Source organism: Dipodomys ordii, unplaced genomic scaffold (assembly GCF_000151885.1).
Source record: "Dipodomys ordii isolate 6190 unplaced genomic scaffold, Dord_2.0 Scaffold189, whole genome shotgun sequence".
Taxonomy (NCBI): Eukaryota; Metazoa; Chordata; class Mammalia; order Rodentia; family Heteromyidae; genus Dipodomys; species Dipodomys ordii.
The window spans coordinates 1,292,558-1,394,581 of NW_012267405.1; the positions used below are offsets into that span (position 1 = coordinate 1,292,558).

Sequence of the window (102,024 nt, forward strand, 5' to 3'; positions counted from 1 at the left end):
CTTCCAGCCATATTCTTAAACACTCCTTCCTGCAGAGCCAGCCTTATACAGGCAATAAGGTGATAAGCTTATACATTACATGCCTTACTAGAAGACTCTCACTCCTGAATAAAATTTGCTTCTCATCGTCACAATATGAATAGTGAGAGGCAATACTTCTGTTACAGACGTGAATGACATACACAATGCACACATTACAGGGATTGCTGCAACTGCTTATGTAGCTGAGCTCACCGAATCCCCACAACCACTTCATGAGCCAGGCATGTCATTCCTATTGTCTTTACCAGGAGAAAGATGAAGCGCAGAGAGGCTAGGAGTTATGCCCAAGTTCACACAGCTAGAGTGAATAAGTGACTGAAACTGGCTCCAGGTACAATTTTTATCTGCCATGTTATCTTTGCAGGAATACAAATCGAGTACCTCTGCAGTACACTCAACCCTGTGCCGAGTGCAATCTTGTTTGGACAAAGTAGTCACACACTCATCATCTGTGGATCAAAGATGAACAAGTGTCACAAAAACATGGTAGGCTGACTGAACGTGAAGACATGCCTTCGGAGCTGAGCACAATCACAGGATCAAATGCCAGGAGTTCTGAGAACTCCATTGACAGGCCATGAATTAACGGATTTGGAACCAGTGAATTTCCTCTAACCCTGGAAAGAAAAGAAAAACACACAAAATAGAGAAAATAATACAAAAGGAACACCTCTCCTTGTTGAGATCATTTTGAGCTCTACTTCCAGACTGCCCAACTGCAAGAAAATGTTGCTCTGTTATTTAACCCTCCCAGTTGGTGGTATTTCGTTTTCAGAGCAGTAGCAAACTAGTCCAGAAAAGGACTCTCAGGACTTCTTACATCTGTATTGGTAGTATTTTTCACCCTTGAAATTTTAACAGTATGGAAAACCTCTCACTTTCTTTACAAACTCTAGAAATACCCGAAGCTCAAAAATACCTCTAAAATTCATATCCTAAATTGTCCTACCTAAGTCCTTCATCATAAAAGAGAGTGACTGATTTTTTTTTTTGAGAAGGCCAAATGAACTATCACCACATAGAAAAAGCATGTTAAGTTGCCCAGGGGTTGAGAAGGTGGGAAGATTTGTGACCTGTCCCGGGATCCAGGGCTCCAATAGAAGAGAAACAATTTTAAAGATGAGACTGTAACCTTTGAATGCTCCTGCTCATAATTCAATTTGGTGCAATACTCCTCTGAACTCTTCTTCTAAGCTGCATCAGTATTACAGCCATCCTCCCCAAGGTTCTATTTTAATTTGAGCTTTGCCCACACGAATAGAAAGTTTCTGAATTCTATCAGGCTTACACCATTTTTTAAAAATGCAATGTGGGTGGAATATATTGTTTTCCAAAAGAGGTATTGTCAAGGTTCATAAATATTAAGATTCTTTAGTAATGAGATGAGTCTCGTTTGCCTTAAAGTGTGAATAGGGAAAACATGTGATAGCATATTTATAAATCTCGTTAATTGGATCTGTATGTATATTAACTGTGAGCAATGAAGCAGGATTCCACAAGGATTATCTTGTTTTCATTTTTGAAGGTTATTTTGATCATCTTTTGTTGAGAATCTGTTGTTATTGCAAAGCCATTCCTGAACTTTAAATACATCTACAACTAAAAATAACAGGTTCATTCTAATTAAGGTATTTTTATATCCAGACACTAACATTGTCCTAGATATCTTCCTCATTATACAGGATTTTCTGCCTAAAATGTGCAAAAGATGTTTTTAGGGAGAAAGACAACACATTTTATTACTCAAAGACCATTTAAGAAGATCAATACTACACCATTCCATGTAGTATAACCTTCTTATGCCATTTTCATCCGCATGTAAATCTATAATTATCTCAAAACAAATAAAATTTAAAAATATTTCCATAATATCAAAAAGCTACCAGGAGAGTCTTGATAACTGATTGTTTTCCTTCTGAACCCGGGAGAAGCAGAGTCAGAGTCTTTCTTGTATCTGGGGTCCTGCTGCTGTTCCCAGTTTTTTTAAGAGTCTTAAGAACTGCCAAGTGATTGTAGTTGGGTCAGGAGACCATTTTAAGGGTCAGATGATTCTTTACCAAGAAGCTGTAGGATTCTCATCCATTTCAATACACATAGATGAATGACTCTTCATGTGCATCTTCTGTGTTCTCTCTGGCTCTGAGTTTTCCAAACAGACAGAATTTAAGACAGGTGATTGGATAATGGTAAAATCACCGAAAGGACTGGATAAGCAGAAATAAAGGCTCAAAAGGTACAAATACAAAGAAATAACTCAGGCAATGACTACTGTTGCTCTCAGCACTGACTAGGCATCAGTAGAACTTGAGATTCACTTCTTTTTTTTTTGTTTGTTTGGTCATGGTTTTTTTTTACTAGCATACATTAGTGGTAGGAAGATGGTCTTGTTGTGACATTTCCATACACATACCTAATAAAGCCCAGTCAAGCTCTCTGTGTCTCTCCCTTACTTCCCTCCCTGTTCTTAAAACAGTTTCAAAGGTTTCATTATTCTGTTTCCATACATGCGGATAAACAACTTTGACTATATCTATCTTCTCTCCCTCCCTCTCCTAGCCCTCCCTCCTCTTGTGGGTTCTCAACCCTCAACACACAGTTATCCTTTCTTGCATTCATTTTTTGGATATATTAATTGTACCAAGGGATTTCACTGTGCTGTTTCTGACACACATATATCATATTTTAACCGGATTAACCCTTTCTAATGCTGCATTCTTGATAAATGTTCTGCCAGAGCTGGGTCCAAAGTACTGAAGCTCTGCTCTCTTCTGCTCCCTAAACTTCCTCAAATGTGCTTCATTATGAGAACTTACATGCTATTCAGAACCCTAAAGGAATTTGAGGGATTCGTTCTCTCTTTTATGATCACTTTTTAGACTGTGATACAGTCCTGGATAGAGAACCTGGAAGGAGTGGATGTCAAGTTCAATCAGAGTAGCTACAGCTTCAGTGAACTTGCCCTCTGGGGCACAGTCACCTCAATGTGATTCTGGAAATGCTTGCTTTGCAGACAGTGTTTCAGCCATTTGTGTGCCTGTACCAAACAGCAGTCCTTACTATCGTTGAAAGCCTCCTCTTAGATCAAGGGCTTAGATTCTGGAGTTCACACGTGGTACAGTAAGGGGAGAATGGGGACTCCTGCCTATTCTTATAAACTCCCAGCAATACAAGCAACGGCACCTGTAGACCAAAACCCCAGTTCAGGCTAGACACAGTGGCTATTCAGAAGGTAGGGACAGGAAAGGTCGCAGTTTGAGGCCTATCTGGGGAAAATGTTAGCAAGAACCCTGCTCAATAAATAAACCTGATGTAGTGGCTCATACCTGTGGTTTCAGCCATGTGAACAATGATAGGTAGGAGATTCGTGGTCTGCAATGACCAGGGGCAAAAACACAAGATGCTGGATGAAAAATAACTGGAAATTAAGAATGACTGAAAAGTAAAAATAACTGAAAATGAATGAGTTGGTGCTCAGGGTCATGTACCTTCTAGCCACACACTCCTTAAAGTACCACTGTGAGAAAAAGGTGGGGGGAGATTTTTAAAAGATCCATCAATTCAAGTCACTTTTTTGGTACTGTGTCTCATCTGATTCATCAGTTTGGTTAAATTGGTTGAATTTGTAAAATCATAGCTTTGGATAAAAATGTACTTCTACATGTAAGTAAATTGAGCATAACTAAGATATGAAAACTCTCTGATTTGTGTTGCTGTAAGTAATTGCACAGGTACTTTCATATCCCAGCTGTCCCAACAGATGTCTGTTATTATCTGGCAGCCATGCATACAGGTGCTCCTGAGACAATGAAATGTGTCTTTGCTGGATCTGGAGAAACTTTTAATAAATAGCTTAATACCTGAGCCCTCTAGAGAACTGCTACAGTTATTAGTAGCACAAAGGTTTTATTTTTTCCTGTGTGAAAATTTCCCTAATTAACCCAATTTTAATCTAATAATTCCTTTCTTTCTTCTCTAGCATTAAAGCAATTTTGCTAGAATGGATTTGACATTCAACTTTATGCTCTTTTCCATGTTGGTTTTTTTTCTCCCTTTCATCATTATAAATTTTACAGTACATGCAAGCCAATGCTAGATTTTAAATAGCTGGATGCCTTCATTGTCATATAGGAGTTTTTAGTGGGAGAACAACAAAGGAAGGGGTAACAAGGCTCTATAAGAAATGTACTCATGGGCTGGGAAGGTGGCTCAGTGGTAGAGTGCTTGCCTTGCATGTATGAGGCCCTGTATTTGATTCCTCAGCACCACATAATCATAAAAAGCTGGAAGTGGTGCTGTGGTTCAATTGGTAGGGCACTAGCCTTGAGCTGAAGAGCTGAGGGACAGTGTCCAGGCCCAGAGTTCAGGCTCCACAACCGGCCAAAAAAAAAAAAAAAGAAATGTACTCATTGCCTTACTCATGTAACTGTAACCCCTTGGTACAAAATCTTTACAATAAAATAAAATTTAAAAAACTAAATAAAATATGTATTGATAAATGTTCATTTATTATATCAATGAAAGGGTGACCCAATGGTCAGAAATCACATTTTGGCCTGAGTAGATTATTAATCTACTATAGACACCACAAACTCATTTTGATAAATCTGATCTTTTTCAAGCAAGGTGAATTTAAAAGATTAGAGAAACCTACTCTATGGAGAAACCTAGTACATAGAATTAAAATCTTAAAGATAAAGAAAAATAGTGTTCCCCAGTATTCCAAGTAGACTATAATAAAAAATTATTTGAATCCTGAAGGAAAAAGGAGAAAAACTAGTATCCATCATGAGTGGTATTATATTCATATCTTTGCACTTTATCTCATTTAATCCCTTACAATAATTCTGCAATTAGCATTATAGTGAACCACATAAGTGTATAGTTTTGTAAGTTACTAAGGGTCAAAATGATAAGTATGGTCCAAAAATATTAGTACCATTAAATAGAGAAATCTAATCTCAACTAAAATTAATTTACTTTAATTTGAGCTTGTTCAAGTTCAATAGTTATGTCTACATCCAAAGTCTTTTTTGAGCAGTTTCTTTCCATTTCTCCATGTTTTAGCCCCTAGCCATGTCCAGAAGATATCCAGAATGCACTACCATCTCTCAATCTTCCTGCTATCCTCTTAGCATTACATAGCTACCTTGTTGCTTGAGTCCATTCTCCACCGAGCCTTTACTCAAAACAGAATGGCAGTCTCTGTTTGAAAAACTAGCAAAATATGAACAAAACAAATACCTCTCAGAGCTTTCTACCACACTCTGAAATAAATTCAACTTTAAAAAAGCATCAAGTCTTCTGCCACCAACTTAAAGAGTATGTGGGATGACAGCAGGTGTTGAAAGATTATTTGTTGAATGAATGAAATCTGGGATGTCTGTGAGAGACATTGGAGAAAAAACTAAGAGATGGGTTGGGGCCAAGCATAGTGGTATTTGACCCTTGTGAGGCTATAAGGAGGGAGGTATAGCAAAGAGGTAATGCCATACAGACTTATAAGAAAAAGTAAAGAATGTGGACATTTATAGGGGAAAGGAAATAATGAGAAAGAGAAAGAAACCCAGCAAAAAAGCTATCACAGTTGGCTTTCCTGGTCAAGGATGGCTTTGGAAGAAGGTGAGATATTTGCTAAGAAGAGGAAGAGTGTGGATTTTTAGTTTCTTAATAACTAATAAAAGAGAAAAAGCAAAGGAATCTGGAATCAAGATGATTCTAATTCTTTTCCTGAGTTACTAGATAATGCTCATATTCGTAATAAATGAGAAAGGAGGCTGAAAGTTTTTTTGTTCTCGCAAAGAAGATTTAGTTTAGATGTTTTGAGTATGTGGTCAGACGTAAAGCATAAGAAAATACATAGGAAGCACAGACCCAACTTTTATATCATAACATCATATATCATAAATCATTATATTACATATATCTATATATCAAGCTTAGGTGGAGATGTTTTGAAAGTTATGCATCTTTGCGTTCTCTGAGAATTGTGGTCCTGAATTTGGGGTTTGCCTTCAATTTTTCAAACTTCTTAGCCATAATTATTAAAAAAAATTTCTTACTCAATTCTAATAGCAAATATATTTTAAAATTTTGAAATTGTTGTACAGTTTCTGGTTTTCCCAATTTTTGTTCTTTGCATTTTGAGTTTTTATTTAAATTTGAGAAGTTTCTGTTGACCTCTGTGCTGAGCCAGGGAATGGCGCCTCAGCTGTGTCTAGTCTAGTGATAAGCCCTTCAATCCTTCTTCATTACATGATTATATATTTTTCTCATTACTTAAATTTTTTTCATTCTCCCTATAGATTTCCATTATTCTGTTTATATCACTCTTTTCTCGCATGTATCTCCTTTTTTTCTCACTAGAGTTTTGTCATGTCTTGAATATGTCTACTCTAAAAGTCACCATTTGTAGTGGTACTTAAACATAGATCCTTTTCCCAGGCGCCAGTGGCTCACGCCTGTAATCCTAGCTACTTAGGAGGCTGAGACCAGCCCTGGCAGGAAAGTCCGTGAAACTCTTATCTCTAATAAACCACCAGAAAACCAGAAGTGTCACTGTGGCTCAAGTGGTAGAGTGCTTGCCTTGAGCTGAAGAGCTGAGGGACAGCGCCCAAGCCCAGAGTTCAAGCCCCATAGCCAAAAAAAAAAAGAGATCCATTTGTAATAAACTAGTACTTTGTAGATGTGCTGAGCAAAACTGGTAAACTATCTATCTAGCCACACATTCCTTTCTCAGTGTGAAGACACATTCTTCCTATCTCCACAAGCTGTAGCCACAAGGTATCATCTTGGAAGCTGAGAGCAGTCTTCAAACACCAACCACCAATCACCACTGGATCCTTGAATTTTTTACTTCCTGGTTTCAAAAACTGTGGGAAATAAATGTCTATTGTTCATACAGTACTTAGCCTATGGTAGTTTGCTAAAGCAGCATACTCCTAAGATGAAGACAAACCCTAAAATATAAAACATACTTATTTTAAATGACTCTCTGCTAATTCTAATGTTGTTGCCATAATTGAGTCTGAGCCCAATGATTGCTTTTTGTCTCTTCAGACCACAGGTTCTTCTTTGTTTCTACTTGTTTTGTTTTTGTCTATGGGCATCCCATGAAATTTTCAGTTGAAGGTTAAATACACCATATTGAGTATGAAGAATTGATAGGCCTTTAAGGTGAGGATTCACATTTCTTTGGTGAGGAATTGGGTAATGTTGAATGATCGATAATTAGCCATAGTTCTAAGTGCCAGGGGTTTCCTTTCCTCTGGTGACTTTTGTTTTTGTCTTCATTCTTAACTTAGGGCTCCAATGGATATGTAGTGCTTTGAATCTAAGAGTCCATGAGTTCTTTCTGCTGGAATCCAGTGCTGTACAGGACGCTGCTTGGTTTATTAGGGATGAACTAGGAGAAGTATCTATAAGATATGATTGAATGGTGTGTTCTTTCACTATAATTATGTACCTTATAATATTCTGATTAAATTATAGTCTTATAGTAGGTGTGTGTCCCTGTCAATAACCTTCACAAGTGATTTTTAAAAACTTTTTATTTGTATACATTTTAGCTCTTCCCTCTAGTTATTTTTCTGGCTTCAGAGATCTTAATCTGTTTTCTAAGAGTTCTGACCTCTGTCGAATATATTTTTTTCTTCCTGAGGTGAGGAGGAAGTAGTAGTAAGAGTGGTGAAGAACTTCTTTCTCCCATCTGGGATTAGGTTTTGGAGTTGACTTTAAGATTTCTACATGGGATCTTAGGCTTTAGCTATGAAGAATGTTGTAGAGACATTTTACATTGGATTTTCTCTGCCTTCTCTCTGAGAGTCAAAGAGAAGATCTTTCTTGAATCCTCACTGCAGACCTAGTGTGTCTTCAGATAGGAAGCCTGGAGAAGTATGAAAGCTCTGCCCTATCAAGGATGGAACTCTAGGCATTTGTACTCTGGTGACAATCCCTATTTAGTGCCCAGCAAGTTGCAGTTGTGAGTTTTCCTGTCAGCGGTGTCAGTTGTAGAAGTAAGCCTCAAGTTCTAGACTTCTCAGGACAGCCTTTTCTTCACAGATCTTGGTGTTGGTGGTTAGCCTTGTATCTAGAGTTCTCTGATATGTCCAAGCAAAGTCAGAGAAATCTCTGTCATGTCTTCCTCATCATATGGATGGGCATGTACTCCATGTTGTTTATGTGTGAGACTTACTACAACAAACCCATAGATTTGGAAGCCAAATTAGTGGAGAGACATAGGGTAGAGGTTCCAGTTTGGTCATGATGAAGAAGTCACAACACTGTCCAATTGAGGATGTGGTTTATGCTATAGATGGTATGGTAAGACCAATAATCCTATGCCATACTCTCAGCACTGTCTTCAAAGGGAAGAAAGACTCTAGGGGAATACATTCTGCATGAAGACAAATTTGGTTATTGGATGCAGTCTCATTAAGAGCCTGCCTTGGTCAGTCAGCTTCTTAGTTTATAAGTACCGCGCGCTAACCGATTGCGCCACTGGAGCTCCTAGCTTCTTAGTTTAAACCCCTATTTTCTGCCTTAAGTGTACAGAAGTGTGTGCAGTAAAGAGAGATGTGGCACTAAGACTAGGACACAATTTCACTAATAGTTCTATAAGTACTTAGAACACCAAATCGCCATGCCTGAGTCATTTTATAATTGGGCTCAGAATGCTGAAGACCTTGAAAACAGATAGGATAATACAGATATAGTGTAAGGGTAAACAGCAAACACACAGTGGAGAATATTGAGTAAAAGAATTACATAATACTGCCTCAGGGTCAGTAATGACTCTGGAGTCTGGCCACACAGCAGGTTATATTGATGTCTTTGTTCACAGGTTACTCAGCACAAAGAAGTCCTTGTCTTGGAAGCCAAGCATTAAAAAGATTGAAATTTGATTTTGCTTCTTATTAGCTGAGCCATTGGGAAAATTTCTTTGCAAGCTATTTTCTAAATTATTCCTCTGGTCCATATTTTCTCCTCTAAAAAGAGCATTCTATCTATTTAAAGAGTTTTAAAGATCATGTTAGATAATAGTACAAAGATACAGCATTGTAAGTGATAGGGATTTTGCACTGTTAAAGTGTCTGAGTTTTATATTAACTTTAATGATACTGGGTATCAAGAGACATCTCTCTGGTCTCCAGAGGTTAACAAACTAAATCTTAATCTTTTTGAGTAAATTGAAGATAAGCCCCAAACCTCTTTGTGGGGAAATGAAGAAAAATATAAACCAGAGGTCCCCACCTTGGGGAAAGACTAGGAAATAGGAAGGACTGGAAGCTCTCTCTCTCTCTCTCTTTCTCTCTCAGCTCTATTTCCCTCTTTTCTGTGTGGAAAAGCAGAAATCATGGTATCATGAGTAAGTGCCCTACCACTTGAGTCATATTCTCAATCCTTTTGCTTTTAAATTTTTGTCTTCAGATAGAATCTTATGGTAATTTTGCCCTGGCTGTGCTCAAACCATGGCACTTTATTCTACACATAAAAGTATTTTTTAATTCTTTACTTAGGCAAATGAGAGAAAAGCTTCTAACCCTAAGGCAAACCAAAAGTAGCAGGATCTCCTTGTCTGATTCTGATACCTAATAAAATTTGAGTGGAGTAAGAAAAGATTTGCAGTACCTGGCTAATTATTTGTCATTATACCAATCAAAAGTGATATTTTTCTAATTATTGTGATTGTTTATGAAGTTATATGCTTACTAGCAATCCATTTTACTGATGAGGAATTTGAAGCTCTTCTGAGGTAAGTGATTGGTCTGAGGTTATGCAATATCTAAGTGGCAGAGTCTAAACGGACCACCACCTTCTATTTTTCCATTCCCTGAATCAAGCGCTAATGTTTTTTAACCTCAACAAGCTGTTCTGAACTTCTGAAATTCAGTGTGTGGCCTCAGTCTTTATCTCCTCAGGCGAACTGAGAGAGTGGTCTTATTTTGAAGGTTTCATTAGTCCCAGAGGAATGACTGCTCAATGTTGGGAACAAGAACTTGTAATTGGTTTGATTCATCCGTAGGTTTGAATCATGAATAACCCTAGTTTCTACAGTGGATTTTTTTTTTTGCTTGAAAGACAATGGAGAAATATCCTGCTGTCCTAACATAAACTACAAGATGCATTAAGGCATCAAATACACATAGCTGTATATTTGAATTGCAAAATCTCCTAATTTATACTTGGCTACTCTTTCTTTTCACATGTGTATTACCAGCAATTAGTTGAACAGCCTGGTTTCCTTTGGGCATGTTTATATGTACATACAATGGACCTTGATCAAATAACATTAAAAGTTATATGACCAAGTCCACCAAAAACAAACACCAAACTCTTACTTACTGAAATCTGAGGATCAAGGTTCAAAACCAGCCTGGGCAGGAAAGTGAGACTCATCTCCAATTAACCACCAGAAAACCAAAAGTGGTGGTGCTGTGGTTCAAAGTGGTAGAATGCTAGCCTTGAGCAAAAAGAGCTCAGTGACAGTGCCCAGATCTTGAGTTCAAGCCCAAAGACAGACAAAAACAAAACAAAGAAATCTTACATGTTGCTGGTAAGCTTTTCAGTGCATACTCGTGGTATCCCAAACTGTTAGATTTCTTCAAACTTTTCTCAAGTAGTGACCGAGGGAAAATTATTAGTCTGGGATGGCATTGGGATGCTTTCAACTGCAGTAAATGTGACAAATCTCTATTTAGACTTCAAGAAATTTGATGCATGATGGTACAAAGCCAAACAGTATATGTCAATGTTTTTAGCTGTGTCTGCACTAGCATTGCCAAAGACACAATTAGGATTATTACTCTAATAAACCTATATTATTGCAAAAGGCTATTAATTTGGAAATTTTCATTTCCTGAATGCATGAGGGTGAAGGTTACTTTTATGTCACTGGGGACAAAGGCGTTCATAATAATCTAAAGAATCTAAGATTTAACTTAATTTAGAAAGAAATACAACGGATGATGTAATTCGAAGACTGGGACAAGGAAAGCAAACCTTTGGACCCATGAAGCCGAGCAAGTACCTGCTTCCTGTTGTATCCGGATGTGCTGAGCCCTACTTGCTCATTCGTTAGCCCATCAAATATTCTTAAAAACCACATGTATGCAGGCTCACACCAATTTTCCCCTCTTCAGAGCAGTGAACTAAATTGGATTGTTAGAAGTGAGGGTAAAGAGCAACATTATATAAATTTAGAAAGTAGGTCAAGTCCTATTTCTGTGTCAGAGATAAAAATTAATCTAAGATTCAGAAAGGGACCACTCAGTAATTGACATGAAGCAGGGGCTCCCCAAAGTCTAAGTCATTTGTCATTCAGCTATGGAATTTAGGAACTCTAATCAACATAAATCCCTGGGAGGGTAACTCACATTTATTCATTTTAGAGCTTACAAGGCATACTAACATTTTTTTGGAGGCAGCGAGACGAAGAAATAAGAAGAGGAAGGAAGAGAAAAGAGTGGACAAGCATGATGGAATAATGGAGAAGCCACTAGCTTGGAAACTGTGTTCTATGCTGTCTCAGCTATAGTGACCAAGGGCAGAATGGTGACAGACTTGGAATCTGTTATAAAATGCTAGAGTACAATAAAATGAGAGAAGATACATGACTTACCATTGGGAAATATGGGTTTTTATAAGTATTTAATGGTCATACTCTATGAATGAACAATAGCACCTGCAGTATGGAAATGATGATTGCATTATTTAATTTTGTTTTAATTAAAAAGGTACCATTAAATGAAAGTAAAGGATCTGAATGTAGATAATTCAAAAGCTTGTAAATATTGATGAATTAAACAAAAGTATTTAAATCATAGTTTATGATGACAACCTGGAGAGAAACTGAGGTCTTAAAGTGTATTTGATAAAGAATATTTGGTAAAATGCGTGGTGTACTTAAGAAATTAAAGCATTGTCACATTATTATTAATAGTAGTAGTAGTATTTGTGTGTGTGTTCTTATATACATAGAATCATCGATGATGATTCTGAGACAAATCTTATCCAAGGCAGAAACAAGTGATATATACACTCTGAAGACTATTTTGTAAAGAAGCAAAGAAATAAAAGAAGTACACATAGAAAATACTGTTTAAGAGACTATAAAATTTAGTTTATTGAGGAATGACAGGGATGGCTGGTATTAAGAGTTGAGTGGCACTTTGCTGACTCTAGAAACCTTTAATTTAATAGGGGTAAATGGTGACTTTTGGAATGATTTTGCAAGTAGAGTATCTATATTCAAATATTTGAGACTGCGCCTCTTCGTATTTCCACTTTCCGTTGCTTCTAGACAAACCTTCTTCTTCTATTCCCCATATAACTCTTGCACCTTTAAAACTCAGCACAAGCGTCATTCCCCAAATACGCCTTTATTGACTTATTCTTTTTTTTAATTGAGATGTAATTATTTTATGTACATTCACCAGCACCTGTAAACATGATACTTACTATAGTTTCTGGAAAATACAGATCCCTGATGACAGAGTGAGTCCAGAAAAATATAGAGAGAACACATTTGACTAAAACATTCTTACTTTAGGAATGTAAGGTATGAGCTAACATTCCAAAAACAAATGATGTCATTTTCCACATTAGCAGGAAAATGGTGAGGGGGGTTGTTGGATCACATTTCCATTCTCAAAATGCCAAAAGTACATTTGAGACCTAATCAATAGATTCATGATAGAGCAAACAAAAGCAAAACACAAGGAAAAGATCTGTCAGCAAACTAGAAATAGAAAATGTATTTTCTTCCTCTGATAAATATAGATGGATTTCGCATTCCGTCAATGCAAAGAAGTAAAATAAAGTCTCTACAAAGCGTAATGTTATGTACATGAAATTCAAAACCAAGGAGGAAAAATCTCAGTCTGCTTAGACTACCATCATAAAATATCATAGATTCTGTGGCTTCAATAACAAAAAGTTCTTTCTCACAGAAGGCTGAAAGTTCAAAGTGTTGGTGGGGTAGAGCAGGATTCAATCTCACTCTTCTTGGCTATCTCTGGCCACCATTTTGTACTGCAATCACATGATCTGTGCTTGATGAGTCTTTAAGGAAAGAGAGCGAGGACTTTTGAGTCTCATCTCATAAAAATGAATCCTATTTTGAGGACCTAACTTTACGATGTCATCTAAACCTAATTACCTCCCCAGGCATCAGACCCTAAACCATCACACTAGCGGCAAGGGCTTCCACATCAGAATTTGGCTGTGGGACCAAAAAAAAAAAATCACATTATGCTCAGGAGAAAACAGTAACTGGAATATTTAAAAGTAAGCTTCTGGAAAGCTGACCAGGATCTGCTTCTTGAACAGGTCACTAGTTCCCATAGATGTAGGCATTTTTTTTTTTTTTTGTCAGTTGTGGGGCCTGAACTCAAAGCTAGTGCTCTACCACGTGAGCCACAGCACCACTTCTGGCCTTTTCTGCTACTTAGGTGGTGCTGAGGAATCAAACACAGGGCCTCATGCATGCAAGGCAAGCACTCTACTACTGAGCCCAGATGGAGGCATTTTATGAAAACATATTGACCCAGTGTGAACCATGCCTGGAATCCTAGCTACTCAGGAGGCTGAGATCTGAGGATCACGGTTCAAACCCAGCCCACGAAGAAAAGTCTGTGAGACTCCTATCTCCAATAAACTACTCAGGAAAAGCTGAAAGTGGTGCTGTGACTCAAGTGGTAGAGAGCTAGCCTTGAGTACGGAGAGGCTCAGGGACAGTGCCCAAACTCCAAGTCGAAGCCCTAGGACCAGCAAAAAATCCCCAAACAAAACAACACACATTGTCTTGCATGCTGAAGAACTGCACATATGTAGTGCATGTTGTGTGGATATGAGACTTTCCTCAAAGGCGCGTGTGTGCCAGTCTTGGTCCCCAGATTGTGGCTCCAACCTTTCAGAGGTGATTGGATCTTGAAGTCTTTTACCTAACCAATGGATTAACCTGTTAATAAATTCTTCACCATTTTTATCGTTATTGAGAGATGTCCCTGGCCTCTTCTGTCTTGTTCTTTGTTTTCTGGCTGTAATAAGGGAAACTGTTTTTGCATCTTCTCCCTGACAAGATGTTCAGCCCTGCCACAGGGTCTAGAATCCATGGATTGACCTCTGAATCCATGAGCAAACATCAGCCTTGCTTTTTTTTTTATGCTGTTTTTCTATTCTATTTGTCACCGTGACAAATGCTGACTTTACACTGTGTATGTTTTTAAAAAGTCACTCAAAACAGTTGCACATGGTACCCTTCGTATATACATCTGTGATATAAATATATGTATAAATATATATAAATAAAATATATAAATATTTGTGATACCTTTTACATGTTCATATATACAGATATATGAATATATTATATACATAATATGCACATATGTATGTGTATATTCAGCTCATATGTGTATATTCACATTCACACACACGTGTATATAGGTATACTATAATTCCATTGTCTCTTCTTTTCAGGCTTAGGAAAAATGACAAGATAACATCAACTTCAATCAGTTTTCCTACCTTAAAATAGGCCATTTGCCTTTTCTCAAAACAATATCCAGCCTACTAAACACAAAGATTTGGGGCTGGGAAGGTGGCTCAAGTGGTAAAACACTTGCCTTGCATGCATGAGGCCCTGGGTTCGATTCCTCAGCACCACATAAGCAAAAAAAGAAAAAAGCCGGAAGTGGCGCTGTGGCTCACGTGGTAGAGCGCTAGCCTTGAGCTGAAGAGCTGAGGGACAGCGCCCAGGCCCAGAGTTCAGGCCCCAGGACTGGACCCAAAAATAAATAAATAAATAAACACAAAGCTTTGTTCCCAATATGATTTATGGACATCAAGACATGTAACAAATCTATTTATAGGTTACAGTTTAATAATGCAAGCCTTAACAGGACCTTAACTTCTAAAATGGCCTTTGTGTGAAATGCTGTGTCATGTCATTTCATGGTCTGGAGTGCCATGGTATTGCTGTGTGTGCGTGTTTGAATGTGAGTGTGTGTGATTGTGTGTGTGTGTGTGTGTGTGTGTGTGTAAGAATACACTCAGATTAGGCAAACTGAGTTCTTACGTTCACAATTTCTTGCATTCCACAAGAACCTGTAGATTGCTCCTGTTTATGTTACAGGGGAAAACAGTGCTTTATAGGATTGTCCCTGGCCAGTTTCCAGGGACATAACAGAATGAAAGAAAATGGAAATTTCTAGGGCCACGAACCATGTGACTTTCCAGAATGACAACCCTCACAGATGACTTTCTAATATGAGCCATGGGGTCTTTATCCCCACCAGCTCTGGCTACTGGTTAGGCTGTAGAAGTTTGTCTGACAGAGTATCAGAGCAACAGCACTGTGTCTTGCTGTCCTATTTTCAAATCGCATTGATAAACGTCATAACAAAGGCTGCTCTGCAAATCTTCTTGTCTGGAATTTAAATATCATGGGTGAAGCAAAGCGATGTTCTTCTCTGTAAATGACTCTGGCCCTGGGGTTTAAATCAGTCTATTAGTCACGCTTCAGATTTTCCAGATTGCCAAGGAAATATTTACACAGTATAAATCCTGTCTAATTGCACAAATTCCCATCATCCTTAGTATTTGACATCTGCTTTAGTTCGTTACTGTAAGTCTCTTCGTCTGTTTTCCTTGCTGTCTCTCCTGTCTTCCCCATTTCCATTCTTGCCTCCGTTTCCAATTCCATATGACTAAGTGCAGGTCGGATCATGTCACTCTGGTAGAAATCCCTCTGTGTCTTCTCCCTGCTTTCAGGGGAAATGTCCAAGTCTAACTGATATCCTGTGACCCTTTTGCCCAGTGGACTTTGTCCAAGCACAATACTCTTTGTACTTCATCCCTTTTCTTTACAAGCCTGGGATAGCAAAGTTCCTACCTTAAAGTGCTTTGGTGAGGTGAAAATGAGGTCAAGATATATGGTGGGCTTCATTTTGTGCCTGTCACTTGGGAAGAGTACAGGGGATGCTAGTGCTGTGTGTATTGATGCTCTCTCCTCCTTCCCCTTCCAACACCCATGTCCTTCCCCATGCAGAACTTTGCAGTTTCCCACTCACACAGGGTCCCTCTCTCTCCCACGTCTACTTCTCAATGGCCAGTTTACCTGGCCCTTCCTGTGAACTTTATCCAAATAAGACCTGCGAAGAGTGAGTGTCCTGTAGGTGTCTTTCATTTGCTCCATTCATCTTTCCCCATTTCTAACATGCCTGCCATCTTCAATGAAACCATCAAAAGCATGCTATAGGAAATAGGGGCTAGCACCGTACTTGGAATGTCTATGGATTTCTTAAGCAGAAATGCTGGCATGAATAACATTTCTTGGTAGCTGAAAGGCTCATTGTATGCTGTTGTTGACACAGCATCTCTGTGTTTTGTATCCTTCATTGCCCAGGAATTTCCCCATAGGTCACTGGAAGCCTTCGGTGGTGAGGCTGTGAATCGGGCCTCAGCCTTGCAATGAAGGGGCTCTTCCCTTCAGGTTCTCAGGCAGATGTTTGAATTGGCCACAGCAGGGGTTGAGATGCATCTGAAGGTGTCCCTGAGTAACCCAGTAGTGACAACTACAAACACCTTGTTCAAGGAGACCCAGAGCACCTGACATTTTAAAAGTCATTGCTGCAAAGGGAGACAGGTTTAATTACTGCAGATGAAATACATCAGGAGAATCTCATTGGAAATGCAGGTCTACCAGACAGCCCTCACTGCATTCCTCACGGCCATCTGCCAATAAGGACCATTCATCTTCACTACTGAAGGGACAGACTACACAGGCAAGGAGACACATCAGCTTGAAGACAGACAACAGCCCCTGCACACTCAGCCTCCAAGACAGCTACTGATGCAATGCTATTAGGGTTGGGGAAAAACTGAGTTTGATTACCCAGGTACCCACTCCCATCTTCCTCATTTCTTCCCAATGGAAGTTTACATTTTTTTGAACTGTCTTTCATGAACACTATGGCTAGCATCATGGTCCCCCAGGCCTGCTGGGGCTCAACCCAGAGGTCACCGCCCCGGACTCTACTCAGAGGGGCTGGCGCCTCTTACCTGCCCAGCACTGGCCAGTCTGTCTTCTCACTAAACCATAAACTCTTTGACACACACTCATCTTTATTTTTGTGTAGTCACACTTCACAGCAGGCTGCGTCCTGCAGTTCTCACACATGGGCAGAATGCCTGGGAGAAACACACAACAAAGCTCAATGACAAACGTCCACAAGAGAGGCGGTTGCTGGACTATCAACAACTGGAGATGGTGTTCACCATTTTGTCAGGTAATCCTCCTGACAACCAAATAGCAGAGGTGTTCTCATCGTGGATGTGTTGAAGGAGAAGCGAGAAACTGGAGAGAAAAATGCCACACCAAAGACCCCGATTCCAGAGCCCTAAAGCTTGTGTAGTGAGCGTACTGTCTAGCTATTATCTAGCTAGTCCTGAATTGTGATATATAATTTGTCAAAAACAATCATCAAAATGTTATTATCCTTTAGTGCAGAAATCTCACCGTTACTGATGCAGTTTGTGGGATGCATGCTATATAAAGAAAGAGGCTTCAATCTAAGGACATAAGAACCAATTCTTAACATGAATATGTTGTGCTCCAGGGCTGGCCTTGGAACCTGGTATTTCTATCACCGCCATTTAAGTAGCTGTGAGATATCATATTGGCCCAATATACAAAAAGCTGCTTCAAGTAAAACAATGTGGAAGTTTTTATATAAAGACTAGAGATGCTATGTATAAATAGCTGGCATAAAGAACAATGGTAGAAACACACACACTCACACACACACACACACACACACACACACACACACACACACACGGAGAGAGATCTTATTCAAGAATACAGCCTTCCAAATTCTAAATACAATAAGAACTGATTTCAGTACAGTTAAAAAGCCATATCCAAGGACATTATGTAAAAGGTGAAAGAAGATAATAGAGACTTCTAAAGAAAATCTATCTTTCTTACTAATCAAAGATTGGAAAGTAAAGGCCTTTTTGGTTATCACAATCACAATTATCATTTTTGGAGGTGGTTATAAGTATGTGAGGAATAATAAATATTCATTTATGAGTAGAAATTTTCATAAATATTTCAAATTTACCCTGATTAATTTTGATAAAGAGACTTGTTAATAGACAATCAAAAAAGCATGGTAAAGATACTTGTGCAATAACATTTATTATATTCTTATTTATGAAAGCAAGTGGGAAAATGCTAAATACCCAATAATTAATGGTGCTTTAAGTATATAATAGTACATACATAATTTTGAGATTGTAAGAAACAGAAATCTCACAATGTATCATTTACTGTCTTTAAATATGTGAAATATGCATAAAATATAGTGCATATGTGCATGTAAGCATAGATAGGTATAGTAGATAGATGGATATATTAATTTGTATAAATAAATTTACATATGTGATAATTATAACTGTCTCTAATTTGGGGGTTGGGAAATTAAATGTACTTTGTCTTCTTTGCACAATTCAGTTTTTTTCCAATTCATGCAAAGATCAGCTTATGATTAGAAAAAATGTTGAGACTTTTAAGTGCATAATTTTGTGCAAATACTGTGAAAAGAAAGTTTGAGGCTGAGTGTTAGTACTCTGACTAGGAATCCAGAAATACACAATTCTACCCTCCGTCTTAAGAATAAATGTGATTCTGTTGCCTTGTAGTTGTATGTGGAATTTATTTCTTATTTCTTACTCATTCTTTTACGCCCACAGGCCCCTTAACCCAGAGGAGAGTGATTTGGAGATGCTCTAGATGGAAGCTTTAGGAAGAACTAACATTGCTATGCACACTCATTTTCCAAGAACTCAGCATCCTGTCTTTACTAATTGTATCTAGTTAGCTCCCCATTTACTGTTCCCAGAAAACCTGTAGAGGGTTTTATTTAGTGTGTGTCTATGAATATTCATAGACAGTCTGCTTCAGTATCAGAAACCACACCCACATCTCTGCAGTATCCGCAGCTTGAATATGGGTGTCCTCTGGGGCTTGTAGAGCAACATAAAAACGTGATGCAGCCTGCAGAATGCACAAAAGGTCTGCTCTGCTGCAGTGGTTTTTATTATTTTTTTAAAAAGCCTTTCTGATATACTTGTCCTGTGTCGTAGAAATGTTCAAGATTCTATTGTTTTGCATGATCTGGCTATCAAGAGAACTACCTTTTAAAAATTATAATTATAATTTTCTAAAGATCAGAGATGGTAGCTTTAAGGAACACTACTTCTGAATTCTGCTGGGACATACAGCGAAGGAACATTGTGCATGCACACAGGGCAGTGAGTATATAAAGATCCACACATGGCAAGATCAATATGTAGATGGACACGGTGGCTCTTGGTAAGCATCATAACGAGGTTGCTGTTGTGAATCTGAATCTGACATATGGACACAAAGGCTGATGTAGGTGAATCAGTATGAGGGTGATTGCTGCCGATGTGCCTATGATTGCAAAGCTAGATGAATTCATTATGGAAGAATTTTGGTTCAGGTGCATCTTTGATCTATGTCTACCTATGCAGCATACAGACACCTCAGCTGGAATCGTTCTGGTCCCAAGGGATATAAGAAGTCCTCCACCCAATCTTTGTGTTAGTTCTTGGAGCCTAACTTCTCATCACTTGCTCTATTTGACCTGAGAAGCCTTGTCTTTTCATTGCATGAAGGGGTCCAAAGTGGAGAGCAATTCCTCTTTGAGGACACCTCCTCTGCCTCTCCCATGAATCCTCAGACAAAACATCTGTGAACTGAAGACCCACAGAAGTTTTCATTTTGGAGGGAACAAACTTTAATCATAACAAAGAACTTCAAATGGTGTGTGTGTGTGTGTGTGTGTGTGTGTGTGTGTGATATTTGTGAAGTTCCAGTTCAAGGTCTCTCTGACCCATAGCATCTAACTTTCCTTTAAAAAAAAACAAAAACAAAAACACTTCTCCTTTTTTTTTCCCTAAAACACTTCAATTCTTTTATCTCTAATTTGCAGAATAAGTAAAACAAATTTGTGTATACTAAATTTGCCTGTCAATATGTTCTCTAAACAAGGATTTTCTTATTGACTGAACACATTCTCCTAGGGAAGAGCTGGCGTGATATAATATAAATCATGAAGTTCTCTGTTTAAATTGGATCCGATTTTTTTTTCATAAGCATGCATGCACTCCAGGTACCATCTTTGATTTTCTTCTTGTAGAAGTCTTCCTGCATGCTCTTTCCTCTTCCAGTCATCAAACTTCTATTTCATCACACTGACTCCAGATTTCTGTTGCACTTTTTACTACTGTCTATGCCACAAACCCACAGAAACATTTGCATCCTAGGCCTATAGATTGGAAAGATCTTCAAGCAGCATAAATCCAACATATTCAAAGCAAGTCATTATATACACCACAGGCCACCTGCTTTTGTTTTTATTTTGACGACAGTCTTCATATTTCTAATGCCACCACTGTCTTCATAAACACCTAGCTACCTGGGAGCCATTTCCCTAACATGATAATAAAAACAAAGGAAACCTGTTCCCTCAAAATCTGTGGTTTCTTTTATAGCCCCATTAAGCCTTCCTTGAAAACCTCTTTCTTCAATACAAGATTTGTAAAGCTATGCTAGTCCTTTGCCTTTGAACTGTTCCTTCTCTAGTCTATCCTTCCCTATTATGCTAGGGAAATATTTCTAAGCTGTGCTCCATCTATTGGGTCAACCCAAGTGCAATGTCTTAGAGTACAGGGTCCTCGGCAACCTGGCTGTAGGTGATGACCAGTCTCATCCATACCCATAACCCCTCAAGCACTCAGTTGTGGATGGGTCTAGCCTTTTCGCACATCTCTCAATGGGCTAGCATGTATTACTTTATCCTTTAATACCTGTGTTAAGTGTTGTGTCACTTTTGCCTCTAAAGACCCTCCTGTATTTTTTTTTACTACATAGACAACCCCCACCAAAACCTAAGCCTAAACACTCTTCATTTGGAATGACTTCTTGGGCCCGTTCTTTTCCTTTCCTGCATTGTGTCCATCCTTCTCCACACTGTGCTTTGGTTCTCCACTCCTTAGACCTCTACTGCATTACACTGTAGGGATTAGTGTACATCTTGGCCACCAGCACAGAAGTTCCCGGGTCTGGATCACACGTTTGATTTCATTCAGTGCCTAGATCAAGGACCATCGATACCAATGAACTAAACCGTGGCTGAGTCCTGCTTGGTTGTCAGTATTTGGAGACACTGGAGTTCAGATGGGTTCTTGGGATGGCCTTTCCTGGGACAAAGGTTTCCTCCTTTATGAGACTCAGTGCGGATCCTCTTGGTCTTCTTTTAGGCAAGGGCTCATCCTCGAGCCTCACATTGGGCCAGCGCAGCCCAGTTCTCGTAATAGTTCTCATTCCCCAGCTGTCTCCTCGCAGTGACTGCCCAGTGGCTCCCCCTCTTCTGTCCCTTGCCTATCAATACGCCACTGTCAACTCCTCCTCTGTTGTATTCAGCTTTTGAAATAAGCCTGGGTAAAAATCTTATAATTTCAGCAGGAACCAGAATATATTTTTCCATTAACATATGCCATGCTTTTTTTTCTTACAAGATGCTCCCATCTGTATCTAAATGAAGACATTTGAGAGGTAGATTTGATCCTTCCCATTTTCTCATTCTCCATACCTGAGGTTAAGAAAATACATTCTTTGAAACCTACATATGTTCTTTAAATTTCTTGTTAAATTTATTCCCAGACAGTAACTTACTCATATTTCAGGATTTCTATAACTATAGTCAAAGTAACATATCTTCAATAACTTACTAGTACATTTGTGTTCACATATGAGTACATGAGAGATTAGTTTTGGAGTGAATAGAATATACATCTAAATGATTAGTCAAAGCTCTCCACAGCACAGGCTGAGCTATAGCTAAGAGATTGATGGTGGGCATTTGCTTAAGTGGTTATGGAGACAAGTAGTCCCACAGTCTGCCATCTATGACTTGGAGAAGCAGAAAAGCTGGTGCTGTAATGGAGCCTGAGAACCAGAGTTGCTCAGACAGTATGTCCCAGTTTGAAGCCAAAGCCTTGAGAACTTGTACAGAAGGCCAATAGAAGGGCGGAAGATGCTTGATGTATCTGAGCTTCAGAAGTCAGTGCTAGTCAGCTGATATGAGGGGCAGAATAACTGTCAGGTCATATAATCGCTCAATTGATTGTGCCTCAGACTTACTTTGAGTGAGTGGGACTATCATCCAGATGACTGGCATAGCTTCACTAGTTTGGAAGAACCACTGAGTTTGTTCTATGGACTGTACAGGAATAGAAGCATGGTAGGGAGGAGAACAAGGATGTAATGGGGGAAATGACAGCAGTTCGCCCTAGAGAGGTAGAAGAAGAACAAGTAAGAAGGGATCTTGATTGTGAATAGATTGTGAAGTTATGTCTGGAGAAGTTGTTAATGGATTCAAGCTTGAATGGGCGACTCCAAGGTGTTCATCAAGAACAAGGGGGTTCTCATTTGGCTGAGACAGGCACAATGTTGGTTTGAAACTAGGGAGTTAGACAGGAAGACGATCAAGAAGTTTCCTTTTGACTGTGGTATCATCTGTAACCAGCACAAGACCCCTGAAAAGGAATGGGTCGCGTTTTGTTTTGTTCTTGCCAAGGTAGCCTTGGAGCCACCGCTGTGCCTTCAGATGACCAGCCACGGCCGTGGGATGAGGGCCACTGGCTTCAAAGTCCAGTAGACTTGAAGATGGAAGTCAAACTCGCCATGGGGAGGGCAGCCTACTTATATTCCACAAAGATAAGAGCCATGCTCTCATTAAATAATTAAGCCTTCAGGCAGGTTGGCTGAGATAGAGCTCTACCTAAAAGAAAAGCTGCACTTTTCTCTCTAGCGGTAAAGCACAGACTGTCTTCTCAGCTCCTGGAATTTTCTTTTTTAACATATGGAAGTATCACTTCCAGCTAAGAGGCTTTCCATACTTGCTTTAAAAGGGTGCTAACATTGCCTTAAAAATAAGATGTTATTAATGTCATCTCTCCTTGAAAAGAAAGGCAACCCTGGAAGTTGAGGTAGACATTAACACCTCCCAGAATTCTTGCATGCTCCATATTGAACTAGATGCCCTTGTATTAAAGAAAACTCTCTGAGGTAGGTGGAAGTGATACAATTGTCATCATCAAGAGCTTAGATGGTTAAACATTCAAGAGAGAGAGAAGAATTAGGAAAATAAAAACTTCTAAAAGTAGTATCACAAGGTGGTTATGTATGAGATGAAATGAGGAATAAGGAACATTAACTAATAGTTTCATATTCTTCCCACCATGGCACACAAGTGTGATTGCTGAGAATTTAATTCTGTATTTTTTAATCTCTTATATAGGTTTTCTTTTGGAACAACCAGAAACCCCTGCAGGCTAGTTTACATTTTCATGTTGTTGGGAAATAATTTAAAGAGTCTATTGGCAAGTTGGGGAGAGACTTGTCTTTATTGAGTGCATCATAAAATATCTTATATAAGCAATTGGAGATTCTCCAGTTCTCTCTGGTTGCAGAGAAAGTTGTCCTCCAACTCCTGGAGACAGGACTTTCAGACTCAACCAATGAAGCTCCAGTGAGCAGCATTACCTCATCAAAAGTGTTTTTCATTGGCTGTTCACTTCCCCAGTAACTTTAAGACAGCTTCTAATACCTTAACCCTTGCATGTATAAAATACCTATACAGTGTGATATTAGAAATAACTCTGGATACTAAGACACTGAATGGGCTATGCATATTGCTTATGATTAGATTTAAAAAGAAAATACTCTTCGTTTCCTTCCAAGGCATACAAACAACACTGATGGTCAGTTTGACTTTAAAATAACTTTATTTTTTATTTTTGCTGACTCATGTCACCTCACTTTGCAGGCTAGAATGCTTGTCAGCAATGTTTGGTCATTGAAAGAAGAAGAAAGAGAATTGTCTACAGATTCCTTGCTGTGTTCACCAAAAACTTTGACTTCTGAACTAGCTATTATTCCCCATGGGTTGTATTTCATTATCCATTGGTCTTCAGCAAGCTGGGACTACGAGCTGTAGAGGGAAATGTAAATCTTTTCCTGTGGGGAAAACTAAAAGGTTAGAGTCACATTTAAGGGATCAGGGATTAGAGAAATCCTGGTTAGACACAGCAGATAGCTTTCTTCTCAACCCCAGGACTCCTTCAGACAAAAAGAAAGTCTTAGCTCTTCCATTGACAGCAGTTGCTGTTGCTCTGATCTCACATGAGGACCTTTCACACCCATTCTTCCATATGGGTCATGACAGTTCTCTGCAAAGTGGTGACTTCATTATGTTGTTACCTAATTGTTTTTTTTTAAACTCGTGTGGCTAATTAGTTTCATAATCCTATAAAGTCAAGATTTAAGAGTTGCATTTTTCTTGTTTCATTTGGAACCCAACACAACCAACATCTAAAGATTGGTTAACACAGATATCTGAGTCAGACTCAGAAATGAGGGCCTGAAAATGGCCACATTTCTTAATAATCAAGAAGTCAAGAACAGCTCAGTCTAGAAAAGAAGAGCTGAGTCTTCTGTCAACTTTGTTTCATGGACTCAGTTTCTCAGTGAGCTTGAGAAAGGGCTAGTTCTATACTAGAACTCTATTTCTGCCACTCTCTGTATTGACATTTTTTGGTAAATTAATTTTGAATTAGCTTAAATTAATTTACCAAAATGGTAGAAGTGGAACAAAGGTCACACAGTAATGACAAGGGGTCTTGAATTTCCCTTGCTGTCAGTGATCTGCTTCATCTCTGTGAAGTTAGGAGTGAATTCTCAGTTAGGAGTGAATTCTCTGAAGCAACAGCATCACCTTTGCACCTGTGATGGAGTGGTTAGGGCTCCTACTGGCTGGGCCATCTTAGTGCTCGGCTGTTTGATTCCACAACAAAGTGCAAGTGTTAAACTCAACTTTGATTCACATTGGTGGGATCTAGACATTGTCCCTGCTGCCTTGCCTCCTTTCTTGAAGACTGGGTTGTGTCATTCTTTCACATTATGGAAACTCAGATCATAAATCAGAGTAATGGGTTATTATTTACCAATAATGATCCATAAGCTTTCATCGTTTAACATATCACTTTATGCATCCTTCAAGATTAGTTCATTCATTCACTTCTATTTTAAATAAATCTGTCCTTTTATCTACTTTCTGAGTACATTCTTGTTTTGAAGCTGTGTTGAAGACCTGGGATAGAGAGTTAAATATGCTAGAGCCAGTTCCTTCCAGTTTGAACTGGCTACGTGTCAATTTCACCTCAGACTGCCCTTTCCCCAGCATGACTCATTGCTGGGTCTGAATTATCCTTCTAGGCTACCTGGCCCTTCAATGGGAAATGAAGGAATGTGTACATTGCAATGTACATTGAATAATTTGGATATTTCCGGAAGTCTCTAATTCACCACTAAGCAAATAATCTTTCCTAAGTAGGATTATTTACCACAGAAGTAGAGAGATTAACAGAATAACTGTGAAAGAGAAAAACTTTAGAAGTAGAATAGAGTCATATATTTGTCTGCCTAGAGACAGGCAGAGAACAGAACACAAATTTAGTGAAGGAATCTGCTTTACAAGAATGCTGTACTCTTGCTACATGGATGATTTGTTATAGTCCTAATAAAGTTAATGGAAATGATAAAAAAAAAAACCTTTCCAAATATTTCTTGCTTTTACTTTAAAAATCAATACTTTGCTTTCCATCAAATTACAATGAAAAAATGAAGCCAATATGTACCCTTTACAGAATCTGCCAGAATGTCTATTTTAAATGACCTAATGCAAGGAGAAATGCCCAAGTGCATTTGTGCCTTCCAAGTGCTTGTTCTACTGGCATGCGGGCCTGCCTCCTCTAGCTAACTCCATTAAAAACAGGGATGTCAGTGGCAGTTTTTGCTTTCTGATTAGACTTGGGATTAAGTCACTTTCAGGCTGAGTTTCAGTGATGGAAAGGGTCTGATAGTTGGCAAGTTATGTAAATGAACTCTTTCCTCCAGTTTCCTTATCAGTTAGAATGGGAAACATGGAATCTAGAAATTAAAATATTGCATCTAAATGTATTAAGTGGTTTTAGTATTAGCATTAAATAATTAAAATTCCCCCCCCACACACACTGCAAAAGTAGAAGTAGTTCCATGGGTGTGATTTTTCTGCAACTAAATCAAGAGATACTTTAGTATGCAATGGTGGGTTTAGAGTTAAGTCTGGGTGAAGAATGGTCTTTGGTAGATCATATGACCTCCAGGAGTCTCAGGGCTCTAGCATCAGAAACATCTACTTCAAGGGTCATGTCTACCATGCAGGGTCATTTCAATCACCAAAATAAAACATTTTATTTTCTTCAAGGTTTTGTATGAGCGCAAACCATTATAAGTTATGATTTTAACATTTGTTTCCAAATGATAGAATGAAATATATATGTCCCTTTCAGCTTATAAGCACCTTTTGAGAAGTAACTTGGAACTTTCATACCAACTGTCCTACAACTGGTTAATTATTGCAGGGTTGGGCTCAAGGCTAAAAATAAGATCAAAGCTTTTAGTTCTCTGTAAAAAAAAATATACCTAGAGTTTGCCCCTGGGATAAGAGTGGCCAGGAGAGTCATTAGCTATAAATGGGTAATCATATCACACATCTGAGAATCCCAAATATGTGCTCTAAGTCCCAGTACTGAAATATGTCATAAATTATTAAAACACTGCAGAATGAGGACTAGTTCTGAGAGTGGAGATGCCTGTGGTGCATTGCAGGGAAGTCTGAATAGCAGTGCCAAATCTAGTTAGAAAAGCCAGTTTCCATTCCCATTAGCTCCTTTAGTAAGGAAGACAAAGACACCCAGACTGCAGAGCAGCGGACTGCAAAGGTCCTAGGAACAATTTCTCCAGGAAAGATGTTGAATCAGAAGGGAGAGAAAGGCCTCTGTGCTGCTTAAAATTGCCATTAAAAAAATCAGATTACATGTAGAAGTTCACAAGAAGAAATCCTGTTAAAGTAAGTGCTCAAAAATATAAATATTTTGGTGAAAAAAAGGTATTTCAAAAAGGCCTAGGAAGATTAATAGTGACTGCCCTTACAAAGAGATGTGTGGTTTCTTGCCTGCTCTCAGGGCCAGTGGGTTGCTGTGGTGATGTGACACCATTACTGTATCCATTCTTCCCATTGGGCTGGACACCTCATTCTCCAGCTGGAGAAACTAATGAAGTTAGTGCCCTGAGCTCATAGACTGGCCATCTCCAGCTTTTTCTGTCTCTCTAGCAAACCCTACCATCACTCAAGTATGTCAGGCAGAGAAATTTCATAAAACGCATTTAAAACTTAAGTGGTGGAAAGAGCTCATGGTTGCTTAGCAACAGAGCTTTCAGAGGTAAGCAGTGTGACAGGCTGAAGAAATCTCTAGAGGAGAGAGGAAACCTGGCTTCCCCTAAGTAGCTTGCCTGATGCATTAAGTGGGAAATGCATTTCAGCAGTTGACAGACTGCACCTACAAGACAGCATGCATGGATTGGAGTTCCCTAAGCACCTTTCACTGTTGCATCTAACATTGACTAAAACATCAAGTTATTAGAGCTCAGTCCCTGAAACATGGGTACCCCTGGGTGGAGATTCTGATTTTAGGGGGGGGGAGGTGGTCAAAGAATGCAGTATATTTGTTAATTCTGAGTTCCTTACTTACCCAGATCCCTGTATAATAAAAGTCTACCCTGCCAATATGTAATTGTTTTGCATTGTTTACTTAAAAGACAGAAGTTTCTTGAGCAAGCATAGGCACACCATGTGTTAAGGGAGTCAACATGCCATCTTCTTCAGGTGCTTGCAGACCTGAAGAGGACAAAAGAATGCACAGAAGTTTTTGTTAAGTAGAGAAGCTCATAGAACTGTGAATAACCTTAGAGAGAGTCTAGCAAAGAACCTTTAATTTGATTCCCAAGGCTCTCTGGAGACCCAGCAGGTCTTTATTTTACAGTAGGTTTATATATGGTAAAAATGCTTATCCATCTCCCATGCTTTGCTAAGAGGGTAAATTGAGGCTCAGGTTAAATGTTTTCCATAAATCACACAGCTAGCAAGCAGCAAAGATAAGATTCAAATTCATGCTTTCTCATTACACATTTGGCATTTGGGGGTAAGTTAAACCCTTGATCTGAAAAGACATCAGGAGCCACATGTATGAGTTATAAAAAAATAAAGTGAGAGTGTTTCAAAAGGAGGAAAAAAATTATTGAAGAGATAGAATTTGATTGGATATGATAAGATACATAGAACCAGGTCTCTGAAGATAGAAGGAAAGAAACATTTCAAAGAGGAACTATTATAAATAAAGGAAAGTCTGTGAGACTCTTATCTCCAATAAACCACTAGAATACCTAGAATACTGGAAGTGGCGGTGTGGCTCAAGTGGTAGAGCACTTGCCTTGAGCTGAGGGTGCAGGGACAGGGCCCATGCCCAGAATTCAAGCCCCACGACTGACCAAAATAAATAAATACATAAATGAAATAAAAAAAATGATCCAGCAATTCAATACTTGGGGATTTATCCAAAAGATTACAAAGCAGGATATAGTAAAGCCACCAGCACAACCATGTTCATTGCAGTACTATTCACTATAGCCAAGGTATGGAATGATTCCAGATCCTCCTCAATGGATAAATGGATCTTATATAACATCTCTTAAAAAGAATGATGCGTCATCATTTGCAAAGAAACAGAAGGACCAGAAAAAAATTATGTTAAGGACTGGGAAAGTGGCTTAGTGGTAGAGTGCTTGCCTAGCATGCGTAAAGCTTTGGGTTTGATTCCTCAGTACCACATACACAGAAAAATCCGGAAGTGGCACTATGGCCCAACTGGTAGAGTGTTAGCCTTGAGCACAGAAAGGCTCAGGGACAGGGCTCAGGCCCTGAGTTCAAGCCCTACAACAGGCAATTTTTTTAAAATTATGTTAAGTGGAGTAAGTCAGTCCCAAAGAGACAAAAATTGCACTCTCATATGTGGAAGCTAGAATTAGTTTGTAAGTATTTAAGTAAATACCTTGAGTGACATTCAAGTGTTATTCAAGTGTACGCAAATCTGAAATCTGGTAGATTTAGAAGAGAGCTCAACAGTGCCCTTCCTTTAACAGGCTAAATCAAAGATGAACAAAATAAACACCAGGAAACAGGTATTTGAATTGAATGGAGTCCAGGGGAGAATTGCAGATGAATGAAGAAGGGAGGAAGAAAATTCAGTAAAAAAAAAAAATTGCATAGTCTACAAAATTAAGTGAAGGCAGAAGTGGATTAGGGAAGATGGATGAGAAAGTTGAAAGGGGTGACATTGCTCAAGATGCATTGCATTCCTAAACTGCTTTGTTGAATGCAGCTCCTCTATACAGCTTCTTAAAGATGATAACAATATTTGGAAATATAAACAGAATACAAGAAGTTGGAGAAAATCAGTCTAATTGCCCTTCATATGACGGTATCTACCATATACACATTGCATCCAAAGATATACCTAAAAATTATCTATACTATTTCAGCTAACACTACATCACTTAAAAGAAATTTCTGTGTCAAATGCTATTGTAGGAATCCACCATGACTTATATGTAGATTCTGTTGTTCAATGATAGGAGGTTTAGAATATTATGGTAAGCGTATTCCCTTACCTATCTTCAGATGCATATTTGCATGCATTTAACTTGGGAAACAACACTAAGAACGTGTACATACATAAACACATGCATATCTATCAGTGTGTGTGTGTGTGTGTGTGTGTGTGTGTGTGTGTGTGTGTATGATTCAAAAGATGTCTAATGAAGTAGGGCCACAATATGCTTTGCTATGAGGCATGGTGAATTGTGATAAGCCTTTTACACTGGAGGAACAGAGCCAGTAGGAACAGTTTAGGCTAGAACTAATAGCCCCACAAGATGACAGCATGAGCTGGCCTGTATGGCAGCATCTTCAAGTAACTTCAGTCTTTGCCTGATCTGGGCCATGGTGTTGCAGAAGAATAGAAGGGCTACCTTGTGGAGAAGGGCTACATCCAAGGAAATCAACATTGGAGTTCCAAGTGATCTCTTTGGTTGAGAACAATACAGATATCAATGCATGAATTAGAGCAAACATGTCCAATCTCCAAAGCAAATGCCTTTGTAGTTAAGCTGAAGCAGGCAGGAATGCCCCCTTTCTCATTCTGTGAGATGTCAGCTCCCATTTTCAAAGCCACCAGGAAACTAGAGTAACAGAGGCAGAAGCCCACGAGTGTTATCTAGAAACTTATGGTAGAGATCCATGCAAGATTACAGAGCAATGGATAAAAGATGTTCATGAGTCACTACTGAATCAGGGGCTGGTTGAAGTAAGATCAATCTTTGACTCAGCATGAGTCAGTTTGTTTATGGTCTTCTTTAGTTTCATCTAAAATGGCTCAAAGTGTAGTCTTCAAATAACAAGCTTGCGACCGACGTTAAGGAGGTAGGAGTTGCTCCTGGCGGCTACCTCATAAAGGGCTTCGATCCCATGTTATCAAAGAGGCCTATTTCTAGATAGATTGCCTCTGTGGTTTAAAGATAAAATTAAGAATGTTTTTGCCTTATTCCTTCAGAAACAATTTCTCAGTGAAATGAAGACAGGTACGCTGTCAGGCTGTGGATCAGGCACAGAATACGAAAGACTCATGCCCAACGGGACACAGAAATTCAATGGCATGCCTACCACTGGGATACTTTTTGCAGTTGTACATTTCACCTTCAAATTCCTGAGTTAGTAACACATTGTGCTCCAGATAGAGCCTCTTCAAGACACTTTGATTCGTTTGTGTCTCAGCAGTACCTGAGAGCATCTTGGAGGACTTGGGGGGTGTGAAATAGTTCTTCTCTTTGTTCATCTATAGCATCTGTTTTCCCTGCTTTTCAGGAGCATTTTCATTTTCCATGAAAAATAATATTTACTGGGAACAGAACAAAAAATACGACCAAACCAGGAAATCATAGAGTTAAAGCATCCTTTAGCATGGTATAATAGTTGTTAATAAATGCTAAGGAAAGAAACCTTTTATGTGCCAGTCTCTGTTCTAATTGCTTTACATGTAATAATAACTTTCCATGGATACTGCTGTAGTGCCCTCAGGAGGTGAGCATTGTTACTACAATTTGCCATCAAGAAAAGTGAAACTCGGTTTCTTAAATTGTAAGTGGTGCATGCAAGGTGGCTAAAAGTCATCCACACTTTTCTGAGACCAAACTATCCAGTGCACCTCCACACCACCACACCTTTTAATGATATGTGACAGGATTAGGTAGGAAAAGAGCACGTCTTAATTTATGCAATGAGCCTAACTTTGGCAATTTCAATGAGTTAATTGCAATGCTCCAGTTATGATGTCATAACTGGACATATTTACTACGAGGTGTTGTCGGTGGGACGATGAATGAATGCCCTAAACTTACATGTGGAAATCAACAGCCAAATTCAAGTGTTGGCATCTGAGATTATTCAGAGTCAGTGCAGAGCTAGGAGAGAGTTCAAATTCTACCACCTCCCTGAAACTCTCATCGTAGCTCCGTAGATGTTAGCTTGCAATGTTCTGTGTCAGAATTCTTTCCTGTAACTTTTTCATCACTGCTGGTTGAGTTCCTTTGTCATTATTCCACTTCTTATTTTTGTTCTGTTCATGATCAAAATAGATTTGCACAGCTCATCTATTTCTGTAGGTGGAAGGTAAAGGAGAAGACTAACTCCCACAGTTCAGATCAAACTTACAGCACCTTGGTTTTCCTGAAATGTACCATTCCCAAATACTCAGTTCTGGAGCTGCAGAAATGAAGATGGCTCACACTAGAGCTCAAGGCCTCATCCACCAGGCTACCCGGCATCCTGGATGCCTGGAAAGTTACTTGCATGATCAATGAAGCCAAAGGAAATGAATTAAAAAGCAGTCATTGGGCTGACCTCTGGATGGCATCTGGAAACATGCTGGGACCATCTCCTGCTCGCCCCACCCCACCCCTGCAGTGGATTTTTTTGCTACATTACATAATACCAGGTGGCTGAAGGCCAGTGGTTCATTCCATTCCATTAAGCCATTGACATTTCCGATGGTAATGAGACTTCCATAAACCACACACGTTTGTGTGTGTGACTCCTAGAGCGATCTTGCTAATATGTTCAGCAGAGAGACCAGGCATTTTGGAGAGAACTCCAGAGCACTAACAGCAGTTCTCTGCCAGATTCTGGAGTTCGACCATGAGCTTATTTATGTAGGACACTAAAAACGCCTGGGAAACTTCAACAGTTCTCCTCTGTTCCTGCCTCAGAGACCACAGGGCTGTGGAGCCTCTGCTGCTCAGGTCCCTCCTGCTTTTCTCTTTTAAGCCACTATAACTTGCAAAATTCACTTACAAGGATTTTCTTCCTCAAACAATAAAAGGAAATTCAAGTCACACTATAAATGCAAAATGCTGATTTGATTTAAACCCAGAGCCGTTCATCTACACCCAGAACTCTGCATGTGTGATTACCTTGGGTGAAAACAAATACTGCTTTTGTTTAGAGACAGAGTCAATGCATGTAACTGGCAACCTTGGTGCAATGTATAGAGCAGGGGTCTGATTCAGAGAGCAGCTGTGAGTGATTTGGAGTCATGAGCTCTCAGAGCCTTGGTTTCCTAACTATGTGAGAGAAAGACACATGCACGTACACACACACACACACACACACACACACACACACACACACACGAGTCCTCAGAGGCTGTGTAAGGGCTGCATAATATAACCCAGGTGAATTGACTGATAGAATATTGACCACATCGTCTTCCTGAGGGACACTGGCTTCAATAGAGGACAGCAATTGGCCACCAAGAGCCATCAAGAACAAATTCTGCAGATGTCATTCCTTCTCAACTCCTCAGTTTGGAACAAGTACTGCGTGGAACAGTTGAATCAAGGGAACCCTTCCTGAAGATGCTCTGGAGTGGGATGTGGTGAGTCCAGGGTAATTAGGGGCGTCCAATGAATGAACTGTGTTGTGATGGGAGCAATATAGGACAGGTGGCGGTTCTGAGGGTCAGGTTTCATCCAGCTGCTTGCTAGCAAATCCTGCAGCCTTTTCTGGATGTTTGTCTCTCTCCCCTATGAAAGTGGTCCAATGACCTTCACAGATTTGAATCCCCAAAGTCAAATTCCTTCCTGAAAAATGATTAGTATAAGCTCAACCAATGGGCTGGCTGCTACAGGAGAGTCATAGCTTTTAGGAGAGGTAAAAGTGGGATTTTAGTTTAGGAAGTTTCTGGAACCTTGGCTGCTGGCCGAGCTGTGGGCTCCATCTTTGAAGAGGAGAGCGTGCCTCCAGATTCAAACTCACGGACACTCACAAGAGAGTATGCTGACTCTGTGCTCCGAGTTAACATAAGGTTAGTCTGTAACACAGCATCAGATTTTTTTCTTTTCCATATAAGTCTCTGATACCAAATTAATATAAGGATCTATAGCAAGGATGAGTTAGACTTTTTTTGTCAGTTGTGGGGCTTGAACTCAGGGCCTGGGCGCTGTCCCTGGGTTCTTTATACACAAGGCTATTTCTCTACCCACTTTGAGCCACAGTTCACTTACATTTTCCCGTTTGTTAATTGGAGATTAGAGTCTCACAGACTTTCCTACTCAGGTTGGCTTTGAACCAAAATGCTCAGATCTCCGCTTCCTTAGCAGCTAGGATTACAGGCATGAGCCACCAGCTCCTGGCTAGAATAAATTTTTTTTTTTGGTTGGTCGTGGGGTTTGAACTCTAGGCTTGGGCACTGTCCCACAGATCAAGGCGAGCACCCTACCACTTGAGCCACAGCACCACTTCTAGTTTTCTGGTGAGTCTCACAGACTTTCCTGCCCAGGCTAGCTTTGAACCACGATCCTCAGATCTCATCCTCTTGAGTAGCTAGGATTACAGGCATGAGCCATCCTCATCCAGCTAGAATAAATTTTTTTAACTCCCTACCTCCCAAGGCAAGCAAACCCACCAATACCAAGTTTGGTGCTAATGCTGTCCCAAGGTCTCCAGTCAGATTCTGATGACCCACTAGAAAAACAGGCTTTTCCCAGGGTGCCACTTGCTTTATGAACTAACACAGAGAGAGTAAGCCAAAACATTTTCCTTTTGTTTCTTACACCCTACTAAAAGACAAATTTCCTAAGGAGCAATTTGTACCTCTTATTTCTAGGGATTAAAACATAACACTCTAACATATATATCACTGATGAAATTGTGATAAAGGAAAGATTTGTAACCAAATGATGCAAGTGCTAAGACTGTTAGCTCAGTAGCTGCTAAAATTTTTCTTTGGAATGTAACTATTCTGAAACCTCCAATTTCTCTTATACATGTATAGATTTTTTCTTGTAGCCTAACTATCCTAAACCCTCTCCAGTCTATCTGATACATGTGTGCATTCTCTTTTTTTGTTGTTGTTGTCAGTTATGGGGCTTGAACTCTGGGTCTGGACGTTGTCCCTCAGCTCTTCAGCTCAAGGCTAGTGCTCTACCACTAGAGCCACAGCACCACTTCCAGCTCTTTCTGCTTATGTGGTGCTGAGGAATCGAACCCAGGGCCTCATGCATGCAAGGCAAGCACTCTACCACTGAGCCACCTTCCCAGCCCCATGTGTGCATTCTCTTAAGCCACTAAAACAAATTATTATGTTAGCAAAGAAAAGAAAATTGCACTGTCATCTTCTAAGTGCTATCATAAAGTGCAGGATCTTCTAAGCACTGTACTTAATTAAAAAGAGTAAATCACTTACAAAACCCTGTGGCTTGTTATTGAAGCTTTCATTTTAGCAATTCTTTCTTAGTATTGCTGCTTAAAGAGAAGAGGCATGTCCCTTCCCCTGGTACCAACAAGCTAGCAGGTGCCCCCCAACCTGCCTGCAATCTCTGGCGAAGTTTGAGGGGATGTGTGTCTGCTAGTCACCAGTCTCCCGTTTATCAGAAATATCACTAGATCACAAAATCCAGGAGATTAGTAATTTAGAAGGGCCATGCATTTCCCTGGACCATGACTGTGCTTCGTTTTGTTTTGTAGACAAAAAGAAGATAAAACGGATATGGAAGACAGAATGGCTTAAGTAAGAATGTTGACGTGTCCCTTGTGTAACCCTGTTCTGGCCACCAGGATGTGGATGTGTGTTCTTGGACTTCTCCCATGAGCATCAACGTCCCACTCGACTGTGGAAAGCGGAGCGTGCTTCCCTGGGGTCTCAGTCCTGAGGCTTCTGCCGCAGAGTCACAGGAAAGTCCTGCAGTTACATTTTTAAAGGAAAAGGGGATGAGAGAGAGAGAGAGAGAGAAATAGATTCTCATATCCAGGAATTAACACTAAAAGAGGAATTGCTGGCCATTTCTGACATAGAGAATTTGGAAAGTCCTAGATTTCACAGAACAGAATGGAATAAAAGCCTAAATCTGACACTGTTTACTTTGCCCCTGAATTAACAGAGCTTTATTGAGATAGTTCTCTGGGAATAGGAAGGTCAACGAAGAACACACACATACAATTTTGTCTGAGCCTTTATAACATGTACTCTCTGACCTACATGGAATTTTATCTTTGGAGTGGTGACAGTGATACCTTGTTACAACTTATTTGAAGTGATAACATAGCCTTTCTGTCTGAGGAGTCAAGATTGGGAAATAATTTTCTCTAGAAGCCAGTAGCTCAGCTACACACACACACACACACACACACACACACACACACACACACACACACACACACACACACAGCGCTTTTTCCCACTTGTCCAGACACAACTACCCCAGTCAAGGCTGCCCTGGCCCTGCAGATACATCTTAAAATCAAGGCCTGCAAAGTTCAAGTTGTTTCCAGATATAATGCCATTGCTTTGAAGAGCAATGTTTAACACTGCTTATAGGATTACAAATAAATCTAGCATACAAAGTTGTCACTCACAACGTGTGACATCCAAGGAAAAATGAGGAGGCATGTAAGCAGGAAGGAAACTATGACCTTGATTCAAGAGGAAACTTGATCTACATTTCTTCAAAAAAGACACGCATGCCTGAATTAGCAGAGCAGAGCATGCCAATAGCTACTGGGACAATATTCAATGCATTCAATACTTAGATGATGCTCAGGAGAAACGGGAAGTTATGTTGTTTAGAACTGGATGAAAATGCAGTGTCTTTTCAGGTAGACTGTCTCCGTTAAAGGAGCTTTTATTGGGGCTCAGGTGACTGGGGTAGGGGATGTTAGGATCTTCAGATCTCGGGGAGAATTTCTGGGACAGCCCTCCAATTCAGCGAAGCTTCTGAGGATGAGCAGGAACACAGGCAGCATTAGCAGCTAGGCAACCTGGGTCTGATTTCTAGAATGATCGATGCTGTAGCTATTTTCTACTTCTTATTAACTGCACTAGAATTTATTTTCATTACTTACAAGAGAAACAAATGTCCTTTAAACTCAAAACAGGATTTGATAAATTCACTCTTTGCTCTTGGCTCAAGGTTTTAGACAGTTGAGCTATCCTCATAATTGAGTAAAATCTAATAGATATGTTAAGTGTTGCTTTTGTTTCCAGGAAAACATATCTGAGTAATGCTTTCCTGACATGATTTTATCGCCATCTGTCTGAAGCCTTCAGTCTCTGTACATAGACAGGAAGTGGATGATGCAGCCTCTCTCTTCTTCCTGAGGACTCTGGCCCCTCCTGCTCATCCTCCCCTTTGCCATTCATCACATTATTTTGTGACCATCTACTTACTCAGCCCGCGAGGCTGAGATTTCTCGGAGAGCGCTTTACCTCCCTGTGCCTTTGAACGTCATTAGAGCATCACTGTAAACGCAAAACCACACATGCACACTGTACTAACTATACAGCAAGTGCAGACACAACCACACAATGAGTACCGATGAGTAAAGAAGTACCCAGAGCTGGATGGTGTCAGTCCCTACGCAGCTCATGTATTTTGTTAGGCCTCGCTCCTGAGGCCTCAAGTTTACTCAGTGTGCAACTTCTGAGATGATCCATCCCCTGCTCTGCCTGCCCCAGGGTTTCAGAAGGAAGTGGCACCTGAACTTTGGAGATGTTCTTTTTCATGGAGAACAGCAGAGACACTTTAGAGAGGATGGTTCACTGGCAGCCACTCTCCCTGCCTCAGGACTTCGAGAGAATGGTGTGGAGTCTCAGAATGTTACTGGGATATTATTCTCCACTTTTGGTTTTATTAATAAGCTTTGATATCTAGATGCTGATGATGGCTGGGTGCTGGTGGCTCACACCTGTAATCCTAGCTACTCAGGAGGCTGAGGTCTGAGGATTTGGGTTCAAAACCAGTCTGAGAAAACAAATCTGAGAGATTCTTATCCCCAAATAACCAGAAAAAATCTGGAAGTGGAGGTGAGGCTCTGTTGATAGAGTATCAGTCTTGAGAAGGAAAAGCTAAGAAAGAGCACAAGAAAGAAGACCAAATAAACATGCTGATAATATGAGAGGGAGGAAGAAGTTTAGCTATTATTTTCGATGTTAGAGGATTTGTCTCAAGTCCTATTTTCCCAAAAGGTAGGCAGTGATTCCTCTCTTGAGTCCTGTTAGGATCACAACTCATCACTGGAAATTTTCTTTGCTCTCATCCTAACTCCAGAAAAGATGAGAAAATGGAGCCAGTACCTTGCTGAGAAAATCACGAGGATAGGGCAGGGAGCACGCTTTGCGCTGACTGCTCTCAGCTCTCAGCTGTCTTTGTCAGAATTAGCTCCTGGATCGCTTCGCTGTGCCTTGTGACAGCTCCTGTGTTTTCTGTATGAAAGAACGAGGAAGGCTGTGCCTTTCCACTGCTTTCCTCCCCGGTCCATGGCTGCTGGGGAGTATCAGGAATCCTATCTTCTTCTCCGTCCTGCAAACAGGGATGGCAGAGGCAGCAACAGAGTCTTCCATGACACACTGAGCTGGATGCAAACAGAGGGACAGGCCTGTCCTGCGAAGAAAGTTTCTTCCAGAATTAGAAGTCTTTGTAAAAACAAAGCCAAGCTCCCAAGGCATCCACTAGGGAGTAGCCTAGAAGAGCTGGAGGAGGAATCCCGATCCCGAGTCTCAGGTCCTTGCCAACCTCAAGGTCTACCTTCTGCAGTAGCCCAGTCTTCCCAAGCAGAGCTTCCTGCCTTTGCTTACTCTCTCTTGTTATGTAAACCTCCACACAGCCACTGCTGCGGTTGGGAGGCTGGGAAGTATGGTGTGGAGAGGAGGAACGCGGGCTCTTCTTTGGGGGAATTCGGTTGTAGAATTTGGTGGTATATGCGTGTCTGCTTTTCCTCCACAGAATTCAATGTAATGACAAAACGGCCCGTTCTTCAGTTAGACTTCCTGCTTTAAGCTCCTGGTGAATTAATTAGTTCTCTTCAACAGTCATTTCACTAATTTTGACCTCAATTTTCCCAGACATTAAAAATTCTACATGATGCACAAAGTAGGTAGGAAGTACAGAAATCCACTCCCGGCAGACGGTGTGTCTTCCATAAACGCTGCCTTCCTTGGCCTTGTTATTGTACCAAATCACCGGGACCCTTGAGCTAGCAGCCCTGGCTTTGGAATTCAGTTAAGGATGATTGTATGAAACCGCTCTGATAGAATCTCTTCCCAGCTCGAGTTCCAGGGATCCTGAAGGGCCCTGGTTCCATACCTCTCCTCCCGGGAGACCCCTGAGTCTTAAAGTGATATGTGTCCTCATCTCTGAGCAATCAATATACATTATACGCAGCTCACGATTGCAGCTCTTCCTGGTGGAAGATATTATGGCACCGTGTGAAGCCCCCAGGGAGACCACATCCTTACATAAAGGCTCTCACAGCCTGACCTGCAGTTTGAAAGTGATCTGGAAGCTTCCGATAAACCTGGGATCTAATCAATAGTTTTCACTCTTGGGTGGCGATTAGTTGAGGAATCAATTGCCATCAATGGCCCATCACAAAGTCAGATAAGTTACACAGGCTGCTGACTTCTGAAAATAAAGAAGATATTGCTTTTCCAGTTTAAAATCTCCACTGGACATTTTCGCTGTCAGACTTCTCTTGGTGTGTGTGTGTGTGTGTGTGTGTGTGTGTGTGTGTATGTGTGTCTGTGTCTGTGTGTATTTAACTATCTTCATCATCATCTAGCTAGCTCATGTTTACATGGTCATAACCCACACCAGAAAAGTACGAAGTCTCAAGCAAAAGCAAGAATAAAGTTTAGCAAATTCGTTAATAAGTTTGTTTGAAGTCGTGATACTGAAGGTGTCCTGCTGTTTGGAAAAAGGACAAAATCATCAGGCAGTTTCCCAGGGCACCTGAAATTTAGCTGGCTATGTGGCCACCTAGTGGTTATCCTGTGAACTTCAGGATGGTTTGTCAGGTAAACACTGAATATTTTCATCACTAATGTTAGCCCTTCCAATGTGAGTTTTGATTACTTGTAACTTTTGGCAGGATTGATGGCCTGGATAAACAGGCATTTGGTTGTGTCAAGATGGCTGAGGTTTGAGAATACTTGGTAGATTGGTAGATTGGAGATGCTGGCAATGGGTGGTAGAAGGAAGATTTTGTTGGTGTTGTTTGGAATCATCACTGCTGCACCTGCAGCAGAACTGGCATAAGAACCGATTTTTACAGTGCATGGTATCAAACATGGATCTGGATTTGCTTTTTGTTGTTGTTGGTCGTGGGGCTTGAACTCTGGGCCTGGGCGCTGTCCCTCAGCTCTTCAGCTCAAGGCTAGCACTCTACCACTTCAGCCAAAGTGCCACTTCCAGTTTTCTGGTGGTTCATTGGAGATAAGAGTCTCATAGACTTTCCTGCCAGTGCTGGCTTTGAACCATGAACCTCAAATCTCAACCTCTTGGGTAGCTAGGATGACAGGCATGAGCCACCAATGCCCGGCTTGTGATTTGTTTTTCTGAGTGTTTTTTAGGGGACTTGCCTAATTTTAATCTCACAGTCTGTAACCTCACACTGATGTATCTGCTCAGGTCCTGGCTCCTATTCTTACTTCTGTCCTGCTCTTACTATGCATTCTTAGCCAGTCAGAGATTGGGCAGAGGTTTTGCTCATACCCCAGGGCCCATGGGTACATATGGAGGCTGGAGAGTGAGATTGAGCTCAGCCAGACTTTAGTCCTACACTGAAATTAACTCTTTTTTCTTTTGACACAGAGTCTCACTATGTATCCCTAGGTTGACCTTAAACTCATTATGTAACCCAGGCTGGTTTGGAACTCATGATACCCCTGCCTCCACCATCTGAGTGCTGGGATTATAGGTATGAGCCACTGTGCTTGGCACCCAATAGTTATATCTTAAGAGTATGTGAAGAGCTATTAAAACACGAGAGCACTGACCCATTCTTAGAACACCTTTCCATCCAGTTTAGTCTCTGGCTGATGCCTGCCTGGCCCTATCTGTGACTACACGTTCAAACTAGCTGGGTGGTCTTTCTATTTGTCTCCAAGAGACATCACCACTCTTGCTCGTAAAGTGTTTGCTTTCCTCTTCTTCCTCCATTCACTGAAAGCCATTAAGAAAAAAATGCAGGGCCTTACATGGAGTTCAGTGGTCGGGCACCATGCTTCATATGCACAAAATAATAATAATCAACTAATGTAGAGATAAAACTAGATGAGGGGCTGGGAAGGTGGTTCAGTGGTAGAGCGCTTGCCTTGCATGCCTGAGGCCCTGGGTTCGATTCCTCAGCACCACATAAGCAAAAAGAAAAAAGCCAGAAGTGGCGCTGTGGCTCAAGTGGTAGAGCGCTAGCCTTGAGCTGAAGAGCTGAGGGACAGCGCCCAGGCCCAGAGTTCAGGCCCCACAAACGGACCCCCCCAAAAAAAAAACAAAACTAGATGAAAGATGTAGAGATCTTGGAAGGACTGGACCTGGGACGGGCCTGGAGCTCCAGCTTCTTTCTAAATCTGCCTCTCTGTGCAGCAGAGGGGACGCCACCCAGCTGCAGAGCACAAAAAAAGCCCAGAGTCCCAGAATCTCTGGAGCTTGGATTGAATTTGGGAAGTTCCATCAGCAACAAGGTGCCTGCGTCCATCGATGGGCCATGCACCAAGAAGGCTATAGGGCAGACAAGAAGGCGGCCTGCCCACTCACATCCTATCCCTGTCAGCAATGGTAGGAAATGATTCAGATTTGGAGACAAAAGGCAGAAAATGTTAGGGTTACATCTAAATAAGCTGACACACAGCCTGGGGCTCTGATGCTTACAACCCCTGTTTCTAAGAAATACTGGGGCTAGATCCAGGATTGAAGGCCACTGGGTTGGGTTAAGGTCTTGGAGACACTTGAGCCACTGAAAGTTTAGCAGGATGGCTTCAAGGAATGCTTCCCATTCCCATCCCAGAGGGTGGAGCCGAGACTTGGCACCGATTGTGACCAGAGGATTTGATCCACAGCCACTGGGCCCCACCCTGCTGAGCTATAGACAGCACTGGAAGGCCTAGATCCCTAAGGAAAAAAACAGAAGAGGGCGGCCCGTGGAAGGAGGGTGGATACATCTCATAAGGCCTGGGAAAAGGAACTGGACAAACTTGGAAAATGCTCCCTAAATCTTCTAAGGGTCTCTCCCAGCAGAAGAGCCATCTGAAGAACAGAGGAGCAGGGGTAGAACCCAAAGAGATGACACTAGCCCAGGATCAATGAAACAGGACTCAGAGGATACGCGGCATATTTATAATTAAAGCGTGAAGGAAAAAAAAGATCAGATATGAGTAAGTCCGTAAACATGGAGCATAAGGAAATAAGTAGAGCACAGTAGAGAATCTTGTAGAAGAGATATGGGAACTGTATCCAAACTAACAGACCAGAGGAGTGGTTCTTTCATAAAGAGAATCAGATCTTATTCAGCCATGTAAGTAGGATCCAGAAAAACACGATGATAGGGCTACCCTGAAACTGGGATTATTCAGGGTTGAATGAGGCCCCCGCTCTGCACATTCAGCTGGAGTATTTCAGTTTTTACCCTTTGATATGAGAACACATTCAGCCACATTCTTTCTTAAGGTGGCAGCATGATCCACAATGTTAGGGAAGCTGGAGGGCTAGCGGTGTCACGTGTCCCCCTGTGCGTCTCCAGGGAAAAGAAAAAGCCAGCAGGGCCACTGACATGGCGCCCGACTGGCTCTCTTCCTCTCTCTCTCTAGCCTTGGTTTTGCTGAGTCCGGGATGTTTTCATTTAGCCCTGGAGAGTTTCAGTAAATGAAAAAGTAGCTGCCAGGAGCTGCATTGCTCCCAGAGAGGCAATAGAAGACAGGAAGCCTGCTGAGAGGAATGTGTAAGGAGGGGCAGGCATGTAAGTGCACCCACTGGACCCAGGGCCCCGGTGGAGCCACAGTCACAGAAACCAGGCCGGGACCCCCATATCTATGTGCTCTGGGGACCTGGGGACCCTTCATGGTTGCTCAGAGCACGTCCTTCCTTCTGAAGTCCTTGTAGCCCTCCAATGTTTCAATCAGCTACTTAAAAGAATTCTAGAAAGGCAAACCAAGGAGTTAGAACTGCCAGGAGCATTCTGGGACCTGGTTGCTGACTAAGGAGGTGTTTCAGGGATGCTTCTGTCGTCATGGTGACCATTATCCTGCCTCCTCCACTTTTAATTGACCAATAGAATCACACCACACAACTGGTCTCTGCCCTTCCCCACAATTCAGGAGACAGTGAATCATTTATGGGTCACAATGCCCAATTCAATGCTTGGATGAACCCTTCACACGTGATCCGTTGCCTCTTAGATTTCTCCCAGCTTTGATTCCCATAAAAATGAGTAGATGAACATTTTGTTGGCAAAAAATATGCAATACCAGAGCCAAGAGACTGCTTGTTTTGTAGCAAATGAAAGTGCATTTGAAAAGATACTAGACATTTTCTGTAACATATGTCTATACTACAGGTTGTGAATTCTACAAGTAAACGTTAGCAGAAAGAAATTGTTTCTCTTAAAGTTTTCCTGTCTGGATAAAGACAATGGCAGAAGCTACGGAGATGTGTGGAGTGAGCCAAGGGGAGAGTGCGAAGTCCTGCAGTTTGAGGTCTTCAGCCAAGCATCGCACAGCCATTTTGGATGTCCAATTTCAGACTCTAAACAGAAGCAGATGGTTAAAAAAAAATAAGTCAGTTCCTATACATGTTTCCTTTAACATGTATTGCAGTTACTCATCTACTAATTGGATTAACCTTTCTAGGTTCTGTTGTGTTATGTTTATTCACACTTTTTTTTTAAAGATTGCCTAAGCTGGAGCTGTTTCTGGACTTACAAAAATGAACAGGCCTACTACAAGATGAAATGATGTTCCTTTTCCAGTACAAGACGTCAAACCATTTCCTTCGTCCTTAGGAGGAGAGGGTCCTTTCTCTACTGTGTGCATAGCTCTGTCATGAGGAAAAAAAGGGGCTGCTCACAAAGTGACCTTCTCTGTTTTATTCAGTGTGTTGGCATTGTGCAGAATTCCTCCTAAGAAGACCTGGAGGAGGGACCCAGTGCCCAGTATGTTGTAGGAAAGCAATCTTCCATAAGACAAAGGAAGGAAAGCATGAAGGCAAAAACTCCGAAATGGGGCCAAGCAATGAGTCGCTTTGCTTCTTCTCGACCAAAGTCAACATTTTTCCCATTAAATTTTCTAATATGTGCATAGTATTTCAAGTGTACAAATCACTCATGAGCTTATATTCTCGGGTCAACTAAACTATGAAAGGAGCGTGTTGTTTTCTTCTTTCTAAAATGGGTTTAGTGAGTTGAATTCTTGCTTGCTCCTTAGGTCAAGTTTAAAAGCCTCAGACTGTCAAAGCCTCTGTTCTTCAGAATTCTGTTTAGAAATGTCCGCAAATACTGTCAGTGAAAATAATTAGCCATCGTACTCTTTTGGATAGGAACAGAGAACTTATCTCTCAACAGTAAAGAGCATAAAAGGATGCTAGCATTTGAAAAGAAAGAAAGGGAGATGTCCCCGTCACCAAAACTTACCACTTTAGCACTTTGATTGGGATCTGTAACTCCTCTTGGATCTTGGCTGGCGGATTTCTATAATAAATAAATTGTGCGGGGTGAAGAATTGCATCGGGTATTATTGCTCTTGCACATGCACACATGCCTGCACACACACACATAAATCCAGGTAAGCACAACACTTCCCGTTCCATGAAAGCTCTAAGATAGTATGTAGCTCTCTCTGGTTAGGAAAATTCTTACCAGACACTTGTGAAATCTTCCCTGCATTGAAGACAGTAAGAGATTTTTCTAAGCATTTTCTTTGACTCAGACGCTGTTTTGATTGGAATCCAGGTCAACCAACCCTGCTTTCCATGATGGGCTGCACTGGTTCTCTGGGGAAACTTGGGAATACAGATGCTTCTGCCTGAGCCGAGGGCGCTGAGCAACCAAATACTGAAAACTGCCCACACCCAGCCTTGTCTCATCCCTAAAGAAAGCTTCATAAGAACTGCCGATTTTACCATGGAGCCCTGAGAATCTTGGGTGTGTTCAGCACCCTGTTCTGGGTGAGGGGTGCTCTGCGATTTCACTTCCAGGAAGCTGGTATAGAGATGAACCCTTGGGGGTGATTGCTAGAGATCCTGCCATGTTTATTTTCTTGCTTAACTGTGAGTTTCCCAGCCTGGAGCTGATTGAATACCAGTGAAAGCTATCCTTAAGAAGTCTTACACTCAGAAGTAGAACTCAAGGGAAAAGACAAATGAGGTAATTGCAGCAAGTAATATATTAATGGTCATAAATCCAAACTGCTTGACAAGAATTCATGCTAAACAAGAGGACATCAGCATTCCAAACAAAGGACTTTTATGGCTCTTCTAGTTCCTTCTTTCCCCAAACTCTGTTCTGCTCTGATGTCTCTACTGGAGTATTCCCGTTTTACCTGAGGTCAGAGAGTTGTGTGGTAATATTGTCCCTTTCAAGGAACCAAGTCGTGGATGAACCGTATCAAAATTGTTAATGAAATGGTCACGGATGCCCGTAACCCACAGGCAGTGACCGGGACATACCAGCGTGATGTAGTGAGGGCTTGGGAAGCCAGATGGAAGACTCTCCAAGGACTCTGAAGCTCTCTGCTAATGCAAAGAGACATTGTTAACCTGCAGCCGCTACTCCACCAGCTATGACTATTTGCCAAGTCCCCAGAACACATTTGCCAGCCCACCACCACAAAACCCTAACCCACTGAAGATATGGAAAAAAAAGTCTCCAGAGATAGCTGCCTCTAGTCTACCGTGCACAAAGCAAGCATGCGGAGAAGAGAAGAGGTTTCTCCCTGGCCCACTGGAGCCTCTCCTTTGGGAGCCTCCTAATTTGAATGTAATCTGGAAATTCCACAGCCACCTACCTTCCTTTGATCTGAAAAGTCATTGGGTCGTGACGCACACCCTCCAGCTGACCATTAAGATAGAGGCATGTTTCAGTGAGGCTAGACCAAGCTGTGGTGATGTGTGTCTTGCAGGAAATTTTCTATTTTATTACATGGTCACATATTCTGAAATAATATTCTCTCATGATTACTTTCATATGTGTAGAATCTCCAATGATGTTACTTTCCTGATGATCCTGTTTGAACTCTGATTTTTTCCCCTAATCTGTCTGCCTAGAAGTTTGTTTTATTTTTAAATGTTATGACTCTTCTCAGAAAACAACTTTTTCATTGATCTGCCCTACTTTTCTTTACTTTTGTTGGTGTGACCTGTCATTTACTTCTCATTTGCTTTCTATCTGTACAGGGTTTTGTTTGCATTCCTTTTTTTTCTTTTTCCTAGTGTCTTTTCTCATTTTGTTTTTGTAGGAATGGTTTCGAACTCAGCATTCTGAGCTTGTTCCATAGGCATTTTGCTATTTGAACCATATGCATTCTGCTTCCGTTGTTTTTTAAAATAGGATTTTGCCGTGTTTATGCCTTTGCTTGCCTGGGCCGTGTTCTTTATTGTGTTTCCTGGGTTTCAGGCACATTCCCCATGCCCAGCTTTTAATTGGTTGTGACAGTCTCCCTAACTTTTTGCCCAGGTTAGCCTTGAACCTTGACCTTCCTGATCTTCATTCCCCAGGTAGCTCTTATGAACCTCCATACCTGGCCTGTTTTTCTAGTTTCTTACAGTGAAGGTTTCTGTTATTAATTGGACATTTTTCTTCTTTAACCAGGTAAACATTTAGAGTATCTAATACCATTTTGATTTTTCATTTGACACATACATTCCTTAGAATGTACTTAATTCCACCAGATCAGTATCAACATCAACCTGTCACTGCTTTTGAATGTAATTTTACTTGGAGAACACATTCTTCCAAGTTGGAAAAGATTTGTCTTCTGGCTTAGAGTCTTTTTCCAAATATGTTTTTTTTGTTTGTTTTTTTGGTTTTTTTTTTTTGTTTTGGCTGGTCGTGGGACCCGAACTCTGGGCCTGGGCGCTGTCCCTCAGCTCTTCAGCTCAAGGCTAGTACCCTATCACTTGAGCCACAGTGCCACTTCCAGCTTTTTTCTGCTTATGCAGTGCTGAGGAATCGAACCCAGGGCCTCATGCATACAAGGCAAGCGCTCTACCACTGAGCCACCTTCCCAGCCCCAAATATTATTTTCTTTGGTTATCAAACATTCGCTTTTGAACTCCTCCCTTGGCTGCCGTGCTCTTCTCTCCTGCCCCACAGTAGGTCAAGACCTTCTTTGTGAAACTGCTTCTCAGCATAGCACAGTTACCTTCTCAGTTAACTGCCCACCCCAAGCAGCTTAGACTGAGTTCAACTTCACACACACACACACACACACACACACACACACACACACACACACACACCCCAGTTCATCCCCAGGGCACATGAAACTCCCTTACGTGTAAGGGGTGAATATCTGTCAACACGGGCTCTGTCCCTGGTTGATCCTCAGCGATGTAGCCTTTATTTTCCACCCCTTGTGTTTCCCTAGGAGAACTGTCAGGAAGAACATAGAACAGGGACACAAATGAGGAGGTAAAACTGTGAAGCCATCTAAAGCCGCTTGAAAACATGATGCTCAGGCGGCACCCATCTAGTGGTATTTTTGCAATAGCTCTAGACCATTCTGACATGCAGCAACTGGGACATAACGGAGATATGGGCAGAGATGGTGCAGGTTGATTTATTAGTATTTTTTTAATCTGCTCTTCAGAAAGAGACTTAGACTTTCTCTCTCCATTGTTAGTCAGTATCTTACAGACACAAAACTTCCATCCTTGGGAGGTCCCTTCACCCCGGGAAATGCAGACGTACCTCTGAACTTGCTTCAACTTAATGCACTTTTGGTAGCGAATTAATAATGTGACGGTTGCCACACCAGCAATAAGCCCAGCAATCACAATCACCACGATGGAAATGCCTGCGGCGTTGAAAACATGTCCCTCAGCCAGGGGGTCCGCTTTACAGCAACACAAAGTTAGCAGTTAATGGAGCTCTGACATTTTTTTTTGTTTGCATTACTGTACATTCATAACAGAAGGGGAGTTTCGCTACAGTTCCTCATCCGTGCTGTTCCTTTCTTATGGTTCCTCGCTCTCCTCGTTCCACTTTGCTCCAGCTGCAGGAGCTCAATGCCGTCTTTGTATAAATATGACAGCTCTCCATCCTCTGCACCCCTCTGCACCCTTTCCTGTCCCTCTCCCTTCTCCTGTCAATCTCTCCCAGACATGCCAACCCCATTTACACTCATGACCCATCACCACCATCACTGTTGTTTTCCCACCAATGAGCAACACACAGAATATTTGCCTTTGCTTTGGTCACTCCTTATGGCTGAGGAAGGCTGAACAGCCTCTCACTAGAAGAGGCTGGGTTAGTTATTAGTTCTATGGGGTCACTGCACTAAATCCAGCTTGAGTCTCCAAGCATGCACACTAGTGGAAGAGGATCCTACAGAGAAACATAGCAAAAGTACAGTGTGCCCGCTGGGCACACCTGTGATCTGTGGGAGGTGTTGCACCCCCGGATGCTTACTGCTCAGGTTGAAGGATTCTCCCCAGTCTGTAAGAGTCTGTTCTTCTGCACACTGGCATTGAGGCTCACGGCCATCCATCTGGAAGAATCGCTACCCATATAATTTTACCAAATGACTCATGTAGGCCATGGTATTTTTTTTACTTCATTTAGGCTAATGTTAATTTCACAACCAACACCCAGACTTGTGCATGCATTTACACACACACACACACACACACACATACCTCTATTGATTAATGAGCTCAACTACATACAAAATCAAAGGCATGCAAGTAAGCAAACAAAACACAAGAGTAACCATCTTTGGAGAAATCTGTCAAAACAGGAAAATGAAATCTACAGATCAAGACAGGATGATGTATCTTTCCAGAACCCATATGTGAATGGCCCCTGCTACAGTACACATATGACAGCCAGAATGCAGACCAACCATAAGCTTAGCAATCTATCATCTCCCTTATCATCTGGCTATCTGTCTATCTGATTATAAAAGTCAGTTTACTCACACATACACTCAAGAATAAAGGCTTATGTAAGAGGCCAGGAGCATTAATTTTAGAAGCAATAACATCTTACTGAATTTTCATCACATTGAGAAGAGCAGCTTGTTGAATTGTAGGCCTTCTGCAGGCTTACGCATTCCCCATTGCTGCACACCTAGAAGTGAAGTAACAAACGAGTTAGAATGATAGATATTCTACATGACTTATCATTTATGTAATTACATAGGAATTATACATTCTGTTTTCTGTGGGTTAGTTAAAATGTATGTGATTTTATTCCTATTGTTTCTGGGCTTTTTTCTTCCTAAGGAGGAACATTCAGATGACACACTTCATCCCTTCCATTCCAAATCCACACTGGTTACAGCACTGGAAACCACACTTGCTGAATCATAATGGCTTAATCTAACATACGAACAGGTTGTTGAAATCCCCATTCAATCATTCGTGTCTAGTGTGGTTCCTGACAGCCTTGTACTTGACCAGTAAATGAGGTTGCATAAATATATGAAGAATGGAACGGTCACATTAATTAGAAAAAATAGTCATGTCTGATTTCATTAGATCCCTAATAGAAAATACTAATTAAGCATATTTATAGCAAGTACACATCTCTTAGCATGACTATAATCAAACAAAAATATGATTACAGTGTTATTGCTTCAATTTTTTAGCTGCCATTTTCCCATAGATAGCCCCTCTGGAATGCATTATCGAATCCAGTGATGTTTTCTGGCCAGAACTCTAAGTTCCAGTTCCAGTACACAAACAATCTTACCATTCCATCTCCACATTTTGTTCCAGAATCCACCAGGCCCACATCTTCAGCATTGTGGTAGAAAAACACGGTCCTGCACTGGCAGGTAGCATTGGGTTGTGGGAGCTTAAGGTAGTACGTCTTGTCTTCTCCACGGAGAGGGGAGAGCTGTCTCCCAGTACAGAAGAGCTTCCCACATTTCACATCTCTGCAGGAAAGGGAGAATACGCTTAGATTTGGAGTCAGTTAAGAGATGAGGCTGGCAAAACAGGAGCACAGATATTCCTGCAGAGCAAATGGAGAAAACACGGGCACAGGTGAAGTACCGAGTCTGGGAACTGAGATGAATAAAGCATATAAAATAATGATTTAAAAATAGTTCTCTATGATTCTCACAAACTGGTAGCAGTCAGTCTCTAGTTCACAGAAGAACATTCCTTGCTAGAGAGGTGAACTTGTGTGACTTAAGGAGAGTAGGTAGACACCCTTCGTATTCTTTCTGGCATTTTGGTCGACTGATTGTCAGCCTGTTATTGTAGCCCACATTTTCCACGCAGGCAGCAACTGGAACAAGGAAGGAAGGAAGGGAAGTGCACCTACATTTCTACCTAGTATATTCATGAATAAAGCTGAACTTGCCATTGGGCTTTGATGACGGTTGCTTTCAGTCTAAATCTTGTGCTTGTTTTCTTTTACACATTAAAGCCTTGTAGGATGCAAGCTGCCAAATCTCGAGGTGTGTTCAAGCTCAGGCACATGAACAGCAGATAAAACTTCTGAATTATCCACCCTAATTGCAACTCTGCCTTTCTTTTTATGACTTTATTTCCTTCGCTAGTTTTTTTTTACTTTTTATAACTTTCCCTTCATTCCATTTGACTCATTCCTTTTTTTTCTGTAATGTTATTTTCCTCCATAAGCACTTTCAATCTTTCCACCTTTCTATGTCTCAGCACCGCCAGCCAAGAAACACAGTATGTAAACACCTAGCAGTCCACTGGGCAGGGACATGGCTTTCCCTTCCTGCTCCCCTCTCTTCCCAATCTCTCAGGCAAAAGAGGCCACGGGATGCCACAAGAGCCTCGCTGGCATTTCTAAACATTCTTCCACAGCCCTGTGTTTCACAGGCCACTTACTTCTCTTCACAAGGAGCAAATCCATTTTCCTTGTTTTTGCAGTAGCCAAATTTGTTTCCTTTTTTATTCATCTTGTAGCAGGCATCGTGACTCTCTTTTGCTCCTGGGGTATGAAATTATGATAAAACTAAGACAATGAAACATAAACATGGTAAATCATACCACACCTTATTTTCTAATGCAATTGAGCATTCACTATCATGGTGGTATTAGGTAGCAGTGAAGTAGAATTGAGTAATTATTCACTTATACTATTCATCAGGAGAATGTTTAAGGTAGGAATCAAGATTATCTATCTATCTATCTATCTATCTAGAATAACAGTATCAGAGGTAGGATTAACAATAGAGGCCATGTCCAAAGAGGTGCTACATAATTCCTTGGGACAATGCCACCAGTGGTATGATTTCCCATCTTAACGCCAAATTCTTACAGGAAAATAACAGAGAAAAGCAGGCTATTGGCTTTATCTCTGTGACTGTGTCTCACCACCACTAAACAATGCGTGGCACTGCTGGTCCCGAGTGGGGCATTTCCCCAGGGAGCAGTAGCCTTCTGCATTCTTGCATGGGGTCCCACTGGGTTGGAACTGATCCGGAGGACATTCAGGTGAGTGGCCAGAACAAACTTCAGGAAGGTCGCATTCATCTTTTGCTGGTCTGCATGGAGATCCTTCTTTCTTTATCTGTTAATGAAAATCAAAGCAGACGGAGGCATGTACACATTCAGTCAGTAAGCCTTGGGTACCTGGGTTGCAAGTTGGCCCCTTTCATTGATCTCAAATGCCTTGTTCAAGGCAGACCATTACTTCCTTCTCTATGACACGGAGAATTATTTTCATCGGTAGAGGTTTTAGCACTTTGCAGTTTTAGGGATGACCAGATGGTGCTTTTGCCAATGGATATTACAATCGTCACACATAGTCATAAGTAGGATGGGACATACAATAGACAAATGAGGAAGTACTCTTGTTTGCTTTGTCTACTCTTCACCCTTGCTTTAGTACAATGACCTCCTCTCCAATGCCCTTCACACATCTGGGACATTTGTCTAGAAAAAGGAATCTCTATCACCAGATCAGATCTCCCTGCATGTACTGGAAACAGGCTGTGGGGGGAGGTCTCATTACCAGGAGGTATTTTATAGAGAGATTCTGTCATCCAGATGTTCGACAGTCACTTAAGTGTGCTGGGTTCTGGCAAGAACTGAAGATGTATGTAAACGGTTATGTTCTTGGCGAGTTCATGATGCAGGGAGGTAAAAGATGTTTTGGTTAAACCCTTAGAGAAAGCCCTCTGGGATTTTCTGGTCAACTTTTCTTCACCAACTATCACTATCTATCTGCCATTATCACTTGGCAGCCCCAGTGTAACCCGTTCCTCGTTAACGCTCTTATTATCAAGATGGTAACTTCCCTCTCAGCTCAGCCTCAGTCATGCGACTTCACTCCTAAAACACCCCATGCTACTTCTCTCCTGGCCCGTGCATCGCAGCACCAGAGGCTCTGGTAAGAGCAAGCCTCGCCTCATCCTGCAATTAGTAATGGCGGCTCAGCTAAGGTTGGCAGGTCTTCCGGTGTTCATCCACCTGAATTGAAAGCAGAGAAACCCTCTCCCAGCAAAGGGCCTTACATGACAAGATTCACAGCACTCCCCTTGAGCACAATCAAATCCTGGCTTCAGGAGACACCTGTGCGCATCACAGCAAGGATTAGTGCACTCCTGGAAATACAATCAAAAGCAAGTATCAGAAGTAGGTTTGCCTCTTGATTCCTGTTTGATGAGGTAATTAGCTGTACTTCTGGGTGACTTTTCAGGGTTAAATGCAAATGACTCTGGGATGCAGGTAAAGATCACTGTGACAGACTTTAACTGTGTTTCCTTCTTTGTTTAGCTGTTCAACACTCCACAGCTTAGGAACTTTCCTAGTCAAGAACAGAGAGTGCAAGCCAGGCATTGGTGGCTCACACCTGCAATCCTTGGCTGAGACCTGAGGATTGCAGCTCAAAGCCAGCCCAGGCAGGAAAGTCCATGAGACTCTTATCTCCAATGAGCCACATAAAAGCTGAAAGTAGAACTGTGGCTCAAGCTGTAGAACATTACTGGCCTTCAGCAAAAAGCATAGGGACAATGCTCAGGCCTTGAGTTCATGGCCCAGGACCTGAGTATCCACAAACAAAAACAGAATCAAGAGTCCAAAGTTTGGGCCCTTCCATTCTCTCAAGGGCTCCCATGCCCTGAAGATACAGCTGTTTCATTGTGCTAAGGTGCAATATGATTCTTAAAGGAATGGCACTATCTTTTGCCCAATATGCCAAGTAGTTAAAACTGACTTTTCTTTTAATGCACTTGTTAGTAATCACAGCGAGTGGTCACTAACATCCCACCTGTTCAAGCAAAATTAAAACTGCAAAGGAAACAGCGGGTGTGTGATTGCATGAAATGCTTTCTGGGCTTGAATGAGGCTATCGAACCCTTGCCCAAATGCTCCTGGGTAAAACCATCTGTCTCCCTAATTAAGAGACTCTTGTATTCGATTTGAGACATTTGAGGATCAGTTCTATCCTCTAGACAAGTCACAGTTCCCTCGCTGATTGTGGCATCTCTTTTCTCTCTCTGATGAGTGCGGATTTGAGGTCCATACAGTGACACTCAGAGGAGCAGAGCTCCTGAAAATGGGTCAGAATGTAGAGTCTGAGCCGCAGCCACTCCTGCTCACCAGACACCATGTTTTCACACCTTCCATGAATTTGAGTCAGCAGTTGTCTAGGACAGCTGTTCATCTGACAATCTTCGGAGAGAATTCGCTCCTATGTTGGGGACAAAGCAGCCTCCTACCCATTTTAACACTTGCCTCAAAAGCTTTTCCTAGATGCTCCCCACACCAATTAAGTGTGTGAAAGGTTTCAAGGCTGTTTGCTCTGTTCAGAAAAAAAAATTGTGAGAATGGGAATTGTACAGTTGTGTTACAGGCCTTGAGTAAAAACCTCAATTGACAACGAGTAAGAGATATTGTAGGATTAGCTACATCAGATTTAATGAGACCTGTGAGTCCTTCTTGTAAGATGAGCCAATTAATATATCAGCTAGGGAAATGTGAGGTTGCCGCTCTCACACAAGGTCATTATACTTGAATCATCACTGCCTAAGAAGACTTGGAATGAAGCTGCTGCAACAGTTGGTTCTCAAATTAGAACAAAGAAACAAAGCACGATTCCATTACAAGCTTTACAAGGGGCAGCGCCGTCGATGTGATTAGTACCCACATCTCTGCCTAGATTCCGGCTGAGCCTCAACTTTGTCACTGAAAGACAATGCCATTCACAGATACCTGGACAGAGCCACAGTCACACTCCTCGCCCTCGTCCACTTTCTTGTCTCCACAAGACGGTAAGTCATTAAAACTGTCAGGAAATGGGATGTTGAGCATGCATGTTGGCTTGGCGTTCTTCAGGTACTGCTGGTACTGGGCTTGGCTGCATTTGCTGAATTTTAGTGCAGGAATGCTAGAGAGAAGATAAAAATAAACAGTTATCCTGTTATCGCATCTTGGCACAGCGCGAAGGACGCGGATGTTAACTGTGAGGGCAGAATGGGAGATGGGATTCACAGGACTGGAAATCTCTTCTTAGATCACAGCTGAAGTGTTATGTAAGCAAAAAGAATGCCAATGCAGCTTCCAACCAACCCTTCCTGAATCTCAGCTTTGTCATTTTTTCTGTTCTTCTTTTCCCCTGTCTCCTTTGATGGGTCCCACCTAAAATAATCTTGGATTGCTATCAATCTGAGTTTACAATTCCTGCAATGTTCCAAACTTCACAAGTCAAGGAATGTATCATACTCAATATTTAAAAAATACCTACTGCTTTGTGTAGTACCTGGTGCCCAGTAATCCTTCATAGACATTTGTGGAAACAAACTATTTAGGAACATCGTACATATCCATAGGAATGTTAAATACTTCTTTCTGAAACTGAAACTTGGCTCCCTTCTATCTTCCTTTTGTTTGATTCCCTTGATATAATTTATTAACATAATGAAAGGCTAAATAAATTTTAGAGACTCAAGTTACATGAGTCAGGAAGGCAGGACTCTGCTAATATTGCTAATTATATAGACAGTCATATTTGACATTGATTACTGAGTTCTCACTTATGTCAGATGCTTGGGTGCTTTACTAATTGGAATCATTTAAACTTTAAGGAAGTCCCTCCCCCACAGTATAACCCCTGCTTTCACTGTATTTGATGTCGGTATAATTTATGGAGGGGAAGGGGAAAAACAAATCATTTAACTAGGGATACAGGTAGACCTATTGCAACAATGAGATGTACAAGTCGTTATGTCGAAAAACGAACTTTACAACTTTGGTGCGGGGGGAGGGGAGATGGGGGATAGCAGGGAGGATTGGGTGGGGAGGCGGGGGAGGATGGGAAGGGATGGGAAGGGGAAACAAAGGAGGAGACTACATTGCTTAATAAGAAATGTACTCATTATCTTGCCCATGTAATTGTAACCCCTCTGTACAGTATTTTCACAATAAAAAATTAAAATTAAAAAAAAACTTTAAGGAAGTAATGATAATCACTTAAGGTCTATTTTCTTACTATACACAACATACCTGCTGTAAAAGGACTTGACCGATGGGCAGACAATTCACAGTATAACCAAGGGATACAGGACATCCATTCATTTTATGACTATTTTTGAAATATCTAACACACAGACTGTTCTAGGCAAAGGCAATGTGACAGGCACCAGATAAAATCCTCTGGCCTCCTGAAGTTTATGTTTTGGTAGAAAAATGATCTAATGAAGAAGTCCAATGTGCAAAACACAGGCTGTAATCTGTAGTGATAAGTACCAAGAAGAAAACACAACAGCACAACAAAAGGAAAAGAGAAGGTGGAAAATGCCAGGACATGAGCCAAATGAAAGAAGATTGGAGATTTGGGATAGATGGCCAGGGAAGGCTTTGCTGACAATAATGTGTCATGAACCACATAAAGAAGGTAATTATAGCTTAAAAAGAGCAAATCAAGCCACACTGACTCCACTGAAGTGTCTTGGGAGAGGTCGGTATTAATGGTCGTCATGTTCTTTTGCTATGTGCGTAGGTAGAGTTTTAGAATTGTTTTCAGCGTATCTCTAGAAAAAGACATCACCAGCTGATAGGCTTTTGTTTAAAAGAAAACTTCTCACCTTATCTGTGCTCGCATAAAGACCTTCCAGGAAATTCCACAGAAGATGGCACTATATCCCTAAAATAATCGAGCTCACCGTGACACTACTCAGCAAGCACATGCAGGTATTCTCTCCTCATGAAGAGAAGGTGCACCTCACCTTCCCCCTCCGTCCATCACACATGCCCCCAGGGGACAGGAGCAGGAGCTGTCATTGTGTTGCAGGCCGAGGTTGTGTCCCAGCTGGTGTGCCATTCTGTTTGCTACGATGTTGATGTCAGGTAGCAGATCCTGATTTTAAAAAAAATGCATATTCAAGTAAAAAGCTTAAATTATTTATTAAATGATTGAATCAAGTGATTATTGTTTATTAGGTTAGTTGAAAAGTTATTAGATCAAAACTGCTCATTACCAACTTTCAGACTCGAGCACATGATACCACATACAGATAGCACTGTCAACAAGTGGTTTAAGGACCTGCTTTTTACTTCCTAGTCCACAAATAACTGAGACATCGCTGACTTAGTTGCTTCCCTCTCCTTTACCTGAGTGTCTGTACATAATGAGCTTTGGTGTGTGCATATGGGTGTGTGTGGTACAGTAACACCTACTGCATTCACGTGGACTCATTTAAAGCAATCAATGTTACTATGGTGTGAAGGCTTGTGTCCACCAAAATTCATGTTTGGAAGCCCTAACCCCCAAGGACTGGAGGTGATTTTTTTTTAAGTCCCGGGGGAAAAGCACTCAGAATTGAATTCGTGCCTGACACGAGAGCCTCAGGAAACACCTCTTGCCCCTTCAGTGTCTGACAACAGAAAGATGCCACCTTGATCCCCGGTGGGCCTTTGTCAGACAGCCAATTTAGCAGTGCCTTCAGCTCGGGCTTCACAGCCTTTGGAACTGCGAGAAATGCATTTCTGGTACATGGTAACCACTTTGTGCATGGTGTTTTAGGATGGCCGAGATAAAATGCTACTGATGATCTTCTTTGTACCAGATATTCTAATGGGGATACAAGTAAAATGATTCCATTGTTCTTCTTGTCAATTCCATTCTCACACAGCAAAACAATGCTATATTTTCTTGTGGGGGGACTTGTTTATTATGTGGGAATAAAAACAAAGGAGGAGGTAGCAATGCTTGGTAGGAAATGTACTCATTACCTTATTCATGTAACTGTAACCCCTCTGTACAGTATTTTTACAATAAAAAACATATTTAAAAAAACACCTGAAGATCAGAGATATAAAATTCCTGGCAAACTTGATCATTATCCTGTATCCCAGTTGTATTTCATGTTTTATTGGAAGAAACTTTCCAAAGAGGGGTCGGCTCTCAGTTTATTCAAGATGGCAGCGCATTTTTCATTTGTTCATTTCATTTTGCTCATGCAAGTTAAAAAGCATTTTTGGATCAGTTAACGTATCAGAAATGAGAGAGAATCAAAACTGAGAGAGTAACCAAAGCTCAAACTATAGACATAAAATAGTTTTAGAATAAATGGTTGGGTAGTCATTTTTTTTTAATTTTTTTTGGGGTCCGGTCGTGGGGCCTGAACTCTGGGCCTGGGCGCTGTCCCTCAGCTCTTCAGCTCAAGGCTAGCGCTCTACCACTTGAGCCACAGCACCACTTCTGGCTTTTTTCTTTTTGCTTATGTGTTGCTGAGGAATAGAACCCAGGGCCTCAGGCATGCAAGGCAAGCGCTCTACCACTGAGCCACCTTTTCAGCCCCTATCTTAAATTTTTTTTAAATTTTTTTGGGGGGGTCCAGTCATGGGGCCTGGATTCTGGGCCTGGGTGCTGTCCCTCAGCTCTTCAGCTCAAGGCTAGCGCTCTACCACTTGAGCCACAGCCCCACTTCCGGCTTTTTTCTTTTTTCTTATGTGGTGCTGAGGAATCAAACCCAGGGCCTCGAGCATGCAAGGCAAGTGCTCTACCACTAGCCACCTTCCCAGCCCCCTGGGTAGTCATTTTTAAGCAGTACTAGCTTTTAAGTCTGAAGGCTTAACAAGACCGTGATAGACAGGGCAATTAGACAAAAACATGAAGGAAATAAGTACATGCCTTCACATTTCCAGTAATTTCTCAGATGGTTTTACTTGGACATCATTGATCAGAAGGTTCAAGACTTTGAAAAGGGTCAGACAAATAAGAAGAGAAAGTAGCTCATAGCCATCATGCTTTCTAAGCTACAAGCCTGTCTTGATAGGATACAGTGACTAGCTTCTGAACTTTCTTGTCAGTCCAAGCACAGTATCTTCACTTGCTGAAGTAGCCATGAAGTTGTATGAATAATACCTGTTCTCAGAAATAATCATATGTATTAATGTGGGATGTATATCTGGATATGAGGTCCTTTTGAACTCCAAACAACATTGATATTTTAATTGAAAGATATTTTAATTCTAAGGTGTTTTAATCATACAATTAAAAGGTGTTTGTTTTCTAGTAGCAAAATGATTCAACAAACACAATAACATTCTTCAGCATAAAAATGCATGTGGATGTTAAAAATAGCATTACAGAAGTATCTTTAAAATAGCATTACAGAAGTATCTTCATTTGTATTGAGACACCCCTAGCAGATACTTTATGCTCAGAAATTTAGCCTGGACAATGGAAGCACATGGTTTCCTTTAAAGCTTGTGGATTTAAAGCTTGTATCATGAGAATAGAGTCTGTGTACCTTTCAAATAGCATCAACTGGAGGCTTTCTGTGGTCTTTAAATAGAGATTTAGGTGACAAGGCTACTATGTCATTGAAAGAAATTGAGTCAAACTGAAAATTAATGAGGTCATCAGAGTTTGAGTGATTAAAGAACACCCAGGAAAATGTAGTAGAAAACTGGATTACCTTTTACTCCTTTAAAGACAGTTATAAATAGGTATAAATATAAATAAAATTCAAATGAAATATAAATGCAGACATAGCTTTCTTAACTCCACAATTAATCTAAGGATAAAATTTTAAGTATTTTTTTTAAAAAGCTAAAGCTATTTTAAATGGTGAATGTCAAGTAGTTTTTCAACCCAGTTAAAGAGCTATGATTACATTTTTAAAAAATATAGCTGTCTAGTTGACTTGCAATTAACCTGCCTTCAGTCTTTCTGCTTTAGTCATGTTCTAAATAATATTGGTGAGTATGAAATGGAAACTTTCTGCCTTTTCAAGTATGCTTTGTCTAATTATTTTAACATAGGGGATATGCTTGCCGCACTAGAGTTTGGCACTAGAGGCACATGAAATTCCAAAAAGGTTCAGCTGCAATTGCTTTAAATAAAATACTTTCCTTTCTTCATAAAGAAAATAATAGTCTCTGTAACATACCTTGAGAATATATGACAAAGTGCGCAAATCATCTTTCACAGATGCAGAAATCACATGATTGAATCCAAACACTTTCATAAGGTAATATAACTAAAGCACAACCTACCTTAACGACACTGCAGGAATAATGGGGCAGGCACATCCCGGCTGGGTAGGAAATTCCTTGAGCATGTGCTTGAAGCCACTTCCCACTATAAACAAAGGCATGTACACTCTTCATTCTGAGTTAAGTTCAATTAACACCGAGACCGATGGGCAGCAAAGTCCCAGAATGCTGTGCTGTGCACCAGAAAGCGTCCTACATTTTTTGAATGAAGTTTGTAGATGCTGAACTCATTTGAAATCTAAGAGCACTGAAAATGCCACTATAATCTCCCAGTGAAATTGAAAAAGGAAAAATTCTAAAAATTCTAAAAATGGGAATCTCACTTTTTAAATTCCAGTCTAGCCCGCACCAAGCTCTTGATAAAAGCACTAAAAACAAAGACCAAGTAAGGAATTAATTTCAGGTACTAGGGACTGACGACCCTGTCTCAATCAAACAAACAAATAAAAAAACAAAGTTAAAACGTTATAAATGAAAACAAAGAGGTCTAGTGGCACTCAACACCATGATCAAGTAGCTATGGCTAAAAAAACTTCAGAATTTTTAATCAACCATAGAAACTCAGAGATCATAACTATAATCAAAATCTCAAAAAGACATAATATGAGGGCTATTCTAGATTTCCTACAAAGACAAATACAGATGTATCTCTTATAGGAATTAACATTTGATCTGATTCACAAACAGCTTTTAGAATGAGGTCATTATAAATGGACCAACCATGGGCTAGAAGACAACATTTAAAATATCAAAAGATTCAAATTCAAGAAGGGCAACCAGGTAAGATTTTTCCCTTGTAGACTTCAACTTTTTTCATCAAGAAGATATTCTGCTTTAAAAAACAAAACAAAACAAAGCAAAAAACATGAAAAAAAAACGTATGAAAGTTCCGATTCTGACATCATAACTTTTAGCATTTACTTAGGGTCTTAGAGGAGTTTGGAATTCTGGTCTGCTAATGATCTTGAAAAAGTGCCAGGAAGGGTGGAGCCCCAGAGTGAGAACCATCTAAAAGCTGATTTATCTCACAGCTGCTTAAACGTGAAACAGTATCATAACAATGCCATATATACTGTTCTACTGCCTCCACATCTGTGCAAATCCACCAGAAAACTGACACATAAATCTCAAACATGAGGGCCAGTTAGACGCATAGTAGCAATCACACCACCTTCCTATTTACAGATAACATTAATATGCAAAGCTACTTGTCAGCATAAGGGAAATTCTGCTAAAGTAAAAGGGTCCTTCTGTAACCATTTACATAGCTCTGGACCTACTTATTAATTGCTGAAAAATATGCATACAAAGAGGAGGCCTGAATAAAATTAAGCTAGTTTATGGTGCTATTTCCCTACTGTTTATTCCCCATAAATTTGGGTATAATAATGCCTGAATATCCATGCCCAAGACTTACTCAACTATATTTGGCATCTAGATGACATTAAAAAAAATCAAGAATGATATGATTTGGTGATCTGTTCACTCTCACCAATTGATCAAGGACTAGATCTGACCTCTGAGTTTAGACTTAGCAAGCTTTGTGTTTCTGAGGGCAGCCTGAAAGCTAAGCTGCAGATAACAGCAGAAAGAAACGAATAAGCTGTGTGTGTTGAATTCTGAGAGGCGCATGAGAGTCTCAACTTGCTGCACCTATCCAGTCACATTTTCAACTCTGCCTAGGAATATGAGTATATTTGCGTTTCCCTTGTAGTTTAATCAATATTAAAATGAAAGATTATTAAATAATCCACTTGGAAGTTTTGTGTATAGGTAGAAGAAACATGTTTTTACCTGTGTGTACTACACAATCAAGTACTTTATAAAGCATCTTTTGTTCATTAGTTCTGTTTTATATTTTAATAACGCACCTAAGATGTTCAGGAAAATAGAGGAATCACATACCTCAGTAACAGGACATGGTCATAATGCTTTCTTTTCTTAAGGACTGTTTCTTGCCAAGTTGAAAAATGTGATAAGGTAGTTTCTATATTTGGATCCACTTCTATTTGGTCTCCATTGGTCCATACTTCAATGCCAACCAATGTCACGTGGATATTCAAGGTTTTGTAAACCTGCTCAGCAAAACCATATTTCAATCATGGGCTATAGCAGGATTGTACATCATCACCACATTCCTTTCAATTTCCAAAATCCTTCAGTATTTTTAACTTGTTTTGAACATAAGAACATAGTACAGTTGTCATTTAACAAATTGAAAGATGGAACTAAAGTGCAGAATGTATTGTGATTTGAATATTTTGTTGAGTGTTTTTCCTCATGGAGATGACCACAGTTCACAAAGACTCTTGATGAAATCATTCTGATATTCCTTGAAATACCACAAGCCTTAAAGACACTGGTCTTAGAGGGTGTCTAGAAGAAAGAATTTATTAATACCTTGTGTGAAAAGTATCCTGCTATTACAAATTTGGTGAAAGCGGCACGTGGTGGAGTGAACATTCTTCGTTCATCTTTCTACTTTAGGTGGAGAGTAGGGTTTACAGTATGTGAGGAGGCTGGGACCAGCCTTCAGAAACGCAGCTGTGCTTGAGGTTTTATCCTGACTTTGATCTGAGAAACCTTACTAGGGATTCGCTAAGCAAGGTAGAAAGCGCTGCAGCCCATAAACCTTCCGGTTCCTTCTGGTATCTTTCTATGGAGGCTCTTTACCCAACTAACAGAACTGGGCTGCTTTAGAAGCTGTCAGCAAAGAAAGATGTGTGTGTCTCACACACTATAATCCATCAAAATTTAGATAAAACAACTAACAATACAGATGTTATTGCAACCATTTTCCTAATTTCTCTGCCAAACCACAAACAATCCATTTGAAGCCTAAAAGATGTTTTGTTACATAAGCTGATAGAGGACTCATTTGAATAGTGAGGTTTGCTTCACATGTGGTTGCATTTTGAAGTCTCCACACATGGTTCTATAAATTTTGTGATTAGAGATCCACATTTGAAAGTTCTTAAAATGTTAAATATAATCTACTTAGAAAACCAAAAGCACAAAGGTCTGATTTATTACTATTCTTTTATTCCCCCATTGATATTTTTTTGTAGATTAGATCACATGGTGAATTTTTGTGATTGGAACTGCCTCAGTATCAAGTTACTAAAATAGTCCAGCCGGGCACTGGGAAGATGTCTCTGCTTGCCTTGCATGCATGAGGCCCTGGGTTGGATTCCTCAGCACCATATAAGCAGAAAAAGCTGGAAGTGGCGCTGTGGCTCAAGTGGCAGAGTGCTAGCCTTGAGTTGAAGAGTTGAGAGACAGTGCCCAGGCCCAGAGTTCAGGCCCCACGGCTAACAAAATAAATACATAAAATTAAATATTCTAGCAGAAAACCCCAAAAGTTTCTTTGCATTTATATTTTTAAGTTGATTCCAATTATATCAAACCTTACCATGTTGACAAAGTTGACCATTCCCCAAATTCGCTTCCTTATTTTACTGTGAGGTTTGCTGTTCCTGCGGAACTGGAAAGAAAAACCATCAGCGTTTGCTAATAATGGAGACTGCCTGAACCGTTCATTCATTGCAGGACATTACAAAGAAAACAATTCATTGGAATAATAAAGAAGTCATTGCCCAGCCAACAAATAGTTGGACAATTTATGGAAAGAGAAGTTTTTGATATGTCATTGGATACAGCAGTTAGTAAACACATTGCATGTGGCTTAACACTAAGATTTTCTTTCTATATCTTTTTTCCTTTTCAAATTCATTACACAGACGCATTGAACCAACTGATTAGCATTCTTTCAAAACTACTTTTTCTTTTCTTTCTTTCCTGTGTGTGTGTGTGTGTTACAGGTATTTGAACTCATGTCCCATATTTTCCAGGCTGGTGAGACTCACTGAGCCATTCCTCCCACTCTGGTTTTAGCTGGTTAATTTCTGAGGAGGGTCTCACTTTGCATCCAGCATGGGCCTTGCGAGGATCCCAGGGACACAGCATTGTATCCAGTTTTCCTCTGTGAAGATGGAATCTGAACTTTCCCATGGACTCTTGGCTTGCCTGGAACCATAAACCTGGCAGTCTCAGCCCCTCCCCCACGTGGCTTGAGGTGGAAGGTGTGAACTTATCACACCCCGCAATCCAAGCTATTTCTGCCGGGGTGAACTGTGACCCTTCAATGCTTAGCCTCTGAAGTAACTAGAATTACAGGCATGAGCCACTGACACCTAGGAAATGTTCACCTTTCCCTTCCTTTTTGTTTTAATAATAAGGCAACACTTATTAAATCTCTACTGCAACATCAGTATCTTAAGCCTCCAGAATCTGCTCATAATCTCCATGGATTATGGAACATTCCATCCAAAATACCTAGGAGTCAACTGCATGCCTGCAAAGGACAGGAAGAAGTGGAGAAGATTAGGAAGGATTCGTGTGCTCCAGCCTGCTCAGAATTTGGTTCTGTTCTCTAACTTCCTGAATTATCAGGATCTTGCGACTAATGATCACTTAAATATATTTAAAAACAAGGAAGTGTTCTGTAGGGGTATATGAGATGAGCAAATCTCTTTTGTGATCACACTAAGAGTAAACACACCTCTCCTGACTCTTGTAGGTCTTCTCTAGTTACCTTTCCATTGTTCTTCCATTATCTCAAATATTGAAATTCTTCCAGGATACATCATTAGAATCTCTTCCGTATTTATTTCCCACAGATTTGACATCCTGCGCTAATTTCTATTACCGCTATTCCACTGTTCCAGAACTATTCTTGATAGCTCACACATGTCCTCTTAAATAGCAAAAACTCTGAATACCTTTCCTCACTTTTCTGGGCCTTTTGTATACAGTTAATACTGACCATTCAAAAACATTCCTTCATGTCTTAGTCTCTATTAGCTCGTGTACTCTGGCTGGTTCCTGGCTGATTCCTATTTATCTCTCTGTGTTTCATAAATGGTCATCTATACATGCTCCAGGTTTCTAATTTTCCTCTTCAGGCATCAATTTTCTGTTGAATTATCTCAAGGACATGTATGTTTTTCCTTTTACAGACGTTAAAGCAAATCTGCCTCCCATCTTTTCCCTATCCCTATTTCATTAAAATTTTGACTCACTTTTACATCTTCAATAAGTGCAAGCCAATACTTTCATAATAAGAATGCTCTGAAATACCATTAGATGATTTAGAGTTCTGGGTGAGTTTATTTTCCTATCTGTTCATGATGGTAGATTCTCTTTCATGTGACTCAGGTTATAAAAGGATCTTTCTAGAACATTTTTGACTTGGCTTCTAGTTGTTTACCAGATCATAACCAATTCTTTTTTTTACCTTGAAAGCTTTACTTGCATTGTCTGCACCTGAATAAAAATACTCTATTATGCCTCACAATTAATTTTGTTCTCCCATGGATAAAATTTTCCTTACTCATAAAAATGTCAAGCAGAAAGGAAATTTCCTTTATGTTTTACTGCTTTACTGGAGGTTTTCTAGTTTTGCTTTCAGGGATGAGTCAGCCTATTATGGTTCTGGGGATTGTACAGAAGACATAGCCAAACAGGCTTCCGGTGTTAAGAAGGTACAATTCCGCCATCTCTTGTTCCTGTATTCTATAGATCATAAGTCCCCAAAGTTTTAGAATTTATTTCCGGTTCTGATAAAGACTTTCTGCTTAAATTTTAGCATTTGGAAAATATCAGTATTTCCTTTTGATCTCAGCTCTGGGGTTGTTGACATGTTTTTAGTTTTTATACATTGTTGAGAATTTCCGTAACATTTAGAGTGGGAGTCAGCTCTATTTGGGATTAGTCAGCTGTGTTAGAAAGAGGGCTTGATGGACTCTTAAACACATCTGTTTTGGGAAATAAGAAACAGAAGTTGGAACTCGGAATGGGTCATAATCAGAACGACAGTCATATACAAATGAGTGAGAAACAAAATCTTCACCCGAAACTTACCACATAATCATCAGCAACAACGAACAGTTCAACATAGCTCTCCTTGCGGGCACTCTGGAAGTTCATAGAAAATTCAGTGATGCAGATTAACTTTTTTTTTTACTATAACATAAGTTGAAAAAATTCTAACATTTTTAAGGTAATGTTCCTATTGTTGATATTAACAGGTGAAGGAAATGAGTGCATTAGTAATTCTACCAATGTAGATAAATACCCACTTTATATTGACACATACAGGACTATGCATCAGATTTCAATAATCATGAAGCAGTATTTCCTATTCATTAGCCTTTCTCTTTTACTTTTTCCATTCAAATGACTACATGGTCGTTCCAATAAGAGTCTAAAGATTTGACCAAGTCTACTATGTAATTATCTATTCATCCAATTATTCAGCCAAGAGGCCCAGGCTTCAGACACTGTCTGGACCATGAATTATGAGAAGATAAACACAGATTGTTAGGGAACAACTAGAGGAGATTGAAGGGACTAAAATCTGTTTGCATAGAAAACTTGCAACCATCTGACCAAAAATCATACTTTGTATTACCCATAAGTGTCTTTAGCTATTAGAATAGTAGAACATTCTCCCTTTTATAAAAGGGGAGACTCTGGCTTATCATTATCAACTCTCCCAATACTGGAAGGGAAGACAAAAAAAGACAGTATTCAGCATAGTTTCAGGACACTGTGGACTTCTTACATCCTCATCATGGAATAGCGTCTGTCTTTAGGGATGTCATTCTATGAAGAGGGTCACAGACACCCATTTTTAAAATTGACACTTATCATAGGCAATAAACAGTTTTTTTAACATGGATATCAATGAGGTTTGAAATTCAGCCTTCCTTTAAGTATCAAATTCAAAACAGCCATATTATGTTTTGCTAGTTGGATTCATCGTTTCTTTCCTAGGTCACAATTAGAATACGAGGTGTTTTACTTGGGCAGATTAGATTGAAAATGGGTCACTTACTTCTGCTTTTTGGTCTTCCTTATCATTTTCCTCTTGCGGGACAATTTCCTTGGTGAAATTGAGCTCTTCACAAGAATGATTGGCAGTATACGGCATCCTGGTGGCATATTTGAACACCAAATGCTGTCTCCCGTCCGAGTATTTCAATGGTTCAATGAGATACCTTTGATCATTTACTCTGAAGAATCCCCTAGAGAAATTGGAACATGATGCATACTCATGATCTATGATGATTCCATTTACTGAATTTTTTTCTCTCAGTGCTGGGGATGAATCTTAGATCTGTGAACATTCTAGGCATGTGCTGTACTAATTGAGAGATATCTTCTGCCATTGGTTGCTTGAGACACTAGCCTACTATACAACCCAGGCTAACAATGAACCCTTGAATCTCTTGCTTCAGCCTCCCAAAGCTGGGATTACAGGCATATGTCACCACACCTGATATATCTCATTTTGTCAAGAGAAACTACAAGGTCATGACCTCATGGGCATGTAGTAGGTTATGTTTGGGAAGTTAAGAAATGAAATGAGATTCAATCTTTGAATTCGGAATTGTTTGTGTCAGAGTGAACTTATCTGGATTTTCAGCAGTTTTTGAAAGTCTAATTTCTGCATTCAGTGTAAGTAATATTGTAGTAATTCCCACTGGTGGTTGTATCAGAGTGATTGCAGAAAATTCGAGTTTCCTTACAAGTCATATAGAGGACATATATGGTGTTACAAATGCTGGGATGGTTTCATTAGTAAAGCTATTCAAATTCTTGAAACTCTTGAGAATTAATCAAAGTAAGTCTTTCTTGTCCATCTCCTTGCATCTTTCTTCTTTGTCCTTCGGTCCAAGTCTTTAAAGACTTGTAAGCTTTCTCTCTAACTTTTTACTTAGAGAAATATCCAGATTTAGTAATTCACAGAATCAGAAGTCAAGAAACATGGGTTTGGGATTCGGTTTGACCACTAGCACACTGAATGATCAGGAGAAAGTCTCTGGTCTTGCTGGTGTGAGCACACAGGCCAGCCTATATGTCCAGGAACTTTTCATCTCTGAGCCCTTTGATCACATGCCATGCAACTCATCCTACCGAGGGCCCTGCATTAGACATCTTGTTGAAAATGAACGTAAGTCCCAGGCTGTAGCTTACTGCCACTGCTGAACACATACACTCTCCATTTTCCCATCCTTTTTTTATATTTAACAGGGTTAGCAGAAAAGAAATTAGTCAAAAAGATATCATTAATGTCCATAGGAAAACTCTTTTTAAAAAAATTTTTAGTCAGTTGTGGGCTTGAACTCAGGGCCTGGGTGCTGTCCCTGAGCTCTTTTGCTCGAGGCTAGCATTCTGCCACTTTGAGCCAAAGTTCCACTTCTGGTCTTTGAGTGGTAAATTGGAGATAAGAATCTCACAGGGACTTTCCTGCCTGGGCTGGCTTCAAACCATGATCCTCAGATCTCCATCTCTTGAGTAGCTAGGATTACAGGAGTGAGCCAGTGGTGCCCAAGCATAGGAAAACTTTTAACAATAAGAAGATTCTGGGCCTTACCTGAGGCCATTGCATGTGCTGATACTGGCTGCAGAGTCATATTCATGTACGATAGAACCTTGATAAAAACAGTGATCCTAAAATAGAAAAGTCCATCAACACTGACATTAACATTATACAAATATCACTTAATTGATTATAACACATCAGCATTTATTTTCTGTTGAGAATATATCAATATTTCAAAAATTTCTATGCATTTATTCACTACATTCTTTCACTTAGAAATATTTGATCCTCCTTTAGAGATTTTTAGTTATATAATTATTTTGTGTAAAGTCCTGTATGTAACATTTCTCATAAATTTTTCTGTTAGGTGATAACACCAACTTTAGATATGTGACCCTTTCCACACAACTATGACTCCTTAAATCCACCCTCACATCTTTGCCAAACGGGCTAGCATCATCACTTCCAGGTTGCTTATGAAATCAAGCCATATTCTTGACGCTTCTAAATTCAGACCGTTCTGGCCAGGTGCCAATAGCTCCCTCTTACAATCCTAACTACTCAGTGGGTTGAGATCTGGGTTTGTGATTCAAATCCAGCCAAGACAGGAATGCTGTGAGATTCTTATCTCCAATTAATCACCAAAAAGCCAGAAGGATCGCTGTAGTTCAAGTGGTAGAGCACTAGCCTTGAGCAAAGAAACTCATGAACAGTGCCTACGCCCTGAGTTCAAGCCCCAGGACTGCCTCTCACTGCAAAAAAGAAGACATAAAATGAGACTTGATCTTCAACTGAATTTAAAGGCTGTGTAATTTTATAAGATTGTGTTATGACTTAAATATCATGAGGATCAATATTCGCTTTACATAGAGGAGATGGGTTTTACACAATTTTTGGTAAAAGGGAATAATGCCAATCTTGGCATTGGAAAGGTAGATGGAGGTAAAATAGAATGTACATCACTAGAATGATATTAATGATTAAAGTGAAGGCTGTTTTGGAGAAGGAAGATGAGACCATAATGGTAGCATGCATCAGAAGGGCTGGGGCATAGGGCTGCGAATCCCACAGAAATAAAATTCCATGGAGATCTTACAGTTGCTTCACGTGTTAGATTTCAGCCTTTACCCCAATCACAATTCCAGTAGGATCCCTTATATTCCCCCTTCTACCACTTTGTACCATATTAAATGCAGACACGTCTGCTTAGTAAGCAAAAATACATTGGGAAACATTGAATTGCTAGCTGGCTAGTGGTCAGCCACCCTGGAGGCTCATCGAGTCCTATTTTCTAATGCTCTGTCATTTGGTGAGGGCAGTCCCGTCAGGACTCAATTGCAAAATCATGCTTTTGGACTCATTGGTAAATATAGCATTGGGACTGAAAAATAACACCAGGATATAGCAGTTCTGAGGAAAGGCAGAGGATGATTAGAGAGATACCATAATCTGAGGGTGTCTGGTAAGCACTTCTCCTTTCACGTTATAGTACGCTTCACTGTAATTCGAGGCCAGAAGGTCCCTGAAACAGAGAGCAGGACAGAAATAGGATTTGTTAATTTTCAGCCCCTAACGGATTAAAAACAGCCTTGTGGTAGAGAAGAGTCTAGGCATAATAGGAATGAAAGAACACTTAAGGAACTATGGAGTTGCAATACGAATACTCAAACCTATCGAGAGTTCAACCAGAACTTTCCAGAATCATCTGAAATGAACCTGAATATGACTCTCAGGGTGATTATGATTTGTGTTTTGGCCTGCTGATCTAGCAGATGGTTCAGAATAAAAGATTAAACCTCCCCTCCCCACCACTATTGTTTGGTTCTCTTTTAAGCTAATTAACCAGATTCTCCAGTAGTGTCTAACTTTCCATTCTACTTAATATCTGCCAGCTCCTCATCCTTTAATGTGTGGGCATCTGTGACAGACAGTACCAAAGGCCCATAGGAAAACGTTGGAAATTCTCAGCATCAATGGGGGGCTATTGAAGAAGGCTAAGGGCCTTAGAATGTCAGGATGAAGCAAGTTCTTCCTTCTTAGCTCATGCCTCCAAAAGAACTTGGTTTAATATGTATTTGGAATAGCTTAGAAGCCAGTTGAAAAATGATACTTTTCACATTTCTTTTTGTCTGTGGATTCAAGCAGTACTAATGCATCCATCCTCTTCTTGGGGTGACCAGACAGAGCGTAAAGAACCCCAAGTACCCAAAAAGAGAGCAATTCAGGGACCAGAGAACAATGCCCAGGTTGAAGCTAATGGGAAAGGATAGGCTTGGACTGAAGGGCAGAATCCCCCAAATCTATAGGTAACAATGGCTGAGGAGTTCACTGTACTGGTAGTTGAGGCAAACAGAAATATCCCAGACAAGATGAGCAAGGTATAGGATGACAAAGAACTCACCTTGATCGTAGCAGGTGAAGGATTAGGGTTTTCCCACTTAGCTTTATTTCATATAGTATTTCTTCTTCATATATTTCCTGAAAAACAAGGTCTGTCATGTGATTTTCACAAGTATTTATTTAGTATTTATTTCTTTAGTGTCTCACCTGCCAAAGGAGTAGGTGGACCTTTATCCACTTCTCACTTTTCCAACTTCAGTCTCTTCAGGGACTAAATACTAATGAAGCTGGATTTAAAGTGAGCTAGTATTATAAGGAGAATTTTATGGAAGTTATTTTTAATTACAATTTTCTAAACACTTATTTCCTAAAAGTAAAGCAAAATGGAAAGTATCTAAAAGTCCCCTCATCCAGGGAGCCACAAATTACTAGACATCCACACCCCCAGCCAAGCCCCTAGGTCTTTATTTACTTGTTTGTAATCAATTTTGTGTGGAGTTATTTATACTCGCCTCTTTCATTTAATAAATCACTACCACGTCCTAGTCTTAAAAGTATTGTTACATGGAGTGTGTTTCCTGTCTACAGAGTACAATGTAGGCGAAAGTTTATTTGTTAAACCCATGTCAATGATCAGAAATATGATTAAAATACAGTTTCCCCATCAACAGCATTAAAAAGAGCAAGGCTTTTTCATAAGTATTGACAAGATATTCTAAAGAAAGGCAGTGCAAGTTTAGATTTTGAATTTTTCCTGGTGTGTTTGATGGCAGCTTCTATAAGTATTACATGAACATTCAATCGATAATATTTATTACTGGTAAATTGCCTTCAGACCAGTCACACATACTACCATTCATAAAAAGGCTTTCAAATAACGGAAGGGTAGCATGTGACAAATTATTTTCTTGGTTTTTTCTTTGCTTGCTTGGGCACTAACACAATAAGATCTCTAGGTTCATCTTGGGTTAAACTGTCTTGAGTAAGTCTTTGCAGAGTAGCTTCTAGGAGATTCTGCAGATTCTGTACAGTAGGTAGGAGAAAACTAGTTTTGCCTTTTTGACTGCATCCACTTTTGAACAATATAAATGTTTGAGGTGAGAAAAGACATAGATAAAGAAAAATTTATGTGTAAAGAAACTTATTGGGATAAAATGATATTATTTCCAAATGGGAGGGGAAGACTATTTCTGGCTTCTGGTCTGAAGTCAGAAGAAATAAGATCTCAGGGAAGGCATTGGGAAAGCAATCTTGCTTTTGACACTCTGAGAAACATAGTGGTTACCTTTGCCCAGCCTAGAAAAGTGACTTCTGTAGTGGGAGAGGGAAGGGAAGTCATTGCGTTTGGAAAAGTTTGTATTTTCATAGTTGATAGGGAAACATGCCGATCTTTCTGTGAGCCAGCTTGAAAAGCTAAAATGTAAAATGCAAGTGTCTTTGATAGATATCTAAGGTCATTGTCTAAGAACTTTTATAACAGTAGAAATTGAATTCACTTAATTGTGAACCTTGTTCTCAATGTATTTTATCAATTTTCTTTTCTTGTTTTGTACCACAAGGGCTTGAACTCAGGGCCTTGGGCTCTGTCTTAGCTTTTTCCCCCCTGCTCAAATCTGGCCCTCTACCACCTGAGCCATATTTCTCCTTCTGGCATTTTTGTTTGTGCAATGGAGATAAAAGTCTTTTGGATTTGTCCACCTGGGCGGGCTTTGAACCACAAATCCTCAGATCTCAAACTCCCGTGAATCAAGGATTACAGGCAAGAGTCATTAGTAGCCAGAATTTTTCTTTTCTTTTCTTTTTAGTGCCAATAGTGGAGTTTGAACTCAGGGCTTCATACTCTCAATTGTCTTTTTTTTTAAATGAAGATTGTGCTCTACCATTTGAGCCACACCTCCACTTCTCAATTTGCTATAATAGATATTAATTAATTTTGAAAAAATACTTTAAGTGTTTTCAAATTTTTAACACTTAAATGAGCAACTGTCTAAGGGAGAGGCCATGCAGGACTTTTTGTTCCTGTGAAAATTCTCAATTTTCTTTCTTTCTCAAGAGAACTGTTGGTGGAAGTCTTCATTCTATTCGAAATGTAAGAAATGGCAAGGGCTAACACTCTGATGGCTGTTTTGATTGTTTGGTAATTTGCTAAAAGATAGGATTGTTTACTCCTGAGCACATGCTCTCAACTAAATGAGAATCCCCTGAAAAATACACAGTCCTGCATTCTTATCTACTTCTGATTGGAGCCAATGTTGGCTTTCTACTCATTGCAAAGGCACTGAAGTTTTATTTACTAAAGCAGAAGTTATACCTGTGCATTAAAATCATGGATGTGTCCAAGATCTCGCTTCTGGACCAGAGGAAGTCTTTTAGGATAAACCAGTTCTTGACCCTCTACTCCAAGGATGACCTTTTCTAAAAGGAAACATAAGGAGAAAATCCGTCTGGTATAACATCCATCCACAGTGATTGGAAAAAAAGTGTTCACAGGGAGTTCACAGATTTCCAACCAGCAGCCTCGAGCATACACCCTCCTCCCCTTCCAATTCACCTACAATTGGAAAAGGGGAAGCAGTAGGAATGTTCTAGGCTTCTTCCATGTTTTAGCCTTGTTCTGCAGCTGTTACATTTGCCATTTTATTATCTTTTAATGACTGTCCCTGAATCTACCTCCTTCAAAGCCCTTTCAATGAAAATTACCAGATTGTTTTGGAGCTTTAAGGAATCTCTGCATCTGAAATCTTAACTCCTGTAGGGCTCCATTTGTTAGATAAGTTTAGGGGCTCCCATGCCAGTGCTAAATGAAGTCTTCTATTTGCATCCTGGTCTCCCTGGTTGTCAGCTGGGAGAAGACCCCAGGACTCAGATTGCAATGAAGGGAAGAAGGCCTGGACGGATCTGATCTCAATAAAGCTTTACCTCCCTACCCCACTTTTAACTGTATGATCCTGAGTAGGTAGCATATCTACACTCTGATCTACAGCTATGACTCATTTTCCTTATCTATAAAGTAGAGAAAGGATGGTAATACATGGTAAACATTCAGAAAGTACTAAGTGGCTAACAGCTAGCAAGGTGTCTAGTTCGTATATGGTAGGTATGCAGAAATGTCATTCCTTCCTTAGTATTGGGACTCTGAGTCCTGAGGAGTGAGATGCAGGTGTGCAGAATCATCCAGTAGGAGGGCCAAGCCTTCTACCATCTTCAATAATGCTTTCATCATTTATCATTTAAATGTTGGGACTAGACATTGCCGTATGACATAATAGTTAAAAAAAACTCAATAAAAAGTTAAGTTACCTTTAATCAGAGAAGTGAGTAAAATCATCAGCAGTACGTGGTGAGGACACATCCTGGATGGCCTGGTGGAAGAGGGGCTTCGGTACCTGAGCGAAGCTGGGCCTCACGCTCCGTCCTGGCTCTTCTTCTGTGGTGAGGATGGAGAGTGTGGCACCCAGACGGGCAGTTTTGATCCGGCACCAGGAAGTGCCCCCGGCTCCGATTACACAATGCGTTCAGTGCTTGAGGCGAAAGCTGGAGGTTGGACATCATGTTCTCATAGAGACAGCCACTGAGCTGGTGCTGGGGAACGTGGGCTTGGCCTACATGCCCACTTCAGAACTGATACACACTTGCTTCTAAATGTACTAACACTTCAAAAGGAGAAATGTCAAGAACATTCTAGAAAGAACCACTGGAAGATGTTTGGAGGCCTATGCTTTCGCTAAAGAAAGTGAAGTCCTTGCTGTGTGGAAGACCATAATAAAAACACAAAGGACCATTTGATAAAGCAAACAAGACAAATATATTGAAAATATATAAACTTTGTAAAAGAGACTGGATTTCATGTGAATTTATTGAGCAAATTCATAAATTACCACATTATCTAATAATATGCTTATGTATTTTCCTTATGTATTTTGGATATATTATTCAAGCTACCTTCATCTGCTGGGTACTGGTGACTCACGCCTTAATCCTCATGACTCAGGAAACTGAGGACTAAGTATTGCAGTTCAAAGTCAGCCCAGGCATGAGAGTCCATGACACTCATCTCCAATTAGCTACCATAAAGTACTGTGACTCAAGTGGTGGGGCGCTAGACTTGAACACAAAAGCCCAGAGACAATGCCCAGGCTCTTAGTTCCAGCCCTAGCATGGGTGTACACATGCATATGCACACGCACGTGCACACACCCACACGCTTTAACTCAATGGATAATCTCTGCCAGGAGATATTCTAACACTTTTCAAATCAATGAAGAAATATTTAAGGCCCATAAGCCTTGACCATTCACCAAACAAATATTCACTCATGCTCCAAATAGAACATGTCGGCTTCATTCACAGTGACAGGCAAAAAGAACATTTCAAGTTATAAGAAACCTAAGTTCTCCTTTGTTACACTAAAGACTGTGCAGAAAGAGTAAATAAATTTTTAAAATGCCAATCATGAAATTTCAATCATATATTGTGTCATTTTTAATTATAAGTGTTCCAGTTATTTGTCTGGTATCTTCTATGAAATGTTACATATTTAATTTATCTATGTGAAATTTCTAGTGCTTCAGAACTTTAAGGAAATTAAAAAGAGCTTTTGTAAGTAGTGGGGATGAGAAACTAAAAATCATGGAACCAGGCTGCTTCTGTGTTTATTTTATTCTACACGAGGGCATCTCTCTTTTGAGTGAGAAGTTTACTGTTCCTCACAATTGATGGGCAGCTCTGTAATCAATGTTTCAAACTTGAAAATCCTTGTCCCTCAGTTCTAAACTCATTGGTAAGGAATAGGGGAAAATGAAGATTTTTATAACTTGTCTATAATTTATTCTCCCTCAGGTCACAGTAGCATCTTGTATTTAACTTAGAAAGTTCATTAAAGCATACAAAACTTTTCTTAAAAAACAACTAACCTTGAAGCAGATTTCCACATGAAAAGAATTCCTCCTTTGTAGAATCCAAATATGAGACAAAGCAGATTTTAGTGACTAGTCTCTCATGAGACTGTTTTCTTCACTATTTCTCTGCTGAAGATCAGTGAAGCTCCATCTCCCTGTGTTCCAATTAACTTCCATCATTATTTCAATAAGGAGTTTTATGGTTGTAGGTTTGTGTGCTTATTCTTTCTTGCTACTATGTTTGAAGTCTTTATAGAATCATCCACAAATAGTTTCTTTTGGAGGCCTGCAACTTTGTCCAGAGTGTGCCCTCTTTTGCCTTTACTCTCTCTGAAAACTCTTAAAAAGGACTACCTTTCTAAGTCTCTCTCTCTCTCTCCTATTTCTCTCTCTTCTCTTCTACTTCTTGAGACTTGGGGAACAGTGCTATGGACTTTCATAAGCAGATAAGGAATGTACTCACGATGATAGAGACCCCAGAGGAATGATAGATGATAGAGCAGATACTCTGGGTTGGAGATGGAAAACAAGCTTAGTCCAGATATTCAAAATGCTTCCCTTCATAGCAGCATCGTAAGATGAAGAAAGGCTCCTCTCCATTTGAGTTAGTGAAGAAAAAGAAAGGAATGAAGAAAATAATCATATTCAAATTATAGCACTAATGGTAAGATTATCCTATAGAAAAAATTTGAATAGAAATTAAATCAAGTAAACAATTCCATTTATAATCCCCCAAAGCCTTTGAGAATAAATTTTATCAAAGAACTAAGAAAAAATAAGAAAAAAACTAATAAGATAAATGGAAGAGAAAAATAAGAACTAGAAAGGTTTCCTATTTTCTTGATCAGTATTATTAAATCAATATTATTTAAATGTCTATAGTATCCAAAGCAATGTGCATATTCAGTGTAATCCCTATCAAAATGCCAGTGATTCTTCACAGTACTGAAGAAAAAAAATCAGTGGCAAATGGAACTACACACCGACCAAAAAAAAATACATACATAAATGAATGAATGAATGAATAAATAAATAAATAAAAACAGTAAAGCCCAAGTAATCTGGAACAAAAAAGGAAAGAGCAGGACACATTATATTATATGATGTTAAAACAGGATCCAAAGTTTTATGAATCATGCCAGCATATGCTGACATACAAACAGAAAACAATGGAACGGAATAGAGACTCTAGAAGGAGAGATGAGCATGCACATGTTTGTGCTTGATTCCCACCGAGCTTCCAAGGATTCCACAGGCATACACCCTGGGTGAAGGTCCATCATTGGTAAATGGTACTTCTATGTGCAGAAGAAAGAAACTACACCCTTCTCTCTCACTACATACAAAAATTGACTCAGACCTATTAATGTCTCAAATGTAAGACTCAAAATTACAATTTTTTGAAGGAAACACAGGGGATATGCTCTTCAGTGGGTTTGATTGTTTTCGTAAGACCCAAAGAGCACAGAAAACAAAAGCAAAAATAGGCAAATGGGAACCCATAGAATCAGAAAGCTCTGAAAGCAAAGCAAAAAGTCATCAGAGGAAAGAGAGAGCCTTCACAAGGGAAGAAAATGTTTGAAAACTGTACTTCTAATAAGGGGTTGAAATTAGAATGTTCTATCTGACTTTAAAAGAAATATCATTATAAGCTATTCCAAACCCACATTAAGGGCATCTTGTAATTCTCTTTGTAGATTCAGAAGCCAATCAGAGCCTATTAATTCTGTCTGTAATGTACTGAAAAGAACACCACATTCCAAGTCAGGAACTTTGTGTTTTCCTGTAATGAATTCACTAACTTTAAGAGCCATTTATTTCTGAGCCTTATTGTCTTATTTATAATTGAAATTATTATAATGTTTGATCACTAAGATCTTCTTAACATCAAAATCCAATGATTTCATGCTTTTATTATTTTTTCCTATCCTCAGACCTTTACTGCAAAGAGAAACATTCAGCTGAGAAATGAAATGTTGAATGTAATAATAAAAAATCAGGAGAAAATGCAATATTAGAAAATTACAATGTTGTCAATTAACATGATCGGTAACTTGTGTGTAACAAATTCAACAAGAGACATAAAATTGACTCATTATTACCAAAAGGTACAAGGTTCTTTGTGGGGAATGGTTATCACAAATAAATAGAATATATAGCTGGGCGCCAGTGGCTCACGCCCGTAATCCTAGCTACTCAGGAGGCTGAGATCTGAGGATCGCAGTTCAAAGCCACCCAGGCAGGAAAGTCCATGAGACTAACCTGGAAGTGGTGTTGTGGCTCAAGTGTTGAATCTGTCAAGACCTATACTTTTAAACAATATATTAGGGTACTGTAGTCTTCCTATGTATTAAAACAAGATGTTGCCAGGTACCAGTGGCACCTACCTCCATTCCTAGCTACTCAGGAGGCTGAGATCTGAGGATCATGGGTCAAAGTCATTGTCACCCCTTTCATTGTTCTCCCTCATCACTCCCCACAATCTTCTTAATTTTGTAGAATGTGCATTGAATTTTTTTTTTTTTGGTCAGTGGTAGAGCTTGAACTCTGGGCCTGAGTGCTGTCCCTGAGCTCTTCAGCTCAAGGCAAGCATTTTATCACTTGAGCCACAGCAACACTTGTGCATTGAATTTTTTGACTGTTGTCCTTGGTGTACATTTAGTTTTCAAGAACCTGATGATCACTCAAGAGTTACTGAGTTACTCTAGAGTCTTTTTGCCATTGGGAGAAGGTTTTCCTAGAAGCATGGGTGGCCAAATATACAACATGTAAGGTAACATGTCCAGCTTCTGCTGGCAAAATATTTTATAATCATCAGGTAAAAACATCAGACACTTCACTTTCAAACATCTGATTGCTTCGCTCCTTGTCCGTTCTATTGGCACACTCAAGTGAGTTCCTCATAGCCATGTCCCCTTTCATCCTCCTACAGTTTTAGGTGAAATAATTCCTTCAAGGTTGACTAAGTAGAACAGAGAGGGTACTTGTTGGTTTAATATTTAATTCTTATTGGATTTTACACTTTGCCTTCAATGTGACCATATGACAAATCACTGGCTGGGATGAAGGTCTCCCCACAGTCTGTCTTTCCTAAACCCATGTATGTTTTCATATCCGGATCTTCATCCTTCACCTTTCCCTGATAGCTAAAATTTTTGCCCACTTTTGCCCTCCAGTCTGCATGTTCATGTGCGCATGAGCTGACATCAACTTTGGCTTTTCTCTTTGCTTGTTGGTATGGATTAGTGGTGGTGAGAGATGAGGTATTCGTAAGTGTGTTTGCTGGTCCAGAAGACTGTAACACAGAGGTTACGATCTTATATTTACGATCTTAAATCTGAACTTGCAGACACCCTGTCTATGACTGCAATGGAGGAATCCTGAGTGAGGCTTTGATTTGCATCTTTGGAAATAAGCTCAAGATCTTCAGAAACAGAAACTACGTCTACCATTCACGTGTCCCTGTCAGGGTCTAGCAACACTACAGGCTGTTGGGACTCAATAAATAGTCATTTGAAAGTTGGATTAATTCACCAAAACTTTATGGTTACACTGAGTGTATAAAACAGATGATCATAGCATATTTACTGTAACTCAAAAATAGTTCCACTTCAATATTCACTTTTCTAGCAAAAAAAAGAATTGCTCTGGATTTCTGTACATGACTGCCAGAATCTCAGAGCTGACCATGAACAAGATTTTCATGGACCATCAAATACTTAGAGCAAGACCACACTAATATGTATATATGTAGGGGTAGGTACGTGTGTATGTATGTGTGTGTATAACAAAAATACCCATTGTGTTGGCCTTCTCAATATAGAAATGAGTTTCACTCCATCTCTACAGACTTCCCATTCAAACTTTATGGACTGCAAACAATGGTACCTTCTAGAACAACTTGATCTCTGTGTGCCTGTCAGAGCAGCTCTCCATTGATCAAGGACGGAGGTCTATGGTGGCTCTCACATCTGTGCCAGAAGTTTCCCACTGCTTAGCTTGTTCCCCCATGCAAGAGAAAGTTTATGGAGGTGTTTAGCCCTCAGAGATTCTTTAGATCAAAACGGAGACATTTGATTCAGGCTTGAATGAACCCTTCCAGTGAAGGCTGAAATAAGACTGAGTCTGTGAACATTCCCTCTGCCAAGTTCTTGATCATTTGGCTTTAACACTATGCATTAGTTATTATTTAACAATTTTGCAAATGAAATCCCTAAAATATAGTTGTGCCCACAGCTAATCACAAATATCTAGTAAACTCCCAGATTATAGGCCGTGACTCTTTCTCCATGAGCACCCTGCCCTTTTCTATACAAAGGCGAAGTGGGGAGGCGGGATGATTTCACAAATTAACAAGCCAATTTCACTCTCTAATTTCATACAGATCGCAAGAGATATCTCAAGTCTTTTTCCTGCACATCTCATGTTGTATATTATACCACAGGGTCTCTATTAAAGGTTTCTATTAAAGTGCTTTTTGCCTGCTAAGACTTAGGATTCTGAGCAGTTAAGAATTTCACAGGCAAACAGAAAGGTGCTAGAAATAGAAACTTACAGAGAAATACAAACCTCATCAGTACTTGGAATCAATATGTATCCTAGACATGCCTTTTTCTAAAATTAGCTTCAAATCCATTAAGATTGGCAGATATCAAAGGTCTCTTCTGACTCTAAAATGCTCTGTTCCTAATAATGAAATCTGACTTCAACCATATGCTCTGAGAAAAAAGCACTTTATCTAAGAGTAAAATTACTGAGAGAGCATTATAAGTACTTCTAATGAGTTATTCTATCTGATTTATGTCTAATATTTTTTCTCTCCAAGTCTGTAAAGCTTATTTTAATTTCCCAAATGGGAGTAAGAGTGGAAAACAATGTAGTCACATCTTTTTGGAGTACAAATAATTGGATTTCTCTTCTCATTTGTCCTCACTGCATTGATGAATAGTCTTAGAGGTTGCTGTATTTTATCCTGAAAAGAAACTTTATTAATTAGAAAAGTTGTTTGACTTTAGCCTACTTCTCTTGTTCTATTTTGATCTTACCATTATATTTCTGTGGGATGCAGGAAAAGTATATGTCTGCATATTTGGGGATTTCTGAATAAAATTTGCATATATTTCATACCCTTTGAGACGAGCAAGGCCTCAGGTGTTAATTTATTACAACTGCAGATGTAGTTAAAGAAATCTAAATTTCAAATTCTCAGTTCTTGAACACTGAATTCACAATACATTCAAAAGATCACACACCATGATCATACTGGCTTCATTCCAGGAGTGTATTGTTTTTCTTTATTAATTTATAATCTCAGCTTTGTTATTTTTGTTGGTCATGAGATTTGGACTTAGGTGCTGTCCCTAAGCTTTATTTATTTATTTCTTTTGCTTCAGGCTAATGCTCTACCACTTTGTGCCATAGCTCCACATCTAATTTTTAGGTGATTTATTGGAAATAAGAATCTCATGGAGGGGTGGGAAGGTGGCTCAGTGGTAGAGCACTTGCCTTGCATGCATGAGGCCCTGGGTTCGATTCCTCAGCACCATATAAGCAAAAAGAAAAAAGCCAGAAGTGGCACTGTGGCTCAAGTGGTAGAGCGCTAGCCTTGAGCTGAAGAGCTGAGGGACAGCGCCCAGGCCCAGAGTTCAGGCCCCACGACTAGACCCCCCCCCAAAAAAAAAGAATCTCATGGACTTTCCTTCCCTATCTAGCTTTGAACCTCGATCTTTTGATCTCAGCCTCCTGAGTAACAAGGATAGGAGGTATGAACCACCAGCATCCATCTCAGATATTCTTTACATGAAGGAAAGCTCACTAATATATTGTCATTGAGTTCTGAAAACAAGTATCTCCAATGATATACTGATGCAGACACTAATGCTTTAGAATATGTAGGACACAAAGCAGACATACTTTAAGATTTCCTGAGCCTGAAACTGGAAACAAAAATAGACCCAATTCATAGCAATAGAAAGCAGATGAGTGATCGTCTGGGTCCTGGGATGGGGTTGAAACTGACTGGGCTGAGAGATTCAAGGGACAGATGGTGGAAATGGGGAGAAATGGGGAGAGTGCTGTGTGTGAGCCCCAAGATACATGGCAGCTTCAGATACCACTCCATCTAGTGGTCAATCCATAGTTTATCACTTCCTTCGCAGGAAAAAAATCAGGGAGGGTGAGTTAGACAGGCCTTGGGCTATCTGCAGTGCTTCCATTCAAAAATGCTTCCTTGTTTGAGACTGGACTTTCCAGAGGCAGGACAAATGAACTGTTCATCTGTTCACCACCCCCTAAAAATGTTCTCCCCCCCCCAAGCAGCAGTCTTTGCATTTGCCATAAGAACAGCAGGATAAGTTCTTTATGGCGGACAGCAGGTGTCACAATTGCCTAACAAAAGAGTAGCATGCTACGCCTTGGCAGTGCAAAATAGAAAGGTCCTCATCACCTCAAAATGCATCTGTGCACCACAAAAACATCAGCACTACTGTGGCGCTAAGCACATCCCCTAAATGATTTTACAATAGCTCTTGCAGGCCCAGAGTTTAAACTCTATCACCACTATTATCAACCAACCAATCAACCAACAACACCACAAAACATGATAATGTTCAAAATCTCTTACAGCTTATTTGCAGTGTTCTTAAGAAATGATCTTATGGACTGGAGATGTGGTAAGGACAAAGCTCTGAGTTCAAACCCCAGTACGGACAAAAAACAAAAACAAAACAAGAAGAAGAAGAAAGGAAGGAAGAAGAATTATAATATTGTGATTTAGAATAGAAAGAATATGCTTTGTATCCTCCCCTTTTCCTGGGAAAAATAGTTTTTAAAACTTTGAAGTCTTTGAACTAATTTTGTATGCTGATGCTGTGAATGATTGAAGGATGCTCCCGGATAGCCTTAGGGTAGCAGCTGGTTGCCAGGGTGAACAGTCCTGTGATTGGACAGATGAAAGTTTCAGCCCCACCCTCTAGAGAAGGTGGAGACTGAGGTAATCAGGAATGGCCAATGGTGTAGTTGAACTGTGACTACTAATGACATCTCTCTATAAGGGCAGGATGTGTGGGGCTCCTAGATTACTGAACCATGTAAGGGTTCCTTCCTATAGAACAGCTTGGCTGAAGAGGGCTAGAACATCCACATCCCTTCCCACATACTTTGCCCCAAGCATCTCTTCCATGTAGCTGCTCACCTATATTATAGCCAGTAATATCCTTTAGATCACTAAGTGCTTTCCTTAGTTCCCTTGAGCCTCTCTCAAATTAATTGACTGTGACAACGGGTTTGCAAGTGCCTTGCATATGTAGGTAGTTGATTAGAAGAGGCCATAGTCAGGATCCCCTGTCATACTTCTTGTGTCCACAGACAATGACAGTGAACTACAGAGGAATGCTGTGTTTTAGTTTTCCTGTGGTTGGAAACAGAGTGGTGCCTATGAAAAGCAATCGCTATCTGTAAAAAAGGTGTCCTAGCAAACTGTGAATGTTACATATCAACCAAAAAGGCAACCAAGTGGAAAAGCCTGTGCCTAGAAAGTGTAAGATTCTGAGTTCAATCTTCACTACTGCACCAAACACACATAAGAAACTTCCTGAAAGTGGAAAGGGCAGCAAGAAGAATATCTTCCCCTGGTATCTATTTTATATGGGCACCGGACACAAGGAAGACACCAAAATCTGCCGATGGCCATACCTGTTGTGTAAAATGGCACAATGTTTGCATATGGCCTCCCATGTATTTAATCCTCTGTGGATGGTTTATAATACCTAATACAATGTAAATCTTATGTAAATAGTTGAATTGTTTGAGAAATAATGGCATGAAAATGTATAAAAGTTCACTGCAGACACAATTCTTTTTTTCCAGGTACATTTGTTCAATGGTTGAATCCACAAACTCAGAACCCAGAATACAATGGTGGCATGTATTATATACAATGGTAAAAATATACAGCCTCTTGGTGTGTCTTGGAAAAGCAGCTTCTCAGTGAAGAAGATTCTTTGATTCATTTTCTATTTAAAAGAAAAAAATAAATGCCATGGCTATTATCAATTGTAAGATACTACGTCAAAATGAAAAGGTTAATCTATAGAATCTGAGTAACACTAATAACAGTGCCAAGAAAAACATATCATGAACTCCATTTGCGAAATGAGAAAACTAAAGTTTAAAGTCCCAAGTTTTTGTTAGAATTGTGACTAGCACTTAAGTATCTTATGTCCAGGTTTAATTTTCTTTCAATCATAGCACCCTTTAACCAGTAAAGGATATGCCTCCTATCAGTCAAAGCTCTTAAGAAATTACATGGTCCTTCCCCCCTCCCTCCTCCCTTCTGTTTGACCTTCCTTCCTCCCTGTCTCTTCTCTTTTCCTGTCTCCTGTTTCTACCTTGTTTTATCCCCCTCCCCCTCCAGTGCTCAGATAAGTGGGGGAGGGAGAAAGGGGGGTCTCACGTGTTCACAGAGTCAGGTAAGGGGGTGTCTGACCACAGCCAGGTCCTGGTTTTCGTCTGCAGGTCAGAGGCTCACAGCAGCCATTGGTGCATCCCTTCAAAGCACAGGAGACAGGGAGAATCATCAACACTTCCTTCCCATTGGGGGCACAGAATTGGGTCATGAAATAAAGTTGCACTTTTTAACCTGAATCACTCTACCAATTCGACGGGGCATGACCAGGGAAAATTAATGATAGAGGAAAAAAGATATAATGAGCAATGAAAACCACCTCTACAAAGACCAAAAATAAAATGATCTAAATTTAATCCAGATGGTACTACATGTCAATTAAAGGAAGACTATTTCTATACTAGTCAAAGGGTGTGAAAACACAGAAAATTCCAATCCCTAATTAGTTTGCCATACCTGCATAATTTGGATCTGAGATTGGTAGTGGTCATACACACATGCTTTATTCTCACAGATGAATAAAAATGTTAAAAATGTATGTAATAGAAAATGAATGTATTAATATAAAAATGGAATGAAATCTGTGGGAATTTTATTCACAAAAATATGGGGATAGTTCTATAATAATGTAGTAATATATGTATCATATTAAGAACTTGATATGAGAAAACAGCTCATATCATGATAAATGGGAAAATTCATTAAAAATTCAATAAAAATTATTTAGGCATTATTTATCATACATATAAACCATGATCAGAGTAATGTATCATCATTATAAAATAATGATGACAAATAGCAAAATTATATCCAATAAAATGAAAGTTAACACACCAGTTATTTATATTCTATGTTTTATGGAATATTTAAAACTGGGAGACATAGAAGCAGTATGAAGGTATAATAATGGAAAAGTGTAAATGATAGTTTCATTGTTTATATGAGATACAATTCTCTAGTTATTCATAAAACAGTCTTCTCTTTAAAATAATAGATTCCTCATTAAGACTGCTATTGAAGTTAGTAGTACAATAGTATCAAAATTAGAAACAGTGAACTAGTATTTAAATAAAAAGGAAAATATTATACCTTCAACAAACAGGAATGTACTTCAGAATAAACCTTCAAGTTATGCCAGAAGTACACGAAGATCTTGATATATATAACTTTCCCAAGAAACCTAAAGGCAGTTTGTCTTTTAAGACAATATTTAATATGTGAATGTATCAGTGGTTCTTAGAGTGAGATCTGAATTTAGCTAGTTTCATTTGAATTCTAATTGTACTTGGGAGCAAATAGATTTAAAAATGTACACAGGAATAATAAGAGAGCCTATGTAATGTGAGAGGAACATTGTCTTTCTTTCTTTTCTTCTTTTCTATACTGGGATTGAATTCAGAACCTCCTACACTGAAGACAAGTGCTTTACACTGAGCTACACTTCTTGCCCTTATAACTTCAGATATGCTACCATTATTTAAATTTTTCCAATTGTTTATAAGCCCGAACTCCTAGTTTTATTGAATTGCACAAAAAATGGAAACAATTCACATGTTTCCTAATATATTTCAAGAATATTAGATCTTATGTATCTTATGTATTATATAGACAAATTCTTTCTCCCCTTTCCTCTTTTTCTCCCTCTCTTTTCTCCTGTCTCTTTGCTGACACATGTTGAGTATATGCCATTTGTTCTGCTCAAGTAACTACAATGATGAACTCATTGTCTTCAACCCAAGAAATAGGGTCACATCATGTATAAAAGTCTATATCTCCTTGTATTGGACAGAGTATTTTTAATATCCACAATTGCTTAAGTCATTGCATTTTATCTACCAATGGAATTGGTTTGAAATTTCTGCATAACAAACTGAAGCACAGAGAATATTTAGATGCTTTGTCTATAGTGTCAGAGACATCTAAAGTAAGAAAGAAATCTGGAGATCCACTTTACTTCACCTATTTCTAGTGATATCCTCTGAACTGATTACTTTCCTTAATCTTCCTTCTCGATATAAGGATATTGACAACGCCTGCTGTGTATGTCTTAAAAGGAAAAGAAGATTGCTAAGCAAGAATCAAAGCAATCCCACATTCTTCAAAACCAACCATTGCACACTACAGAGATGCCTTGGAATTTTACAATGTGCATTAACATTGCTTCCATTTTTACTTTTTTATATGTTTTAGGGTTTTTATTTTTCCTTTTTTTATCTTTTGTTTACATACTGACTATGGACACAGGCCAAATATCTGTGGAGAAAAGTTACTTCTAGATCTGAAATGGTTACTGCTTAAGAAATGATCAGCTGATATGTATAGGTTAGGTATCTGTGAATAATGTATCTAGAAAGATCATAAGTGAAATGTTATAGTTGATGGCTTTCTTCTTTAGTTTCAACATCATGTAACTATGTTATCTTAAAGCCACGTCCTAGCTTTTGAAATGTTTTCTGAAAAAAAATAATTAAAATCAACAGCATAATGGAAGTGTAGATCTACTAACGACTCTGATATCAACTTTTCTTTAGAATTTCCAAAAGGATGTTAAAAAATAAAGAAAATGATTATTCTCCAGTTTCCCCCTAATAAAGGACAGACAGTTCCATACCTCAGGGGAGCCACAATCACAGTCTTCTCCCACTTCTAGAATGTGGTTTCCACACACTGGAGGGGTCATTACACTTTTTGGACTAGGTGCTTGTAGCAGGCACTTTGGTTTGTGAGATAAAAGGTATCTTCGAAAATGTTCCCGGCAGGAAGTACTGAAATCCTTTGGGAATTTTGAGCTGTAAACAGAACATCTCAGAAATAACATGATGACACTCTTTGCAGTACATCTGATCCCACTATAAGATAGTGCAGTCATGAGGGCGAGCAGAAGGAAGTAATAATGATTCAGCATGGGAGAAATCAGTGCAGACTTATAGGTTCCATAGTCATAATTCTTTAGCAATGAGCACCTCAAAAAAAACAAGGTAGAGTTTACTTATTTCTCTACATCAAGTCCTTGCAAAGAGATCAACATTAATGGGCTGGTCAACTTATTTTGGTTATATATATATATATATATATATATATATATATATATATATATGGTTTGCATCTGAATTAGGCTAGTATGTCTAGAAACTATTGTATCACTTTAAGGCAAAATAATTTTAATTTAATGTGGTTGCCATACTCATAAAACTCGACCTTGATGTGTTTGGAAATAGTAAAGAATGAGTCCTGATATTTGGCAAAAATGGTGCTTAAACATTGGTAGGACCGATGGGATATGTAACTCTCGAGGAAGATCCCAGCATACGCATAGTGCATTTACATTCTTTAAGAGCTGGGCACTCACATGCTTATTATTTGTGTGCAGCAACATCTTACCTCAGATACTGATTCATGGCACAACTGCCAGAGGGACACTTGGTGAAGTACGGAATGTCAGGCATGCCCAGGGCATGGCCTAATTCATGGGACATCACTGCCGCCAGCGTCACATTGTTCTTCCTTTTAGCCTGGAAAGGAAATCACAGAAGCATTGGTTATACCTAGTTTCATTCCACTGTTTCCCAGTTGTTACCTGTATATAGGATTTGAAAAGGACAGCTTAGGAGAAGAGCAGCAATGGTCACAAGGCCCGTTCCCTGTCACTATATTACCTCGTGTTGAAGGCACATCCAAAGTGGTTGGAGAACCTAGACATCGGGTTAGCACTACGTAAATGACAAGTCTGTCAGTGAACAATGGCTAGATTCACTGCGTTCCTCACGGAACGTTTTAGTTATGTAATATGGACTCTGAGGGCCTGTAAAATTGGTCACCTCGGATACTGTCACATCAGTCGTGCTTACCCATGCGGCCCTTTCTTTCTCACCTAATTTCTTGTCAACTGACTAACTTAGAGATTTGTAGGCCACAGAAGCCACTGGCATCCTCTTTCTATCTCAACATTACTTCTCTTATTCCTGGCACCAATTTAAATGAGATGTCTTCTGGCAGGATTGATGCTTTACGATCCAAGGAGCCTTCTATGAGACAATCCCATTGTCACCATTAAGTACAGCCAGAGCAAATGATCATGATCATTTCTAAGCACAAAGCGCTCTGCTGGACACCCTAGAGACATCAAATCATAGGGAACCTTAAAATAAAGGTACCAACCTCGATAACAGCCACCGAAGATAGAGAACACAGGGAACTGGAGGCCACCATGCCTACGCGCCCGTGCCTGAAGCCAATCCCACTGTGCGGAAGGTACAGATACACCATCACAACTGGACTCCAGAACCATCAGCTTGTGCTAATGACAATACCGATATCCCTCGCTGCCCTGCCCTTGGTATGTTCACTAGGCCTCAGACCCGTGTCTATCCTCCCAAAGCACAAGAATGACTACAGGGGGTTATTGTGCATCTAAGTGATTATTTTGCTTTATTGGCCATTTTACTCTAGGGATGAGTTGATTTCACAGATACATTGTAAACTAGAACACCAATGCAGAGGAAAGCCTTTCCTGAGAAGACAGTCTAGCAATCTGCTCGGCATCTGTGTGCCTGTCCTCTCCCCAGGACTCACCTGAGGAGCTGAGCGTGGTTGTGGATCCTCATTTTCCCTATGGAAGATCGGTGCCATCTCAGGAAGTTGTTAAATGTGGTACCTATGGTAGGTTCCACCTTTATCTTGTCACCGTCGGACCAGATTTCCATCCCTACCAGGGCTACTTGAACGTCTATAGTATTGTAAATCTGTGGGATGGGAATTTTTCTTCATGAAAACGTTCAGGATTCTTTGTAGTCCTTTAGACTTGTGCAACCACAAGTCATGGATACAAAGATAGACTTAAGTGATGAGTTTCCATTTTCAAAATGGAACTCCTAAAAAATTACCTCGCTACGGGACGCATGAGCTTATCCCGATGCTGATGCGTAGCTATGATCTCCCAGAACTCTGTCTCTATGGCACGGGGCGCTGCTAGCCCCTGGCTGTCACTACAGTGATGCCTAAGGCTTCACGGCAGAAGCGCGTGCTCGTGTGACAAGTATCTTACCACATTCAGGAGGCTGAGCACGTCAAACAGAACCGTTTTCATCAGAGTCAGGTTACCGTGATACGTCTTATACTGAAAAAAAAGAGACAGAAAGTAGAATTAGAATAGCAAAATGAAAAAGTAATCAAACTAAGGGGGTATGGGATTTCACACTCATAGAAAAATTACATACATTACATAGATATAAAATCTATGACTCCTAGAGCTAAGCTTTGTAAGACTCGTTTCACCAAATCCTATTTCAAATGCAAGAGATTTTTTTTTTCCTAAGAGAAAAAGTAGGCATTTGTAAAAATGTCAATGTTCTCTATCTTTTAGTTGAGTAAATCAAGTAAGTTGAAGGTTTTAAGTTCAAATTTGATAATGAAGTAATATATACTAGGTAAAAATAGATGCTAGTGTTTTTTCTCTGCATATAAATTTGCAAGGTATACAGTTTTCGTATAATTTGCAAGTTATAGTTTTTGCTTGTATTTTTGTAATATTTATATTGTATGTGTTGATTTTTTAGATAACAATGTGAAATAATTTGATATCTTAATAACTTTCTGGTTTTAATTAATTGTTACTTTATTTTATCTATTTTTTGGTGGTTGTGGGGCTTGAACTCAGGGCCGGGGCACTGTCCCTAAGCTCTTTTGCTCAGGGCTAGTGCTCTACCACTTTGAACCACAGCTCCACTTACAGTTTTTGAGTGGTTAACTGGAGTTAACCACTGGGGATTTTCTGTCTAGGTTGACTTTGAACCACAATCCTCAGATCTCAGCCTCCTGACTATCTAGAATTACAGGTGTGAGTCACCATCTAGCTATTTATCTAGTTTTGCTGATGCTGGGGCTTGAACTCAGTGCCTGGGAATTATCCCTTAGTTTTTCCTGCCCCAGGCTGGTGCATTTTCACTTGAGCCACAGCTTTACTTCAGGATTCTGGATGCTCCATTAGAGATAAGACTCTCAGACTTCCCTTCCTTGGCTTGACTTTGAATCTTGATCTTCAGATCTCAGTTTCCTGAGTAACTAGGATTACAAGCATGAGCCACTAGCACCTGACTGCTTCATTTTTAATTTTGTGGCTAATGGCCTAGATACAGTGTTAAGTATATTACCAACATCAAAAGTTTGATGACAGTTGGATAGTACATGAGTAGGAGTGAAAACTGTGGTGGACGGGCAGGTTCAGCATCCAAGATAATCAGGTGGGTTAAATCTTGTTAATCACAAGCTTTGCTGCTGATTTTAGCCTGATAAGTAAGCTCAAACATTGAGGAAACTGTCCAAAAAACAAACACATTTCATACTCACAAAGGCATTATCCAGCACCAAGAAGAGATTAACGTATTTCTGCGTCTGAAGAAACTCTTCTTGCTTTCAGATAATTACAAAACACATTGTTAATCACTATCTTTCATCCTACATGATTCAAAACCTTACCAAAGGATATATTTTTTTTCCAAAAGAAAAAAAAACAACCAAACAACACACCACCCCCTGAAGACTCAGAACACCCATGACAGGCTTGGCTGAACCTACTACTGCATTGTGTGTTACTGCTGAGACCAATCAGGGTGCAGAAAACCAGAACCTACCTTTAAGACTCTCAGCGACCTGGAAGGTCGAATATGCCTTTGTTTCCTGCCCATACCATTCACACCACCGGTAGGATTAACATTCACGGTGTCCAGCTCCTCCTGGTTGTAAGCAAAGACAGCATGTTCTCCCTGGTCTGTACTTCCCAGAGGCCTTATCACGAGCTTTTGATCATGGAAGGTAAAGTCTCCTCTGCAAGAGACAGATATGGATTTCAGCATTCCTTGGCATGCACTCATGTTTCCTGTTGAGAATGGAGGGAAAAAAATCTCTCCCTCCTCACCCGTGCCACACATAACGCTCATTCTCAGATCCTTCGGCAGGCACATGTTCACTGGGGTCGCAAATCAGTATTTGACAATAATGAAAACAGGCCATGTGATATACGCAGAGAATCCTGAGAAACTCCTCAAATGACACAGCCCCAAAGAATTTGGGAAGTATCTGATGAGCCCAGGAAATATTGTCACAGCTTATTTATTGATGTAATTGAATATATCTTGGAAGATTCTAGGAAGGGAGTGATAGAATGTTTACGTACAAGAACCATACAAAAGAGAAGAATGTGTTTGTAGGGAATCCAGAGTCACAAATGGGGTCTCATAGGAGCTGAAAGAGCTCTGTGATATAACAACAGAGAAGCTTCTAGAAACGGTATCTATTTTATGATATGCAGAAATTTTAATGTGCCATGCTAAGGATAGATCATGTTGGGACAGCAAGCATGAGCTATATTTCTTATTTTAATCCTGAAAGATATACTTGTTGGTATGTATCATTAAAGACACAATAAGAAGTTATTAGCAGTGCTCATTCAGAGGTAAACTTTGTAGTAGGTAGTATTATATTCTCATGTGTGCTTTTTCAGGCTCTGAGATTTTCTTAGTTGGGAAGGCTTGTTTGTATAAACACATATACACGTACACTTAAAAAATTAAGCTGGAGCCAGACATTGGTAGCTCATACCTATAGTCTTAGCTATTCAAGAGGCTGAGATCTGAGATGTTCAACACCAGCACAGGCAGGAGAGTCTGTGAGACTCTTGCCTCCAATTAGCCACCAAAAAAGTCATAAGTGGAGCTGTGGCTCATGTCAAAGCACTAGTCTTGATCAAAAAAGCTTAGGGACAGAGCTTAGGCCCTGAGTTCAAGTCCCAGGATCACAAACGACAATAACCACCCAACAACTTAATAGCAGCTAGGAAACTCACAGGGTATTATCTGCAAGACAATATCAAGCAACTGTTTCTAAGAATGACATAGAGAGACTTGGCAATGAACCCAGATACTCAGAAAGCTGGACTAATGTGTGTAATAGCTGATGACGCCACTTATGCCACGATCGTAAGGGTGATGCTCTCTACTTCTCCCACTTGGAGCACGTTGATTAAGTAATCCGTGAGGGAAAATACCAAAATAGCAAGACCAGATAAGGTCCAGAAGGACTCAGTTCTGTGTAGCAAAATGTTTCCTGATACTCACTATTTTGGACAGTTTTCTCACCTCAGCCCATCGCCGGTACTGATGCTGGCCGCAGAGTTCTGTTCATTTAGGATGTGACCTTCATAGTGACAGTGCCTCTGGAGTAGAAAACCGAAAATCACCTCAGAATCATACACGTGTGCACAGAACGCGTCTAGCTTCCACTATTATACTTACACGTAAACGTACATTAACAACAGGCATCATGTGGAGAAAGCTACCATCTTTAGTACAGGGGAAAGAAAGCTCAACTCATGACTGGGGCCCTTACTCTTTTTCCAAAAAGAAAACCCTTTGAGGTCTTTGGGGGCCTTCTGAACCACTCCACAGGTGACTCTGAACTCCCTATCTGGTGTCTCAGTCATTTCTCTCATACTAATGAGCAGTGAGATAAAGTCCAGGCTGGTGCTGTATCTCATGGTGAATGAGAAGTAGCCAATCACTGGGGGTTTCAGTACCACCTGCAGGTTCTGAGGGTGGGACCATCCTGAGTCCTTCAGATTGACTGGCTGAAGTCACCATTTTAATCCGTCTGTTAGTGGATCCTTTTCTACCAGATTTGAAAACTGGGAATATTTGTCTACAACTAAGATAATGCATGGTTACTGGTCTGTATTAGCAAGGGGCCACGTATGTGGAGAGATCTAGATAAACTTACCATAAATCACCTCTGGTTCAAAGGTAACAGACTTGCTGTGTGTGTGTGTGTGTGTGTCTGTATCTGTATGTGTGTGTGTGAGAGAGAGTGTGTGTGTGGTGTGTGTTCTTTACAAGAAACTTTCTCATTGAAGAGGTGGGCAAGGTATTGCATCAATATACCATCGACCATTGGAACTGAAGCAGGAGGACTGGGAGAAAAGCTCAGGTGTTAGAGAACCCTGAGTTCAAACCGTCATATCTCAGCAATGGTAACAATAACAACAAAAAAGGAATCACTAATGAAGTTATCAGATACTCTTCTCCGAGGACAAATGTTACCAAACATCCGGAAATCCGTGAAATGAGAGTTTTGATACAACAAGGAAGCAGCCAGGCAGAGGTGGTGGAAGTTTTATGTGGTTTTTGTTTATGGAGACAAGTAGGTATACAGTTCCAGAGAGGAGACCTTTTGCCTGATCTCTGATTTTTTTTGTGTGTCATGATTCTTTACATCTGGAGGCTAGGCTCTAGAACTGGAGGGTGTAGAATTGTGACTGGTCTAGATATAAACATTAATTATACTGTGTTGCAAACATCAGGATAAATGCAAATATTTTCAGGAAACAGTAGTAACAGCAAGTTTCAAGTATTTATAGGGAACAGCAAGTCTTTGCTTTTACTTAATGTATATTAAGGGAACAAAGTGTTTTGTTGGGTTATTTCCATACAGGCATATTAGGGGACAAATTCCTAACCTGAATATAAAATAGTCTAGAGACAAGTGGACTCCATGTGCTTCTAAACAGGTGACAGAAGTTTCATGTTATTCCTACCTTTTCTTTTTTTTTGGGGGGGGGGTCCAGTCGTGGGGCCTGAACTCTGGGCCTGGGCACTGTCCTTCAGTTCTTCAGCTCAAGGCTAGCGCTTTACCACTTGAGCCATAGCGCCACTTCTGTCTTTTTTCTTTTTGCTTATGTGGTGCTGAGGAATCGAACCCAGGGCCTCAAGCATGCAAGGCAAGCGCTCTACCACTGAGCCACCTTCCCAGCCCCCCACCTTTTCAAAGCTACGATTTTTCTCTATTTGTCTAACTGGCTATGGATGAGCACCTGGCTTTCAAGTTATTTGATTATTTTTTTTTAATCAGTGTCTCTGGAGCTATGCATTTTTAATAAGTGGCAGATGCTAGGGTAAGTCCCAGGAAGCCTTCAGACCTTACCCTGTTCTGAGGGTTCCTGGTAACGTTCTCTGCTCCTGATGAGTGCTTTGTTTCAGCGCCGTCTGACCCCAGGCGGAACCTGTAGAGAATGAGAACTCATAGGATACTCAGGATAGAAGCAAAGGCTGACTTCCATGATACACTCTTCAGCACTAAATGTCTATAATGAGGAAGAGTTGACCTTTGGGCCATTGTTCCTTTTCCAACATTGGAACTCTGTTGCTGAAGCAAACCAAAGAACGAGCTCTGTGGGTGAAATATGAGGGTAGAAATCTCAACTGCTTCTCAATTGCAGATTGTTTTTTCCTTCAAATTGGCTCTCTTGAGGTTGGTTTGGACTAAGGGCACAGGCTCAGGAAGTCTTGGTCAACTACTGTTGGCTTGTAAGCCTGCATAAAGAGCCATTTTGTCTTGGAAGAAGTTTGTGTAGTCCTATTTTCCAGAGTTTCTCTCCAGGAAAGTACCCTTCGGACATATAATTCCCCAGGAATACACTGACCTTGAAAGACAGACCTCCTGCTGTTGACAGGAGCATACATTTCTTAAAGCCCCACACGCTTCACGTCTTCTATTCCAGTCACACTGATTAGAGCTCCAAGAATACTTCCCCATTTCTCAATTAGCAATCAAAATGATTAGAGTTTCAGGAAACAGAACTTACTTGGGGTTTTGAAGGTGAAGGATAATTTTTTCTCCACTTAAGGTAATTTGATACTGAACATGAGGCGCACATCTTCCCTGAAAGTATTTAATGATGTAATTATGTCATACAGTTTATATGTCTAGGCCTATTAAAAGCAACCATAGTGGTCCATGGGGCATATATTAGGATAATCATTATAAATGCATACAGGCTGAAATCAGTGCTCTCCTGCCTTTAAGAGGAAGCATAGCTTATACACTGAGATAAACTTCCTAAAAATGCCATTGATATGGTAGGGTCTTATGGCTGGCTCTGGCGTGCAATATAATGTCCTGTGGACCACAATGCATCTCCAGCAAGATAATCACAAGGGATGGATTTTTTTTTTATCAAACTGAACTGAAATACACTGAAGAAAGCCAATAAAGATTTGCAAAGAATTAAGTAAGAGTAAAAATTACCAAATGGGGGAAGTGTTTGTAGCCATGTAGAGGTGCGTTTCTATGTGTGGATGGGGTGGTGGCAGGAGAATGGAGTGAGGAGAGGAGGCCATAAGAGTTTGCAGAGCAGGGAGGGAGCAGCTCTCAAACTAATGCCTTCTAGACATAGTTGTTTGTACTGGAATTCCATCCAATCCCACATACACGTTTGAAACAATGTCTAGTCTGTTCTCTCCTTTCTCCTCAAGCAAGACAGCTCCTTCTATTAACTGTGTAAGCAAATCATATGCTTTGTTCTGGAAAAAGAGGAGCTATCTGTATAGATTTCTCTTTGATGGTGACTGTGAGATCTCTTCTATTAGTGAGAAGTATTCTCATCTGTCTTCAGATGATTGTAAAATGAACCACGATCTCTTGAGTTACCTACCTCTTCATCATTCTTTTCCTTCTCAATCTCGCTTTGATAGGCAAAGGGTAATTTTCTAGGGTGCACTATCTCCTGGAGCTTGAGTTCAGGGCCTTGCTTTACAGTTTTGGCTAGAAAAGGAGAGAGAATATGCACATAAAAGAGTGGTTGGGCTGGTTGTTTTATTAAAAGGACACAGAGAGAAAGCATTAAAAGCAAGGTGAGTCTTTCATTTTAGCTTTGATTACAAGGGTTTATATTTTTCTCTCTCAACTCCATTCTAGAATGACATAGGGTCACAAAACAGTTCTTGAGATGGTCTCTATGAATGTAAACCTGGACCACAAGTTGGAGAAACTGCCTGTCTGAGAATAAAGTTCTGCCTGGAATAATGCATTTCCTTCTCCCTCTAGAATGTTCTTTCCAATTATGATTTCTTACCCTCTCAATGCCTTCTACACAATTTTCCCACTGTGGTGCAGATGTGAATACCCACTCCACAAGTCAAAATTTTCTAATAATTTTATATATAATTTCCATATAATACATACTTGGGGAGTCAAAGGGGAATGCTACAAGTAGTAATTTTACTCCTCATGTGACAATAAATGGTGATTCTTTACTTCATTGACATTTTCCCTGCAGACTGCAGATGTCACCAGAAATAAATTTTTACTGACCTCTCTTGGAATATTTTTTTAGGCCACAGAGAGCAAGGAGGACAATTGATTATAGACAAGAGATCTTTCTTGTTGGACTTGAAATTACATCATTAGCTCCTGTTGTTTTTAGTTAGTAAGAAAAGAACTGATCTTGGAGCTAAAGGATGTGGTCTGATACCTTTGCTAAATGGCCCTTGAGAAAGCTGTTTGCCTTCGTGTGATTTGCTGTGTGAGACGGAGATTGAAGAACACCATAAAAACTATTCATCACTCTCCTAGGAAAATAGCACCACATCTTTTTTGTTCTTTCTGATTATTCAATTAAGGTCAGTCTTATTCATGAACATTCATGTTTTCACACACACACACACACACAGAATCTGTACACAGAGAGTTTTCTGTTAAGACAATCGGAGCAATTAAGGACCAACAAGTGAATTGTACACTTTGAGAGACTGAGGGAAAAGAATAAGGAAAGAATTATCTCCTAAGTCAACTCCTAGAATTCTGAATAATGCTTTCCTGAGAAAAATATTATACAATAAAGCACAAAGCCTAAAACTGCTTAATACATTTTCTTTTATCAAGCTGGGCATAAGTTTCATGTCTATATTCTTAGGTACTCAGAAAGCTGAAATCTGTAGGATCAAAGTTTTCGGCCAGCACTGGCAAAAGAAAACATTCTAAGTCTTCATTTCAGTGGAAGAAGCTGAGTATGATGGTGTTCATCTGACATCTGAGCTGTCATGGGAAATGGAAAATAGGAGGACTGCTGTCCAAGTACAGACTCAGACAAAAATCAAAACCCTATGTGAAAATAACCAGCATAGAAAGTCCCAGAGGTGTAGCTCAGCAATAGAGTGCCTGTCTTTATAATGGAATACATATGTATTTAGAGACCACATTTTCTTTATCCAATCATCGTGGTTGGACCTCTAGCCTGATTCCACAGCTTGGTTCTTGTGAATAGTGCTGCTATAAATATGTGTGCACCATTATCTCTGTTGTATGATGATTTACACACTGCAGTTATACACCCAGGAGTGGTCTAGCTGTGTCATGGAGTAAGCTATTAAGATTGTTGAATGAGAGATAGAAGTTCAGAGACTTTTCACTAAATTATTGTGTAAAACACAAAATCTTAACAATGAGCAGAGTTCCTAAGAATTGAGTAAATGGCTATGAAAGCACTCACTAAGCTGTATGTATATATACTATCATTATTGGCTTAAAAGTTATCTAAGTTATTTCTTTGGTACATTAGTGGTTGAATATGAGGGTAAGACCTACCCTGATAGTCCTGTTAGTGCAATGTTTGCACTGTATCCTTAACCAAGTGATAATTTTGTGATAGGCATAAGGTAGGCCCTTAGCTATCTATGTTTTTTAAAAACCTGTTTCAGTATAAGTTTTCCTAGAAATGTATTTATATACAGAAATGTGGAGATTCCCAGCATTTGACTTTTAACATGACAGCCATGTGATCATGAGCAAAGTAACCCATGATGGCCTCAATGGGTGCAATTTCTTCATAGGATAACAAGGGTGCATACAGCAGGTGCCAAATCATTCAACTGTCAATTATCAACCCTAAGGAGGAAAAGAGTTAATTTTTTCCAGGCCTAGACTTTTTGACCTTGCCATTCCACTAATGAATCCTCCTCAGGAAATAATCTTAAAATGTAGCTTTATTACAACATAGCTTACAATCCTAAATACATTAGTTAAAAATTATTTATCAATGAAAACATAAATAGACCACTCATATACTTTTACTTGTTCTGTTTTGGAAAATGATGAATTTTTTACTTAGTAAAATGCATTTAATTTGAAAAAAATTATGACAAACTTTAACATATATGTTTTACATAGTGATTTTGATGCCTTCCCTCAAATGAACATGTAAATATTATATAGAATATATATTATATATTAGGAAAGAAAAATCCAATAATAGTGATCCTTTGGATTACAAAGCTTTTCTCATCTCCTAGGGGTACATTCATCACATAATTTGACTTTTATATAAAATTCCAGCATACTCATTCTTACCTTGAGTTTGAACGATGAGCCAAAGAACAGAGAACAGGACCCAAGACATCCTGGCTACAGCTGGTTGTTAAAAGCTCACACAGTGTGTCATTGTGGTCTCCCTCGCTGTCGTTTTCATCTATTTGTACTTCTCTTTAGCACGTCGTAAAAGAAAATGAGGTCGCACATTTTTCTTGTGAGATTTGGAGGTATTTCCTAACTGTGTTGGAAAATCACCAAGAAGTTGCAGGGCAGGGAGCGTGAGAACATTTGCTTCTGAGAGGTGTTTACATCTGCGGTTGCTGCTTGCTGAGCATTCACATCTGGACAGATGTTTGCTTGCCTTGGTTCCTCTGATGGTGTGGACATGTGTGAACTACACCTATATTCCCACTTGCCTATTTACACGCATGTTCTTCATTGTGACAAGTCTGGAAAATATGACAGGGTCCTGTCCATATTTTGAGGAACTGGCACAGAATGTATAAAAAGAACATCAGGATGCTGTTAGTCCTTCTGATTCTCTGTCTCTTTGTGGATGAAACTGGGCTGTAGTAACATTAAAAATTCACCTGCAGTTACACACACACACACACACACACACACACACACACACACACAAACACACACACAAACACCCACGAGCATACATGTAGAGCTATAAACAAATGTATATGCATAAATTATCCACTGGAATAGCCACCACCAAGCTATGCTGCATACGCTAAAGTGTATGAGTTCCCTCAGAGAAAGTACTATTACTTATGATGAAAGAATTTTTTGTAGCTATAAATATACCAAAAGTGTGCTGAGGAGAAATGTTGATCATGCCCAATGTCCCAACATCAAGCAATGACTTCAGTTAACCTCTTGAGAATTCGTTTTCATCGCTCTTTCATCCAGGAATGGAAAGACAAAAGGAAAGGAAAGAAAATTGATAGTATAGAAAGGTTTGGGAAGCTGATATTTTGTTCTCCTTTTCTAAAATGTGTTATCTTTAAGTAGTTGTACAAATGGGTTTCAACTCAACAAATCATTTGTAAGTACAGTGCATCTTGATCAATGCCACCCTGCTATCATTCTCCCCCAACGTTCCCAATCTCACCCATATATTGCTGCATATAAAACAGTATATACTAAACCCCTGCTTTCACTGTATTTGATGTCAGTATAATTTGTGGAGGGGAAGGGGAAAAACAAATCGTTTAAATAGGGATACAGGTGAACCCATTGCAACAATGAGATGTACAAGTCGTTATGTCGAAAACGAACTTTACAACTTTCTTGCAGGGGAGGGGGCAGGGAGGATTGAGGGGGCAAGGGGAGGATGGTAAAGGATGGGAAGGGGAAACAAAGGAGGAGGCTACAATGCTTGATATGAAATGTACTCATTATCTTGCCCATGTAATTGTAACCCCTCTATACAGTATTTTCACAATTAAAAAAAGAAAGAAAAAGTATATACTATCATATATAGTATGTTTTCATGACATTGAATATCAGTTCATTCTTTTAATAACCTTAAAATATTGCACTATGTTTATATGTTATGTGAACTCATGTGTGTTTCTTTGATTTCTAAGATAAATTTCTAGAAGCAATATAATTTAGTTGACAAGGATGAGTCAGTTTGAGGTGAATGGTCTACACTGACCATGTTCCTTAGCACTCCTAAACCTTCCATTTCAAAAGGTTCCCAGTTGATCATCCTACCTGCAAGCTTACTTTTGATTAGTACATTTGAGAGCTTCCCAGAATCCTATCCTAAGTTTACAAGTCACTGTTCTCTGTCTTTTCTTGTTTTTGTTCTTCAGAATTATGAGATTCCCCCACCATAATTCTGTAGAAGAATGGGAATTTTTGGTCCATAAGTTATTCTACTTAGGTTACCATGTACCATTACATAATACTTCCCATTACATTTTTAGATGAGGATAATATTAATTAATATCACTAATCAACATTGATTATTAATATAATTAATATTAATGTGTAATGCTAATGATTAATATCATTAATATTAATGGGTTTAACTGAGTCTCATCCCTTTCTATTCACCTGCTGGTGTTAACTATTTTAGTTTTTACCATTGTTTTAAATTCACATTATTAATTATTAATCTGGTATGTATATCTTGCAGCTTAGTTGACTGATGGGAAATGCAATTTCTTTACCCTTCAAAGACAGAAGAACATAAGAATAGAATAGTGCTTTAAAATATACACACCTGTAATCCTAGCTACTCAGGAGGCTGAAAGCTGAGGATCGTGGTTCAAAGCCAGCCCAGGCACAAAAGTCCATGAGACTCTTATCTGCAATAAACCACTAGAAAACCAGAAGTGGTGCTGTGGCTTAAGTGGTAGAGTGCTCGCCTTGAGCTGAAGAGTTCAGGTACAGAGCCCAAGCCTAGAGTTCAAGCCCCACAACCAACAAAAAAATAAAATATTGAATAAACATATATATACTATGAAGAAACTGAAGGCAATTCTCTCTGTCTCTCTGTCTCTGTCTCTGTCTCTCTCTCTCTCTCTGGAAGATTTATGCTGTTAAGATAGTTGTATATTCAGTCTTTAAACTGTGGTAGTACCAGTGAAGAAATTGTTTACTCACTACATCTGGTGGGAATGAGGAATGGCATATACACCAAGCCTTATTGACTACAGGACTCAAGGATTGTCTAAACAGACCACTTAACTGGGACTAGAAAACCAAGAAGTTATGAGCAACATCTGGGTTACAGATAATTTGTTCCCGTAAAGCATACAAAATAAAATTTTAGAATATTTCCTTAAAAAGTACTTTTGGTTGTGTAGAGAAGATGATGGCTAGGTAGAAATTAAATCAGAATAGAAATATTACAGCAATGCCTTGTACATTTAAAGATTCTTTTTCACATACATCACTATTCTTTGTTTAATGTAACACTAGTGATAGTCATTCAAAGGTTACACTTCTACTTTAGTAAATGATTCCAAGTTAAGTGACTTACTTTAAATTACCCAGAAGATTTGCAAAATGTGTCTCCTAAGTCATTATGAGAGAGATACTTGCTCATCAGAACTGAAGGATTTCAAACATTCCATCATAAATAATGGCCATGGTGGTTTAAATGTACATTGTAGAATGATATTTTGTTAGTACTAGTTTGTTTTTTGCTAAGGTCCTTTGGAAAGTCATCCCTTCAATCCTCGTGGCTGGTAATTTCTGCTCTTTCTTTGTAGCTGTAGTTGATGCATTTGGTAAAGGCTGATCTATTTTATTCTTCTTTCCCAGTACTTGATTTATGATTCTGTTACTTTTGTCTATATTTTTGCGTGTCAAGTCATTTTTATCCTTTTTTCATATTTTCAAAAGGTTGTTTGATTTTTTTTAATTTTGCTTACATTTTTGCCTTGCCTGACTTTTCAATTTGCCCAATAACTTTGTAGAATTCTTAACCCTTCCATCTCTAATACTACTTATTTTGCTATACAGTATGTGCCTCAACTAATATTTCCACTCGTAATATTTCCACTGTTATTTTACCACTTGCATCCTCGCAAGTGGTTTCCACCTAGTTTGCTAATCTTTGCTTTTTAAATTTTTTTATGTTTAGTTTGCTTATTTACTGTTACTATTGATATAATTTTTCTTTATCTTTTCAAATCCTTTCATGTTTCTTAAAAAGTAGTATCTGTTTATTTCTCCCTCAGAGAAAATAAGAATTCACCATGCTTTCATATTATTTGCTCTTCCCCAAGCCCTTCATTTTATTGACATTATCTAGAACTATGCCAACCAAAAAGTAGCCACAGGCAGTTATTAAGATTAAAGTAATTAAAATTAAATAAAATATTGAAGTTCAGTGCTTCAGTCTCAAAAGCCATATATTCTTAATACCGTGTGGTTAGTCGCTAGCTATATAGTGAGACAATCAAAATGTATTATTTTTACTTCATATCCTTAGCAGAGCTCAAAGTTACCAGTTAAAAGGTTGGAATGATGTTCAACTCTGAGCTATGCTCTACTCCTTTCTGAGTGCCTGTGACCAAAGTGTGGATTGCTGCAGATAGCCAATTGTCTACATAGATAAACTATCTGGGCGCTATTAAAGTGGGAGTCCAGGCAAAAAAATCCAGACAGGTTCTCTAGTTTGATCTAATATCAACTCCATCCTAAAAACTTCCAGGTCTCCAGGAGTGGGAAGAGCTATACTCCCTTACCTGTTGACTTAAATATTGTGGCTGGCTGGGTTTGGTTTTGCTTAGTTTTTGTGGTTTTACTATCCTCGGTCATAACACGTTTCTTGCAACTTTATAGATATTGTAAATCTATGTCAGTCCTATTCACTTATTTTGTCTGTCTTGTTTTTGTTTATGAGTAGTTTGGAGTGAAACTTAGTACTCACACTTAAACACGTAAACAAGTATGTTCTATAGTTCATGGTGTCTCATCTAATGTGTGAATTCATAATACCTCTAAACCTCTTTTATCATTATATAATCTCCAATTTCTCTTGTGCTGTATTTTCCTATGCTTCCTACATTTATGTATATATAAATGTATATATGTATTTAATGAAGAATATTATACCAAAAGGTATTCAAATGTTTTTTTAAATAGTTCACTGTCTACTGTAAACTGATAATGTGAGACCTTTTCTGGAATTACAACTGTTATATAGCCCCAATGTCTCTTTAGAATTCCCTTTCTTTATCCTTTTCAGGTCTAATAAACTGCTTATGACTCAAGATTCAGATGACACCCC

General features: G+C 39.7%; 2 protein-coding genes across 2 annotated transcripts; both read right to left on the reverse strand.

The window, feature by feature from the left end:
- Positions 1 to 37,813: 37,813 nt before the first annotated feature.
- Adam7 (ADAM metallopeptidase domain 7) lies at positions 37,814 to 73,376 on the reverse strand. Its single transcript, XM_013034399.1, has 23 exons — positions 73,211 to 73,376; positions 72,136 to 72,239; positions 69,886 to 69,962; positions 68,928 to 69,006; positions 67,536 to 67,612; positions 65,994 to 66,183; positions 65,018 to 65,071; positions 62,508 to 62,579; positions 61,001 to 61,170; positions 59,096 to 59,180; positions 55,819 to 55,949; positions 53,807 to 53,981; positions 52,108 to 52,197; positions 50,966 to 51,161; positions 50,477 to 50,579; positions 49,362 to 49,548; positions 48,657 to 48,737; positions 48,078 to 48,156; positions 47,358 to 47,463; positions 46,943 to 47,039; positions 45,116 to 45,178; positions 44,082 to 44,138; positions 37,814 to 37,984 (listed from the first exon to the last, which is right to left on the reverse strand). Exons 1-23 carry the CDS (start codon positions 73,374 to 73,376, stop codon positions 37,814 to 37,816), a joined length of 2,610 nt encoding a protein of 869 aa, XP_012889853.1.
- A 4,160-nt stretch (positions 73,377 to 77,536) lies between these two features.
- Adamdec1 (ADAM-like, decysin 1) lies at positions 77,537 to 97,347 on the reverse strand. Its single transcript, XM_013034400.1, has 16 exons — positions 97,299 to 97,347; positions 94,606 to 94,715; positions 93,757 to 93,833; positions 93,096 to 93,174; positions 91,259 to 91,335; positions 89,756 to 89,948; positions 89,472 to 89,534; positions 88,171 to 88,242; positions 87,699 to 87,868; positions 87,285 to 87,366; positions 86,508 to 86,638; positions 85,738 to 85,915; positions 83,208 to 83,268; positions 80,636 to 80,658; positions 77,743 to 78,017; positions 77,537 to 77,648 (listed from the first exon to the last, which is right to left on the reverse strand). The coding sequence occupies exons 1-16, from the start codon at positions 97,345 to 97,347 to the stop codon at positions 77,537 to 77,539; spliced, it is 1,752 nt and encodes a 583-aa protein (XP_012889854.1).
- Between the last annotated feature and the right edge of the window lie 4,677 nt (positions 97,348 to 102,024).

Coding starts and splice junctions, on each gene's coding strand:
- Adam7 (XM_013034399.1), bottom strand. CDS start 73,376: ATGATGTCCAACCTCCAGCTTTCGCCTCAAGCACTGAACGCATTGTGT. Junction 62,580..65,017: donor TTGTTGCTGATGATTATGTG/GTAAGTTTCGGG, acceptor TTTTCTTTCCAG/TTCCGCAGGAACAGCAAACC. Junction 48,157..48,656: donor CTCAATGTGATGAAAATTCA/GTAAGATGTTAT, acceptor CGATTCTTCCAG/ATGGATGGCCGTGAGCCTCA.
- Adamdec1 (XM_013034400.1), bottom strand. CDS start 97,347: ATGTCTTGGGTCCTGTTCTCTGTTCTTTGGCTCATCGTTCAAACTCAA. Junction 86,639..87,284: donor CTTCGGTGGCTGTTATCGAG/GTTGGTACCTTT, acceptor TTTCCTTTCCAG/GCTAAAAGGAAGAACAATGT. Junction 85,916..86,507: donor GCCATGAATCAGTATCTGAG/GTAAGATGTTGC, acceptor TTCTGTTTACAG/CTCAAAATTCCCAAAGGATT.